Source organism: Cydia pomonella, chromosome 1 (genome assembly GCF_033807575.1).
Source record: "Cydia pomonella isolate Wapato2018A chromosome 1, ilCydPomo1, whole genome shotgun sequence".
In the NCBI taxonomy this organism is placed as follows: Eukaryota; Metazoa; Arthropoda; class Insecta; order Lepidoptera; family Tortricidae; genus Cydia; species Cydia pomonella.
In genome coordinates, this window is record NC_084703.1 from 40455524 (window position 1) to 40599702 (window position 144179).

The window sequence follows — 144179 nt, forward strand, 5'->3', positions numbered from 1 at the left end:
CACTCGAGGTCACAAACTTGGATTATTTATTGAGCCAACTTCATAAACAACTTTGCGAAAAATCAGAACTACCGGATTTGACGCAAATGAACCTCACTGCAAAAGTCGACAAAGTTACTGGATTAATTGTGCTATAAGGGCGGGCGGTATGGATACAATACATTGTTAACGAGACGAGAATCAATAGTAACCATTCCAAGTAGCACAAAGCTGCATTATATAATTCTTATAACTTAACAAATACCTACTATCATCTTTCTTTCCTAGTGAAACAATAGGTAGTAGGTACATCAATAATAGGCACTAATTGTATCCTATGAAACGATTGGCTGCGTACGCGCGCCTATTTTAATTCCATCGCGGCATTATGGCAGCTATTTTGGAATTTTTATTTTGGCGCAGTTCGCGTGTGGTCGGCAGCGCCGCTTTTGGCGGGAAACTCGACGTCACAATAGCTTTGATTGCCGGCGGTGGTAGGGCTCTTCAAAAAAATTGTGACGTCGAATAACGTGGTGACAGATGAAATGGTAAGTGATCACTGATTTTGTTATAAATATATTATTTGCTAACCCTAAATTACGAGTAAAGATGTTTTCCCCAGTGGATACGTTACTAGATTTTTGTACAGTCAGCGTCAAATACTTTGTAGCAGTCAAAGTGGCCAAATAGTTCGGTACACCATACTAAATATATGGTGTACCGAACTATTTGGCCACTTTGGTTGCTACAAAGTATTTGACGCTGACTGTACCAACCGACTTCCGTTCGAATCAATTTAAGAACCCTAATCCAAACTTGATAAAAGTTTTTCTACTAATAATATTAGGAAAACCTAATTTTATGATATATTTTGTTTATTTCCCATAAAAAATATCAATGTAAGTGCTTTTCTCGGACGTGTAAAAAAACTTGTAAATGGAAATTGCTCTTATTAGTCCTTTACAATTGCCTCCGTTACAATATTTTTGATAATAGAATAAAGAAATAAGAACTAAATCTTTATGAAGACTAAATACCGGTGAGGAACCATTTGGGAGACGTGGGGGCTACTTGAAAACGTAATAACGGGGCAAAGTTGTTATTAAACTAACAACTTTGCCCCGATATATAATATTGATACCCGAGCAAGTAAGACTTTGCTAGCCAGGGCGATTCTTCACCACACCAAAACTAGCATAGTAGCATTCATTTGGATTTAATATTTAAATATTTATTTAATAGCATTCATTTGGTATGTTGTCACGGACGTCGAAAATCAATAGATACCTATTAAGTTCTAGTTAAGTTGTGAAGGAAACGTTTTTTGAAAAGAAACAGTGCGGTGGGACCATGGTTAAATTAAAATTGCCCGTAGACCCCTGGCCGCGTAGCCAACGTGCCAATCGTGGACGCTCCGTGGCGTATCGTAGTCATCTATCTCTATCGCTCTTCCATATTAGTGCGACAGTGATGGTTGCGTTTCGTTCGCTACGGAGCGTTAATTTACTGTTTAAAACGGTGGGACAACGGGTAAAAGAATACCCGTGGACCCACTGTGGTACAAAGCAGTTGTGACCGCTGTTAATACCTGAAAAATATTTAATCAGTCATCAAATCATTCATATTTTAACTTTTTAAATCAAAAATCAAAGAAAGAAAATACTTATAATATAACATTTTGAAAGTATTTATAACACATTTATAGCTTGAGTTTAAAGAATTATTCTTGGTTTACATTATTTATTTATTTAAACTTTATTGCACAAAAGAAAACTTGTCGTAAAAAAGGCGGACTTAATGCCAAGAGGCATTCCCTACCAGTCAACCTTAAGGCAAAGATTACATGATATATACTAGTCCTACCGTTCAGAAACTACCTAGATGTAAGATTATTTGCAATGTGCCATGTGTTTTCACTAACACTCTTTAATCTAACAACTATTATGTACCATGGTTTCGCAATAAAGATTTATATTCTATTCTAAAGCCGAAAGATTGTGGGCGGTGCTACGTATAAGTATATAAGGTCAGGTGGGGTAACTTGGTTTACGGGAAAAGTGAACCTATATGTTAGAAATCAAAAACTAAACGTTGTAACGCGATGTTACCCAGTCGGTAAGATAGTACTTATAGGCTGGCAACATTGTTTCTAAAAAATATGGGGGTAGATCACATATGTAAGAAAGGGGGGTATGCCAAAAAAAATCTATGTTATGTTATGAGTTATATTTCTGCTTCTGCAAAATTAATAAATAAAAGTGTTTAGGAGCTGATGTTCAAGGTAAGTGCAAGGTTATACATAATGTTCCGTTTCCTTGGCGTTATTTTATTGAAATACCGTTCATTTGTAGTTTTATTGATAGTGGAAAAAATATAACCTAAGATATGTCAACTGGGGGAAGTGAGTCTAGTAATACCGGGTCAAGAGAAACACATGTCCCTTTTTCCCTGTATAAGATGTCACAAACATTTTCATTGCCTGTAAAAACCATAATACATTTTAAATTTGTTTAAAATCAATTATAATAAATAGGAACATTAATTTAAAGATTTACCAGTTATTGGTCGTCGGTGACAAATTATTTTCAAATTGTCTTTTGATACACATGGGCGCATATTGCCATCAAATGTTAAATTATGGCAATTGGAAAGATTTAATTGTAAAATTATTAGTGTACTTAAGTTAAATTATAGCAAAAAAAAAATAGTACATTACTATAGAGGCCGGGAAACGAAGGGTCCAGGCCAAGTAGATATAGACGGCTGAGCGTAGCGAGGTCCTATAGGGATACGCGGCTGGCAACCCCGTTTCTCGCCGAGATTTGTATAGTGCTTATCTAAAAACTGCAACGAAATAATAATAAAAATAGGATGATGATGATGACTGTTTCATGTCCTAATATGATAGGTTATTCAGTGCGTGGGATATTGAAGGGGAACAAATATTTAATTATTTTGGCGCTACGACGCACGCCATTACGCTTTTTTTCCTTTTTTTGTGTTTTAAATTTTTACTTTCTGGTTACCAACAGGGGAACGAAAATTTGATTATCTTTATAGGGCTGTATCTCTTAAACCATGCGTCGTAACGCAAAAATAATCAGGAAACCCTAAAATAATGATAAAAAAACCGGCCAAGAGCATGTCGGGCCACGCTCAGTGTAGGGTTCCGTACCGTAGTTACTCTTCCGTCACAATAAGCTAAACTGGAGCTTAAAGTATAGTAAATTGTTAACCAAGGGATGAAACGGTACCTTTCACCCGAGTTAAACAAATAGGCAAATTTGCATAATCAGTACCTAATTAAAGTAAGTCTTTTTACTATGAAGGGAATTTTTTTTGCGATAACTCAAAAACAGCTAAACTGATCATGTCCGCTATAGTTTTCATTTAATGTCTTTCTTAAGCTCTACTTTCACGATTTTTGTCATATTTTTTGGACCTATGGTTCAAAAGTTAGAGGGGGGGGGACACATTTTTTTTTCTTTCGGAGCGATTATCTCCGAATATATTCACTTTATCAAAAAATGTTTTTTGAAAACCCCTATTAGTTTTGAAAGACCTTTCCAACGATACCCCACACTCTAGGGTTGAAGCGAAAAAAAAATTTCACCCCCACTTTACGTGTAGGGGAGGTACCCTAAAAAAAATTAAATTTTTAGATTTTATTGTACGACTTTGTCGGCTTTATTTATTTATATATCAATGCTAAATTTCAGCTTTCTAGCACTAACGACCACGGAGCAAAGCCTCGGACAGACAGACAGACAGACAGACAGACAGACGGACATGGCGAAACTATAAGGGTTCCGTTTTATGCCATTTGGCTACGGAACCCTAAAAAGTACAAAAATATTTTTAAAAAAGGTAATGGCAGAATTTTGCTTATATGTTTTTTATGGTTGAATAACAAGACAAGACGTGTCACAATTTGACGTTTAAAAACAAAAGAAGGTTGCCTTACAGGCCTAGGTGTGTAAGGCTGTATGAAATCCTACATACATATCATCTTCACTCATCGCACCGGATATGTGGTATTTCCGGACCTAATTCGAAATAGGTCATGTCAACATTTCATTGCAAGTTTGTGAAAAAAACTATTAAGGATTTTTTACTCCCACTAAACCTGTGTGTGTGTGGTCTTTGAATTGTAAGCTGATAGATAGAAATATAATATACAACAGGTAGGTACTACAGAACATTCGCATGTCCGTGTACTAATATTATCACAAAAAAATGTAGTTTCATTATCAGAGTTATCAGTTCCGTATAAAACGATGACTATATGACGATATGTATATGATATACGATGTACATTAGGTATAAGTGTACATAATGCATTGTTACAGTATAATACACGATTTTGAGTAATTTCATATTAAAGTAAGTTTAACTAATTTAAATAATGTTGTGACTTGTGAGGATTTTCTTATATTTTTAGGATTCCGTACCAAAAAGGTACAAAAGGAACCCTTTCCGTCCGTCCGTCTCTCTGTCATATTTCTAAATATCCTAGAACTACGTAAGCTATCGATTTGAGATTTAGAATATTTATGAATATCGCTAACCCAGACACATTGAAAGTGTTCTTTTTTATTTTTTTTATTATCTATGGTAAATTCCTATTATGAAGAGGGGGCAAAATTTCAAAGACAAGTAGTAATTACTTAGGTCAAGTGAAATATCATTTGAAAGAGCTCAAATTGTACATTCCAAAACAATTTTTTATATTTTTTCATAGTGAAAAAAACAAAGATCGGTGAAGGAAAATGTGAAAAAAATACCATTCCGGCTCAATCATCATCATCGCGGGAAAACCCAGACCCGCAGAGGACATTAACATTGTTTTAGAATATAAGCCTATCAATTAGGCGTAATACTCATAGTGAATTGACTAAACACAAGTTTTAAATCATATTTGACATATTCACGCAATCATAATACTCGTACGAGTACAATTCTCTACCTAACTAGATATGTAATAGCCAATTGACTCTATAAATATAACTATTTAGATTTTTTTTAGATTGATTTTAAATAATGGTTTGACGTATAAATATCGTTTTTGGTGCATATGACTTAATGACATATTTTTTAGTTGTATGGACGACATTCAGAAGATTGCGGGTCATTTCTGGATGAGATTAGCTCAGGATCGGGACAAGTAGCGTACTAGAAGAGAGGCCTATGCTTAGCAGTGCAAGTGGGCGATAAATAGGTATAATGGGAAAATATGTGAATGGTTAGAAATGCTTTTGGGGAAGGCAAACATTCCGAATGGCAGAAATCGCAACTGAAAAACTGGAAAATGTTTATAGGTAAATGGGTGAATATTAAAAAAAAAAACAATTAAAAAATTTATAATAAATGTTTGGGGATGACTCCACCTTTTACCTTCCGCACCAGCTTCAAACGTTTTTCGAATCCATCACACTCAGCATGCACTGCCGCCGTCGGCATTTCGTCCCAAATTTTTACAGTAACTTTTTTTAATGCTCCGAATTCATAATTTCATACATATAAAAAAGTTAAGTACATTTTAATCCGAAGAAGTTGGGGGCCTTTCATTTATGTGCATGAAATCCGCTAATTTCGCCTGACACCACGCTTAAATTGAATTTTTTGTGACGCATGGAGCCCCGTCTTGTTGAAAATAATTAGGGTAACGGCACCAGTCATGGAATATATAAGAGCAAATTTGTAGCATTTGTGACATTTCCCTAATACAAGTAAAAATTCTACTCCTTAGCTTAGCGTATTAAAAGTTGAATGTCCTATCCGTCTTTTATGTTTCAGGCGTATTGTACAAAATATACTGCAATTCGTTTCCACATAATCAACAAATTAAAACTATGTTTTTTATCTCCAGTCATGGACCATAAAGCTCCAGTGATGGAAAGGAACCAGTGATGGGTCCCCTATAATAGGCATGAGTACATGACCCTAGCGATCTGAAATATTAGAATGAGAATAGGAACAACGATTATTAATTTAAAATAAATGTATCTAATTCTACAATTCAATATATTAGGGCTCATTTAGACTATGAGAGAAGTCGCATACGAGATGAATTACATTGCGGTATTTGATCAGTCGGCAGAATTCCGCAATTTAGCTAAAATCCCATGCGGGTTTGGGCGCCATCTAAACAAGACCCTAAAGTACCGTTCGTATTCAGACTGCACCAGCATTACTGCAGCAGTATTGCAGTGCGATATGACTGCCGACTGCATTGCTGCCTCAAAAATGCGGCCAGCAGTAATGTCGCGTTGCAATATTGCTGCAGTAATGCTGCTGACTATCATACCATACTGCCACAAACGTGAAATTTTAAAATGGTTGACATGTTTTTAACTACATTTTACTTATGTATTCTTAAAACATGAAATTACGGCATGGCAAGCATCATTGTATAAGATTGTCCCATCATAGGAGGTAGCTCCTACAATGGGATTGGACAAAATGTCAAAAAAAAATTACATCTCTGGAGTAACAACATAATGTGTTGTATCCCTAATCTCATGGTTAATGCAAATAACAAACTCATTATAATTTACACGAAGTAAATATATTATTATAATTTAAAATACGTACTCACCTCTCTTAGCGGAGTTCTTAAGAATTCTTACTGATATTTTTTTCAGTTCCACGACAACTTTTGGCTTGGCGCCAATTTCTTAAGAAAAAAGCAAATTTAATGAAACATCAAACTTAAGATGCTCTATAACTCTTGTTTATGGTAAAAGGTTGCCAGTACTTATAAAGTAGTTTTAGTTACTTATTTTACAAAATTTGTGGTTTTATGTCCCATTACCGGTTCCTGTTCCATTATCTACTATAGGTAATTTCCGAGCATCATTCTTATATTTGAGCCAACATTTTTATCAAAGACTTATGTTTGATAGCACTCATTGATAACTTTTTCAATAAATACCAAAGAAAATGAGCCTACAAACTGCTCTCCAAACCATTAGGTACTGACGGTGCACTTTGGAATAAGGTCATTCCTCTGATTACCTGGAATGTCTTGTATGTTTGCTGCCCACAAACGATCATTTTGAGCATTGTGAGGTTTCTGTAATACGAAGTTTTTCGTCCAGAAAACGAATTCATCGCCTGCGTGGCAAGAAAGTACAGTGCTTGATCGATCTCGTATTATTTACTTTGTCGGTCGGAAATGCCGTGATTGCCGTGTGCTATTCTTTTTTTTTTGTCCTTATGAAGTTTTAAAATATGTAGCCAATTTTGGGATAGAACGGGGCTTTTTCCGGCGGACACGCCCTTACACGATTTTCACTACCCTATCCGTTCTTGTCGTACCGCTAACGACCAGGGCTATAACCGCGAAAATCGAAGTTCGTCAATTGCGGGCATTTTTTTCTGTGACTCTAATTACGTCTTAGTGAGAGTAAAAGAGAAAGATCCACGCTATTTGCGAATTTCCGTTTTGGCGGTAGGCCCCTAGATCTCTTTCGGTCTCCTAATAAAATTTTGATTCATCTAATAGTATAAACTCTAGTAGTAGCTAGTATGAAGTAGGCTACGTTCATTCCAAAAAGTTTAAACGCCGCAAACATTGCACTGATTTATTAAAAAAAATGTTGATAAAATTGGTTCCCGGTAAGCACTCGTATTAAAAACGAACTTAGTTCTCTTGTGCCAGAAATAACTTTTGTTTTGTTCTTTATACTACTATAGCAAAACTTTCGTGTACACTGACAAGATATTTCGGAGACGCCACCTCATGTGACGGAGAAACGATGCTGCATTGCCGGTCGCGACATGCGGTTCCTGAACACATCATAGAGAGCTTATAATATGTCAAATGTGTGTATGTAACTGTACATAATTAGGCATTATGCATAAACTACTACCTATTAAACTGCATCCACGCATGTGAGACGAAAATCAGTGTGTAGAACAGGAGAGAAGTTAATATACGCATACGCACGTCTCATAATCGTGTAAAGTAGGCATTAAACGCTCGTCAGTCCAGATTAAGTCAGTTTAAGAGAAGGTAACATAAATAAACCAGTGCATGAAATGGCAAACGGATTGTTGGAATGGAATTTAGACTCTAGATAAGCTAGAATACGTCGTTAGACTTTGACATCGACCAATGCAAATACGTTCTTCGAAAAGAATCATAAACAATCATTACTCGTAATATAAGCTCGTTGTTATTACTTATTTTAAGTGATACTGGAAAAAAATATCCCTATTTTCTTGCCTGATTTTTACTACTATTTAATAACTATTTTACTCTTATATTGATTTGTCACAGTCATGATAAGGCACGATTAACCCGATGATTATAGTCGGCGCAACGTGAGAACCAATATGGGACGCCAAATATACAAGGTGTAATAAAAATACTTATTGCAGTCACGGACCACTTTAACAATTCAAACAATTTCACGGCCTCTGTCAAAAAATATTTTAGGAAATGAATAAAAACCCTTGTTTTAATCTATTTTAAAATTTACTATTATTATAAGTTTCAATTACACATAGGTCTCGTCAAGTTTACTACAAGATTTCCTAATAAGTATGTTTAGAGTAACTGACCTACTGCGGACCTTTAAAAAAACCCTGGTATAAGTGCATATTCAGTATCGTGTGAAAGAAAACGTAGAAAAATTTTTTTTCGATGCTAAAATTTTTTGGCCCTTTTATAGAGGGTTAGCCGACTTGGACGACCTAAATCTAACCTACCCCATTGACAAAAAAACTCGCTACAAAATATTTATTCTTCTACTTTTTCCGACTGCAGGTATAGATGAATTCCACAAAAAAAATCTCCAGTATTTTTAGTTCCATTCGCATCTTTACCAATGTAATTTTTCACCAATCTGTTTCATTTACATGCGTATGCTTTACCCGTAGAATATATTTCCACTGGTTTATTTTTGTCACACGTTTTAATATCTAATCTTTTTTTTTTCACTAGACTCATCTTTACCATGTTTTAGCATGAATACTAAGCGGGCGGGGCTAGAACAAAGCCTAATAGTTGTAATTGATCCCACCAAAATATTTCATGTAAAATATTGCAAAACGAGACCATTAGGCTATGTCGAAAAGTGATCAGATGTTATGTAAAGATAAGCTTCTAAATGTATGTATACCTACCCCCTAACACTAAAATCCCTAATCCTACACTTTAGTGAACTTATGTGTCCACTCTCGCTACTAAGGTAGGTATTTACGGTCCTTGACCGTAGTAACGAAATGACCAGCCTACATTATTCACCTGGATAATTTCAATTATTTATCCGTGGAAAGGAAAAGACAAGCAGTTAGTTTTATATTTATTATTAAAACACGATTAATCATGTATACTTAGGACGAAATAAAACAAACACTGTACTTTAGTTTACGTAAAAATAGGACAAACAAATTGGGAATAGGGTTATTTTTGTATAATGTATTGTATGAAACTATATGGGTACCCACAGTTGACTACGGAACCCTAAAAACAAAAATAGACTCTATAGTTTATCTCGTGCTCTATCTTTAATAACAATATTCAAGTAGGTACAGTCGAGTTCATAAATATGTATACATTTTTTCACCTTATTGCAATGGATTAAGTTTTTTTATTTATTAAAAAACTGATCGGCGATTGGCTCTAGTCACACCTGATGGAAAGTGAAGACAGGGCCTAAGATGGAGCTCACCGGTTCAGTAGTAGCCTATTCACTCTTGCTTTAAAGAGACCGAGGTCATATTTATCAGGGAATACAGATGGCGGGAGCGCATTCCATGCTTTATCCGTCCGTACCAAAAAAGAGGAGGCAATCCGTTTCGTGCGAACAAATGGAACATTTACTACGAACGGGTGCATTCGCTCCCCACGCCTGAATGTCCGATGATGGAAAGGGGAAGGTGGGATCAGGTCGTGCAGTTCCTGTGCGCACTCCCCGAAATGTATCCGATAGAACACCGATAGGCTAGCGACGAGCGAAGGTGAAGAAATGTATCCCTATTTATAACTGTTGCTATTATAGGTATTATCAACGCTTAATTTTCCATTTCGGGGCGTGGGGCTGAACAAGATTGTGAGTTTCATACGCAGCTACAGCATAAGATGCATCCAATTAGACAACAATATTTGCGTGATGAAATGAAGTACGAGTGTGCGATAACCGCAACCGGACCATACCGGCTGGGTTGAACCGTCCGTCCGCCCCGCGGCCTGTCCAATAGATATCGCACAGGCTAGTAAACACCGCCATCGACAACAGCTTAACTCGTGGCGAACAATTAAGAAAATCCTTTCACGTGCCTATAATTATTTGTATTTATTTGCTAGAAAGTGACATCGAAATATTAGTCCAGCTCAATTATGTCGTCTTACGGCGTGAATATTTTACTATAAATACTTAATGACTAACATGAATTTACTCTAAGTATATGTACATTTCATACAACAATACCTAGTAACAATGTCAATATTTATAAATCGATAATTATAACAAAAAAATGAAAACCAAAATTAGTATAATAATATTATTATATAACAAACACATGGACAAAGGGTCCAGCTTTGCTTGACTCGTGAGCAACATTTGCAACTGCAGGTTTTACACGCGCACCTTTTAATGTTATCGCGACACGTGTACTGAAGGCCTACCGCGAACCACGTTCGACGTGTTGCCTCCCTGTCATACTTACGTACGAATTTACAAGTGTGACAGTAACAGAGAGGCAACACGTCGAACGTGGTTCGCGGTGAGCCCATCAACGTGCTCACTAGCGCCACTGGAAAATAATTGTAATTATTTAAATTTAACAACAGATATTTAAAAAAGGGGGCCGCTACGTACTGTATTTTTTATTATCTATAAGTAACTTTTGAATCGGATCCCTTTGTTTGACATAATTATTGAAAGTCATAATGTAATGATAGTCATATTATCATTAGTCATAACTCTGAAACCGTTAACTTTTCAGGAATTTCCTTAGATTATCCTATAGATAGGTTAGGTTAGGTTAGGTTTGTTTTATGGCAATCCTGAAAAGTTACGCGTTTCTGAGAAAAACCAAATTATGACTAACGAAAATGCGGACAAACAATACATTATGACTTAAAACTTTATGGGAAACAATAGAGACCCCTTTTGAATACATCCTAATAGTTTTTATGTTGCTGGATTCGTCGATTTACGAACTCAAAACAAAAACGGCCGTTTTAACTTTGGGCGCCTAGATTGACGAATCCAGTAACGCATAAACTATTCTGATGTATTCAAAAGGTACTAAAATATAAAATACAGTACGTAGCGGCCCCCTTTTTTAATATCTATCGTTAAATTTAAATAATCACAATTATTTAGCAGTGGCGCCAGTGAGCACGTTAATGGGCTCTTAAGGACGGCTGCTTTACCATACATACGTAGTCCCCATTTTCCTCTCTGGATATTGAAATTATGGAAAATATATTTACATGATTGATAAACAAACACATTTCGTCTAAATATTTTCTATAATATTAATATCCAGAGAGGAAAATGAGTGCTACGTTTCTATGAAAAACTATTTCGCACGGGTCCTCCATTTTCGTCTTAATCCTATAAGCTATCCAATCCACCCCTTGCCACGACTACCTTAGCAGTTTCAAACTGTCATATTCGCTAAAGTCTGCGTAACTTACTTCCTATACATTTCGCTCGCACTAATATGCGAGTACGAGCGAGATGCATATAGAAAAGTTACGCACACGCTAGCGAATATGTCAGTGTCAAACTAGTGTCTTAAGGGCCCTCCACACTCGTGCGCGAATCGAGGCGCGAAGCCGCGATCGTGAGTGTGGAGGGCCTTCGTGTCGATTTCGCAGATTGTTCACGTCTTCGCGCCTTATTCCCCGTTTACTGTCGGTATTTGGCCCGCGTCAAAGGAGACGCGAAGCGCGAACTTGCAAGACTCCACACTCGCAATCGATTCGCGCCGCGATTCGCTCACGAGTCGGTTAATCTGTTAAACTGTCGTAACCTTCTATGGCGGCTACTTGGTTATATTCGGTGCGAATAGGTGCGAACTTGATCAACCAAAAATCAATTTGACAGTTCCCAGTTTGAAGTGAGTGCCTTGCCGCAAACTAAATCCGATCAGCTGACGCTTCGGCGCCATCTTGCCGCGAACCAAACTGCGAAATCGCCGTGAAGTTGTGCGAGTGTTGAGTCTACGTCAACGTCGCGGTATGTTCGCGATTCGCGCGCATAGTCTGGAGGGGGCTTAAGGTATCATTTAACACGTGTTTTTTTCTATGTAACAATTTGCTCTGCGACGAGGCCCTTGTAAACATGTGATCGGGTTGATGCGAGGCTCGGCCCCGGGCGACTGCCCTGCTCGCCACCCCCTAAGGCCGCCACCACAGATATTTAGTATCCGATTAAACCACTATCTATTGTTGTTTCTTGTTTTTATATACAATGTTTTATTTCCAAATATATATGTTCTATTTCTATTTTCTTTCTATAAGTGTAAAATTCTTGCTGGCAGCAGTTGCAGCTGACCTTTATGAAAAAGTACCTACTTATCCCAACCCTATGGATTTGCCATCTGTATATACAATTTTATGATTTCATTTTAAACGGATATGTTGCGGAATACGTTGTGGAACATTTTAAAACCGAAGCTCTGGATTCATAAATAGGTACCTAGTGTATACCTACTTGTTTAATTTCAGAACGTAGTCAAGACAAAAACAAATCCAAGAAATGCTTATCACATGTTGATAGTTATCCTATTTTTAGCTTCGACATTTTGATGATACCTACTTACACTTGTCCGAATCGTGATTGACCAGTAATAATTCACCATGAATTATTTCTCAGCACACAAGTGTATATTGTCGACTTGTGTAATGTTCTTAATATTATGTCGCAATTTAATACTTTCTTGAATTGTTCATACGTTTATTATGTTCACGTCGTCGCAGACGGCGCGATAAGCGAGCCGGCTGAAACCGGCGCGCACGCCGCCACCGGCCGCAGGGGGCCGTGCGCACACTCGCTCACACACAACGCACACACTCTCGCTTGACACTGTACCGATAACGCTGTCGGTTTTGCTAGTTCAAACACGAACTAGGTATCTGATGACGCAGTATTTTACACCATATTTGCACTAGGATCCGCTATTTACAGAGCAACATTGCTTTATCATTGTCGAATGGATTAAAGCTGATATTGTTAGGATCGCGGTTTCGGAAGACCGACTGCACGCGGGGACCAGCAGATCTGCACGTGATTAGATAACCGTCCCAGACGGTCCTTACGTGGCTACCTAAATTTTCCGATGGCCTTACGAAATAATCCCTTATCTAGAGTACCTACCCGTGTAGACAGATTTGACAGTGACGTCAGTGACCAATCGGTCTGCGATATATATAGCTGAAGTATTATTTTACAAAAAAAAAATCAGGCAAGGTATTGTAGACAGCTAGTTTAATGATAATATAGACAACAGATAATAATAGGCATACCTCCCTCGTGTGCCTGAAGCTAAAATTAGTAGGTAAAATAAGAATGTCCCTCATATTTCAGAATAAGTCAGTCGTCACTAATTCACCTTGGCCCAAATGTCTTAGCTAAAGCAAACCAATGACTCCAATGAGGATAAGCTTAACGCAGAAGGCGATTTTGGAGCCCTATGTAGAAGTTAACTAGGTATAGACGTTTTAATGGCACGCGTGACGGCATATCAGAAATAGGTACCTACTGTTTGTAAATCAAAATCTTATCCTGGCACACTTTCTAATTATCAATATTCTATGAGGGCCCGAGACTTTTTTTTTTTGGTTGAGTATACATATCTACCCAGCGTAGTTTTATTGGAAGGGACTTATAGCTTGGCTTAGCAAATATACCACCCATAAGAAGGAAGCAACTCGGGCGTTCATAAAACAATTATTTGCGTTTTTCGGGACATCTAAGCACAATATGCGACGAGTCTAGAAAAAACAGCTAACCAAGCTCCGGCTTACCCAGCATAAACGACAAAAAAGCCTAATTTCCCATACATATTTACGAAAAAGACTATGAATTACTGACAGGAATAGACAAGATAAAAGCTCAACTGTAAAACTAATGTTGGTATACTTTTTATCCGGGTCTTATTTTATTTCTGTGTTTTCATTTGGACTTAGCTCAATATTAAATCATAAAATTTTATAATCTAATTTATTTATTTTTCAATAATAAAATAGGTACTTAAATAATTGTGCAAGTTTGTTTTCAGCTACGCAGTTATATACCAATGACAATGCTTATTTTCAATTAATCTTTAGATCAAGAGATAATTATATAATGTTTGTGGCAAAGTCCAAAGGTATTTTGATTTAACAAGAATTTTGCCTATACCGACGGCGCCGATAGAGTTATAAGTCTGTACGAAATGAAACCGAAAAATATGACGGCAATTTAAAAAAAAATATAGCGAAATTATACTCCTGAAAATAAGTAAATATAGAAAATAATGTATGCCTCATATTCATGAACATAGAACATGTTGGAATGCTTAATATTTACACGAAGTCTGAATTTATGTTTTGAGAATAATGCCAAATGTTGTGATCGTTAATGTTAGGTCTGATATAATTTTTAATAAAAAATAAATTAATTAATGAATTACCTAATTTCATTAATGTCGTCATTAATTACCTAGCCCTAGCGCGAGTGCGAGTGGACTTTAAACTAAACCGATGCAACCATAAAGGGATTCATACTAAGAACCAGCTCGAGATCGTTTCACACTGAATGCGTATCAGTCACCTATTGAACTACGGCCTATCAGACTGGTAATAACTGGCCGGCGGCCGCAGCAGGCGGCTGCCGATAACACTCGGCCACACTACCACGGGGCGCTCGCTAACCGTCCTTTACAACTCTGCTGTACAAATATAGCCCCTATTACAAACCGCAAATGATAATCGAAACAACAGCAATAACAAAACAAGCTCATTAACCGCACGCCATACAGATCGGTATAGTTTTAACCAGTTTACCCAAGGGGAACGTTAAGCATATTCGCGGGGGATACGTCCGCTTATCAGCACGTTGTCACTCGGAGATGTTTTATAAGTAAGCACCGCGCGCGCTAGCCACCATTGTATCGGTGTATGCCGAACGGTGACCACGTTCTAATATTGGAGCGATAGTGATCCATAATGTTAGTTTTTCCGCAATGGAGACCAGAGGTGGCCGGGGAGGGGTGCAGGGTGCAACGGTGGATGCCCGCCGACCGTTTCGCGCCCTACATTGCTAGACCAGTGATGTTACCTGCAGTACAAACACAGGTATTTTTTGACACTTCCCAGATTATTCATTAATATATTAAAATATATATTTCTCTCTTAGATTTTGGCACCACATATTAGTAGGAATTTCTCTCATTATATTGTTGAATCCGGAGTATCCTCACATTTCCAATTCATTTCCCTTTACATACCCGTTTTTCACTAGTGTGATTCTATTGCAAGGACATATCTCGCACGACATCCCTGCCGAATTATGTCCTTTATGAATCTCAATCAAGAATGTAACGACGGTGTTTTGTTTATACAGATTGACGAGGAGTCGTCGTCGGGAGGGTCGTCGCCAGAGCGCGAGCCGCAGGAGGTTGCGTGCGGCTGGCGCGGCTGCGGCGCGCACTTCGGCAGCGTCGCGCGGCTGTCCGCGCACGTCGCGCGCGCACACGCGCTCGCGCACAGGGATGGCCTCTTTTATTGCGGCTGGCGCGACTGCACCAGGCCTCAGAGAGGATTCAATGCGCGGTTAGTATCTATTTGCAAAGTACAAAGCTCTTCGGTGCAGACGTTTTGCTCGGAAACTTAAACCGGCTACGGCGTAGCGCTACGACCGCAGCTTCACAGTAAATAAGTTTAAACTTATGTTGTTTTGACATTGGTTACACTGAAGGCACGGTGAGTTTGATAGCTCAAAATAAAGAATCCTTGACGATTAAAGGTTAAAACAAAAGACTTTATTTTTATTTTGTTGTCGTACAGCTGCCATGCGATTTTCAGTAACAAGCTCAAGCTCACTGATAAGAACACTACCGCGTCCGCTATACATCCCTTTTAATATATTATATAATATGCATAATATATATGATATAAATGCGAAAGTAAATTTGTCTGTGATACCTAGGATAGTTTTTATCAATCATCACATCATCATTCCACGGTGACAAAGTCGCGGGCAGAAGTTGTTATACAAATATCTCATATCTCAATGAAGGTATCACTGAATTTGCGTTTGTTTGTCTACAGGTACAAGATGCTCGTGCACATAAGGACACACACGAACGAGCGACCGCACACGTGCAACCAATGCAGCAAGAGTTTCTCCAGGGCAGAGAACCTTAAGATCCATCTAAGATCACACTCGGGTGAAAAGCCCTACGTCTGCCCTTATGAGGTAATTATATCATTTTACAAGGTTTTATTTACTTCACATGAATCTAAATAGTGCCTGTGCCTTTTATCTTCCCTCACCTCAAAGTGACAATTTCATAAAATAACCAGTTCATTCAGGCCTTACGCTTTTTTACAAGTTGCGAAAAGATAACAGCACAATATATATAAACAAACAATGTATGTTTGCAAATCAAATGTAATTTAACTACGGGCTAGAAATATTATAGCTAAAAGTGTATTTTTTGCCAACAGGGTTGCGGCAAGGCATACTCAAACTCAAGCGACCGCTTCAAACACACGCGAACCCATACAGTAGATAAGCCATACTGCTGCAAAGTTCCCGGCTGCAACAAGAGGTACACGGACCCGTCCAGCCTGAGGAAACACGTCAAAACCTACAAACACTTCACGTCCAAACACACGCCGGAACCGCACAGCCCCGAAGCCAGCTCGCCGGCAAAGGAAAACAGCTTCTCTTATAACAACATACAGTCCACATCACCAATGCGTATCCAGTATTCTCCACCAAGAAATACTTCACCTACTATACCACCTTACAATCCTATCCTACCCATGAGCGATACGATACCGACCGCGCCATACCCACCCATTTTGGAGCCAGTATACCCAAGACCACTGGAAACTATGTACCCGTTGAGATTGCCTATTAACGAAATGTCGTATGTAGAGTACACGCAGATGTATGAGCACGCCTACAGAAGCTATTACTGCAACGGCGTCAGCTATCCAGTACTAAGACCAGCAATCGGGGAGAAAATATACACGTACGAGGAACCCCGGATCGAAGCTTTCCCAAAAGTAATGGAGACTGCGGAAGTGAAGTCAGTGTCGGATATGCCGTTAAACTTGAAATGCACCAAACGGGAGAGTAACCCGCTTGACAAAAAAGCCCCGCGCCTAGACTTGCCGTTAGATTTAAGCAACAAAAGATAGTATTGGCAGTATTAAATAAATTATTTTTATAAAGTAATATGAAAGTATTATTTTTTCCTTGATCAGTAAAAAGTTAGTCGTTCCCGGCACTTGCGCGAGACAGATCAAACATTTACACTCCGTTGCTGATATTCATCGTATTCAGCACATCTTTATCACTACGCAAATATTTTACATGACGAGGTGAGTTTCCATGCTTTGTTTATAAAAACTTAACATGTTATATTTATATTAAAAAGAAGACTATCAGTTTTAATCTTCATATTTTTATTTAGCAACTTACATTCTTAATAATTGACTGCAATTCATGGTCAGCGGTTCTTGCTGTATGCAATAGTCATCGATGCAAATACAAACATGATTTTAGGATAATGTTGAACTTTATTGTGCTATTGCATATTATATATTTATTTATTTAGTTAATGGCCAATTGGCCACAGTGCCCATACATACAACCAAATTTTACCGCTTTCCAGGCATACTGAGAAAAGTATGTAGGTACGATTTATCGATCACATACGTGTTAATGAGTTTCAACCTTAACAATTCACTTCAAGGTTCAAATTAAATTGTCCTTCGCAAAATGAGATTAGTCTTCAAATCAATAACCAAAACTTAACTATTTGGAATATATTTGCATATTTTAAAAATACCTTCAAGACTAGTGTAAATAAGGGCTTTTGTGTACGCCACGCCAGGATAGAGAGAGAGAGATAGAGAGGATAGACAGGTGTCCAAAATGAAGCAAAATTGAATTAACTAGACTTAAATCGACCGGGATATAAACCGTGATCACGGGTATACACGGGTAATCACGGTTTATATCCCGGTCGATTTAAGTCTAGTGAAACTAACCGCGAATCATTCAAAACTGTTATTGTAAATTTGTTTTTTTTTGTAATAGTCGAAATGATGGCGAAACATATTCCCCTTGTATCACTAAGGGATAAGCACTCAACATCATATCGCAACGCATAATCGCCAACAAACTGTTTTACAGTTTGGCGAAACTTTAATTATAAGTACATTGTATATTGTGATTTGTGAAATAAACTAAAAAATATATATATATAATATATATATATAAAGTGACAGATAAAGTCGCCAAATATGTCGGTATACATCCTTATTTAAAAAGTAATAAAGGTGTGTTCAAATATATTTGGCCATTTTTACCGTCACTATATATTTGACGCTGACTGTGCCTAAGATTAAAATATACCATCCCTGATTCGAATTGCTCAGACGAAATCGATGACCTTTATTATTTTATTATATAAACACTTACAGTGGTGATTTTGGTGTTTTATAGGAAAGCATCATTTAATATTTTTAGATTGGAACTCTTGGCTTTAGTAGAAACGCCCATAATAGTACAGTCACGTCTGAAAACCTCGACACGATCGAAGTTCCAAAAATATGTATACATGCCTTTATGGGCCATATATTAGGGTAGTGTCTACATATTTTTGGCACTTTGTCCGTATCGATATATTCAGACGTGATCGTACCATAGCAGTAGTAGTAGTCATAGTGCATCTCATAACTATTACAAGTAGTCCAAAGACCTAAAATACTTGTCGCTGAGGAGTTCCATTCTGATTTTCACCAGTATAGGTAGTTTCTATTGCAGCAAGTAGCAATACTTAAATTCAAATGCTTGATTTGTTGATAAAAATACAAAAATCGCTATAAGTATGCGTATATGATTTGAAGACTTCCCTCAATTCGTGAAAGAACCCATCATCAGAACTGAATTATGGCCAAAATGGGACCAATCTTGAAGATAATACTTTTCAATAAAAAAAAAAAAACCAAATCGGTTATGAAATGACGGACGTTTAAGATAAGAAAAAAAAAACATTTAAAAACATACAACCGAAACAACCTCCTTCTTTTGGAATATTTAAGTCAGTTAAAAAATTATGGCATTTTAAACTCTTGTGAAGTCGGTTCTTTTGTGTTCTATGTTGCTATGATTTATATTCTAACGAAATAGCGTATTATGCGCAAGAAACTATGAAAAAAATGGTTCTCAAAAAAAAAACATCCCTTATGTTTAAATCTGTAAATTTTTTGTTGATGTCCGTAATTAGACAATTTTAGACAGATTTTAGGCCGATATTATTGGCCTAAAATAGAGCCCGCGTAGCCAACATGCCAATCGTTAACGCTCCGTAGCGAACGAAACGCAACTGTCACTGTCGTACTAATATGGAAAAGTGATAGAGATACGGAGCGTAAATGATTGGCATATTGTCGACGCGGGCAGTTCTTATCGCTATGGTCTTAATATGCATCAACACACGATAAATTTTTTTTCCATTTAATTACTTTTGGTTTAATGAATTGATTTCAGCGAAGGAAATTAAAATATATTTTTTTGTTTTTTTAATAATGTCAACGCAATATTGTAATCAATATTTTGCCGACTGTACAATGACCCCTATCCAGCCCCACCACACACAACAGCCGTAATAACCCTCGGAAAACCAGTTAAAATTTGGAATTTGTTGCGCAAAAATTACGATACACAATTATACGTATTTTCGGATACCTTATAAAACAAAGTCCCACGCCGCGGCTGTTTGTGTGTATGTATGTTCGCGATAAACTCAAAAACTCTTGACCGGATTTTCATGCGGTTTTCACCTCCCGATAAGAGTGATGCTTGAGGAGGTTTAATCGTCTAATTTGTTAACCCGCGCGAAGCCGGGCCGCGTCGCTAGTGTTCAGTCAAGTGTAAAAATATGGGTGTACACATCTTACTCAAAATTTTTGTGAAAAATTATTTCTGTTATAATTTAGTGAAAAACGATTAGCTATTTAGCTGTAACGCAGCAGACATTAAAGTTTAAAAGTAAATACGCATTTTTTGTCTGTGCGTAAAAAAAATCTTTAATTATTCGTTGTAATGATTTTTTTTTTCACCAAGGTGTAAAAATAAATAACGTATCGTGTGCAGAACACGCTAAAACTATTTTTTTTTTTCGGCAAAAGAAAAAAAAGATTTTGGCGAATTCGGCCAAAACTTACATACAACATTTATACAACATTTTTTGCTCCTTATGCTCTCAGGAACGCGTGGTTAAAATTTGTCACCTTAAAGTGCATGTTCAGATATTTTTTATATCTAGTAACTATTTAGAGCGAAAGCTTTATTCAAGCCTTAACATACTTGGACGCCGACCTTTCCTTCTAAAAACAAGCTTATTGCAAACGTACCCTTAGATTAACGGATTTCATTTATAAATAAAAAATCGTTTCTTTAAATTACAATTCAGTATTTCAAGTATATTCATTCACATAATCCACAATATAATGATAAAACAACGACACACAACAGATACCGTTTTACATTCTTCAATCTTCGTAGCTCACTCTAATTTAATGTTGATCCATTAAAGAGGTCCACTGATTACCAGTTCGCCGGACGATATCGGCCTGTCAGTTATTCGCAAAAGCCGATATCGTCCGGCGAACTGGTAATCAATGGCCCCCTTAATGCAACAATTCAAATTACAAGTCATAGCCATGAGGTGATTCGCTAGGCCCGTACAAGGCGGGACATGCCTTCCGCGATCGTGTTTAGCGCGTCCAAGTCCTTGCGTGCCGTGTCTAGGAGGTGAGCCATACCGCGCTGCTGGAGAGTCAGGAATTGTTTCAAGTCTTCTTGTGCACCTGGTGGGCAAGAGAGAGAGATAATAAAGCGAGTTGTGGTTCATGTACACAATAGTTTAATGCTCGACAATAGTGTATAAAATAAAAATCCGAGCAATTGCAGAAAAAATGCATTATGGTTTGAAACCGAAGGACCGGCGGTGGGCCGGATAAAACCCTTGCGCGGGCCGGAGCTGGCTCGCCGGCCGTACTTTGCTCACCACTACAGCTCCATTGATTCTTGCCCGGATGTAGAAACACCGCCTTCGTTTTCCTTTAAAAGTTACACGTATTGTAGCTTTCGTCATCAATCACCTATAAAATAGTTGTATAGGTTTGACAAGATAAGATTACATCGATTATAAGCACACGATGATGTCATTGTAATTTACCCTTTTTTGTAATTGAAGTTACACGAGCGACGTCTGCAAGATAATTAAAGTACAAATTCTACTTTTAATCCTTATACAATATCGTCATCTATTGAGCAAAATGATTAGCTCTGATAATGACATCAGCTTAACTTCGTTTTACCCGCTTACCATAATTGCTAGACCCCAATACAGCATAGTGTCAGGATGCCTGAGGGAGAGGGCGGAATTCTCGTGGCAGTTTTTTTTTTTGTAACATACTCTTGCGGGCTTACAGTTATGTCAATTATGAATTATACAAATATTAGATTACAATGAAATTAAATTATTTCAAGTTACAGCTAAATAACATTAAATTACAATGAAGTTAAAATAAATATCACTTTGTAATTATTTATGTGCGGTCTAGATGGTTTGCAAAGGAAACAATTTTTGCTTTTAAAAATGTCATGTTGTCGGCAAATACGTCATTTTAATTGTTATTAGGGACTTCTCATTTATTAACTTTCGATATTTCTATATTGATACAATTAAGAACACAGAATATTAAAAAAATATTAAAAGTAAATAACAAGCGCTCTTATCGCTAAAGAGAAATCTCTTCCAGATAACTTTTGAGTAGTTGAAAATTCGAAATAGAGATATGGAATTAAAACTAAGAACTTAATAGTTACTAGTTTCTCATTGAATTACTTCAGTTCTGTTTTTTTTTTTTTCAATTACACGTTCAATGTCTCTTTTAGTGTTAACAAATATTCCATTACTTTCTTTATAAAAGAAATAAGTAGTTGTCTTTTTTCCATATTATCTGCTTATATTACTACTTCTTTTACAGTCAAACATCCATCAACTTTTCTATATGTTGTGTTCTATTATAATATTCTAACTTTTTAATATGTTGTGTTCTACGTTGTATCGATATATGTTTATCGGAAGTCGATAAATGAGGACTCCCAATGACAGTTCAAAAAGGACACAATAATTCCGATCTGATAGGTATATCATTGTATAATATAATTTTAGCAGGTCTCTTTAAAAATTAATTGTAGTATGACAAAGGTTTTTACTCTGTCCAATCCTTATACAAAACTGACGGGTGCTTGCAATTTTACGGTGAAATGCATTTAAATTGGACAATGGCGTCTAAAAGGGTGCTAAAAGGTTAATAAAATTCTATTTTTACTACTGATAAATAAGACTAAATAAGTAAAATATTATTTACCTTTAATATAAATAATTTAAAACAAAATACGAAGCACAGTGGTCGATTTAACCGAATTCTTAGCCATGGTTAAATAAACCGTAGCGATGTATCTCTTCATAGTAAGGAAAACCTTATATCTTTCATTTCCTTTTCTTTTTGTATAAAAAAAGAACATTTGGTACGAATTTGACGGTGCTATGTCTTGGCTAATAAGAAAATACTGTAAAATATACATTAAATATTTAAAATTTATACAATGCTGTCATTTTTTTTCATTAAAAACAACCGGCAAGCTTTTAGTTGGAGAACAGAGTATAGTTACGCTACGGTGATTTTCATTATAATCCTTAAACTTTTTTGTTCTACTCGTCCTGAACTCCTGAAATGAGAGCAAGCACACATCAATAAGAACGTAGGATGTGTGTGTGCGACTTGCTTTTTCTTGAAACACTAAACCTTGACAGCCAAGCCACTACGAACTCTTGAATCGATCCGCAAAGATAATTTACCTGGATCTAGTTGATACCGCTCGTGGGAGCTGCCGCCGATGGCGCTCCTCTGTAGCCGCACAGCGCTCAGCAACTCGTTCAGTCGGCCCTGAGACAAAACAAAATATTTACATATTAGAACTTCAGTGTTCATGCAGAACTCCTAATCTCTAAAAAATCGTGTTCGACACCTGAAATCAGGAGTCACGATTCATTCGGTTTTTCTCTAATGCATAATTTTGTCAAATTTTGCTGATCCGACCACTCCGATCCGACCGATCCGATCACGACACAGTTTGTGACTAGTTTAAAAAACTCTTAAATAACGCTGCTGTCCATCATTTTCGGCGCTAGCTCTTGAGATGAATCTATAATATTAGACGCGATGCCGTGCCGCCACGAGTTTGCTTAAACCATTCAGCACTAATCACGACAGGTTGTCGTTTTGCCTCTACGAAGCATTTCCTCTACATACCGGGAATCTTATGTTATCGGCTACGACGTAGCGCTACGACCGTGAATGTGTTAGAGTCACAAGGACCAAGGACCTACGCAAGGAAGTTACGCTCTCATTATAAAATGACAATTTAAAATAACATGATGACATGAACATTCAAGTAAAATACAAATATGTGCTGAAGCGTCACATGCGGAGATCTAACATTGAACCATCGCACTGGGAGACTTCGGCACAAGATCGGCCGAAGTGGAGGCATACAGTGAGGACAAAAGTGCAAGCCTTTGAAGAGCAGAGGCGAGTGGAACTTGGTGGCCGTACATTTACTGCAAAAATAGGCTACGTCAGCCACCTGAGAGCTCACGATCGTCGCTCACACTAGCCAGCACAAACTGATTCGCCGAGGCCGGAACCGGCCAGAACAGGATGATGATGATATTTATGTCTAGTACTAGTAGACCTAGATAAGTCTGCAGCGATTTTGATAGCACACGCAGTGCAAGTGATATTTATACGTCATAACTTCATAGATGTTTGACGTTTAAAATAACACTTGCACTGCGTGTGCTATCAAAATCGTTAAAGATTTGTCTTGGTTTGTAAAACAAATAAAATAGAGCCAGTAGAAGTTACCTTCTTCGGTCTAGTTTCAGTTAAGGATACGAATTAAGTGTTCCTGACTGTATCGTGCAGTAAGCTCCCGGAAATACATTTTTTATCGGAGCTCTGTCTGTATGCGACTATCGATTTGATAGTGACAAACCGTTTCGATATTTCGTGATAATTCGTGTTACAACTCATTACATAGCATAGCTTAAACACCTGCCCCAATGCATTTGCGTGTGATTGCAATTTTAGGTTTTCTTAGATAAGTATCCTGAATTACACAAATAAGTACATATGTATATGGGTTTTTGTTGTTGTTAAGCTGTCCTGCTAGCCGAGCGATAATAAATAGTTGCATAGTTTTTTAGCAGAAAGGGCTTATAGAGTCAGACCATGGTAAGTTGGCAGCGATTTTGATAGCCCAGCCTCTGCAAGTATTAAGTAAACGTCATAATTTCATAGCAGTCTGGCCGAGCCGTATGAATGTTTGCCACCGACGTAGTATTAAAAAAAACCTGCAGAAAGAGATGCTAATTGTTTTGTGCCTCGACAAGAAACGAGACGATGAGATTTTGTGCTAGAAGGCCTAGAAGTTTATGTATTCGGGCACTAGGGAATTGGAAGGATGTGCGCTGTATTATATTACGAGTACCGTGATAGTTAGTCATGAAATAGAACAATTTTATCAGATTAAAATGTTATGAGTAACTTTTTAGAATTCATGAGTATTTATTGCATGTAGTGCACTGTGTGTGTGGTTGGGTAAACAGCGCGGAGGGGTTTATTTCCTAGGACCTCGTGTTCGAACTGTAGGTGGACATTTCTATTTAAAGTTTTACCAAATATATTATTGGGTTAGAATTGGGATTTTTTTATATAAGTCTGCTCAGAATCACGCAGTCATACAACCTTGAATGTTTTTATGATATTTTGGGGAAACGTTTTCTCATATTATGATTAAAGATGGACAGGGGTGAATAAATACTGAGTATTTACTCAAAGTACCCGATAAATACCCGTATTTACTCATTTAGTTGGGTAAAACACAATTTCTAAATAAATTACAAAAGTGAGATTTAAGAACTTAATTGTTTTCCGGTTGTATGTTTTTTTATGTTTGTTACTATGTACATAACTCCATCATTTCTGAACCGATTTTAAAAATTATCTTTTTGATTGAATTTATATATACAGATTGGTCCCGTTTTAGTCAAATCTCAGTTCTGAGGAACTCTTTAAATGTGAAAGGCATACATATACTTAGTCAGGTCATAAGTTCTGTCAAAAAGGTTTTGACTGATAAAAAAAGCTATAGGTACAGATCTCTTATTATTCATATATATGGGTTGAAAGCATATTTAATGCTGAATTACTTACAATATTATTTAACGAAATTTGCTGTATCTGATTCGCATAATTCTATGTCGTGTTATAAAAACATGCAAAAAATATGCGACCCGTTCAAGGTGAATTTGATCTCTATTTTTTTTTTTCTTTTTTACGTGGTTGAATCTTACATAAAAAAGCTGGATCTCTTATCTTTCTTAAAATATATAATTCATGTGTATTGGTATTGCAACCGTAAGTGTTTTACCATACCTACTCGTTGGATGGCAGTCAAAAATGAACGTGTCATTGAAAAGTACCCTAAGTTTGAAGACTTAAGAATACAGACTCAGATAACTAAATGCTGGTGATAAAATAACGTTCTAATAAAGTAGGTTCATAAAAATAAACAATTGTATCTATTTTATTAATGTGACACTGAATTTTACTCCCTTTAGTAAAGTAATTCTTTTCACAATCCAGCCGAGTATACACGTCTAACGAAAATCCCAAAGTAAACTAGTAATAATTAAAGACGCGATCTTAATGTTAATTAAAATAATTATATTACGTTTTGATAATTATAAAACAAACAATCAAATCATGGCAAACTTTTTTTTATTAAACGCTTTGTATTACGTTTTATCAGCCAAAACCTTTGTGACGGAACTTATGACCTAACTAAGTAGTGATTTTTGTATTTTCATCAACAAATCAAGCATTTCCATTTAAAAAAGTGACGTTTGATGAAGTGGAACTGCTGATGCTGATCAGAATGGAACTTTTCATCGACGCATAGTTCCCGCTTGGTGATTTGTCATCTTCGTTATGTTTGTTAGGCAAATTAGGTTTCCAAAACACATTTTTGTGAAGCTCGAGATCTGATGGTAGAATCTATGAGGAATCGAGGAAACTCCTCAAATGTTACATACTGATTTTTGGATTTTCTTTAATTATATTTCTATCATGTTTATTAAATAGAACTTGTGTTTTAAAATAACTGCTATCTATGTATGTTGCTCAAAATTCCCGTTATATTTAGTGATTCTGTTTTCACCTTAACAATCTAGAAGTACGAACGATTCGTCGCATATTTATTACATGTAGGTATTCGTCCGATTTCATGGAGCGGCAATCGCATAACAAAATCGACGATCTCCTTTGCAGGATATATAGTCCTCCTCATCGATTTCGATGACGGCGACCTCAGCAATTACGGATTACGCCGATTATGGAGCCCTATGCGGCTGGCCAGGCCGAACTTGGTCTTAAAGACTCGTTTGCATGTGTAACAATAGAGTTGGCCAGACGCGTTGTATGAATAGGTAAGTGTAAGAGGGCTTCGGTCTCTCTTTACATTGTACGGAACCCTAAAACACATTTAGTAGTTATTAGTAAAACAAACTCATGTCTTAATTTTACACAAAAGCTTTAAAAAAGGAGATATGTTCATAAATTTATAGTGTCTTAAAAAAAAGAAAAATTGGATTGCTGCCAAGAAAATCAAATGGGACGGAAAAAGATTCCATGGCTATGTAGATTCCATGGCTGTTTGGTGGCGGTATCTGTCTGTATCTAAATACAGACGAGGTTCCGGAAGCAAAAGAAGCTCTAGTAACACAACACAAACACAACACAAACCTTACACAACACAAGCCTTATTGAGCTTACTGTGGGACTTAGTCAATTTGTGTAATAATAATATAATAAATAATAAAATAAAAATCATTTATTTCAGACCTTGGTCCATACAGTGTTAGTACGACTTACTCTAAAAAATTATATTAAATTATTATTGAAATAAATTAAACTTACGATATTTAAGGGCTTAAACTTACAATATTTTAGGGTTTAAAACTATAATGTCCTATAATAATAATATTTATTTATTTAATGTTAGTTACTTGAATAAATGCTAGTTGGAATGTTATGCATTCATGTTAATCGATTTGTAATTTTAGGGAGCGGGGAGTGAGCTAGCCAGACCACAAATATAAAATCTATGAGTATGAGCGAGACAGCAGTTGAATCGTAGCGGGGCGGAGGGGCATCGGTGTCTTTGAATCGGTTTAGATTTCCCGTCACTATATTTCGGCAGTGACGTCACAGTAGGTGGTAAAAAGTCGGCACGCTTGGTTTCAATACAAATCGTGATATGCTTCATCTATGGTATATTTAAATACGTGAGAACCCCCCTTAAACATATATTTCTTTCAATATTTCAAATTTATATGGTATTTTCAGCACTCTTAATAGTTTATACCCAATAGTTTATACCCACCAATTTGGGTATAAACGAGTAAAAACGGGTATAGTGAGTACTCACGTACCTATCTCACTAAGGATCGAAAGGGGTACAACTTTAAATAGAAATTGCCAGGCAGCACACGTCACATGATACAAGGACAGCAAACATGAAAAGCTCATAAAAAAGTGTATAGCTTCGCCCTCGAACATAAGTGTTTTATTGCAAATCATTTATTAAACCTTTGAAGATTGAACTGATACGATAAAAGTCTAGACTGATAACTTTAATCTCAATGCCCTTACGATAGTACAATGACATGTGAAAGTTTCGAGGCGTGACAGGCAGCCAAAACCGGCGTGTTATTATATAATTCATTTTGTAAGTATATAACGTGATCTTTTTTTTGAAACGAAATATTATCAGGAACCGGATTATACCAGATTCAAGTCTTAGGGTTGTCATAAGAAAAAGTGGTACATATATTCTGACAAAAGTCCGAAAATCGTCCTTAAAATCCTAATATTCCCTAGACAACCATTTTACGAAAAAAAATCAAGTTTTATTCAAAATTCAAATACTTTTTAATGTTTATAAAAACACACACAAGCAAGTATACAAATTAAGATAATAAAAAACCTATTAGATAACCTTCATTTTACATCCATTATTTCAAAGCCTTTTGTGGGCCAGTAGCCCCTTAACGCGCCACGATTGATAACTCGCATAGCCTTCCCTTTCCTCGCCCTCATCCAAACTTAAAGCTAGGTTCTAGTCGTTAGTAGAGGTTTCTGAGAAACCCTGACACTCTTCAAGTCCCCCCGCAATCCTGACAAGGGACCAAAAACCCTGACTCGTCAGGGGTAATCCTGACGTATGGCAGCGACTATTAGTAGTCGCTGTAAGTAACGAGTTCCAAACGACACTATTGGCTCCCCGTCTCCCAACAAACATACCTCCCAAGGCTGTTATTACCTTTTCTTATTCACACCACTAAAACTTATTTGATTTGAACGCGATTGGAGCTTTTGCTGTGTTAATCTATACAAAACCCCAATTATTATTTAAATACTATACGCAGCCGGCCAAAATTACCAGTTGTTTTATATGAAGGGCTAAAGTTTCATTGACATTCCATTCACCAAACTGTGTTTTTATACCCCATATACTACAGTCAGGTCAATTAGCCAATTTACCACTCAATCGGAAGGTCATCCATCTGCAATATAAATACGAGGCTAAATCAGGTTAAGAATAAGTAAACAGAATGCAGAACGTGTCGGCCGTCCTTTCTAGATTTACTAATTGAGCCCTCAATATATTGTAGATTAAGTAAATTAGGTAGACCCCTAATTGCCTCAGCGCGTGTGGTGAGCGCGACTCGCATTTATCTTCCTTACCAGTTTCAACCGGATCGCGTTACATTTTTGTCTAATGCTGTTTGTCATTGTGATCGTCATTGTAGCAGGCTTATCTTTGGCAAGCTTGTTTACGTTTAATGAACTCAACTTTAGTGTTATTTACATAAAGTTTATTTTTCGACTTCGCGCAACACTGTGATGTGACTTTGCGAAAGTTTTAGTTTGCTTATACCACGCTTGGCTTGGTTAGATGTTACCGGTGTTTAAATGGTTTCTTGGACTTTGAGATGGGTCTGCATCTTGATGACCACCTTACAGTCAGGTACAACGAGTAGATTACTTTTACGAGTATATTCATTATCTGCACCTACGTTACTACGGCACCTAGTTACCTTTAGCTATTATGGAGGAATTTTGTCTGTGTCGGTTGCCAGGTTAAGGGACAAATTCAGATCGCTCATTTTGGTCAATAATATCATGGGCGTTTCGAACGCCTAATTTCTTTGGACACATTGATGATTAAGGGGCGGTAGCACGAACAGCCTGGTACCGTTAAAACGTTCGCTAAACTTTATTCTATAGAAATCTTCGTAGTTCACTGCCGAGTGACCACTTCAGTTCAGGCCAGTCATTGTGTTGGTGCAACCAACCCTAAGAGTCTCTACATTTCGATGATATTTTTCGTGTTATGGGAACCTCCAACAAACCTAAACCAAAAATATGACATTTGATTTACAATAACAATGTACATAATGGATATATACAGAGGATTACTATAACTATGATATGAATAGAACTAACGCGCTATAACATTTACCATAGTTTAATTAGTTGAAATGAACTTCACTTATTTATAAAATCTTTAACAAAAACCGACTTCACAAAAGTTTATAATGTCATAAAAAGCTTTAATGATCACAGTGCAACCCAATTGAAAACTTTCTTCTCTTTTTTCAATTTCGTTTAAAATTATAAATAAAATAAATATAATAGGACGTTATTACACAAATTGACTAAGTCCCACGGTAAGCTCAATAAGGCTTGTGTTGCGGGTACTTAGACAACGATATACTCGAATATCTATCTATATATATGTTTCATGTCATATATATATATATATATATATATATATCTATATATATGACATGAAACGAACGCGAGTGAACGATGAGATGACGGGTGACAGAAAGATATAGAAGAATACATGCTGCGCCGACCCCAAATGAAAGGACAAGCGAATGATGAAATATAATATATACATATTTGTAAATACTTAAATACATAGAAAACATCCATGACTCAAGAAAAAATATCCACGCAGATCACACGAATAAATGCCCTAACCAGGATTTGAACCCGGGACCATCGGCTTCATAGGCAGGGTCACTAGTGTCACTACCCACTAGGCCAGGCAGGCCGTCAAAATATCAAAATATCAAAGTCTATATCTAATCTCTAATCTAATGTATATAATTACATTATTGATTATCATCTGAAAGTCGTGTGGGCACGCAGAGGGCGCACGACATGATTAAGATTAAGTAATATTATATCTCATATAAAACCAAAGGATTTACCCTAATCATTCGTTAGATAATTCTAATTGTATGAATACATTCATGCCACACGTGATATTTGTAATCATTCATTTCCTATTCGCCTAGGTCATTGAATTTGATAAGTGCAGGTGTAAACAATGTAAACTAAGGGCAACTTGCACCTTCCCACTAACCCGTGGTTAACCGGTTAAGCCCGGAGTTACCTTGGTCACCTGTACAATTTGAGGTGTACTGGGTTAACGGTTCAGCTGTAGTAACGGTAAGCGTGAAGAGGAGCTAAAAAAAGTTTGTTTTTTTGTTTTTACTTCGGAATAGTCGCAGTGTAAATAAATTCAGCACCCCCGATTAGTTAGTTATGCTGGGCATTTACCGCAAATCGACAACCATTGTGCCTTTTTCGCGTGAACCCCCGATTTATATGAAAATGATACCAAACACGGCCCAGCAGCTTCACTGATGTAGAAATCAAGATAAAATTGAGAGCCCTAAATAAACTTTCAAGAGCAAATATCTCAAAAACTATACAGGATATCGAAAGAGATTACTAAAATAAACTTATAACAAATTTAATAAACTTTAATTTTGTATAAGTGACCATACTTTCCATACTTTCTTTCTTTATTTCTTTCTTCATGTCGCTAAGACGCATAGTTTCCGACATATAATCGAAAAACCGAAAAATTGGACCTTTAAATCTTCCTTTCCTCCCGGCTCAAGGGCTACGTCCGGTAACTAGTCCAAACAAAGTTATGAAGTCAAAAATTGTGTTTCAAGCATTTCTCTCTTTTTTTGAGCATTCGTTGCCTGGGCTACTTGGTTTGATGGTAACTTCTGGGATTCTTTTGCCCAGTAGTTACCAAAAGGTAGTTACCACCAAAATGTTGTTAGAGTTCAATACTAATGAAAACAGTAGAAATAGTTTAGTATAAATTTATAGTGCTTTAATAAATAGTTTTAAGTCGATTAGTGTTTCAGTAAACTGCCTTAAAAGTTCCCAGTAGTTACTGGCACCCTCACACTTAGTCATATCTATAGCCTTGATAGTTGTTGTAGGCGGAGGTGTAGGACGGCATACCTACTGCGTTAGTGCTTGACCACTCATTCATTACACTCATCATTCATTATTTCATTCATTTTTATTTATTGCTGGGGCGTATTTTATAAAACTACAAGCTCAGGCTATAAGATACAATTTTACAGGTCTCAGGCGGCAACACTGACAAAATCCCTCCCTGACCACTGGACAAGCCATGACCAGTATCAGTATTTATTGTCAAATTAACTTTACAAATATGGCCGCCCATTTAACGGTCTAACAACGCAACAAATGAATGCAGCGCAAAAACCTCAGGTCGGCTAATCCGCCACATAGCCCACAGACAGTATTAACACCGTCAAAGATAAACAGATAACGTCCACGCGCAGGCAGAGTGGCCAGGCAAGGCCGCGCGCAATCGTCATCGATAGATAACGCAGTCTGCCGATAGCGCGCTCTTACTCACATGAGGGCATAGAACACCTTTCCACGTAGCACTATTGACCGATGTCCGACTAAACGATGTTCCTAGACTCTGACCACGCTAACAGATCATGAAAACTTAGTGTGGTCCGACTCTATGTCCCAATATCCGATTGTTCTCCTCTGCTAATCGCATTTTAACGGACTCCCGATAGACAACAAAAAAAAACAATATTACTTATTATAGAACCTATAATAAGTAATATTGTTTTTTTTGTCGAATCAGTTTTGGAACAAATTTCAAATTTATTCGCGAGCACTACAGGGCACAGAGCCACTAGTCTAAGGAGTTTTGTAAATGTAGCAAATTCAGGTACCTCTACTTGTGCCAAGTAACGATACACATTTGTTTTGACAGGATAAGCACATCGGACGAGCTGTCGTTGAAACCGAGTGAACGTTACGTAACGTTTATTGAAAGTAAATAATCTAGCAACGAAAACTAATGCCAAATATAGTTATATGTTAGTATTTTAATAATTTTTTAGCATGTCGTTTTAAAATGAAAGCGTAACCTCGATCGTATAGTGGCGGTTAAGTTAATGTGACCCTTTGCCACTATGGAATCTATGCCTACTCTTTAAAGTACTTTCTATTTTTTTCGTAATTTAGAGAAAAGGATCCAACCTACAAAAATCAGAAAAAATTATTTGAACTTTATAAAAAAAAATTGAGGATGGGTTTTCACATAAAAAATGGGTCCATTTATCAAATAGAGATTGTGTCAATAAGTAACTGCGGTCTACGTTTTTCTAATAATTTTCTGGTGCTTTATTTCGTGAAGAAAGTGAACATTCTTGTCTGTCGTCAGGTCGTCACACATGACGTGTATAGCAATTTACACGTGCATGTATGGTAATCTAGTGTGCGAATGATCTGTGTACCAAACAAAGCCGGATTTACGTGAAGATAAGGGATACTTGAAAATAAACATATACAGCGGTCTCCGATGCATGAGCCGCCAAATTGATAATCTAATAGCTGGTTATATCTTGAAGAGATTTCACAAGTTGTCGATAATATCGTGTACGGAGCTTGGTAGTCCCTTACAGTACATATGGTGCTACTTTACCGCCCTAGTGCGCTAATTAGCACTATACGTGCGTATGTCGAAAATTTAGAGGGCCACATACTGTTAAACGTTTTAGAATACACATGCGAAAAGGTAATTCACAAAGGTAAAGGTAATTTCCTACTTTTCGCACTTGTAAATCAAACTCGAACCGTAGGCTGAAACATGTCAAAAAGCAATTATAAGGTGATGCCAATGCAAATTCGAAACGATTTTTTACGATTCTCGATTAAATCTGCAAAGGCCATGCAATCGATTCTATTGATGATGATTTCTATTTTTAAGAATTCATAGCTTCACAATTGGACGCGACTGAAACGATTTGACACTAGTAGAATCGATTCGGTTGATAATTAGAGTCAAACTCTATTGCAACTGAGTTCCGTTTTACACTAAATAAACTATATATACACCGTGTTTTCATTGAATTCCGTTAAATTCGGGGTATCGGCAAGTATGTTAAGGGAAACTAAATGGCATAGTTAGTTATGAAAAAAAATAATAATAATTTTTTACTAATTTTTATTGTTATACTAATTAATTAAATGTTGCATATAGCGATGTTGTAACACGAGCATTACATTTAACTCATTGAAACAATTGGAAACTGTGACATATCAATATCAATGTCATTTTGAACATCAATCGTCCGAAATAGTATTTACGTTTAGTAGCAAATGTATTAACTCATACTAAACACTAATCAATATGTAAACAGGCTCTAAGGCAAGTGTACACGCTAGTTTGGGCCTAAAGATAAAAATTAAATATTGATTATCTCCGAAATGGAGTTAATTAGAATAGCGTTGTCTTTGAGAACGTTACTTAATTTAAGGTCAGGGATGCACCCTTGAAATTAACGGAAATAAAAAAAACACGGGTATATATAAACTAATCTTTTTATTTTTATAGCATAATAATATACATTATGGTGATTTGTGACTATTATAATGAGATATTCTAAGCTACAGAGATATTTATTTATTGTCCTATTGGGATTCATTATTTTAGTTATTAAATGATTACTCTGAAAACGAAACAAAAAAAATGGTACCCTTCCCAGGGTAGCGCTGGCGACCCTTCGCGTTCGAAAGACTATAGGCAGATATTCTAGTAGAGGTAAACTTTCAAATGACTGATTTTTTGTGCTGCTAGAACGAGACCCAGGGTAACCTAGTCTAACATCAGCCAATCTCCTAAGTATTGGCCCCCACGACTAATACAGGAGTAGTTAGGTTTACCGAAAAGTTAAGGATGATAAAATAAATTATGCTAGGTCGCCATAGTAACACAATATGTAGTAGTAGCAAAGAGAATTGATTATAATAGAGACGTAAAATGCCACCAGAGGGCCTCGCTAAATGTACCTTGCCCACACCAAATTTTGGTCTTGCCCTTCCACTGCATACTCGCAGCTCTTTTTGTTAAGCTATCAGAGAATTGTAGATTCCTTTGAGTTGACATAGTCTGATACGCAACTTTTGATGCAGAATGTACAAAAATGTACATTGTAATAACAATGCTACATGTTAAACTAAGAGGCTCGCCATCGTTGTCGCATATGACTATTTACAGTAATTACTAGTGGCGGGGCGTCATACAAATCTAAAATCAAAATGGATTTCATTTAAAACATGTACATTCGACGTCACAGATATGTATACATTGTTCGCCTTATTACAAAGGAGTAAGGTGCAATAGTACATTGTGTACTAAGGGCGGTAAACAATTACGAATAAGTGTTAATTTTAAGACGAAGTCGAAGGTTAGGGCTTAATTGACATGAGTTCGTAATTCTTGTACACACAATTTTTTTCATCACACTTGTGAGGAAATAACTGAATATTAAGCGAAATAATTCTTAAGTACGGTCACATTTCAAACATTCGTCTGCCATTATTGTAATATTTGACAGGTTAGACATCGAAGGCAGAGACTTACCCGGAATTCAGCCACGATTGAAAATTGGGTACTTAAGAATATTTTAAACGGCTCCACGGACTCTTATACCAATACCCTTGTTTTTGTAGACTGGGTGAGATGGCAACATTTTCAGCAGCATTTTGGCAGATTTCCAAAAAGGCTAATTATCTACCTACCTTTGCAAAAACGTAGTTCAGTTTACTTTTTACTGGCCTACTAATCTTTCTAAACAAAGAGTAAAGTAAGTATACAGGTATTTATAAACCACATTTGCAAACGGATAAATCCGTTATGGTTCTGGGGAGCCAGCGTAGACTCTCACCAACTTTTCATCATGCAAAAGAAGTGTATCCCCATATTAGCTAATATCCACATTCCTAATAGTTGCCGCCCTCATTTTGACTGATATTTAACAAATAAGCTCATGTTTCAGTAGCTTAGTTGTATGAAATTAGTATGGTCAAGTAACTTACGTTATACAGCGGTGGGGTGGACAGAGTGGAAGCTAGCTCGTGAAGGCGGGCCCTCACTGCCTCCTCCTCCGGACTGAGCGCCGCGCCGACTCGGCCCATCACCTCCTTGCGACCGATCGCCTAGAAACGACGAGGAAATATATTAGGATTTCATTTTTAATTTTTTGATGTCATATTATGTAGTTTGGAAATACAAGCGGGCAACACAGCTGCAGTGCGGTGTTTTAATGTAAAATATTACAGAGTTGTCATGTAAGGAACCGATAAACTGCGACTCTCGACGCGCAGGCGGTTCTTTTGACATTGGATTGCGGTTCTTCAGTACACCCACGACCACGAGATTTATAGATTTGATGATTTCTGATGCTCGCTGAACCCGTATGTAGTAATTAATAAATCGGATAGAAATATAACGCGTGTGCCGCAGCACGCGTAGTTTGGCAGATAGCTAAGCGAGCCTTGCTCACGTGGCGAACTAAGATCGGTCATGGTTTCCTGCAGGTTCGTCTATAACTATAGTCTGCTTGTACAGTGAGCTGCGAAATTGCATGGAGAAATTATGAATGAATTTATTTATTAAGTCGCCATGCCATTTTGCTGCTGATGGTAACTGTAAATAGCGTGTGCTGCAGCGCGTTTAATTTGTCCGATGGCTGAGCGAGCCGTGCTTGGACCGTTCGGCTGTTGTGCCCGCCGTTCACCACAGCTACTCGTTCAGGCTCGTCTAAAACTATAGTAGACGCAAACCGACGACCGGGATCATATCTCTATCTCTCTCACCCTACCCTCGACCAGGCGGGCCTGAATGAGAAGTTTCACCACGTATGTACCTGTAGCAGCGTGTGCCTCAGCGCATGTAGTTTGGCCGACAGCTGCGCGAGCCGCGCCGCGGCGGCTGCTCGCCTGGTGCGTAGTTCGGCCAGTGTGTCCGCGGTCCGCTTCAGCCACTCGGCCTGCAGGTTCGCCTCCTCGCCCTGGATGCGTGCTCGACTCTTGATCTATAGACAAAAACGGGTCAATGCCATATCAGAACAAATTACGGTATACTATTTTTTTTTTAATTTGACGACAAAATTTTACAACATATTTAGTTCGTTTCTGGTTGTTCGTTATACATATAACCCCCTTATTCAAAAAAGTGTACTAAAGTTACGATGCCGCTGATCATCGTTTGTCCCTTTCCGATGTATTGGTATGATGTATTGGCTAAAATTTAAGGTACGGTAAGGTACGTACGTAAAGGGAAAAACGGGACCCTATTACTAAGACTCTGCTGTCCTTCCGTCCATCTGTCTCCAGGCTGTATCTCATGAACCGTGATAGCTAGACAGTAGAAATTATCACAGGTGATGTATTTCTGTTGCTGCTATAAAAAGAAATACCAAAAAGTACGGAGCCCTCGGTAGGCGAGTCCAAATCGCACTTGTGCGGTTTTTTAATATCATCAGAGAACTAGAATTTATCAGGTATTCAATGTGTGCAACCTCGACAACAACAACCTACACAACATCGAAATTCTATGAAAAACATAATATTCTGAAATAATTCTATCTAACTTACCTCGGAAAAGCCGATGATGGGAACTGGTATATAGTTTTCGGGGTCTGGATTGTCGGCTTGCGCTTGCTTCCATAGTCTCATATCCATTCCTATAAAAAAATATTGACACTAAGTTAGTAAGTTACCTGGCATTTTTATTCAATTCAAGTGTTGAGAAAATAAGTGACAGAAATATGCATGTACAATAAAAGTCGATCACACTTCAAGAATAGCCTTCAGTAGACAAGGACCATCAAAATATAGATCGTGTCATTTATTTATTTATTTAAACTTTATTGCACGATATAAAATTGTACAAATGGCGGACTTACAAAACAGATCAGAAACTTGCAGTTAGTGCAGAATTGTACACAATGAGAGGGGAATTTGAAACACAAATCAAGTTATTCTCAATAATATAATAATATTCTATTTATACAATATTGTTATAATGTCATTCGTACGACGCGTGCCTTGACTCGTATTGCCATGTTATTAAAGGTTAGATTAGACAAATCTGGGCGTCATCGTGGACACGAACTATACCTACGCCATTAAAACTGTTCGTTTAGTGATCTTTATTTATCGACGGAAAAAAAACAGCGTTCAGAAAAGAGATCAAAAGGTCAATTCTAACTTATAAATGGTGTAATTTCGTTTTCACCACACCAACTGGCAAAGGCCCTCTTGATTGTTCAAACACTAATGAGAAAGTTGCATTTTATTTTATCCACATGTGGGGCTAATTAATCAGATGTACATTTCGAGTTGTTTCCTTATGTTAGCTAGTGGAATTGATTTATAAATGATGATTTTGAATGATATTTTTGTTACTACGTTTATTTGAATTTGAATTTTTTGGTATTTCATAGTTAGTAGTTTCCTCGCGTTGGTGTGGTGAAACCCTCGCAACGCTACGTTCGTGGTTAAATTTTAAAATCTTTCGCTTACTCGGATATCAATATCAGCACGAGTGATTAAACAACTTTGCCCCCTTGTAAAACAAATTACATCATACTCCCGTGACTCAAGCCAACACATGTACGAACGAGCGAATGATAATAAAATGGCATAGTTTCTATAATACGTGGCATCATTGTGATATCTAAATGTAAATCAATTTTCAACAAGCAAAAACGTCTGCGAACGATGCTATTAAAAATTAATTTAGTATGGGTAGCACATCGTTACTGGTGAATTTGCAATATGACTTGGAACTCCGGTAGCCGTCTAAGAACGTTCTTACGGTACATGTCGCTAGGGTCCCCTAGACCCATATGGTGGAAAAATATGCTGGCTATGGATGAAGTCTTGGTGGCTCAGTTGGTAGAGCGCTGGAGTATCGATCCAGAGGCCGTGAGTTCAAGTCTCACCCAAGACAGTAATTTTTCTACTTTTAAATTTAATCTAAATGTAAGTTCGAACCGTCTTCCAGCTCAGTCCAGGCCAGTGTCAGTAGAGGCTCACCGGGAGGAGGAGTCTGCAAGTACTGCGCGAGCGCCTGCGGCGTGGGCCGCGTGACGGCCGCGATGGTGCCGCAGCCGGCGCCGGTCAGCGCCGCACGCGCCCCGCCCGCGTTCAGGAACGAGGCCAGCTCCGTCGCGGATATGTGAGCGTTGTTGGCGTTTTTGTCTACCACGTATATCACCACCTGTAAATCGTGGTCGTTATACGTTCACCACGGAAGTTTTCGATGGTCTTTCTTTAGATTTTATTATTATTATTATCCCTTGGAGTAGTAAGCCGTCGGCTCCCGACCGATTACGTCATTTAAATTTGAAATTTGATTAATTGAAATAAAATCAAAATTCCAACAAATCAAAAATGATTTATGCCACTTCAAGAGTTATTTAATACCGAAACTACTGTCCAACGTACTGTACCATAGCATTTTAGACAGTGCTAACAGGATGCTACAATTAAATTCATAGTGTCTGGGTAATTGCTACAGTTTTGTGAATATTCTTGATTACGGTTCTTATCTTCCTAATACGGATAATTTTTGTAAAAGACTAGGATTTTCAAGGAGTTTCAAGTGGTTTAAGATACACTAAGTTACATGTAAGAGCCCAGTTTTGTCTTTTTACACACTTTTATTTAGCTTCACTCCGTATATTTTAATTGTAATTTAGAAAACTTACATTCTGATGACACTGCAATAATACACTAACGTGAAGCTGCTCTGATGATAAATAAATAATAATAAATATTGGACGCCTTACATAAATTGACTAAAACCCTACAGTAAGTTCAAGAAGGCTTGTATTGTGGGTATTCAGACAACTATATATATAAATTAGAAAACACCCATGAATCAGGAACAAATGTCTGTGCTCAGCAGACAAATAAATGGCCTTACCAGGAGGGATTCAAACCCGGGACCATCGGCTTCATAGACAGAGTCACTACCCACTAGGCCAGATTGGTCGTTCTACAGATGATGCAGTTGGAAGGTAGCGAATGAAACTTTTCAATTAAGAAATACAAACATGTTGAAATTAGAAAGGTCTTGAAGAATACTTGATACGAGTAGATAAGTAAAGGAGAGCAAATACGGCCAGCTATAAGTGTGTATCCAAAAAAATGTTTGTCAGTTACTTGTGTCTATTTACCTGGCTTTTATTATCAGTCACTGCACCCACTGAATCGATGGTAACTACCAAATTCGGCTTGTTGCCAAACAAGTTGCTCAAAGAAGTCTGGAGTACTTGCTTGTTGGTGCTGAAACATCAATACATTTTAGTATAGAAACATCCTTATGTAACATTATTGCCTGGAAAATAAGCTTGATTAGAGCATAACTGACAATTGAGTCCTTATTTCGCCGCCCAGGCCACTTATCAATCATTTGTCTCCAACAGGTCCTTAAGTAGGAGCCAGACAACTTAAAAAGTGCTTTATTGTTGGCAAGGTGGATGGAGAGTGGGATAGTGGATATCCACCAACCCGTTGGGTCGATATAGTAAAAAGGCCTGCCAGGGATCTACAATCTACATACAATCTACAATCTATAGAAAATAAATTATTTCTATGTTAACAAGGAAGAATTAAAATGAATTTGGCCTGAATGCCAGGTACTCACTTAATCTCCTGAACAGACTTGTTGAACATCATCACAACGAGGCCCTCCTTGTCCTCGTGGGCGCCGAGCCGCGAGTACCCGACCGCCTTGAAGCGGCATAGGGGATTCTGCTCGTTCAACTCTAAACGCGGCGCGTTACGACTGTAATATGCATGACCTGAAACGAACAATTTAACAATAGTAATCTACTTTAATTATTATAAGTTGTAAGAATATTTCTTATAATGTGTAACTAACGTAATAGTTAGGTACCTTATGAGTCTTATGACGTTTGTTATACATTAATGTATTAGTTTACGTGAAAGCCCTGAAAAACGGATTGCAAAGTAGGCCATTACTTACAACTATTCTATGTAAAACAATACTGTAAGTGGTAAAAAACATATTATACTTAGTTTTTCAAACAATGAAAAAACTGAATTGAGAAATTTCATTACATAAGAGCATAGAATTTTTATAATGGTTTAAGGACTTGATGGCGGCATTTTATTATTTCCGCTGAGATAGTATTGGCAGCAAATCAACAACAACAATGAGCTCAGCTTTGTACCACAGAGATGTTTTTATGTTGTGGTACTTGTGGTGGGATTAATGAGAAACTTACCAGTGCCCCATTGTGCCTGCAAAAGGTTCCATTTGGCGAGCACCTGGTCTCTTTCGTCACCAAACACTGAACAGTTGAACACTGCAGCCACAAGTGCCTCATGAGCCGACCCTGGACCTTGCTGCTGTTGCTGGGGCTGCAACAGTACACAATATACAGGGTATTGCATTAGGAAGAGAGAGCATTAAGAGAAAGTTATTTTAATACTCAATAGTCTGCTGTATTAGGATGTCCTGTCCTATTCAAACAATTTATTTCTATAAAATGGGGTATGTTTCTATAATCTGTAATAGACATTCAAGCCCTCCAGTGGCCAAGGCTGTAAATAATCAAACATTTGTCTTCATTTTGTCGAGTGTATGCAATCTTTGAAAGACTAGGCTCCTATAACCAACACCAAAGAGTGAGCAATAAAATAATTTGATTTGTGTCTATATTTTCATTAATAATTATATTTTTTCCCACTGTAAATCACAGTTATAACATGTTAATATTATATTTTGCATACCATTAAAAAAAAAGCTCTGGTAGCCTAGTGGTATGAGCGTGCAACTTGCAATCTAGAGGTTGCGGGTCCAAACCCCGGCTCGTAGTCACTTTTCAGTGAATGAAAACATTGTGAGGAAATGGGACTAATCCCAATAAGGCCTAGTTGACCCTCCGGGTTAAAAGGTTAGATGGCGTCGCTTTCGTAAAAACTAGTGCTTACTCAATTCTTGGGATTAGTTGCCAAGCCGACCCCAGGCTCCCATGAGTGGTGATATTTCAGGGGATATAAAACATATAAGGCGAGATGAGACAAAACAAACACTGGAGCATGATTAACACTTTATGTAATTGTCATTGTGTTTGTCTGATGATATGGATCATGGCTGTAACTACCTTTTACATAAATGTTACTCAAATAATCAATATGCAAACAATGGTATTTTGCAGTGTGTCAATTTCTTTAAAAAAAAAAATCTAGCAATATGCATAGAAAATTGTAGGTAACTTTAAGTATTTTACCTGATTTTGCTGACCAAATGTTGAGGTCAGTCCTGTGCCAAATCCACCAAAACCACTAGTAGCAGGCTTTTGTCCAAAAGTTGAACCAAATGTTGATCCAGTGCTTAGTGTAGATGTTCCACCAAAGGTGTTTGTAGTCAAAGTATTTGTGCCAAATGCTGGGGCTGTGCTTCCAAAAGCTGGAGCTCCTGTCCCAAAATTTGAAGCTGTACTGCCAAAGGTAGGAGCAGTACTACCAAATGCTGGTCCTGTACTGCCAAATGTTGGTGCAGTACTGCCAAATGTTGGTGCGGTGCTACCAAAAGTTGAAGCGCCTCCACCAAAGGCCAAACTTCCTGTGCCACCTATTGATGTTGCAGTTGAGGTCCCAAAAGAACTAAATCCTGAAAAGAGTTATGATTTATTTTTATTTAGAATGAATTGACATGTCTCACATAGTTGTACACACATGTAGTTGTGAATGCCTTAAGTGATTCCGTAATGTCAACACCCACATATCCAATGAAAAATGAGTGGTCAAAATTAGATAGGAAATTCAAGGTAGAATTTACATGCATGCTATGCTATATAATTTTTAACACAAACCTGTAGTGGGTTTTGTGGTAGTAGTGCCAAAGGTGGAGCCCCCAAACATTGAGGGAGCAGTGGAGGCAGCTGAAGCTGCTAAAGTTCCAAATGGTGTACCTATGAATCATTGCATTTTTATGAACTTCACCTAACAAATTTATTCACAATACTACTATAAAATTAACATGAAAACACTTAAGCTAGTTTATATTATGCATGATTGATTTATTCTATGTTAACATGTTATTATTCCTACTTAGGATAAAAACGATTTATATTTACGCATGCCTGAAGAATAAAGTTTTTACAAGCTTTTATTTTATAATTTACATGCAGCGAGCGACTAAAAGATTGTCAAGAAAAAATATGAAATAAACGGGATAATGTTTTACGAGTTTTCACATCGGTATTAATAGTAAGGATGTATTTAATGCTTGAGAACCGTTATATATTAATGTTTCACCAATTATTTTACCGCTACTGATTTCGAGATAGCTTTAGAGCGTTGTTTATGAATAGTAGAATACTCACGTTTGGCGGCAGTGCCGAATACCACAGGTGGAGGAACGTTAGGAGAAAAGTTAAACGACATAGTATACCAGATAATTAATTTGTGTTAGTATTGAAACAGGCCCACACCAACCCTATATTACTTACTCATTGTCCAGCTATATATCTGCTTATTATCGTTTTATGTCCAATTCAATTCATCGACAAAACTCAACCAACGGCGTGATGGTTTTTAACTCTCACTCTCAGTTGTCACAAGACATAAAGACAACTGTGTCAAACAAATGTCAAAAGTGTCACATCAACAAACTAATGGTATGTACACATCTGCTGATTGTAGTTCGTGGTTCGGCTCGTCTCGTGTCTCAGCCACAGCTCGTAAGCTATAATAGCTAGAACGTAGTCATTATATGCTCTTTGATAGCTATATAATTATAGTCGAATCAATATGCACGATATGCAAGGTTTGTAACCGAATGAAAATCCGAACGCAAATGTAAACAGCAAGCGCGCTTACCCCCGTGAGCTCCTTTGACTCGTGCCCAAAAAACCGCTCCGGCCGCAAGCCCGGCAAGCGGCGAGCCGAGCCCCGAGCCCACCGTTTACATACAGGTCTCGTGGCTCGGCTCGGCTAAACGCCTTAATATGTTTTTGTATCCAGATATATGAAGATTTAACTTAAATATATGTTTAATTTTAATTCGTTTATTCAGATTATATATAATTTTACAGTACATATGGTGCTACTTTATCTCATTAGAGCGAAAATTAGCATATTACGTTACTGTGTCGAACATTTAAAGGGCCATAAGTAATTCGCAACTCGTGTCGATATAAAACACTTCCTTCGGTCGTGTCGCCACTCGTTTCGAATTTTCTATTTTTCGCACTTGTATCGTAATGTACTATTAACATATTTTGTAGCCATTAGTTTAATTTAAAGTTCTTTAAATGTATGAAATCTAACATAATCAAATACAGACCTTTCACATAAGCCCGTAAACAATGAATTATTGGTATATGTCTTTCGGAACATTAGGCAGAAAAGTTTCAATTGGGTGGCAACATTGTTCGTAAGGCCCTCCTTATTGGTCAATCATGTGTCAGTGGCATTAATATTGCCAGTAAAGACTATACATTATAATATTTTTTTAGGTTAGGTACATACGTGAGATTGTATGTGGACCTACAAAAGTATAAATTATAATTACAGCAGATAATAACATTCATGTAAATTATGTACATGGGAGAATGTGTCAAACAACCAACAACCTTATGTAAATAGGTATTTGTTTCATTATTACACAACTTTATGCATCATAAGTTGACACAGCTGATTGAAACAGACGATGTCATGACTAGTTTTTTTTTAGATATATAATAAATATTATGTTTAATGGCACAAATTGAACAATTTTATACTGAAGATTGTGTTTATACAGTTATGTTATAATTAAAATGTATCTATCTAAAACAATAAATAAAACGACACCTGACTAATAATATCAGTTTACATCTTTCAATAGTTTTTCATGAGTACAAAAGAACCACAATATTAACCATAATTATATACCTATTACATTATTATTATGAATTATTACAGACATAGCTAATTTCACGAAAAGGCCTTTCCTGCAGGACCAAATCAACATAGAAAATTATTTTCGTGGTGGTAACACATCACAGATTAATCTAGATTGCGAAAGAAACATAAATGCTTGCTTACATCACTCAAGTTTTGTGATAGAACCACATCCAACAGCAAATAAGAGTTAGAAATAAAATGAATGTAGTTAACAAATCGGAGTATAGTCTTCGCCTCCCAGGGAATCCGTTATTTCTTTCCTCCAGGAGGCTGTAGTGGCTGGCCACGTTCTTTTCCACGAAGTTTTATTCCAATTGCTCTTTCAATTTTGCCAAGAACCAAGTTATTCGGAATACCGCGACCGGCTTCGTAGTCATTTACAATTTGCGGCTTCTCACAGATCTTTGTGGCTAAATCTTTCTGACTCATGCCCTTTGCTTGCCGCCCTTGCATGATAAGTTTTCCGAGGTCCAGTGGTATCTTCTCATGTTTTAATTCTTCAGTTTCTCTATCAAGTTTCGCCGTGTTTTTCGTGGTTCCATGCTGTTTATTAGTACCTGCTCCATATTTTTGCTGGGTGTCTACTGGTAAACCTTGACGGCGTGCGGCATTTACTGCTTGCTCAGTTTTTAAAGCTGATGCTTTCGGCGGTTTCTTGCGAAGAATAGTGACCGTATCCCAGTCTGACATATTTATACGCTAATAATTAATAACAAAGTAAGCTAAATTGAAACTTTGTCTTTAGCAAGATTTCGCTTTTCGCTTTGTTCTCGTCGTCTGGCCGCAAAAAAAAACAACTCGCAGTACAGCTACAGAGTAAGAAAGACAAAATGCACCATAGATTACAAATGTATTCCTGTCAAATATTTTTTTTTTAATCCACCACATACAGAACGGAATTCCGGCGCAGAGGCCCTAATGAAAGTTCAATATTCGTGTTTTGCGCTAGGCCCTCTAAATCAATATTCCTTGGCTCCATAGTAAAACGAAGGCCGTGTAGACTTCCCACGTCCTCTACGCTACTGTGTCTGGAATGTTCATTTTATTCTTTGGTATAGTGATCTGACGTTGTGTGAAAGAGGTTTAAGGCTACTTTAATTGAATGGTATTATTTTACCTTGCAACATAGATTTTGTTCATTGTCATTCATGTAATCAAAAATCAAACTAAAAAAACTAATCAATAACTGTAACTAATTTGTTGATATTTTATATAGTTACCAATGATCTGTGAAGATTCAGCCGATTCTGAAGAGGAAATTCTCGTTTTCGCGGAATTTGAGGATTCTATAAACATGGAAAACTACAGATCACTACATGTGCTTGGTATTAGTGGGAAAACCCCTATAATACAATTAGATGACACCATATTCACAGGTAGGTGTGTCATTTATAGAAATTAAGTTCTAGAATACCATCTTGCATCAATAATATCTAATCTATATTCATTTTTGTTAAATGCCAAATAAACCATATAATTATATCATTACAGGACAATTAGAAAGCCCCCTTGGAACATACATGTTCTTTGCCAGAGATCTATCTTCATCTAGTCTTGATCCTCTTTTTGACAAAGTGCCAAAGGAAAATATGAAGTATCTTTGTAAAACAGACAAATACCTCAAAATGAAGCATACTTACGTTACTCTTAGGGAAGGTGCAGGTAAATAGATAACATTTTTTACAGTACATATGGTGCTACTTTACCACACTACTGTGATGATTAGCACATTACGTAACTATATCGAAAATTTAAAAGGCCATATGAACTGTACAACCTTGTATGGTACATGGGTGAATAGGTAATTCGATACTGGGGTCAATTTAAAACACTCCCTTTGGTTGTGTTTTAATTTATCGTCACTTGTTTCGAATTTCCTATCTTTCACACTTGTATTGTAATATACTATTATTTAGCAACACATAAGAGTGCCAAGAACACTGGCATTGTAGCTCTCGAACCAATTTGCGTATGTTTTTTAATAGAGGGTCTTGTGTAATTATATCAGGTGAAAATAAAAGTAGCTGCATCCGAGATATTCTATTATCATTGGAAATAGTTGAATTAGAAATAAATACATTGTAAACTCTGCATAGTGATACTCAAGGAACTGGACATTTTATTTATGCTGTAGAGAGTTTTTGTTATATAAAGAGAAATTGATACTAAAGTGAATCAAATATAGCCAACAATTGTCAATTTTACAGGATGTGAATTGTTCTATCGAGTGACATTATATGTAGTTTAGACTGTATATACTGTTATTTGAGTGAATATGGCTATATGGTTAAGTGTGAGTAAAGTTTTGTTGATTATACAAAACAATGTGTTGAAAACATTCTTAAATACGGTCCAGTTCTAATCTCAATTTGCGATTTTTCATTGTGACATAAAAATTAAGGTTTCTTGTTTAATATGTCGAAATTAACTATTTTGCAGAAACAGGTGTTCAAAGTGAACCTCCAGAAGATGAAGCTAATTTGGTGCCATTAAATTTCAAGACAGTACAAGATGCAATAGATACCTTTAAAATAGAGTGGAAATCTAAATTACAAGAAGCTGACATTAAAGTGACCTCAAACTATCCACCATGTGAAGATCAAGATATGACAGATTTAGATTATAAGAGCTGATATAATATAAGGCAATTTTGTTTGTCATATTTTATTATGAATATATTTATCAATATTTATTCTCCACCGTTTATTCATTCATAGTAGAGTAGTAGTTTATTATTTATATATTTAAGAGTTTACTTGGAAAAATATAGGATTCATACACTATGTTTTTATAAAGTATGTTAAGAGGGAAGTATACCACAAAATGTTTTTCCACTTCTAAATGTTTTCCATTCTCCATGATTTTTTAGTATGTTATAGAAACATTGAAAAACTAGATTTGTAAGTTTTTCTTTTTTTTTAAATTTGCACATTTTTTCTTTTTTTTCAAAAAACTAAATCTATAAACCTAAAATATATTGAAGCGATCAACATAAAATCAAAGTGAATAGTTAAGATTTAGTTAGTGAAAAACGTTATCTCCCGCAATGGAATTTCATGGAAAAATTACCGTTAGATTCGAAACGCTATTCTTCCCTCTTAAGTGCTAATTAAATACACACTTTATCAGACCCGATTTCGGGCCCGAAAAAACAATATTTTTCCGTTTCACCAAATATCGGCACATAGTTTACAATATTTGAAATGTATAAAAATGGTTCATATGCAAAAATATCACACATTGAACATTTTTGGCAATTGTAGACAAAGTATTTTTTATATTTCAAATATTGTTAAAGATGTGCTGATATTCCGTGTAATAAAACGCTTATCAGGCCCGAAATCGGGACTGATTTCGCGCTCGATCTCGGGAAGTATGGATGTGATTGACGCTTTTAGTCAAATTTTCATTCATGAGTAACAAGACAAATTAAAAATAACTTTCAAAATGTCCAACACTCAAAATTGCATTTAGAATAAACTGCTTGTCCCTCTTCAATAGGGAACACGGGATCATGGTACTTATGTATATCAAAGAGCAAATCACTAATGTATATTTTGATATCAGGGGCCTACTGCGAAAATCGAAATTCGCAAATAGCGGGGATCTTTCTCTTTTACTCTCACTAAGACGTGATTAGTGATAGAGAAAAATTCTCGTAATTGACGAACTTCGATTTTCGCAGTTATAGCCAAGGCCTGATAAAGTGTGGATGTAATTGGCAATGTGGTCATAGCTTTACACAATATTGCCAATATAAGAAGTAGACTGTAACCTGGCAACATTCAATAATCAGAAATTGGACGCGTCTAGTTGTCAGCTTGTTGTCGGCCATTTTATTTTTGTATCGCCATTTCGTTTCTTTTGTGAGATGGAGGATTGTGTGATTTTAAAGTGAGATAGATAATTATTTTGAAGTTTAGATGAATTGTCTAAGAAAATAATCAAATTGGAGAGAAGGTAAGCTTTATTTCTGATCTTTTATAACTATATTAGCATAGTCATTTCTGTGTACATGGCGACACGGTCATAGCGCGGCGTCTCTCGTCGAATATACAATGGCGTCCGTTTACTTGTACTGAAGCCCGTAGATAGTCCGTCATCCTTTTCTTTCATATTGACTACGCACTGAGACTCTGCTTTCATAGCATCTGATCTTTTTACGAGCAGAGTAGACTGATAAGAAATATTTCCCGTTACCTTCGCACTTTGTGTTTTGAAGTCTCTCTTTCGTGTAACCGCATTTCATACAATTAGCCGCGCTTTTAAGTTGAACCTAGCGTAACCGTATTTGTGGCTTAATGTATGTTATTATATCTACAGTACGGGGAATAAAAGGTATGAGTGATGATTAGTAATGTAAGTAAATAGTTAGTACGGCGCAATGTTCACGACGAATGCCGTGCAAACCGGCTCAGTCCCAACGCTGCAGTACCAAGACCAGAAGACGCAAGGCAAGAATATAGAGAATACTCAGCAGAAGACCGCACAACAAACGCAACAGTCTCAGCCGCAGGTATAATGCTTTGTGTCCTCGCCTTGTGCGGCACTGCCGTGGAGACATGTATGCTGTCAGGCTCTCCTCCCTCGCTTCGGTCACAACAACGCGCTATTTCGAACTTGTTATATGCTAACTGTAAATGGTTTTAAAGTTGATCTCATGTTTACAACAAAACCTACACACTTCATTATGTTCCATTATGTTACTATTATATGAGACTGAGCTGGTAATCTTATTATTGTTGATAAAATATTTGGGCATGGTTAAGATCCATCTACATTTAACTTTTTAATGTATTAGGAGAACTTGAACAATTTTAGTGAGACAACATAAGCTATGTATAACTAACAACACTAATTTTAGAAACCTTATTGTAGTGTCAATTGCAATATATGATAGGACCCTGCTTATGCATTTTGTTTAAATAATCATACATTCTTCAAAAGTAATTGCATTTATTATGTTTCTTATTTGGCTCTGCGATTTATTATTTTGTTACAGTGACAATATTCATTTTAGGTTTTAAATTATATTGCTTAATCACTCCTGTCCCGTTTATAATTGGCAAGTTTGTTCAGGTGGATGTGCATAGGTAAATCCATCCTTAAGTTTCTGCAGGTCTTTGGAGAATTTAGGGCTGTTTAATATTATTACTGTCATATATCTTGGTAATTAACTTGCATGAATACAAAAATCCTATTATCTCGGCACAAATGAGTTAGTTGTTGACCACGAAAATATTTAGTAAATATGCCAGAAGGCTGCATATATATGTATAGAAAATCCACCCCCACACATGCCACCGAATAATACAAACAATATTGTTGTTAGAAATTGGTCTTTGATAGCTAGTTCAAGTTTATGATTCTGTGTGGGGTATACTTATGTGCACACATTGATTTGATTATTACAATATTGCTATGCAGACATAAAGATGCTATGCTTGTATGCTAATAATGGCAAACTTGATACTTAGGTTTGCATAGCAATAAAGTCAAACATGCATGAAGAATATAAAATATTTATTATGCAATGGTTAATTTTGTACTAAATTACTTTATAATTGTAAATTTTTTCATACATAGATATAAAAATGGGCTTGATTAATCTAACATGAAACATTAAGGTAGAGCCTGACAAATTACTGTTATCACAGACTGCAAGCTAAGGTGGCAGATATATGTAATGCTTCAATATCAACCAAAGCTTTCTTCACAAAAAGCTAACAATCAGGATCGGGGGCACTACTAAATATGTTTAATTGTGTATTCCCAGGAATTTCCCACATTCTGTTACACCACATCAAACGTGAACATGATTGGTAAGATTGGATCAGGAGCAACCAGCACTTCCGGTGGAGTATCCGGAGCCGTGAACATCGCCCAGCTCACCACCAGTGATGATAAAACATGCTATATTGCACAACCTTTCTCATACAACTATGCTCTGGTCAACCAGATGCAGATTGCTCCAAATGGAATACAGAATACCATATCTAATATAAGTTTCAAATGCGATGTGTGTGGGCTTATGTTTGGCCACCTTACACTACTCAATGCACACAAAAGGATACATGCCCAGGATTCAGGTAAATTATATATTTATGGAGCTATTTATCTATTGAATATAAAATCGTGAGCTACTTAATTATTGTGTGTTGCCGCACACAGTGTTTTATTGGATTTTGTCTTTGATAAATATATTTTAATTTTTTATTGCAGAAGGCAACATCACAGTTGTAGCCACAGGTGTTGGCGGCGGCAATGAGGTTGCCATGCCTCCTCACATACAAATTTTATCTTCTGACACATCTGAACAGCAACAGCACCATGTTCAATTGCAAGATAGTAAGTTAATTTGTTATAATGTTACCATTTTGTGTCTTATTTTTCTTTCTTGGTACCAGGATAGAAAAAAAGACAGTAGAAGACGTTTAGAGCAGGCTAGAGACGATCAAGTGTTTAAAAATAACAATACAAGAGTCAAGATTATAACTTTTATGATAAAATAAATCACTAATTTGCTCTACCATTATGTACACTTATCATTCCTTACAGTGTTATATATATTTAAATAACAAATATGATTTCCTCATAATTCATTGTTGCTTTTTGTTTTTCAGCCAAACCCATACTGGTTGACAAAGTTCAGAAATGCATCACATGTGGAGGGCCCATCACCAGTAACCCTAAGAGGAAGGGACCTAAGCTCATTCGTTGTGAAAACTGCATTGCACAAGATTCTGTTGAACAACAGAGAAACAATCAAAGTATGTCCATATTACTTTCTGTTTTTATTGGATATTAAAAATGACCCGGGTACGTCCTTAAACTACGTCCAAAAGAGAGGTATGGGCATTGTGAATGTCATCTTGCTTTGTGTGGTAGGGCACAGCGCAGCAGATGTCATTCCAGATCTAGAGCACAGTCCAACTGGGGAAGTACCTCCACCTTACAGAAAACAGCAGCCAAATAACACTAGACCCTACTCATAGTGATGTGTTCCTGCCGGTGAGTAAGGTTGCCAGAGCTCAACGAGGGGGGGCGGGTTTAGGGTCGGCAACGCGCATGAAACTCCTCTGGAGTTGCTGGCGTACATAGGCTACGGAGACTGCTTACCATCAGGCGGGCCGTATGCTTGTTTGTCACTGACGTAGTATAAAAAAAAAATTACATGAGTCTTATTATAAAAATAGACTAGTTGTTTCTGATTAGAAAAAAAATGCGATGCGGACGACAAGTCTAATGTCATACTTTTGTGTTGCACAGTGAACGCCACCCAAATATTCGTGACGTCAGAAGACAACGTGAAGTTTGAAGTCGGCGGCGTGAGCGGGGTGCAGCCCACCTCTGATCCCCTCGCCACGGCGCAGCCGCAGCAGCAGTCCCAGCAGCAAAAGCCTTGTAAGCCACTTGTATGGTTACATGCCGTTATAATAATCATTTGTTTTACAAGGGGGCAACTTTGCCTCCAAGTGAAACATACAATTTTTCACCACACCAATATGCTAGGAAAATACTAACTATGAAACACCAAAAATAGCAATCCAAATGAACGTAATAAAAATTTTATCATTCAAAATTATCATTTAAAAGTCAATTCTACCTGCTAACATAAGGAAACAACTCAAAATTTGCATCTGATTACTTTGCCCCATATGTGGATAAAATGCAACTTTCTCATTCGTTTTTGAACAATCAAGAGGGTCTGGTCTTTACCAGTTGGTTTGGTGAAAATTTCTTTAGTGCATACAGCGATACTTGTCATGACTCAACCAGAATTATTATTCCATTCACTACTCATTTTAATGCAGTAATTATTAAATTAATAATCTATCTTATACCTTTAAACGAGCAATTCTTGTATATTTCTGTGATCTCGGAAACGGCTCTAACGATTTCGCTGAAATTTGGTATATGGGGGTTTTTGGGGGTATACAATCGATCTAAATTAGTCTTATGTTTGGGAAAACGCGTGTTTTCGAGTTTTCATGCGTTTTTCTTTCGACGCAGAATATGGTCGCTAATTTCGTGTTGCTAGCCACTGTCCATCTGGTCCAGCGGGTTAAGACGCGGACGGCTAGAAACGAGTGTTGCGGGTTCGAATCTCGCCCGTTGATTAACTTTTGTTTTTTTTTTTTTATATGTTCAAGTTTATATATAATTTTTTAATTTTTATTGTTTTAGAGAAGTTTAATTTAGTAAAAAAATGTAGTTAAGATTATTACCTATACACCACCATATTACAATAAATAGTTATATTATAACCGAGCAAAGCTCGGTCGCCCAGGTACTTAACTATGAAATAAAATACGGATAGGTTCAGTTGCCAGTAATGACTTGTTCTTTGGTTCTTTTCGTTTTGTGGTTGTTGTTATTGCGGAACAATTAATTGAGTTTATATCGTTATTGAGATGTGACTTAAATTAACTTGATGTGGGTGTAAGATGACACTGGATATTTTGATACTTAATATATTTTTATTTACGGGAAAAGGTAAAGCAGTAGGTAAGTACAAAGCAATACCTGTGGCGGATTACTGTTGTGGAATATTGAACATAATTTTATGCTAACTTTGCGGATGCTTCTTTGCAATTTTGACGAAACTCGCGGTGTGGTTGTTGAGACATAGGTTGATTTTCATTTAATGTGGCTTAGCTTAGTAGCAAGCCACTAACTGACCAGTTAAACGACGAGCATTTTCACAATTTAACGGACCATAACGCAGAAAAATTAAGTTTTTTGGGTTACAATATATAACTTTATAATTTTGATTATTGTTATTGTACCTCTTTTTGTGCACATCCGTACTAGAAAACCGGCCAAGTGCGTATCGGGCAACGCATAATGGAGAGTTCCGTACCTTCATACAACACAAAAAGCCAGACAATCAAAATAGCGAATATTCTGGCACTTGCTTCGTTTTAATAAGATGTTCAAAATATTTTTTCTGAAAAAATATTTATTACAGCTTCATTATTTACCTTACTAAGATGCGACATAATACACCTTCGTTCCATATATCGTATAGTTTTTTGAGAAAAATTGTTGTGACATACGGACAGACACAGACGGATGGCAATGGCGAAACTATAAGGGTTTTTGCCATTTTGGCTACGGAACCCTAAAAATACTATTTAATAGCGCTACGAATTGATCATGATAACTTTTTCTGATAGATCGTCGAATTCCGACTATTAAAACATTTTGATTGCAAAAATCGTGTTTTTTTCTTCTATTTTATAAATTCTCGGTCTCGGCCGAGAATCCCATTGAATCTCGTTCTCGGCAGAGACAGAAAAAGCGTTCTCGGTCGGACCTTATAAATAATGTGAGACGAAAAGTTCAAGTAGTTCACCGCAATCACTTATCTTGGAATTTTTTAGTATATGAAATAAACAAAAACGTTGACTGTTCCGTTATTATTACAGTGCCCGGCCATCACCCAGTGAAAAAGAGAAACCTCGCTTCCGTGACAAAGTGCCAGAACTGCAACGGCTCGGGCATCATATTCGTAGGCGGCAACAAGAACAAGCTGAATCAGTCCAACACCGACAAGCCCTTCCACTGCAATATCTGCGGCGGCTCCTTCTCTAGATACTCCTCGCTGTGGTCGCACAAAAAGCTGCACTCTGGAGAGAAAAACTTTAAATGTGGAATATGTGGCATTGCTTTTGCGAAAGCCGTGTATCTCAAGAATCACTCCCGAATTCATACGGGAGAAAAACCCTATAGGTAAATTGGTTTTTGTTTTATTTGTATACGATTTATGTAAATGTAAAGATATCCTGACATTATTTTATGTTAGTTACATCTACAATGTAGGTGGCCGTTATTATAGTCCGTTTTTTTTTACCATTAGAAAGAAGGTAAGCGTCTTTTTATTGAAAAACACTTTTGAAAAATAAGTCACGGCAAATATGTAACAATTGTAAATCATACACGATCATGTACATTATTTTTCTTTCATACGTAATAGTTACTGATTTTTATAAAGCGTTTTCAATAAAAAGACATGTCAAGATTGTTTACCTTTTTTTCTAAAGACACACACATTGACTAAGTCCCACAGTAAGCTCGATAAGGCTTGTGTTGAGGGTACTTAGACAACGATATATATATATATATATATTATATAAATATTTATAAATACTTAAATACATAGAAAACACCCATGACTCAGGAACAAATATCCATGCTCATCACACGAATAAATGCCCTTACCAGGATTTGAACCCGGGACCATCAGCTTCGTAGGCAGGGTCACTACCCACTAGGCCAAACCGGTCGTCAAAGGACTTAAGGAAAGTTTTATGCCCTGTCTTAAAGGCAACTTATCCTGAATACCAATAAAATAAAACTTTCCTGCGACATCGCGTCCGCGTGACTCGAGAAGTTAATTTTTATTGACACATTTACGCCGCATATTTGTACAGGTGTAACACGTGTGGTATGCAGTTCTCACAGTCGCCACATCTGAAAAACCACGAGAGGACGCATTCTGGAGAAAAACCATATGTTTGCGAGGTACGAATGCATCTACTAAAATACTGAGAAAAATGTAACACACTGACTCCCCAAATTAGTAAAGTGACTCCCCAATAGATGTACGGTTTTTGTGTGGATAACATTCCTGGTATGAAATTGTTTTTTGTGACTAAGGTGAAAATTTCTGAATTCAGTTTATCAACAAGATACGCTGACTTGATTACATTTAAAAATACCCTGTCATCATTTTGTATCTGATGAAACATTGAAAGCCCGAAGATGCTACAAAAACTAGCAAGATGTAAAAGTAAGCAAGGAATATATTTTGGTTATAGTATTTTATGCAACAGTTGTATAAGAAGGGTCAAAAAAGGCGAGTGGCGTGAGTTACAATGTGAGCCGGAGCCGAAGGCGTAGGCGAATATTGTAAAGGAATACGCCACGAGAATTTTTCGACCTACTTATACAACGTTGCATACAATATTTTTCCTACGAGTCAACAAAAATAAATCTTAATTTAGGTAAACAAATTACAGCAAAAGTATATAGCCAAGACGCGCGAGCATACCTTGTTACGCGCCCAGCCCGCCCCGGGCCGCGGCCGGCCGGTCGGCGACACCTCCTCGTATCTCATGAGGCCCTGGTACTTGCTACTTGCTAAATTAATTTTTTGGACAGATTTTTCTCAATTTTGGCCACCGTAGCCTACGGAGACTAACAAGCAATGCTAAGCGGTCTTCGTAGTCTATGGGTGTTGCTATATTACGGGTGTCACATGCGTGTTTCTGACTTATGAAGTAATTATTTTTACTATGCAACCAAATGAATATTTTGTAAGTTGGCAGCAATGCACTTAGTTTAAAACTGTATTCGTTTTGGTTTTGTTAGGTTGGTAGCCATTAATCGCAGTAACGTTATAGCTTATAAAAGCACAAGAGCTTTTATGAGGAATAGACAATATAGACTTTTCTTGAAATCTTTTATGTATGTTCTTATATTCGTGTTAATGAATGCATAAATGACAGATAACAGTAGAGGAGTAGGAAAAAAATATTACATTAATTTTGTATCATGTTATGTGTCATTTTTCACCTTTTACAAATGAAGGCGATAAAGTCATAGTTTGGGGAAAACTCGTTATTGAAAGTTTCCGCAAAAATATATATGGAAACGATCTCGTGACTTCGTGATCGTGTTCACATGTGGCATGCCAAAACATTATTTTCAATATTCTTTTGTCGATTTGCGATTGCCATGTTGGTTACGAGCCCTGGTATTCATATCCAAAGTTCTAAACAAAAGTAAAAATTACGAAGTATCTTATCCGAGGCCGCGGCACGCGCGCTCGTTGCTAACCCCGCCCGTCATACATAAAAAAAATCATTAACTACATAGCTTAACAATATGCACGTTAGCGTCTCTTTTTAAGTATACAAGATACGCGTGCCAAGAGACTCCGCTCTTCCTTACTGCTTTGCTAAGTAACAATAACAAAACAACGGTTAAAAGAAACAAAAAAATTAAATTAAGTTACATTTAAATGAACGTTGCAGGAACCTTGAATTTAATTAAATAGAAAATTACTTTCAACCAATGGCGGTTGGCGTCAGCATCGAGTGTACACTCTTGATCTTATTGTAATCTCTATTGTGCAGGTGTGCGACAAGGGCTTCGCGAGGCACGCCACGCTGTGGAACCACCGGCGGATCCACACCGGGGAGAAGCCGTACAAGTGAGTACTTAACGATGCTTACCAACCCGTTTATTCAACAGTCACGTCTGAAAATATCGATACGGACAAAGTGCCAAAAATAGTATACACGACCTTATTGCCCATATATTAAAAAAAAAAAGGTTTCCGAAAGGTTTAGTTATTTAGCGGCTGGTAGTGGTCATCGCCTTCGATCAAGCACCAATCTTTTACTCGCGATTCCTTCCAATACGACGCGCACATACAAGAAATCCTTTACTGCCGTCAAGTTATGGAACGAGATTCCGGTGTCCGTGAGGCAATCCCAATCTGTAGCATCACTCAAGGAGAAGCTTAAAAAATTGTGGCTTTCCGATACTTTGGTTACGACTTCCTAGTTCCATTGAGTACTTCAACTTTTTTAATTTCCTTTACTTTTCTGGTTCGAATTAATATTTATTTATATTATATATTGAATATTTATTTAATTTTATTTATATATATATATATATGTATGCATTATTTTATGGTTATTTTTCTATCTATGTATATTTGTATCAATGTGTATTCAAAACGTGCATTTCATTAATTTCAGTGATTGTACACTTTTGTTTGTGTTTGTCATTCATTCACCGTTACTTCTGTTTTACTCATTTCCTCAAAGGTTAACTGGAAGAGATCCCATACAGGGATAAGTTCGCCTTTGTTGTATTTAATTTACTCTGTAACTGTGTTTTTCGTGTTTTTATTTCTATGTACAATAAAGTATATACATACATACATATTAAGGTAGTATATACATATTTTTAGGCACTTTGTCTGTATCGATATTTCCAGACATGACTGTAAGACACATTGACCATCTCCCAAAGACTCCTCACTATGAACATAAAGAAATAAATAAGCTTAGACTGATCAGTGCTCCCTTCTTACATGGATTTGCTTAATTAATAATATTTAGTTGTTTAGGACGTATGGTTAAACTTATGATTAATAAAATTTAAACTTGTTTAAAACTTAACACTTATTATGCTCGAATCTTTTCATAAACTTATTCATAAAACTTATAAATAGGTTTATATCTATGTATGGAATAAACACTCTAAGCTTATTTATCTCTTAAAACTATGAAGCATATTGTCTTATTCATTATTGTTTTACGACATTGTTATATGTCTACCACTTCACCCTGGCGGCTGGTAAAGATCTGCTCGGTGATTTCCCACGAGGTAGCTCGGTAATGGGGCTGAAACTAGTTTAAATATTACATTTTTACTTAACATAATACAAGTCAGCTTCAGCAGCCAAGGTTTTAACCAGTCCGGAGCTAACCAAAAATATTTTTTCCGACTGCCTCAGTTTAAAGCCCATCACAGACGGAGCGATATTTTAATATACTGTAAGATACCCACAGATATAGTATAGCTAACCGCTATATCACTGTCTGTCTAGCACCTACATTGTGAGAGAGATGAAATATACTAAAATATATCGTAATATACCAAGCTATATATCACAAGGTATCTTAAGATGCCTTGCCATAAGATATCGTAAGATACCTTGCTATAAGATATTTTTTGGTATATTATCGCTCTGTCTGTGACAGGCTTAACAGTAGTAAATCTGATGTAACAAACACTTAATATATGCTATAGATGGCCCATTAAGGTTCCTCCTCCCGCAAAAGTAAAACTAAGTTACTCTGAACCATTTTTATATTAAATATGACACTTTCTGAGCAGAAAAAAAAATAACAATCTATAAGATATGACCAGGGGTCGGACAAAAAGTGCGGATGACGTAAAAATGACGTAATCTTGCACACAGGATGATGTTTGAGTTTGTATTTAAACTTCCGTGTGACATGTAGTAACAAAGTAGTATTAATGAAGTAACAAAATAAACGTAAATAAATCCATGGAATTAATAATACAGGTGGTAGGGTGATGTAGTGAATAAAATAAATTTCACGAAACTTGTTACCATAAGGTATAATTATTTGAAATTAGTTAGAACAAGTCTGTGGGATCCTCAGATAAATAGGTTTAATAGTCAAAAGTGGGAACAGTAGGTAAGATTAGCAGTATACGTGTTTGTCACGTACCTCCAAAAACGGAAAATTGCCACAATATTCGAGTAAAGATGACATGACATTTTAGAGCGTTTTCTTATACATTAGTAAATATAAATTTTAGCTAAATATAATCGTGAAGATACAATAGCTAAACAGTAACGAAGTCAATTTATTGTTCATCTGATTGACAATGTGTCAGTCAAAAACGTACTTACTCATTTCAAGTGGCGATATCGTTTAATAAAGAGGTTGATAAATGATAAGTGATAATTGTTTATGAAAATCAAAAATACTATGTATTTGAAATCATCCTATAAGTGATTTGACGTCATGCGCACTTTTTGTCCGACCCCTGGATATGACCAATGATAATGTTTTTCTGGAAATCTATTTTAATTTAAATAAGTGAGTAAAAAATCTTACCCCTATTTTTTCAGTTGTATCCTTATTGCTACTGCAGCTTTTATCGAAAATATATAAATATTACAATCTTTCCCACAAAACACTATAAAATGATTTGAATTCTTGCTTTTTGCAAATTCATGAAACTATACCTTTGCATGCATTTCCTAAAAAAATAAGGCTAAATCCCGCCTAGGTTCCTACCATTACCCCTTTCTCGTCCGTATAGTCAGTGCGGGGCAAGTCGTGTTGCTAGACGGACCTGTGCTGCGTTGCGCGCGCAAGCAAGCGAAATTTTATTTCAAACGCATAGTTCTGCACACTCGATGTTTTGCAGCGGGTGGTGCCGTGTGAGGTATAAGCTCCACCCACACGCGCGAGGTCGTTGCCGTCGAGTGCAGCCCTTGGGTTCGATTAATAAACTAGTGGATATGAAATTACAGCGTTTTAGTTTGAAAACCATTGTCGCCAAACTCACACATTCACAGTTAAGTTACAACACAGCATACAATTACAAAAATGCTTTTGTTTGGCAGTAACTTTCCATACCAATACGGTGTTACCGGATGGCATTGCTAAAACGAATATCAACTGCAGGGAACATATGCCACGGTCTATAATATGATGTCAAAGTTATGACACATATGCTCTTTAATTATCTCACAACGGCTCGCCTAACACAAATCGAGCTTCAACATTTATTCAGCAAAGTTTTAAAAGTTTAATGCGGTATTTTTAATTTAAAACAGTATTTGTTACATGAGTATACGTGTCACGTGAACGTTATTCGAGTATGTAGCTTACAATACAACTCAGCACAGTCTGTGCTTAATTAAAGTGAGTCAGTTGCTACTTGCTGCCGGATATACGGGAACGCCATATCCTTACTCCTTGTTACACCAATTATCAAAATGTGTTTGTTTATATCCTATAAAACCAGGGTCTTAACGCATTCACTGCCGGCAACGCAAATATCGTCGCTATACTTACTCAACCTCGTATCTATATATTAGATACGTATATCAGACACGAGTTTGAGTGAGTATAGCGACGATATGCGTTCATGTCCATACTTTGGTGGCCCGGTAGTGAATGCGTTAATTGGTAAGTGGTAACCAGCAGACATAAGTTTTATGGAAGCACTTGTGTGAACGTTAGCGGTTTTTTATACTCCATCAAGTGTTTTAGTGACCTATGTTCAAATGCTTTCTTATACTTATGTTGCGCCTTATACACAGAGCACTAAAGGCGAGTCTTGTTACAGATGCGATACCTGCGGCTCCGCGTTCAGTCAAGCCGCTCACTTGAAGAATCACGCTAAAGTACACTCGGGCGAGAAACCGTTCAAGTGCGACATTTGTACCGCCGCGTTTGCCGACCGATTCGCGTTGAAGAGACATAGAGGAATCCACGATAAGTATGGTAAGTGTTTTTTTAGTAATGTCACTATCAATAGGTATCTCAATGCTGTCCCGTTACTTTGTTCAATGAATCATAATCATTCTTTATTGCAACCATGGTACAATCTCTCACATGGACCCTGCAAGGGCACAGCACATAATATTTTACTCATAACATATTATCATATTATTAGCAAAATTATCAACTTATTTAAGAAAGTCATGAAGCAATTCTTATATTACACATGAGATCACTAATAAATGTCAAACAAATAAATTAATTAATGTACAATATTCATAATACAGATTTAGTTTTTGGTTATAAATTTAGGTAAGTTTGTAAATAAATGTCATTATTTTCATTATAGTTAATTATAATTGCTTAGAAGGTGTCTGTAACATCATCATCAAAAAAGTCCTGTAAGTTGTAGTAACATTTATTTATCAGAAAGTCTCAACATTTTATTAAATTGTTTGTAATTTTTTTGAGACTTGATATCATTTTTAAGGTGGTTATATATTTTAACTGCCATGACGTTTGGACTTGTACTATGGAGTTTGAGTTTAGAGGTTGAAGGCAAAGCTAAATTATGTTTAAACCTTGTTTCGAAGCGTCGGGGCTGGTCTACTAATTTTGTAAATAGGTCCGAATGTTTTCTTACGAACTTACAAATTTCGAAAATATACATAGAGGTTAGGGTTAGAATTTCATACTTCATGAAATGTGGTCTACAGCTTTCTGGACTCCATATATTTGCGAGGATGCGTATGCATTTCTTCTGAAGCAAAAATAAATCGTTTACGTATGTGCTATTTCCCCAAAGGATGATACCGTACTTCAGCCAAGAATAGGCATATGCATAATAGGCTATTTTTGCCGAGTGTAGACTAGTCGATTTTTTTAATTCTCGCAGGGCATAGATGAATTTGAGCTATTTATTCTTGATTTTCTGAACATGTGTTTTCCAGTTTATGCCCGTGTCAATATTAAAGCCTAGTAGGGTGAAGGTATCTACTAGTCCAGTTTGTAACCGTTAAACGAATAATCAATTTCTAAAGCGCGCTTTTGTATTGGTTTAAATTGCATGATTTTTGTTTTGTTTAGATTTAATTCCAGATTTTGGTCATTGAGCCAACTTACTACTTTATTCAGTGTCCAGAGTGTCGTTATTTGAACATGATGTCAGGATTGAAACGTCATCCGCAAACAACACGCATGATTTGTCTATGACTTTAGGGAGTTCGTTTATGTAAATTATAAATAACAAACAGCTAATTACACTTCCCTGTGGTAGTGGTTGATGGTTTGCTCGTCTGATTTAACATTTGTTATTAAGCCCGTGTTATGATCGTGGTATTGGACTTCAACGTATTGCTTACGATTTGTTAGGTAGGAAGCAAACCATTTATGTGTTATTCCTCTCACTCCTATGTCGTATAATTTATCTAATAGTAGGTTACATTGTACGCGGTCGTATGCTTTAGACATGTCTAGAAGGATTCCAACTGCATGTTTTTTGTTATTTAGGGTATTTAGCACCTCCTGTATAAATTTGTAAGTAGCAAGGACAGTGGCTCGGTTCTTTTCTTACGAAAGCCGTTCTGACAGTCGTCATAAACATCGTATTTTTCGCAGAATGAGTAAAGACGTTTAGACATTGTCGTTTCAAACACCTTTGAGGACGCGGGCAAAAGAGAAATAGGTCGATAGTTACTAGGGTTTGATTTGCCGTCTTTTTTATATATCGGTTTTATGACGGAAATTTTTAATCTGTCGGGAAATATTCCTTCTAAAAAAGACTGATTAATCAGTATAAAATATGGTAAAGTCAGTTCATCAGCGCATAACCTAATCAATGCAGATGGTAGCTCGTCTATACCGTAACTATACTTATCTAATGTATCGTCATTAGAAGGATAACACCAATGAACGCCTTGGTTCAAATTAGGTGGCCTTGTTACTCTGTGAAGAGTTCATCGCCGGTGCTTCAACGGTACAGACTTGTTAGGTAGTTGTTATTTTTATAGGCCAATGTATGTACATGGTACATTAGGCAGACCACCTACAGAACATTAGAGAGAGGATAAGTTTACGATTTGTTTCCTTGTCAGGTCAAACAACGCCGCTTCCATCAAGATTACAACAAAACCAGGCTGAGCTCGAGCAAGCGACGCAGCAAGCCGACCAGCAGAACTCACAACCAGCTGTGGAAGTGGAGCTACACGGCGACCAGACGCTCTGAGTCATATAATCTTTTTAATTTTTCATACCCCACCCTACATAGTATTTTTTGGAAATGTAACAATGCCATTGTATTTCCGAGTCATGATCGGTACAATGATAGCGAGCACAAGGTTTTACGAATCACATGTTAATCCTATACGAACAGTAAGTATTAATTACCTCTCGTTAGCAATAAAGCAAGTGACTTGAACGCGCGGGTGGCAGAGGTGCGCTAAACACTGCCAGTACGTACACGTTTCATTCCGAGGTAGATGTCTACTGTAATATGGAATTTCTTGTTCTCGAACGCGCCTCTTAGCCCAACTTAACTATTATTCAGTACAATAAGATTATTTTTTTATTAATACGTTATTATATATATTAGCAATAAAATAGAAAAATGGCGTTAAATAATTTCAATTAAATTTTTTGATGTTTTGATTTGGGATATTCGCTAGCCTTTTAATGTACATATTACAGTTAATTTTAATTGTAGTCATTTTTAAATAATAATTTAATAATACACCTTATATGTAATGTAAATAAATGTAATTTGTATATAAAAAAAAGCGGCTCTAATTTGCAAATTTTAAATAAAGTGGTCAGAGCCAAAATAAATTGTAGAACAGTTTATCTGGTAAAGTGTAAAGTTTATTATTATTATCGAGTGGTGATTAGAATAGGACGGAGGTCAATCCTTACTTATTTTGTCGTAAGGATATGGCAATCTGTCAACTCCAGTCACATTCTGGTTGGAGCCTGATGAATTGATGATACACCTTGTCATTCCGTAAATTTGAACGACCCAGGTAACAAGTCAATCTGTGTAACAGTCGTTCAATGACATTTTACCACGTAAGTGACTGACTGGTATCAAAATTGCCTTGTCTGCTGAGAAACAATAGAACACGAAATGTCGAGTAGCAATTTCGTGTTTATGTAGGACATAAACACGAAATCTACCGCCACCGGTACTGGACGTGTCTCCAAAATGACGAGGCAGTGTTATCAAACCAAACGTGGATTTTCAATTATTGAATTCATATGACATAGTATTTTTAATTATGCTCTCGTAATCACTGAACATTTTCATTTGACAAATTGTAATTGGCTGTGGATATAGCAAGATAATGTATCGCTGTGGTTGCGCTTTCCAAATCTGAATCGTGCACAATTTTAAAGTTATAGTGCTTGGGCATTCCTTTCTTACTTAATCCAAAATCATGCAGATTTGGTAAACGCAGTTACGTTTAATTAATTAAAATGTCGAAAATTGTTGTAACGTTTCTCTTACCCTTGTAAATAATTATGATCGTGACATGAGCCCAAATGTGTTAAGCACCGATTCGATCGAACTGGAATTAGATTAATGTGAGAGATCTGTGGGCTCACCTAAATGTATTATTAGTTCTGTGACAGACTAATCGCAATTATTATTTTTTTACTTTTGACAGTTACTTAATTCCACTTATTCCACTGCTTGTTTCAAGATTCTAGGGGGTTGTCGTTGTGATTCAAGATGACTAATTTTTTTTCTGGTTTTGCTCATTAATATTGTTTAAATTGTAATATTGATAGCATTATAGCTTATTATGCAGTGAACTATCGTGGAAGTGTGCAGTTAATGAAAAATGTTTTAATCAACATCTGGCAATCCATCGTGGCTTTTAGTAAAGTCCAGCTATCTCTTTACTAAAAGCAATTATTAAAGGTTAACAACGACACTTGACCTTGGCAAAATCATAGATTTGATGGAGGCCATATTTTAAAAGAAGATTAGTCTATTCAAATTTGACGCTTAATTTCAGATTAGATCTAATTCCAGTTTGGTTCAATTTTGTCTAAAGTGTAGAATCTGCGTTATTATTCCGATACAACGCTATAGAACTTAGATTATCGCCGCAATCCGACAAATTAAATATTAAGTAGTTATTTTATTACTACTACCACGCTACTACAGAAATCTTTTTGTAAATTGCCTGATGCAATGCGCTCCTAAGAAGATTGCTTGATTGTGTCTATCCTTTTAAGGATAGTTTCCGTTGAAACAGAAAGGTAGGATTATATTATATTTCTGTCCTTAGCAAAAATAGTCAATGGAGTCCTACAAAAAGTTCGATATAATTTTAGGAGGTCGTCGTGGGTCAACGAGTCAAGTAAACTATATTTAATTCAAATCTTGGTGGTAGAAAAAATTATGTTTGCCGATTTAAAGTAGAACATCACTACCATCATGTTGTAATACTTAAATAAGGTTGTGATATAGTTTCCACACATAAAAGTTTTAAAGAGCAATAAAGCGGAGGAAGCTTGAATATCTAGGCAAAACGAAAGGCTAAAGCACACCGCAAATGCAGCCGTGAGCGCTACTCTCGCTCATGTATACGCGAATGTTTTGTACACGTTTGAATACGTAAAATATTTCAGATGTTACTACTACTGACGGCGCCAATTCCGCGTTTGCAACTCTGATTTCATTTACTTTCAACACGCCATAATAGCATTTTAACTATCGTTACTGTTGTACTGGAAAACTAACGAACGATTCAGCACTAGTATTCTACACACTATTATACTAGGTTTTGTTATTATTCACGTGATGCACTTGCAGTTTATAGGCATTGTCAATATAAGTATCATGCTCAGAGACGTGTTATAATTCTTTGCAATATATTTTTTTGATAATGCATGTGCAAGTACAGCTCATCTGAAAGCATGGCACTATTACATCAAAGCGATGTTATTATGTAAGTTAGAGTAACCATTTTTAAGATATTGATTATAGATAAAATTGTCTAGAGCACAGTATTGTTTTAATTTCTTACTTACCAGGCCATACAACAATCTGCATGCGTACCAAAGTCCTTACCTATCCTCCTGACGACCGGAAGAATTTGCCAATTTTAATTTAACTCTACAAGTTGACAGAGTCGAAAATCGGTGGTGGCGGTCGAAGATATGTGAGCGTCAGCATGGCGGGTGGACTTAAGCGAATTTCAACCAAGTACCTTCTGTGTACCTTTAATAGAATCCAGTGTACCTCTCCCTATAACGAGATATTTATTAAAAAAATGTCCACCCGCCATTCTAACGTCAGGATGAAATCTTGCATTATATCGCACACTAAAAGTATGCAGTTATATTGTACCTGCAGTATATCGGGGTATACCTGACGTCAGGTTGGCGGGTGGAGCTATGAACTCTTGCATTATTTCACGCAAAATGTAAGTAATTATATTGTTCCAGAAACGAAATTCAATACTTCTGGTGGACCTAATACTGGACGTAACTTATTTCGGGAAGAGATACAGCTAGTTTTTTTTTAGGACCGTTTTTGTTAAATATGCCGTTTTAGGGAGAGGTACACAGAAGGTACAATTTGTTTTATATATTTCGTTACAATTCGCTGAGGTCAACCCGCCATCATCAGGCTCACGAAGATATCCGTTGGGCAACCCGGAGCCCGTTTAGTTTTCTCTTTTTTCGAGTGTTGTTGGGTGTACAGTGGTCCAAAAATATGCATGCCAGTGGGAATCTAGTTTGGTCGTCCCCGCAGAGACAGTACAAAAGCAGGATGATTTTAGTATCAGCTCAGGCTAACTAGTTGCTAGCTTTTTTTCTATTCCTAAACATGAAAAAATATTGGTCAACATGACCATTGCAGATTTTAAAATGACTTCCATTATACATATTGCAACAGTTGAAATTGAAAATCGACCTTTTGGAATCCTATTGCTGGATTTACGATGTTATTGGTAATAAATATTAAGTAGTAAACGCAAATCTGTGTAAATTAACACAAAATACGCGTAGATTGCTGCGAGCTTGAAATATCTTTTAGTTTTGATAGATACAATGTAAATAGGTATACCTACCCACATGTAAAAACACGCCTAACTTCAGCCACAGGGCATTGAAATAGATTGTCAGAATCTAGGCTCTAATTCACTAAGTAAACTATTAAATCTTTAGGCAAGAGTTATTTGTAAGTGGAGCATAGGCAGATAGAACCATACTGTCTTTTTCTTATGCTATAACCCCCAAAAAGAGGGTTGGTTTTTTCATTATACTGTTACTTATATGACTTGTTTACCAGACAATAGTTTGGTAATAAAAAGTGTACTAACCTTTCGTATACTACTGATACTGATAAACTTTAGACGTTGAAAAAATGACTATTAAATTGACATGTTTCAATTTGAGCTGCACTGATTGATTAGTGCTAAAGCTAAAACTAGTTATTTGGGACAACTGCTATTAGAAAACTAGAATGCAACCGGTAATTTCTATACAATTTCTTACCAGCCTGCATACCTGTCCTATTTTTATAGATTTTGTGGTTAGGGTAGGGCAGGTTGTAAAAATTTAAACGAGAGAATTATCTCTGCAGATCAATGCAAGCTATGCCATCTATGGAGATCATTAATATTCAGTATATATAACAATATGTTCCTATATGTATACCATACCATATGCCTTATCAAGTTGTTGGTTATATCGACCATGAGGTTGAAAAGGGGAGTAGGAAATAAATAATTAAACAAATATATTATTATGTAAATTTATTTGTAAATTAATGCATAACTTAAAAACCACTTAACCTCAACACCATGGAATTTTAGGTTAGCGATTGGAATATTAAACTTAGGAATTATAGTTTATTCGTAAACCCATTTCTCGGCAGCTGGGGTCCATCCGACGATTTCTTTTTCGGAAAACCAGAGGGCAATTTCTTTCTTAGCCGATTCAACACTGTCGGAGCCGTGGATGATGTTACGTCCAACTTCGATGCAGAGATCGCCACGAATCGTGCCGGGTAGAGAATCAGCTGGGTTAGTAGCGCCGAGCATTTGACGTCCAGTTTTCACAGCATTTAGACCTTCCCAAACCATAGGTACAACTGGGCCTGAGCTCATGTATTTCACTAGTCCGGGGAAGAAAGGCCGGGACGCCAAGTCGCTGTAGTGCTTCTGAAGTAGTTCTTCGGACGGCCACATGAATTTGAGGCCCACCAACTTGAAGCCTTTCTTCTCAAAGCGCTCAATGATGGTGCCGACGATTCCACGTTGAACGCCATCAGGCTTGATCATGAGGAAAGTTCTTTCACGTGGTTCCGCCATTATGAAGTCGGCTATCGTCGAGAACGCGAACAGCAAAGTGGCGATCATACGAAAAAGGAAAGAGGAAGTTTCGTTGAACGTGTCGTCACAGCGGCGTAATCAAAATGTTGCTATATTATATACTACATTTACCCCTTTGCAAAGTGCTGCCATCTATATGGCATCCCAAGCTTGTACGACCAACTACAACTACATCCACACTTCCAGATATCGGGCCCGAAATCAGTCACAATGTCGGGTCTGATAATCGTTTTCCTTTTCACATATCAGCACATCCTTAACAATATTTGAAAGTTCAAAGTTTGATATTTTTGCATTTGAGCCATTTTTTTTACAATTGAAACGATTTTGATAGCACACGCAGCAAGTGTTATTATACGTCATGATTTCATATAAATCGTTGCAGACTTATCTTGGTTCAACTTTAGCATTGATATGGCAGGTATCCGGACCTCTCAGCAATATACAGGGCGTCCCTAGACTATGGGACATAAAGGGAAAGTACCTTAAAAATCGTAGATAGGATATTTTGCTGAAAGAAGACTTTACGTTATTTTCAAAAGTCAGTAATTCTGCATTTAAAGATCAAAGAGCATATAATCACTACGTGTTAAATATTTTCTAAGAATTACTTGTTTCATCTGGGAATCGAACCGACTTAATAATTTTCTAGAAATTTTACTCAAACATTTTACGTTGTTCCTTTCTTTTAAAATACTATGTTACTTAAGAAGAATTATTATCTTTCGATTGGCATCATAAAAATAGGGTTGATTATTTTTTTCACATTTAAGTCGGTTCGATTCCCAGACGAAGCAAGTAATTCTTAAGGGCTCTCCACACTCGTGTGCGAATCGATGCACGAAGCCACGAACGCGAGTGCCCTCGCGTCGATTTCGCAGATTGTTCACGCCTTCGCGCCTTATTCCCCGTTTTTTGTCGATATTTGGCCCGTGTCAAAGGAAACGCGAAGTGCGAACTTGCAAGACTCCACACTCGCGATCGCTTCGCGCCGCGATTCGCTCACGAGTCGGTTAATCTATTAAACTGTCATAACCTTCTATGGCGGCTACTTGGTTACATAGGGTGCATTGTGAACCACGGGCTTATAAATATCCCCATGATGCGAACTTGATCAACCAAGAATCTATTTGACAGTTCCCAGTTTGAATCAGTGACTTGCCGCAAACTAAATCCGATCAGATGACGCTTCGGCGCCATCTTCCCACGAACCAAACTGCGAAATCGCCGTGAAGTTGTGCGAGTGTGGAGGCTACGTCAACGTCGCGGTATGTTCGCTCCGCGAAGTCACGCCGCGATTCACGCGCATAGTCTGGAGGGGGCTTTAGAAAATATTTAAATGCAGAATTACTGACTTTTAAAAATAACAAAGTCTTGTTTCAGCAAAATATCCTATGTACGATATTTAAGGTACTTTCCCTTGATGTCCCATAGTCTTGGGACGCCCTGTATATTACGCTCCAGCCCAACTTCATCCCTTGCCTTGTACTCTTTACATTTTTTTATAATAGCCCAAGTACCTGCCGTGACTTGTACTTGCCAATTGTTGTACCCGTAAATGGGTTCCACTGATCTGAATCCCCGGCCCCTGTCGGAAATCGAAGAGATTGTATAGGGTACTGAGGATAGCATAGGAATGAGTCAATGTTATCACTTATCGGTAAGTTAAGTATAATGTTGTTAGTTTACAAGTGTCAGTCCTGATAACTTATCCTAACATGACAGTCAAGGTATCGAACAATCATGGTTAATTTTTGTGACTAATCATAAAATTCTTCACAGCCAATTGATTTCAATTACAGAGCAGTCATTCGTGTAATGAAATATGAATTTTAAATTGCCATTTTCTGTGCTGATGGCAGCCAACATTGTATTCAATATGAGTTACAGATTGCTATGTATATTATATTGCGTAAGTTGTGTTATTCTAATAAGAAACTGATATAATACGATTCATTTATATGTAAACGTTTCTTATTTAGAAGTATTCATGAACAACCAGACAAATTATAGTCTAATAGAAATATTAGGTATAAAAAAATAGTTATTTACGATACAAGTGCAGAAAATAGGAAATTTGAAACGAGTGGTGATAAATTAAAACACGACCGAAGGGAGTGTTATAAATCAACACGAGTTGCGAGTTACCTAATCGTACAACGTTTTACAGTACATATGGCTCTTTATAGTTTCGACATATGCACGGAAAGTCCTCATTCCCGCACACGTGCGGGAAAGTAGCACCATATGTACTGTAAAAATGTTTTAGTTGCACTTTTATTTCTAGGTCTATCTGTCAGCAGCTAAGCCATCCCAACATTTACTAAATGAAGATATAGAGCAAGCCAAGGATATAGCATCAATTCTTTTGTCACACCAATTTGTAGCGGAAAAGTCCGACTTGCCTGAAACAGCTGTGGTGGCTAAAGGTAATTATAATAAAATGTAATAAAGTTCTTTGAAAGATTAATAAATTCACCAAATGGTAATAATTCAAGTAATATTTTTTTGGAAACTGTAGAAGTATATAGTATATATATATATATACCTATATATATACATATATAACATGTAAATGTATATTACGTATTATATTACATAGGGTTTTTAAAGTATTTATGTCAGTCATTGTAGGTCACTTTCCGCTTTGCTTTTGTTTCAACCTGTTTACTTGTTTAATCATTATTTGTATCCCCACTTTTCACACAATCTTATAGTTAATTGTAACGGTCTTTTTTAGGTTCAGACGATGACACCACAATATTCATTTCAAAATTAAGTGACACAGAATTAATATCATTGCTTCAAAAAAAACAAAAGCAAGATAATTTGGATATGACCGATAACAAAACTGTCGAAAAAAGTATAAATAAGGCAAAAAAACGAAAGAATAAAAAAGAATCTTCTCTGCATGTTCCTTATCAAGGTTCAGATCGTGGATCAGCTTTCTTTAGAATAGATGACAAGGAAGTTGAACCTTACAACATTAAAGTTGGCGCTGATCCAAATTACCTGGCGCATCAAAAAATCCAAAATTTGTTGCATAGTGCCTCTATACAAAATCCTGTTGATTTAAGCGAGGAAACTGAGGAAAACAAAGAAATCTTGTTCGATATATTAACAGCACAATTAAAAAAGTTATGCTGTAAGTCTAGTAAAACTAAAAAAATAAAACAGAAAGAAGTGAACCCACCATCCTTTAAGCCTTTATTAAGTATTTCTAATTCGCATGATAACAATCAGTCAACAGACGTATTGCAGTATGAACAAATGTTCCTCATTGTCAACGATGAAATTCCGAATGACCAAGGCTCAGATATTATATATGTAGACCCTGACAGTCTTAGTCAAAACAGTAGTGTCGTTTTACTTGGACCTATTACGACGTCATTAAGTGATCCTCAACTTAATATCGTGGTAAGAAAAAAAACGATGCATTTAAAGCTATTGTACTTAGTACTTATTTATTTTATCGAGCCAACAGGTTAAGTATACATAATTATTGTGTTTTTAGATGAACCGCATTACATTGGAATTGTCAAAACCAGAATACATTCCACTTCTGCAAGAACTATCAGAAGGTACCTATAACAAAGATAATACGCGTTTGATCAACAGTTTGGTAAGTGGATCAAATACTCGAAGATATGTCAAACCTCACAGGTGTAATCAACGATATCCACTTTCCCAAGGTCCAAAGTGGCTGATTTGTACAGGATATTTGAACATAAACACCCCAAGTTTATACGATTAAATGCTGAATGATGCATAGTTTGCTTTATTTAATAATTATGTGCATTTTATATCCTATCTTTAAATTTAATAGAGTCTGACCAAGACAAGTCTGCAACGATTTTGATAGCACACGCAGTTCAAGTGTTTTATTTGAAACGTCAAATTTCTATGAAATTATGGCGTATGAATCACACTTGCACTGCGTGTGCTATCAAAATTGTTGCAGACTTAATTTGGTAGAACTCTTTGATATTGAAATACATATTACTCGTGTTTTAATGTATCGCCACTCGTTTCGAATTTCCTATTTATCGCACTTGTACCGTAATGGACTATTTCCTACTCCTCTACTGTTATCTGTCATTTATGCATTCATTAACACGAATATAAGAACATACATAAAAGTTTTCAAGAAAAGTCTATATTGTCTATTACTCATAACAGCACTTGTGATTTTAATCGCTAGAACGTTACTGCGATTAATGGCTACCAACCTAACAAAATCAAAACGAATACGAGTTTTAAACTAAGCGCATTGCTGCCAACTTACAAAATATTAATTTGGTTGCATAGTAAAAACAATTACTTCATAAGTCAGAAACACGCATGTGACACCTGTAATATAGCAACACCCATAGACTACGAAGACCGCTACGGTGGCCAAAATCGAGAAAAAACTGTCCAAAAATTTAATTTAGCAAGTAGCAAGTACCAGGGCCTCATGAGTTACGAGGAGGTGTCACTGACCTGCCGGGCCGCGGCGGGCCGGGCGCGTAACAAGGTATGCTTGCGCGTCTTGGCTATATACTTTTGCTTTGTTTTCCTAAATTAAGATTTATTTTTGTTGACTCGTAGGAAAAGTATTGTATCCAACGTTGTATAAGTAGGTCAAAAAATGCTCGTGGCGTCTTCCTTTACAATGTTCGCCTACGCCTTCGGCTCCAGCTCACATTGTAACTCACGCCACTCGCCTTTTTTGATCCTTCTTATACAACTGTTGCATAAAATACTATTATAACAGCATTTAGCATTACGTAATTCATAGAAATTTAAGAAAAAATCGTGGTTTGCTATTGTCATCTTTCATATTCAGAAAATTATCGAAATCAAGCATTATCAAGCCAATCTCGTCAGTATAAAAAAGCGGCAAATTTAAAAATGTAGGCAACAGACGTTATCCTTATAAGCATGCCCATACTCGGCGTTGATGCGCGTAAGCTCGCCGATTACGACAGTCGTTTTTTTTTTCTCTTTATTTTGGCACAAACAGTCATTACAGAAGAGTTACATTAGAAAACATTACAATTAATATTAACAATACAGTTCCGGAAACGTCATAGATTATAGTTATTAATTTTGTTGCAATGGACCTGAATTAATTTAGATAGATAGATAGAGACCTTTTTGCATACCAATATATGTTACATACATGGACCCTGGAAAGGTGTAGCAAAATAAAAATGTAAGTAGTTCACAGTATCACGCTTTGCTCACTATTACTTATATTAGTTATAATACGTACAACACGGCCTATACTTAGATTATAGTAAGTAGTACTTGTACATTTTTTAAATTGCTCGTTTCTCTAGGTAACAATAAAAAGATTAATTATATTATTACATAATAACATAAGAGCCTCCTCTAACTAAAACTATAAACATAATACCTATAAACAAGGATTTACTATATACCTATTAAAGTATACTGTTTTAAGCAATATTCAATACAAGGTGTGTTGTAATGTTCTATTTTTATGTGTATACGTATATACAAATTACATAGTATCATCCTCTAGAAATTCACCTTTTATCTAACAGCTTAGTTTTAAGGCGGTTTATGAAGTTAAAGTCTGTTTGTTCAGATTTTAAATATGTGGGGATTTTGTTATAAATTGTTATGGCTCTGTAGTACGGTCCATTCTTGTATATTTCTAATTTAGGCTCCGGGAGTTCTATGTATGACGATGACGTCGAGGGTTTTGACAAAATTTAAATTAATGTAGATTTCTTCTAACAAATTTAGCTAATTCCAAAATGTATAGGGAGGGGAGGGTGAGTAGGTTTAGATTTTTGAAGTGGGGTCTGCAGCTGCGAGGTTGATGTATATTTGCTAGGATCCTAATACACTTCTTCTGCATGGTGAAAAGGTTTTGAAAATTGGTGCTGTGGCCCCACAAGAGGAGTCCGTAACGTAGCCACGCGACTGCCTGCGAGTGGTACGCTGCCAGTGCACACTCTAAGGTAGTCCTACTTTTCAGTATGCTGAGTGCATACACGAATCGGGAAAGTTTATTTTTTACTTTTTCTACATGTGATTTCCATGTCAAATGGTTATCAAGTGTAAAGGGCCCTCCACACTCGTGCGCGAATCGAGGCGCGAAGCCGCGAACGCGAGTGTGGATGGCCCTCGTGTCGATTTCGTAGATTGTTCACGCCTTCGCGCCTTATTTCCCGTTTTTTGTCGGTATTTGGCCCGCGTCAAAGAAGACGCGAAGCGCAAACTTGCAAGACTATACACTCGCAATCGCTTCGCGCCGCGATTCGCTCACGAGTCGGTTAATCTGTCCTTCTATGGTGGCTACTTTTTTTTTTTTATTTAGAAACCAAACAGTCGTATAAACATATCAACAATGCAATACAAACAATGTACCACAACAAAAGGAAAATACAACAAAAAGACCTGGAGATTCATAAATTATAAATTAATTATGTTAACTGAAATAAATATTATATAGCTAATGAAAATTTTTGAATCCGATAGGGAGAATAACTGATATCTGTACTTATACATTAAAACAACTTACGTTTAACTATATTTTTTAGACTAGCCAACGAATTTTGAAAACAATCTACTTCGAATAGATTTTTATTATAGTAACTAGGAACTCGTCTGAAAAAGGTATGCCTGGAATAGTTTACTACTACTACTACTACTACTACTTGGTTACTTGGCTATATTGGGCTACTTGGTTATATTGGGTGCGAACTTGATCAAACAAAAATCAATTTGATAGTTTCCAGTTTGAATCAGTGCCTTGCCGCAAACTAAATCCGATCAGCTGACGCTTCGGCGCCATCTTGCCGCGAACCAAACTGCGAAATCGCCGTGAAGTTGTGCGAGTAGACTCCACGTCGCGGTATGTTCGCTCCGCGACGTCGCGCCGCGATTCACGCGCATAGTCTGGAGGGGGCTTAAGGCCTAATAAGGTGCATTCGGATACTTCTTCAATAAATAGATTGTTTGTTATGTTGTTAAGATTAATAGGTTGCTTTTGTCTGGGTCTGAACTGGATTAGTTTTGATTTGTCATTATTTATCATGAGATTGTGATCGTGTAGCCAATGTGAATGCGTCCTATGACACTTCCTTGGGGGATCGAGTTCTCGATAGATCGTAAATTGGATTTGATTAAGTGCAATGTTCCGGTTTGGTTCTCAAAGTGTTCTATTTCTACATATTGTTGTCGTGACGTGAGATATGACTTCATCTAATTGAATGCTCTACCACCCCTATTGCGTATAATTTTTGTAACAGTATTGATATTGATTGATTGATTGATTGATTGAGTGCGAGACTCTGTCATATGCCTTGGACATGTCTAACAATAGTCCCACTGCGTGATGTTTATTTCTTTAGTAGTCAACTATTGTTTGTATGTAATGAAATGCTGCAAGGGTGGTAGAAAGTTTTTTTCGGAATGTGAACTGATTATCATTTAACAAATTGTATTTTTCTAAAAAACTGTAGATGCGGTTTGTCATACATTTTTCAAAAATTTTGGATATAACGGGGAGGAGCGCGGTCGGTCTATAGTGAGCAGAATTTTTGTTTTACCACCTTTCTTTAGGACGGGTTTTATCTTGGCAATTTTTAATTTTTCCGGAAAGCTACATTCATTAAAGGATTAGTCGACTAGTTTACGCTACCTACGCTCTCGAATAGGGAGCCAATTAAGTTTTCTACGGAAAGAGGAGATATAGTCATACTTACGAAGTACGTTATCTAGTTGTAAGTTTATTTTATTCAATATCTTACTTAATATTTCAAAAAAGGTTTCCATATATTTGTCGGGTCTGTATATAGCAATTAGTAGTATATCTGGTTTTATTTCAACGGCACAACACTCTTATGACGCATTCCACTGAGAGGTCCGGTATATCCTGCCGTGCACTGTACTGCACCCCATCCCGCACGGGTTTGTTTTAGGAATTTTTCGTTTTTCTAGGTAAGTTTAGTTTAGTAGTTTTACTTTATTAGTAGTCATAATTTTGTTTTATTTTAATCATATTTAAACAATGTACCTATGTGTCACAGGTAAAAATAAAAATAAAATATCAATATTTTTTTTGTGAGCCTTCTTTAGTGTCCCACTGCTGGGCATAGGCCTTCCCTAGTTTCCTCAACTCAACTCAACCAGTGAGTATTATATTCTTTGAACTCAACCCTGTCAGAATTTTGGATACAATGCGTCCAAGTCGTCTAAGGAGCATATTTCAGTGGATGAATTACCATGTAGTTTTAAGCTGGGCGGGCTGCATACATCCATGTCAATCGCAGTATGTGACGATCATGTGACGACCCTATGCAGCTCATGGGCTTGATGGCGCATTTACATTCGCGTGCGAGAGGCGAGCCGAGCCACGAGACGCGTATAAAATGGCTCCTCTACACGATGGCCCAGCGCTGGACCAGCGAGATGGCTATGCGATGGAACGCACTATGGAATGGGCCACGTGCAGATGCTTACGCGCCATTGCTGGCCCACTACCTTTGATGTGCGGACGAAGAACCGACACCATGGCCATCCCATCGCCATCCCGTCGCGCCTTATGGCTATCCGACACCACTACGCTCTCTACACGCCGGCCCATCTTAGTGGGCCAGTATGATGGCCCATCGTGTAGAGGAGCCATAAACGTCGGGCTCGTGGTTCGGTTTGCCACTCACCGGGCAAAAGGGCTCGGGGAGGACGCGTGTTTGCTGTTTACATTCGCATTGAGCTTTTACCGTGCCGCTTGTGTTTAAAATTGAGCAGCTCGACGAGCTTAGGGGCGGTGGCCGAGACATGAGGCGAGAGTGTGTACATTAATTAGCTCGAGGAGCTCATGAGCTGTGGCCGAGACACGAAACGAACCGTGAGCCGAGCCACGAGCCGCGAATGTAAATTCGTGGTGAGACTTCGTGGAAATGCATGGTCACAATCACAAAATATCGAATACATTTTACCCGTTTTTATGATATCATAGTGAGTATGACAACACTATGACCTTGTGTCGGCCACAATGGGCACAATGTCGGCACAATTGCCACAGATAATATAAAAGCGTCAATAGTGTGTCTGTAAAATAATAATATTGAGAGCAGCAACACTAACTGTCAAATCAATTTTAAAAAGAAAAATGAAAGGAATCGAGCTTTGAGGCCTTTGAGCGTATGACAAGTCTCTGAGCTCATCAACACCTTGATGGAGCCATAACACGAAAAATTGATTGATTGAGGCCTTTGAGCTAAGATTATCAATGGTTTTATATATTAGTTAACGTATTGATTATAACTCTTTCTGTGAATGAGTTCTACGGTATAACAATTAAAGCTTTTGTAATAATGGACATACCGTTTCCTGAAACGACACCACGTTTCATTGACTCTAAATGGTTTAATGCAGACACCCCTTGCGATGAAGACGTAGACTTGACGGCTTTGGAGCAATCAAACCAGAACTGGGTATGTTTATTGATACATGTTTATATTAACCTTTTGACCGCCAAAGACGGGAGACTCCGTCACGGCAATAATTGAAGCTACAGATCAGTAACGAACACCTTGGGCTTGAGACCATTTTGGTCGGCGAGACTTGGCGTTCAAAGGGTTAAACCCTGGTAAGTAGACAACGAAAACACGGCATATTGTTTGGTGTAGTTTAAATTTATTTCGTTGCAGTTAAGTAATATTGGGCAGCAGTACAAGGTCCGGGCGCAGCTGGGTAAGGCCGACCCGGAGCCCATGGAGGAATGTGAGTCTGAAGAGGAAGAGGGTAAGCTCAAATTTGTCTAATATCTTTGTATTAGGCGGGTCCACACAGACCGAGCACACGCGTGAGGCAATTTCCTTGCACACAAACCGGCCAGTGTAGAAATGCCTCGGCCGGGCGGCGCGCGCGTATTCCTCGCCCGAGCGTGCCACTTCGGCCAAGGCACGTCCACACTGGCTGGTTTGTGTGTGAGGAAATTGCCTCTCGCGTATTAAAGTATTTTGTTAAAATAAGTACCTTTAATACAGCTTCTTGGTGGATCACAAAATTGTTACACATGACTGAAACAGTAACTTAAGTTTAGCCTTAAAGTACAATTTAAAATGTAAATAATCATTCAATGTGGATTAATTACAAAGTACTTTAACATCACTATAATATTGTAAAATAAAACTAACTTTAATAAAACTTAGTAGTGACAAATCTTGTTATAATCAGACACACTTTGGCTAGTCTGGCTTGTTTTGAATATGAATAAAAAACTCTCTTTGCCAATCCAGTCTGCCAACTAAACAAAAAACCATATAATCCGGCCCTCAAAAGGGAGTAGGTGCAATGACTTGTTACAAGGGTGACCAGATCTGATTTCCGGTTTTATGGGAAAACTGCATTGAAAATACAGGATTCGAAGTTAAAATATGGGCCGGCCATTTTTTTTTAATTTAAAATCAATATTCATTTTTTACTACTATACTATTTTTTAGTTTTTGATCAATTATTATTTAAACCTATATAAAATTGCTAAATTTCTTAATGAAAGTCTTTAAAAAACCATATTAACCGCTGTGTGCGAGAAAATAAATATTGATCAAATAGGTATTTTTATCATTAAATGCCATTGAATTATAAAATTATGGGATAATGTACTGTCCTGTTCCATATTGGTTTCGGTAAATTACAGGACAATGAAAAATTCGTGCCTTAAATACAGGACAACCTGTAAAATACGGGACATCTGGTCACCCTACTTTTTAGTATCATGCCAAGAATATCTGTAGTTATCTGCACTAGAAAATAGTTGTTATTTTAAATTTAACTCAGTTGAGTGTGGAATTCACAATTAACAACTTTTTAACTGAATTGATTTCATAAGAACTTCATTTTCTAAAAGTATGATTAAGCTTAGAATCAATTTAAAAGTGGAAAAATTACTGTCTTGGGTGAGACTTGAACTCACTGCCTCTGGATCGATACTCCAGCGCTCTGCCATCTGAGCTACCAAGACCTCATCCCTAGGCAGCAAATTTTTCCACCATATGGGTCTAGGGCACCCATGATTTAGTATGATTAATTTCTTAGGTACTGTAATTACTGTGATCAAAATATGTAATTATTATAATTATACCACCTAAAAAAACCTTGAAACCTCTACCTAATGAGGAAACTTTACCCAATGTACAATGTGAATACAAAAAAAATTATTATTTGCATTTGGCATCTTAGTAAAAGAGAAAATCTTAAAAAGATAAACAAAGGGTGTTTGTCTTTTACACAAATTAAGTTTTTCATACATGCTTTCATGGCTTACTTTATCTTCATATGCACAATAATTTATTAATTATGGAAAGATGAAAGTTTGATTCAAAGTAATATTCAGATTATGGAGTGAAGCCAAGTTTCACGCGTGTCGATTACTATACACTATTGGTAAAAGTGTGGTTACTTATATCATTATTAGAAAGGAAATAATATTTTATAGTATTTTTCATACTTGATGGGTCTTCTGACAAGTGTTATTTCCATACAATTTTGCGAGATTTGGTGTTTTAGGTTATATATTGAGATGACACTTGTCACCGTACCCATCAAGTTTCAAAAATACTGTAGTATGATGTTCCTTTTAATACTTTATATTGTTATATAGCCTAGGCGTAGGCATAGCCGATATAAGTAATCTCCTTGCTTCGAGTTGGAATTAGCTATCATCTATCTTAGTCTGAAAAGGTTTTTCGGTTTGGAGTCATAAAAATATTAAATTCAACTTTGAGTTTAGATTACTCCTAAACTATTAGATTAAGAAGTTTTGAGTAAATTAATAATAAAAAGCTGGTTATCTTTATTAACATTTGCATTAAACATTTGCAGGTAAAACTTAGTGAGAATTGCGTAATATTTTTCTTGTGACCTCCTTCCAACTACAAAAAAAAAATAGTCCAGTCTTATCCGGGTATACCTTAAATTGCTTAAGTCCCGAACGCCTTTAATAATTGTCGACTATCAGCCCTCCTATCTCAATAATGTTTAGTCTTAGAGAAAAATTCTACATGACAAAAGATGTTGCTTTTAGCATATCCTACACGACCCTCAAATATAAAGTATAAGTCCCAAGAACGGCCCCCCTTTCCTGCGTCAATAGCCGGGTCCACACAGAGCAAGCATACGCGCGAGGCAATTTCCTCACGCAAAAACTGGCCAACGTAGACGTGCCTTGGCCGCGGCGCGCGCTTTGAACCCAGGCAGAGGGGGCAGCTCGCCCCTGCCTACGCCCATGGAGAAGCCCTTGGTTAAGTTGGATCGAGCTAGAAAGAGCTTGTGTAGACAAATAGATTCAAATATCTTTGTTTTTAGTCTTAATTTTGGAAACTTGTCAATCCGCCCGGCAAGAGTGATGGTGAAAGATCTTGATTAAACTCCGCTTTCACGAAAATCTTCAGATTATCAAAAAATGGTGGTTGAAGATCCCTTTTCGTTTTGAAAGACGTATCCAACGTCATCCCACACCACATGGTTGAAACGAAAAACAATTTCATCCTCACTTTACGTGTACCCTAAAAATAATATTTGTACAGTTTTTATTTTACCAGTTTGTCGCCATGATTTTTTTTTTATCCATGCCTAATTGCAGCTTTCTATTATTAAGGACTCTACGGAGCAAAACCTCGGTACGCTGTATGCAAAAAAAAAAACAATTTTATTCCAAAAATTCCTTACCGTAAAACCACCCAACTATAGTCCAATACTCCAACTATGGTCTACAAGTTCAAAAGGAAATTAAGTATCTATACCAATGTTCCTTGTGGTTTACTCCTAGTTTTACCTTCCATTTATAAACATACTTTGCCTTAGAACTACAAAAATATAGTAAAATACACACCTGAACGATAAAAATTGAGTTTATTTGTGGACCATAGTTGGCAGCTTTGGACTATAATTGGGTGGTTTTACGGTACATCTTTTTGGAAAAGAGCTGGTACTCTCCAAACGCTAGATCGATTTCTATCAAACATACTCGTAATAGCTAAGAACCGCCACAAGGAAGCAACCACTGGCTTTTTTTATTTTTATTATAATGGATTTCCGTAAAGTAGCGCCTGATTCTATTAATTATTTTAAAAAAACACATTGAATCGGTCCATCCGTTCTTTTTTTGCGTCGGGGTTTAAAAATTGGAACGATACTAAATTGAATCGATTTTTACTTGAGCCATTGTTTCTGCCAATCGATCTAAATCGATGGTCTGCCGCTTTTGTTTCATGCTACCGTATTGAACCTGTTACTTGGCCCTGACTTCTGTTTCGTCGACGGACTCCCATATACATGTCCAACATGTGTGAGCCGGTAAGTGGTGTTTATCTAGATGCTTTTTGCAAACAGCTACTGTCCGCAAATTTAAGACACCTACACCTACTTGTATCAATTAGTGAAACACTAAAAAAATCACCTGAAGTGGGTCCCTAAAGCGCTTTATCTACCTTACTTGATCCAGAATCCTAAATGACATCACAGGCGTAAACCCGTTTAGAAAGTAAGCATCCTAAATAAACCTATTCAGTGTAGCCTGACTGCACTAAGTAGGAACAATTTTTTACGATATTTACTAGTTAGGATGACTGAATTAGGATCACGTTTAGAGTCAGTCTACGCTAAGTCTGTCGACTTTGCAGTGACAATGCAGGGGGCCTACCGCGAAAAGTGAAATTCGCAAGTTGCGGGGATCTTTCTCTTTTACCCTCACTAATACGTAATAAGAGTGATAGAGAAAAATGCCCGCAATGACGAACTTCGGCTTTCGCGGTTATAGCCCAGCGGGGTAATCACTGTCGCCTTTTTATCGCCTGCCACCATGCGTGTCACATTCTAACAAGTATATAAGTGTGAAAGTAACAGATGACAAAAATTGATTCATGCTGCCACTGCAGGTGTAAATGTGCCCCTGCGTAGCTGGGCAAATATTTCTTGTCGATTTTTTTAAGAGTTTGATTTTATAAAATTTAGTAAGTTTGAAGAGTCCCTCATTATGGGAGGAATAAATACAAAATCACAATTTGATACAATAAAAGTATATGTACATGTACCTAATTTTTCGTTGAGTGTATTGAGTAAATGCCATACGTTTTCGTACATCAGAGGAATATTTGGTGTAGCCCGTATATTGTATTGAATATTAGGGAACTATATATCCACCAAATGATATCAATCTAACGAAAAAAGAAAATCGGCACGAAATAAAAAATGGCCATTTAGGACTTGGCGTTCCGCCTTAGCGTAGACGGACTTTACTCTCTACATGCAGTGTCGATTACATGATATATATAACCAGAAAGCAACAGATTTTTTCTGTAGGTTGTCTTATAAATGATAGGCATTCTGCTTCGGAAATAGAATTTTTAAAATACATTTATACTATAACTTGTTTGGAACGCATGTCATAATACTACTTTTAATATATAATTTTGCAGATTTTTCTACAAAACAGATTCAGTGCAAATAGTGGAAGACTCAGACGAAGTAGAGGAGGAGCCAGAACCTCCAAACATGAACCACGATGTGGACCTGTTGCAAATACACGAGGATTCAAGCCATGACGACGACGCAGGCAACGTCTACACCGAACAAGACACGCACAAAATGCGAGACGACTCTGATGACGATTTAGAATCGGACAACTCACCGCCGTCAACAGAAAACTGGGGTGATGACGACCACAACGTTTGTTGTGGTGCTACCGCTGGTAGGGAATGCAATCTCCGACTTTATCCAACTGGCAAATTTACGATTTCTGAAGCTCTAAACCGATCGGTAAAATTGCCAGTTTTGTTGTATCAATGGAAATATGTCAAATACTGTTGACGTTGCTTTGTTGTCTTGCATTCGCGATAGGTCATGCTTCAGCATTAGAGAGCAAGGAAATATTTTCAAAAATTTTTGTAACAGATACATTTGTGTTTGACAGGATATACCTTTTTTTATGTTAATGCGCAGGAACTGACTTAAGAAGAATAATCAGGTAGATAGTTTGGTATGAATCAATACAGAAGCATGACCAGCGGAGAATCTTCTAATATCTTCTTTCAAAGATAGTTGTTGAAGCATGTTAGTAGAACGTGATACTACATTTCAAACAAATATGGCGCCACCATTGCTTCCTGGACAACTGAGCGCCTATCTAAGATACACTACGACGGTGTTGGGCAAACCAACTGTACTAGTAGATTCGACTGGTCCAAGTCCTATAAGTATTATTTTTGGGTGTCTTGAAGAGCCGCATGCGGCTCACGAGCTGCTGTTTGCCGACCCCTGCGCTACGACAACGAAACGCTTTCTGTCTCTCTATCACTCTTACATATTAGTGCGATAGGGAGTCAGATAGCGCTTTGTGGTCGTACCGCAAACGATTGGCATGTTGTCCAGGCACCCTGGTCAGAACAGTTGAATCAACCAATTTATTTCACATACTATAAGTACTTTAAATCTGAGGTATTCCTTTATTGTTTTCAGATTAGTTTTTTGTATAATATTAATTAATTAATTTCTTTTTACATACTAAACATTCCTCCATCTATTATTATATTGTAATTTATTTTGTTAATTCCGTTTTAATAAAGTTACGTTTTATACAATATTTTATTGTTTTTTTTATTTGGTTTTTAAACGACGGGTATGGGAGTGTCTGTTATTTTTTTAAAAGGTATAGTCAGAGAAAATCATATAGTTCCGGACAACGAGACTAAAATATGAGACCACGAACTTTATTAGCAGGAAAATCGGACACCATGAAATACGTACTTTTTCTCCACTCTTCATAACATATCATTTCCATTCCCCTAGTATTCTATAGTGATCACGATGTTACAGTTACGCTGGCTTGCCTGTAAGTAGGTTCTTAAGTGTTTAGATACAACAATTTTGAAGGAATTGCTCCTTATGCTTTTCCGCTGCTGGGGCTTCACCAGACTCGGTTCTCCGCCAGATAAACAATTGAATCTTGTACTCACTTTTAACCCTTTACCAGGCTCTGGGATATATGTCTAGTATTTAGTTTACCATAGTATACCTAATACCTGAATATATAATTTTATTATCTTCATTCACAACACGCTTCTAAATGCAATAATTTATCTTTGGCTGCCGGTAATTTTAGTGGTAATGGTGAAATCCGAACACTTACTTAATTTCAGCGATTTAAAAGCATAAAAGTCGGAGTTTGAGTGTTGTAAGTTTATGCAATCTTATACTTTACTAAATATGCATTATTTTAATATGACCCCACCCCATTGCCTTGTTAGAGTTTTTTACTATGTGGGAGCTATTCTGCCCATACCCCGGTCAATTGACTTGTCGTGTCATACGACAAATCTGACCATACAAGCACAATTTCAGGGATTGATATAATATTTGTAGATTTGGAGTTAAAAACTGACTATGGGATGTAAATGAAATACTAAGTGGGAGACATATCTCTTAGCCTGGTACAGAATATAATTACGCTTAATTGAATACGTCGTCGATTCATTACCGAGACAGGCAATAGGATTACCGTACCCCACATGTTTTATCTGGTTACACGAACATTACCCAACTATTTTTTAATACCATTTCGTTCGTACAAGGCTACGCATACGGTTGCAAATCTATATACATAATTATACGCTTCTTAACACACACTTGTTCTTTGCGGCCTGGTAAAAGGGTTAAATTGCTTTAATTGTTAGCTTGATTTACAGGTTTTAATTATACAGCCCCAGAATCATGGCATAGTTAGAGGTGACCGTATTTTTGTTCTTAAATGTTGTAATGGCTATTTACTAGGTCCTTTATTTTATACATACAGTCTGACACACAGGTTTTCCTACGCGCAGGTGATCGATGCCAAGGTTATAGTCCGATATGAAAATTTATACTTTAAACAATAAATTCTAGCTACATAACCAGTTAAAACTGTAAAAAAATATCTAATATTGAAGAAAATTGTACATATAGCAGAAAATGTATCCTATCATGTTTTCATCTTACATGGGCCGTTTTAATCTTTTTATTATACAACGTGTCTACCCTATGGACATAGATAAATAGGACGTGTTGATTAGGGTATTTCTAACCTTTGTACAGTCTCATTCCAGATGACACAGTATTAACGGAGAAATTAATGATTTACGAATTAATACTTCGGAACAGCCTGTATGTAGATACACGGTAATTAAAGAATATGTCATGTCAATTTAATCTTATCGTCATTGTGAACGACTAATACAGTATGCTCCTATTTATTGATGATTTATTTGAATTAATTTAACTTTTAAAATATTTTTTTTTAATATTTATCTCATCAAATTATTTAGTATATTAGTACATTCCTGAGAAGGAACTCGTCAATGTCCAGAGAGTAGAGACACGTTGTATAATCTAGAAATATCCTTGATAATCTAAACTTATCTCTCAAAGATCAACATTTACGAGGTATTTGAAATCTATTAAGCGCAATAATTTACGTATTGCCCTAAAACCCTTAGAATATAACAAACTACAATTAAATTGGTCGCGATAACCTGCTCTAACTTTCAGGAAACGACGAGTCTGACGAATCAGAAGAATCTCACGACGAGGACGAAGAGGAGGACCTGCATCAGACCTATCCGCCACCGCGGAACGAGCCACCGCAAACAATGGACCTTACAGACTCCTCGGAACCCAACATGTCGGACCAGAGTTCTCTGTGGCCGTAGCCGAGAATTGACTCATCCGGATTTTTATAAAGGACGAAAGAGTGTTAAGTTTAAGGGGCGATTGCGGCAATTCCGTTTCGGAACGGATTTTTGTAGTTGATGACATGACTGCATTACAGGCTATGTACATTGTCCAAGTTTACATTGTCGAAATATTAACGCTCGCTATAATTAGCATGCCGCTTACTATGGCATATATTTGCTTATTACAGCGGCGGTAGCGTAGCGATGTAGCAGCGTCTAGCAAATTGGCTCGGAGCGTTTTTCCGTTGGTTTCGGATCAGCGTGAGGCACTTACCATTGTGGTCCAGTGTTCGATTAGACTGCACGCTATAGAGAAACGATGATGGTAAATAAGTGGATGTAATTTAAATTAATTCCACGAAGGTAATATATGTGTAGTATCATTCATATAAAACTGAGTTAGTGCACAGGTAATTTACACTGATTCGACATTTTCGTTAATTCGTCGGTTTCCATCAAAGCGTTGATTCCTCGATTTCTAAATTCGATACTCAAATCGACAGTTAACTAATAAGTCACTTTCACTAACTGGTCATTTCATAATCGCGTTTACACGAAGAAAAAAATAGTAAAATTTTGTCCATAGGACGCTGTGGAGGCAATGAGTCGAAGAAAATGTCGAATTAGGGAAATTTACTAATCAGATATTTGGGTTATTCCTACCAGTGGTAACGACTGAGTTTTTTTCCCATGTTTTACCAGTGGTAACAACTGAGAAAAAAATCCCAGTAGTTACCAGCTCAGTTTGGTGGTAACCACTAGTATACTATAGTATACTGGTAAAAGGTGGGAAACAAATTCCACAATATTGTTCAAATCCATCATTTACTAAATTAGTTTCTTAGGCGTTGCCAGTTTTTATAAAAAAATGTTAAATATGTAAATAAACCAAAGATGATAAAAGAATCGTAGATGGACGTGTTGAGTGACACTGATTTAGACTGAAGATTTTCAAATCGTATAAATATATGCGTGACAAAACTGCGAGATTTACATAGTGAGTTTATGTAACATAAATACTTTTACAGTACATATGGTGCTACTTTCCCGAACACGTGCGGGAATGAGCACTTTCCGTGCATATGTCGAGCCATATGTACTGTATAACGTTGTACGATACACGTGCGAAAAGGATTTCCTATTTTCTGCACTTGTATCGTAATAGTACATTATGATACAAGTGTGCTAAGTTGCTTACAGCTCGCGCGCACAATATCGCCTCGTGTGTAATGACCATAGCACACGCGTTTCATATGACGTTTTTCAACATACTTGCGAGAAAAAAACAAAACTTATAAATTCGATTTTTTTTGTCAAAACATAAAAGTACAATTTTCAGAGTGGATGGAGGCTTACAGTTTTAACATTGAATAATTGCACCAAAGCGTGCTGGGCTTGTAGGCACTTATTCGCCAGTTCATTGAAATAAGCTACCAACACGTTTTCCAAGAAAGACTGGACGTTTTTGCTGATTTTCCATTGAATAAAAGTTTCATATGCCGCCAATTAATGTTTACCAGATTTTGATGGTAAAATGCTATCGTTCTCCGCTCTTGCCTCTATTAGTATTACTGGCAGCGTCAATTTTATGTTTTTGAAAATGTCATTTTCGTCAATATATAAACTAAAAACATGCAAAACTATTCCAATTTTATGACAAATACGGGAAATGGCTGGCAAGTTATTTTTTTTACGCACGATTCCAATGCGCGCGCAAGGCAAAGGCGCGACCGAAATCGACAAACAGCCAATTAAATAAAATTGAAAAAGCTATTTTTTTCGTATTTCTATTCGACGGATAGAGATCAAATCGATAAAATGTTATGTTTATTAATTAATTTAATTTACGAGATAATTAAAATTTAATCTATAAATTATGTTTGGTGTGATAAAACCTCTTTGAACTAACATTTGAAACCTTATAGTTTGTTAAAAAAAATGTATTACTCGGCCAAATTAAGAAGGCTCCGTTTCCATGCATATTATTTGCAATCAGTTACCTTCTTCACTCAGTCGGATAATATAATGAAAAAGCCCAAGTGTTATAATATACTGAAAAAGCACGCGTGTGTATCTAGGATTATGAGCCAAAAATCGGTGGAATAAAAACGTCGTTTTGAGCAAGTGTGTTGAGAATAACTATTTTGTATTGTCAGTCATTTTTTGAATTCAGGAGACAAAGTTGAATCATTTTGTAGATCTTTAATCTGAACTATTCCCCATTGGAAAGATCCTGTACTTTCTGTTTGTATTTTTTAAACAAAAAATAAAATTTACAAGCGTTTTCATTGTTTTGTTTTCCTGCCTAACCTAAATATGTACTTTTAATCTGATTGACTGATTGTATTTAACCATCATTATAATTTTCATCCCTAATTGAAATATCGACTTATTTCGCCATTTATAACATTTTATAGTAACTGCGTGTTTTCTTGTAATGTGCCGTCAGAAAGTTTCCAAAACTTTCCACGTGGAATAATTTCTGAAAATTCTCATTTTTTTTTTTTCTGTTCTGTTTGGAACTGCCATCAGTCGGTAACGACTATAATTTTGTATGTTGAACGATATTTTCCATTTTAAAAATTGATGACCAGCTTGGCCTAGTGGGTAGTGGCAGTGGCCTTGCTTATGAAGCCGATGGTCCTGGGTTCGAATCTAGGTAAGGACATGTATATGTAAGGAGGTAACATGTTTTTAGGGTTCCGTACCCAAAGGGTCAAACGGGTACCTATTACTGAGACTTCGCTGTCCGTCCGTCTGTCTCTCACCAGGCTGTATCTCATGAACCGTGATAGCTAGACAGTTGAAATTTTCACATATGATGTATTTCTGTTGCCGCTATAACAATACTAAAAACAATAAAATAAATATTTAAGGGGGGGCTCCCATACAACAAACATATTTATCCCTTCATGTGCGAGTCCGACTCGCACTTGCCCGGTTTTTTTTGCCACTACACCCACCTTGACACATTTCAGATTTGCCCTATGGTTGACTGGTAAGATACCCCCAATAGGGTATTCGACTGTATTTAAGATAAATTATTTCACACCATGCATGAAATAAAGCACCAGATAATTATTTAAAAAACTAAATAGGATAGAAATATAAAAATGTGCCTTGAAAACCTAACTGCTTGGCAAAGAGAACAAATGCCAAACGTGAACTATGCATCATTGAAGAGTTCCGTTCTGTTCATCATCAGCAGTTCCACTTCATCAAATGTCACTTCTACAAATGTAAATACTTGATTTGTTAATGAAAATACTAAGATCACTATATATATGCCTTTAACATTTGAGGAGTTCCCTCGAATCCTCATGGACCCCATCATCAGAACTCGAACTTGACAAAAATTTGTCTTGAAAATCTAATTTGCTTAACAAACACAGCGAAGAGGACAAATAGCCAAACGTGTACTATGCGTCGTTGAAGAGTGCCATTCTGATCATCATCAGCAGTTCCACTTCATCAAATGTCACTTTTTAAAATGTAAATGCTTGATTTGTTGTATGTATGCCTTTCATATTTGAACAGTTCACTCGATTCCTCATGGACCCCATCGTCAGAACTCGAACATGACAAAAATGTGTCTTGAAAATCTAATTTACTTAACAAACACAGCGAAGAGGAGAAATCGCCAAACGTGTACAAAGCGTCGTTGAAGAGTTCCATTCTGATCATCATCAGCAGTTCCACTTCATCAAATGTCACTTTATTAAAATGTAAATGCTTGATTTGTCAAAGAAAATACAAAAATCACTATATGCAAGCCTTTCACATTTGAAGAGTTCCCTCGATTCCTCATGAATCCCATTATCAGAACTGAGTTTTGACAAAAACGGGACCAATCTGTATATATATATATATATATATATATATATATATATATATATATATATATATATATTTTATAAAGTTATTGTTTTGTTTGAATTTATATATATATAAATTCAAACAAAACAATAACTTTCAAAATCGGTTCAGAAATGACGGAGTTATGGAGTAACAAACATTAAAAAAAAAAACAACCGAATTGATAACCTCCTCTTTTGAAATCTTGAAGACGGTTAAAAATCCGGTAACTTTTTCATCTTTTTTGCAACTATACGAAACTTGCACATCTGACTGGTAAAGGCTGTTTAAGAAAAAGATAAATAACATGATGAATATATTTTTCACCACACCAACTGGTAAATAAAGGCCCTCTTGATTGTTCAAAAACGAATGAGAAAGTTGCATTTTATCCACATGTGGGGCAAAGTAATCAGATGCAAATTATGAGTTGTTTCCTTATGTTAGCTAGTAGAATTGACTTTAAATGATTATTTTTTTATTACGTTCATTTGGATTTGATTTCATTTGAATTTTTTGGTATTTCATAGTAGTTTCCTCGTGTAGGTGTGGTGAAAAAATTTGTGTTTCACTCGGAGGCAAAGTTTGTTTAACCCTCGTGCATTGAAACCCTCGCAACGCTCAAGATTCCACTTCTTGAATTCAATTTTGGAACCTTTCGCTTGCTCGGGTATCAATATTAGTACGAGCGGTTAAACAACAACTTTACCTCCTTGTAAAACAAATAACTATTATGTAACAATAATACTGTAATAATACATTATTACTTCATATTATTTGCTTCGCGGGTAAGAATAATTGCGTAGGTACCGTCAGCATCAAATAACAGCAAAATGGCCAAATACATATCGTGTAACACGTCTAGAAATGTGTTACCATATGGCGGTGAACAGAGATGGTTATTGATTATTTATTTGTCAATAGAGGGTTTGCAAAGAGTTCTATTATTAACAATATATAAGTACATAAGACCGCCACATTGTGCCTACAAACTGGCATACTACGTATTATTAGTGACATAATTTTAAAAAAGCTTATAGCTTTTTTTCACAATCCATAATTCCTGCGGGAACAATAGGCCTTTGTCCTTCAGTACACCTGCACGAAATAAGATCTTTTCCGAGCAAGTGTGATGAAAATTGAATTTTTGCACGTAGGTATATAATTAAAATTTTTGAAATCATTTTCTACTAACAAATCAAATTGGTATGCCAGACTAGGTAAAATAGGTAGGTAGGTATAGTCGCCGTCAGATATATCGGAGCGGAGGTGCTACTCGTACAAATATCTGAAGACGCACTCTAGCGCCTTGACAATAAAGGCGTGTGCATATTGAGATATTTGTGAGCACGTCGACCGCACCGATATATCTGAAGGTGACTGTAGGTACCTTATTGTGTTACTCGTTTCTTTTTATCAGTGAGCTGATGATATCGGAGTTTTTACGATCCACGTATGCAAGTTAAATTTTAATTTAGATTCCACTAGCAGCAATTTTTGCTTAAAATTACGTACCTACATGTTACAGTAGCAAATATATCGAAGCGGCCGAAGTGCCCAAAAATATCTGACCAAATACTAGCGCCTTGACAATAGAGGCGTATTCAGGTATTTGTGAGCACCTCGGCTGCTCCGATATATCCGATGACGACTGTAACTAATTCTTTTTAACCCTTTGAACGCCAAGAACGTCTTCAGGTGTCTTGTGCCGTCGTGCCCACCCCGCCAAGGACAACTATAGGTGTTGCTGTCAAAGTAACCGTCACACTTTCAAGTAAGGTTTACATTAGCTCGCTTGCGAAGTTCATGTTTATGACATAAAGCGTTCAAATGGTTAAATATTGTAGACACTGTATTCAACAAAGTTCAACGGTGGTTGGTATTTTGTTCAATTGTTTTGATCATTGTTACATAATAATGTGAAATAACAGAAGTTTTTTTTTATAATAAATAATTGTAATTACTTTTACAAACAAAACATTATAAAAAACCTCTCTGATGGTCAGTACCGAGCAGTGGCGGTGCGTAGAACTGGTCCGTTAGGCAAGCCGAGACCTCATTTGGCTTGCCTTTTGCGGTAGTGCGCCCAAACTGTGTTTTCAAGTAATGCATTTTGACCAATAGCAAAGAGAATTTGAAATAGAGGTGGATTGTCAAAGAAGACTTTGTAGCCGCAGTAAATTTACTGCCATCTTTCGACACATGACTAAAACTTTTAGAACGCCATTTGACTTTGATCCTTATCCTTATTGGTCAAAATGCATTCATTGAAAACACAGTTTGCGCGCACTACCCACACGCGAGTCGACGAGACAGGACACGACCTGCTTCGCTTCATTTGATGCGAATGTTTAAAATGATGCAAATATTCGTTACACCCTGGGACACGGACTCGCACTCAGACGTCTACCTTAGTGCCTAATAATAACCTTATTAAATAATAAGCATGCAATATTTATGGTGCAATGATAATGAACCACAAACGCCAAGCATGTACATTTGTAAATACTATCACTGGTCATCACTGAATACTGATCGATATATTTCAGATATTGCGCTGTTGTGTGATTCTTACAATAGTTAGTTCCATTATTTTCTACTGCTTTTAATAACATTAATTATCTTACTAAATATAATATACTTATGAGGCTGCAACACTCCATTCGATCAAACCATGTGGGACTCGAAAGACATAAAAAAAATCGTATGGTGTGTAACATCCTTACAAAAAGCAGATTAACAGTGACATCGTTTTGGCAGTAGTTTGGAAGTGATTATCTTATCATAATAATAATATATACTATTTCTGACCACTAAGAAGAAAATGTACTTATACTAAAGCAGAGACGCTTCCCAAATAGATGTTGCTATCTCTATTGCACGCGCATTCTTCTTCTTTGTCGCCACACTCTTAGTCAGAGTGATCGTGGTCGTCATATCAAGGCCGGTGGCAAGCTTCACAATCCGTCGCCATTCTTCACGTACTGTAGCCCTTCTTGTACATTCGTGGAGTGTTCCATTGAGTGCATTTTTGACTAAGTCTGACCAACGCATTGGTGACTTACCGCGCCTTGTGCCTTCGACTTTTCCTTGCACTACAAATCGTTCCACGGATGTATTGTCTCGCGGGCGCATAATTATACCTATTGCTGACCCGCCCATGATGCCAGTTTGACAGCAATATAATTATCTGCGTACAATAGAGATAGCAACAGGCGTGTCAATGTACGAAAATCTATCTGGAAAGCGACTCTTGCTTTATAATTTCGATGCCAGTCTTCATTAAGGCCGAAACGCTGGCGAATATCGTGTGAAATACGAAAAGTTTTAAGTACTATGGCTGTACCTTATCGCGCGATTGACGTGTCACGTGATCGTTACCATACATATACAGGGTGATTTCGGGTTCGTGGAGCAAGAGAACAAGACATCACACAGAACTCAAAGATGAATCTAATGATGTTGCTCATTATTTATTATCACCAATAATTATGATTATTTTTCAGATGACAAGAAGAAAAAATCATTTTTGCATACAATTTGGTCACCCTACTCAATGTGACGTCTTGTCGCTTTCCATACAGTGTATGTCAAAAGTCATAGGGTGACCATGCTTATTTCATATAAGATTAATTTTACTTGAAAAATAATAAAAATTAAACTAATTATCTTTAAATCAAATACTACCGTATGATAATGTGAATCATTTATAGATTTAGAAAGTGGTTCTGGATCGCGACCCAGAAATCACCCCGTATTTAAGTTAGTGTTTTCGATATATAAACGATTATCACCATGTGTGCAGTTTACAAGCAAAAAGTTTTATTGTCGATTTATACTAAGTCGGTAGCAAACAAGCATACGGCTCGCTTGATGGTAAGCAGTGTCCGCAGCCTATGTACGCCTGAAACTCCGGAGGCGAACTTTATTGTAACCTAAATAAACCGGTTTATTTAACCCATTCAGGGCCAGTGACTCAGCGTATGGGTCATGCTCAAACAGTTCCGCAGGGCCAGTGACTCACATGTGAATCATGAAGAAATTCTGATTTAAACATAAACGAAACATAATTTGACGTAATAACGTACGTATCCACTAAGTTAACAGCCATTTCTATAAGGTATATTACGACAAAAAATTAATAACACGTTTTTTTAAATGAAAATAGAGCTCAGAATATTCAATTTTGGTTTACTATCAGTGCAATATAGTAAATATACTGAAATTTTAGAAACATACGCGTTGCAACTAACAGAAAAATCTATATTTCAAAGATACCAAAAATATGTATATTGTAGAAGTTATTGACATGACTCAGGGATGGGTCACCGTGGCCTGGCGCTACTTGTAAAAACTACAAATGTTTCCGTAGCAGGCCAAAATATACTTTATTGGCTGGTTTAAAAGTTTATTACATGTTGAAGCTGTTTGATGTTGTACCATTTTACAACCGATAACTGTTTAGATGATGGCAAGCAACATTTACCAAGCCGTAGTATAATAATATTTTGTTTTGTGTGAGGGGTAAGGCAACGAGGATTTTCTCCCACTGTACTTTTATGTCATAATATTTGGTGATCGTTGTATTGGGTAGGCAATTACCTACTTACAGTGATGATAATATTCATTCTTTTTTTTTCGTTACAATATAAAACAAGGCAGTTGAAACAGTCACCACCTCACCACTAACTATTATCATAATAGCGCGTGACAAGTATTTACAAGTTTTTTAAAGCGTCTTCGTGGTTTTTACTGTAGATTAGAAAGAAAGTACTATAATACATTTTAAGTGGTCTATTGTTACTATATTATAATTACTTTTACCAAAACAAAGATAACGACCGACCAAGTGTAAGCTTATCGGACACACTTGAACAATAAACAATGAATGCATCCGAGCGGCGGTATTATCTTTCATATGGTATTTTTCACAGGAGTTCAAGAAGTGTTTCATCCCATCCATTAGAGATGTATTTTGGAGTAATACGGGAAATATTATTTAGTCACGATTTATTCGTCGGTAACTTTATACTGCTCCTGTGCTGTTTAGTGATTTCGTATTTTGTGACCTTGGCTATGAATTACCGGAACTTTTTTGTTTTATTTTTAATTTTTGGCAAGCTTTTATCACTGCCTGTTCTTTGTTTTTCACATGCAACTAATACTTATCGAGACAATTGTAACAACCTCAGACACAATTCGTTTGCATTGTTTTATCACAGAATGGCCATTTTCTATCTTCATCATCAGATCAGCTCCATGTTAATGATAATGTTACATTGTCATCCGATTTACATATGCATGCAAAATTTCATCTTAATCGGAAATCGGGAAATGGGTCAAATTGGGAATGGGTCAACTTCCAGGATGAGACCTAAAAAACAACAACAACAAACACAGATATTTAAATAAATAAAAATGTTCATTCCTACAAACTGCAACCTTTTTTTATAGGCACAGAAAAAAGGTGGTTAGTAAAAATGTTGCATAATGTTGTTCAACTGGCCGGCTTCACAAGCGGCGATTTATTTACCGTACGCGCCAGGTCAGAGACCCATAAGCTGAGTCGTACGTTTTAGCTAAAAACGGTTTGTATGGCGGCCTGGCGTATTGTGTAAGCTCGACGGGTCTTGGCCATGAATGGGTTACGAGCAATGAGACGGCTGGCTGGCCCGGTGGTGTGCCTCGAAGACAAAAACACCGACAAAGGAAGAAACCGGTTTCTATTGTTCTAAACCGTATAATCTGACAAGAACTGTATGGAAATGATCTCCTAAAAACTTGTTTAAAAATAACGGTTTCACGAACGAAACCGAAATTAAACAGTTTTGCGCCAAGTACACATGATAACGATTCGGTAATTTAACCGGTGTCTGAGCTTTGGCGAGATGACATTCACTGTACCCATACCTCTTAATAATAAGGCGTAATTACAATTAGAAATCGATCGATCATCGGCACAATATAATTTTGATTAATAACGTCTCATATGTGAGTACATAACTCGTATTTCCTGTCGCCTAGCGCTAGCTACTTTACTAATTGCCTTTACCTTTGATTGCCATCCAAAATACTAGATCACCGGCGCCTAATTTTTGCTCTGCCTTTAAATAAGGTTAAAAAATACCCACAAATTTTATGCCGACAAAAATAATAGCTCCAGAGGCTCTGCTCGGATTCGGCCCTTTATATCAAAGGTAATTCTCACACGAAAGTTACACGCCATCGGTGACGTCGACCACGACGTTCGCTACCCTCGTCAGGAGCGGCCCGATGTTGTCTTTAGGGACGGTATCCCATTTTTCCTTCAGGCATCTTTCCGCCGATGCATGAGATGATTTTTCGCCTGGAACAGTATTTTTAACACATAAAAAGACACAGGTTCAAGTTTTAGAGACAGGTTAGGCTACTCTGTTTTATTATTACGTATTAGTATTACATATCCATTTTTGATAATAATAAACAAGGCTCGGGAAAACGCCGTCATTTTGATTAAACCATAATAGAGGACCCATTCAAGAGTCGCAAATCTTCGTTCACAGTCCACGGACATCAATTGGATCTTTGACATTTGTATAAGGAAGTCTCTGTTGTATGGAACAGAATTATGTTTTCAAAATGACGGGCGTTTTTGCGGCGACGCCGTCGCTATGTCGTCCTGGTATGCGCAGTATTGTATGATCTAACTATTAAGCTAAATAGACGCTCAACGTTACCTGAATTATGGCATTTGGCGGTGTTTAAAGTGAAGAATATGGCGCTCTTCCTGACTAGTGGCTGGTACTCGTCGCAGTAGTAGTGGAAGGCCATGGCGAGTGGCGACGGCACGAGGGCCACATCCTTGACGAGGAGCATCCCCGCCATCATTATGTCGTCCTGGTACGCGCATTAATGTATGAACCAACTAAGCTAAACAATTAACGTTACCTGAATTGTGGCATTTGGCGGTGTTCAAAGTGAAGAATATGGCGCTCTTCCTGACGAGTGGCTGGTACTCGTCGCAGTAGTAGTGGAAGGCCATGGCGAGCGGCGACGGCACGAGGGCCACGTCCTTGACGAGGAGCACCCCCGCCGTCGCTATGTCGCCCTGGTACGCGCGCACCAGTTGCGTGTGACTGCCCATGTTTAAGTCGGCGCCATCTACGACTCGGTGCTTGGATGGGATGGTGTGGTTGCCTAAAAAAAGGGACGTAAATTGCTTGAATGAAGGCTCTCTTGGTAGTGAAAGTTGAATTTTATCCACATGTGTGGTAAAGTGATGCAAATTTTGAGTTGTTTCCTTATGTTGGCTGGTAGAATTGACTTTTAAATTATGAAATTGACCGATTTTTTTTTTATTCATAAAGTAAGTGTTACTTTCACATTTACCACTATCTGCCAAGCTGTAAAACAGTTACATGGCAGAAAACTTTTTTTACCCTTATCTTTTATCTAAGTAACAGAAAACATTTAGGTATAGGTATATGGTAGTTCTGCCTGCCCGTTTATGAATGTTATTTATAAACGAACAAGCAGGCACTCGTACATTTCGTTCTTACATTTAATAACGAATATTTAAATTTGCACTGGTTTGATGTTTTACAGTTAGTTAGTGTGGTGATTTCTTTTGTATTTCACTCGGTGGCAAAATTTGTATAATCCTCACACCTTGAAACTGTCGCTAGGCTCGAGATTCCACTTTTGAACCACGAGCGTAGCGAGTCAATTTTCAGATATTTCGCTAGCTCGGATCAATAATGCAATGGAAATGCGCGAAGATCTAGTAGCTAACAAGTCTGACAACACGAGATGTAAAGATGTACTAGCCATCCCAACGTGCAATTTGGTAATGTATAAAAAATGGGCCACCACGTAAGATCTATTCTATACAATTATATAACAAATTACCCCACAGTATATCAAATGAGATTAAAGACGGCATATTCAAGGCAAAACTTGTAAACCTACTGATTAAAAAATGTTAGTATAGACGAATTTCTTAATGATAAAGATTTAAATTAACTAGATATATTCAATTAGATGTGATATATACTATTAGATGTGCTAAATGAGAATTAATTTAAATGTATGTAATTAAATTGTACAAGTAATATAATTAAATATTAAATATTAGTATTATTAACATAAGATGGACAGAATATAACATAGGTATAAGTATAGAAATAAAACATTGTAATGCCCTCACAGGGTAGGTAAGGTAGCATGTACTATTCTTAAGAAATTATATTTAACACTATGTATCCTGATGCATTACTGTACTGTACATGTATACAATAAATACAATACAATATAAGCTCGCGCGTTTAAACAACAACTTTGCTCCCTTGTAAAACGAATAACTATTGTTCTTCATTGCTAAACGATGTGTCAACACAGCGTGTACGAGTAATTACTAGTGATGGTGATCTGATCCCTTAATGTTAATTATTGATTTTCGACACACTTGCTCGTAACGTGGAGCTTATAGAACCGCTTTTAGGCTCATAATCCAGAATCCTAGACATTAATCCCGCGTGCTTTTTTCTTTCTAATTATCCGATTGACCATTTTTTATTGTACTTTTACTTTTTTAACAATTAAAATTGATTAATATATGTAAGTATTGTTTTTTTTTCTCCTACGTGTGTTGAAAAACGTTGCATTGGTCATTAGTGTCATTATCATTACCTACAAACATCGGCTTTCTTATTGCGCGCACGCTACTAGCTAGCACACTTGTATCATAATATTCATAATGTACTATTGTATCTTGCTGTAGGATAGGTACTTACGTAAGAATTTGGCCGTATTCGAAACCACATTGTCAACGAACCCATCAAACTTGCTAGGGTCGTAATCACTTTTCTGGCTGTCATAAAGAAATATGAAACAGCTAGTATCTTCTCTTTCAAATATCGTCGAGATTCCTGAAAAAAAAAAATATATATATATTTATTGAGTTTGCCGCGCAAGGGGTCAAAAAGCAATAAGGTCAAGCGATACTCAAATGCGTTTTGTAGTTCTTCAGTAAGGCGTTACTGCCATAATAATGCAATTAGAAATCGCCTTTATCGACTACCGAAAAATCCGATAATGTAATAGGTACCTCCTTATTAGTCGTGTAAAATGTACTATTTTATAAATAAAGAAATGAATGAATGAGTCCTTATTGAAAACGTCACAACCGAGTGTGACGTCACAAAGTGGCGTACGTAGCGCGAACTAATCTAGCCGTGGCAAATGCTAATGGGTCAGAAATGACAAAAGAGACAAACATAAGTAAATAGTGTAAAAAAACCCGAAAAAACTAAGGTTAGTACCTACAACAATGTGGTTACCTGCTTGTAACTGTAATATCGAGTCGTCAGTCACTTTGTATTTCGCTCCCAATTCATTGAGATCACTGCGAAACTTCATTTCATCATATCTAGCCTGCTGGTCTGACGAGCTAAAGATATCATAGTAATACGTAGCGCATAATACGGTCAGCAGACCGATTAGATATTTGGTTATGTTTCCCGAGGTCTTTTCTTCTCGTTCTCTGCTTGACTGGTTTATTCTGTGGGAAACGTTTGGAGTTCTGCTGGCGAAGCTGGAGTTTCGACTGTCCGCGCTTCTATTGCCGCGAAGCCGCGGCGATACTGAGACAGACTTGTTAAGATGTTTGCTCTGCGTCCGCGAACTATCAAAGTCGTCACTGTAATATGAACGTGACGGGAGTGTGGCGGGTAAGGATTTGGCTACGACACCGCTGTAACGAAACAGACATTAACCGCTCACAACTTATTGACTTTATAGTATTATTATTTAAGGGAACTGAGAAGCAGAAAGAAATATAGAAAAGCAAAAAAAATGTTTAATGGCAAAAATGAATAAGAAACTAATTTGATTAATTGTAACTAAAATGAGTACAGTTATGGAGTAATGAAGTGTGATAGTCATGAGCTATTGATGAACGTTTCGTTATAGTATTTAGAATATAGTAATGAAAACACTAAACCAAATTGATATTACAAACTACTATTGGATGATTCATATGTTGGTATGGTACCCATATAAATAAGATGCATAGGGATAACCGGGTCATTTTGAGTATTTTAGGTTCAGTCCATGCTACATTTTCATGCCAAGTTATATACACCGTGGGCCAATTAAACCCGACAAATTTTAACCACGCATTCCTGAGGTCATAAGGAGCAAAAAATGATATATGAGTTTTGACCAAATTCGCCAAAAAAAAAATTATTTTTTGTCGTAAAAAAAAATTCCTTTTGCGTTTTCTGCAAACGACACGTTATTTATTTTTACACCTTGGTGAAAAAAAAAAACATTACAACGAATAAGTAAAGGTTTTTTTTTCTTTTACAGACGAAAATTGCGAGTTTACTTTGAAACTTTAATATCTGTCAGTAGGTATGTCTAAACCAAGTCACATAGTGGCAGCGTCACAGCTAAAAAGGCGTTTTTGACTAAGTTATAGAAGAAACAAATTTTCACAGAAATTGTCATTATCTCTAAAAAAAGACCGATTTCAGAAAACATTGTATGACATTTTAGTCTCTAAATGCGGTCAAGAATACACCTTTGAAATATGTCGGGTTTTTATTGGCTGACGGTGTATAGGTACCTATGCACAACTTAGTGCATACTTAAAGCACTAATAGACGTCCCGTATTATCAACAATTCTTCAAACTACAGTTTGTTAGGAGAGATGTTGTATCACATTCTACTTTTGTCCCTCGGACAATGGGACATAACAAAACACAAACAAGTCGATTATTTTAAGTTTGTTTATAGTTTATTGTTATCAAAACTTTGTTATAACAAGTAAATCAATCACGTAGTTGTTATAAACTTGGTCCAACTAAATATTTGTGATTTTAGTGAGGTTTAAATGGCAATGTAACGTAAATTGCAGGCAAGATTTTGCTAGTCTACACCTCGCTTTAAAAAATGCCTTGTGAAGTTATCCCCATGCAGTGTTGATAATTACTCAAGTAAGTAGTAAAAGAAAGTCATAGGCAAGGGGAAAGCCAAACTATTATCATCATAATTATGTCATACATGCATACACATATTTTATCCACCACCAACAATATTGTTTAAAATCAAAATGTATCATCTATTACATAGCTACACAACAACAACAACTAAAGAGGTTGCGGCTCCTAAAACTAGTGCGATAAGGACAACGCCAGATTAGGCGAGAAATCCTGTTTAAAAATATCAATAAACGATGTTTCGTATTCTACTGTTTCCTCCTTCAAAACTTAACCAAATGTAACAAATTTTGAGATCTAAATGATAATGAAATTATCTGTGTCGGACTTTTTTTGCTTTTTAGGCTATTTGATTTCAGTTTTGAATACCACGCTTTTCTTTGCGGCCTAGTAAATTAGGCAGTTTATGCGAATATTTGAAGTGCACTAGCGCCATAAGAAACAAAAATATCAAAAAAAGCAAAACTGTCCGTCACAGATATTAATAATAACATATGTAATTAATAACGTCTAAGTCCAGCCTTGGGCGTTGCAGCTCAAGGAATTATTATCGATAAACTGGTTACCATTGTATTGATGGCCACATGTATACCAAATTGAACTTAAAGTGTAGGTAATTAGGATCGTTCTGTTTTTAATATGTATTTGTATTAAGTACTTATTCTCTAAAATGAACTTGTTCTGTATTTTAAGTATAAGTCTCTGGACTTTTATAGTGCTACCAGGCTGACGCAACTAGGAACAAAATAAGTTTTGTATGGAACTTGTTTCGCAAATCTTTGCCAACGAAGAAAAATAAAACGTCAGTGCTATTTATTCTGTCAAGTTTACATCAAGTCAACTGTCAGCCTAATTGTTTTGTTTGTTATGAAGCCTTCAATGTTTTGTTCGGGTATATCGTGCAATTTCTTTATTATTTAGTGAAAATATCGAAAATAGTGAACCGTGATCAGAGTAAAAAGCGACTTTGTTACGATGCCACCGAGAAAACGGTTTACTAAGTGTGAAATATGTGGCAAGCGAGCCTCTCGAGAAAATCACGAAAAAAGGAATTTTATGGCGAAATTTCCCTTGGATAAAGACCGGTACGTATTGCTTTAGATACTTTTGACCTTATTTTGGTGCAGCAGGCTTTAAACACATCGAAAATTTGATATTTTATATTATTTTTAGTTGTGAACAAGGGATGTACTAAAACTATCGATAATTGTATGTTTATTTGTATATCAGCACGGCTAGCACATGATTACACGCGGGATAACTCGCGCCGCGAGAAATAACAGTCGCGTGTCACAAATTTCTATCTCGACCTGTCAGTTTCTCGATTTTGGTAGCATACGTTGGCAGATCGAGAAAAGAATTCCACGCGAGAGAGCCATCCCGCGCGCGACTTAGCCAGTGTGGCCATTTATACTTGGGACAAACTTTTCTTTCGTGGCAACACTGAATCGGTACTAACATAATCGGAAAAATAATGAATAGTCAGCTTTAGAAACGGAACGTCCCTAGTCACGATAACTTTGTCTCCTTTTCGCAGTATTAAGATTAAAGAAATAGCAAATATTATTTTGAAGTCGGAAATGTCAATGTGTCAATCATAATTTGATTCGCTTTGTCGTTACAAGTTGTATTATATGTATACCTACCTAATAATTAAATACCACTCCTTACGAATGATTGGTGTTTTTTTTAAGATAATTGAGATTACCCGAAAGTTTTGGCAAATAAGCTACCATCTTTACAAAGAAGACTGAAGATCTCATGATAATCCCCAACATATCTTCCTTGTGGCTGGCTAGTTGCTGCACCGCTGGCTTTGAAGATAGATTGATGACATGCACAAGTCTGTCATCAAACACGGCGCCTATACCTAAGCATGCTGCTGCTGGGCACAGCCATCCTGCCACGGAGGACATAGAAGGGCTCAAGTTGGGAACCTACTCCATACAACGACACTCGAATGTTTAAAACAATGAGTTATTTTTGCGTGTTTTGTATTTTAGCGATCTATGGATGCAGCGTTAGTTTTTTAAGTTTTCTCATATTGCAAATACACAAAAACATTAAGTTATTTTATTTACTCTGACCTCTTTTAGATATTTAGATTTAAGTACGACTACTACGACTCCCACCGAACGGGCGGAGTCGGATCGCATTTCACATTGATGTGGCCGCAAGCCGGTCGGCTGCTCGCGGACGCGGAGACGCCTCCAGACGGATTCTATCGCTTCTGCGATATATAATATATAGGCACATTAAAAATGCGCTCCGGTGCGGCCTGACTCCAGCCTGTCGGTGGGAATCGTACATTAGGGTGGTAACTACAGAATACTCGTATTACGGCCGTGGCCTTTTGTAAGGTGGAGGTTGAGTTGGGCTGCCAGATTCATTATTTTGCATTATTTTATTATCTGCGTATAATAAAATAATGCATATAGTAACAAAAGTGTACTTAGACACCTACTTAGGGTAAGTAATAGGTACCTAAGTACAGTAGGTGTAGGTTACCTTACCCAATCTGAAGGCTTTCTCCAAAGTTTTTGTATTACTACTACTACTTCACTCGCTCAGTGACCCAAACAAGATCTTGGCCTCTGACGCAAGAGAGCGCCACTCTGCCCTATCCTACGCCACTTCACGCCAGTTGGTATTCCGAGGGCGAACAGGTCTTTTAGGACTTCGTCACTCCAGCGGTATCTGGTATGCCCAGACGGACGTTTTCCACCCGGGTGCCCCACATACACTCTTCTCACAGCACGATCCTCTCCCATCCTCTCTAGGTGGTGCGTTTTTGTACACATATTATAAATCATTAGTACCCGGATATACCTATAATTAAACCCCAAGACCGCGGTTTATATCCCACAATCAATTGAAGCACGTGACGAGTTTTTGTACTTAGGTGGTGGTTTATTTAACTATTTGCGTATATATTTTTTAGGTGGTAGGTTGCATGCATTGACTGTAAAAACACGCGTGTAAGTGTAACGGGTTAGCACTGATTGACTAGCACTTAATTATTTCGTGGATTAGCGAAGTAATATTTTTGTATCCATTAATACGGATTTCCACAAAGTAATTTCTATTAATCACCCTCCAGTCAACTCGCCATCAAACTGTTTGCTTTGTTGATGTAGTGGCACAATCTTAGGCTTTTAATTTTTCTGCCGGGTTTTCATTTAACTTAAGAGAACAAACAAGTAAATGTGAAAAAATACAATCATTTTGTTATTACCGGCATGATATAGATATAGGTATCTTAATTTAATAGGTATGTTATAAAGCAATACCACGTACCTTACCTACCTAGCTAACGGACAAATCATAAAACTCAGTATTCATATTAAAATTACACAGAAAATTGCTGTAGTATGAAATAAATACAAAATATAGAAAATTAACTTTCTTTTAGGACCAAAGTCAACAAAACTTCGACAAAATATGCTTCTCGCGACCCTCTAGCCTCGAAGACAGTTTCTCTCCTTTTGACGTTGAAACGCGGGATATTTTCTCTCCCATAGCGCACTTGTGCTACGAGTTTCGAGAGTATCCCGCGTGGAACTGTCAAACGACAAAATTATGTCGCTTTGACATTTGTCCGCGAGACAGCGGGTTGTCGCGCGCGTCTTATGCTACCGATTCGCGAGAAAGCTCTATGTCGCGGCATTATCTCGCCTGTCGACTGTCGCGCCAGTCATGTGCTAGCCGTGCAGTGTAAGTAATTAAATAAAATATGTGAAATTTCCTGAGAACTTCATGCAATATGACACAAAATTAATTCGTCGAAGATTTTCAATGGAAAATTATCTATCATCTATGCATTAATGGTCATTATTTGATATATATTTTTTTAATCTAGTAATTATTTAATATATTAATCTGAAATGTAAGTAAATGAATCTCTCTTTTTGTGATCAATAAAAAATATTATACGACATTATTCCACAAATTGACTTAATCCCATAGGAAGCTCAATAAGACATGTGTTGTGGGTACTTAGACAACGATATATACATATAAATACATAGAAAACACATGACTCAGGAACAAATACGCATCACACAAATAAATGCACGTACCAGGATTTGAACCTGGGACCATCGGCTTCATAGGCAGCATTACTGCCCAGTAGGCCGTCAGACCAGTTCTCATGATTAACAGACATATAAATATATAAAAAGTTAGAGCATTGATAAAGGGTTGTTGATAACTGGATGCCGAAAAACATGATTTATAAATGCATATTAGCGCTAAATAATCAGTTGATCATCTCATTAGCAAATACTTGGAATGGAATATAAACTGTAGATAAAGTCATGTTTGTCCAAGGTATGTTAACTGTATGTTTTCAGATGCAGGCAGTGGGTCAAATTTGTTGGGAACGAAGACCTGACGATACATCTTCCCATAGAAAAGTTACATTTATTGAAACATGTATGTGCAGAACATTTTGAAAATAAAGCTTTAAATAAAACAACACGACTTAAAAACTGTATTAAAATAATTCGGGTCCACCTTAAGCCCGACCAGATATTAGTCCACTCAAAGAAGTATCCACTATATAACATACAACTTAAATGTGGACTCGATGCTAACCTGATTTCGAGTACAAAATTTGTAGACAGCCTCCCCACTCAACCCTCCCCATTTTATCGATATCGATAAGAATCGCAAGCGTGTAGCGTACTACACTATTTAAATGGGTTATGTTGGTATTATGGTTCCTTGACAGTTCTTTTTCATAGATTTTGGTAATGATTTGCGTAACAACCTGATTCCACTCGCTAGTATGGAAGTCCCGTCTCTTAAAACGTAGTGATTATATGCTCTTTGAGTGCTACCTGCAGTGTGCTACTATTAATTATTGTGACAAAAACGTCTAAGTCTAATTAGTTATTGTTTTTGTTTGTTTTGTCTAACTTGCGATGCTCACTGATTTACTTTTGATTTAGTATATATTCTCATTAAGTGAAATGTAAAATTTCTTTTGAGAAATAAAGTTCTTTAAACATAATAATAATAATTTGTATTGAAAAAAAATCATTGGTCTAGCTAGCTTCAAAACCCACAGAGGAAACAGTTGAGTACGTTTGTATGGAGAAATGACCATTCCTGTTGCCTCTTAAGAGAAATCATAATATGCACGACTATTAATTCACTAAATTAAAACAAAAGATTCGTTTTAATACATTATTTTGGGGCTTTAACTGTTTCCTCAATCAGTCAGTATGTAAAGAAAGACTGCATGAACTATAGTATCATCCACGATGACGCGCAGATTTGTCAAATATAAGCTTTAATAACATGAAGTTTATTGAAAAAAAAATTGAATGTAGGTATTAAAATAAACTACTGTATACAATAGTGATCAATCAATCTCTTCAATCTCGTACCCCACTTTGGCAACTCAGCAAGCTTCCTTGCCAAAACACGGTACTCGACTGAAAAGCTCTCTGTTATATCACGATTGTATAAAATACTATTAAGCTACAGCTACATAAAAAATATACATACAAAGAAGTTTAATTAAAAAGTATTTTTTAAAAATTGGTTAAAAATCAGACCCAATAAGTACAGTCAATGACAAAAATACACTCTTGCAGCTGATTCCTTTGCAAACAATGAAAACTTATTTTCCCTACCACATCCTTCCACAAGTTCAACATATTATACCGAACATTTTCCTCACGTGTGAAAGTCAACACCGACATTGGTGTCTAGAAAATCCAGGATATATATAAAATTAATCCACTTACTGTTCATCAGAATCATCCGTGTATTGTAGATTTGGGGGTGTCATAGAATTTCTTCTCCTCATAGCAACTGGGCTCGAAGTATGAGAAAATTTGCTGAAATTTAAATACATAAATCACATTAAACATTTTTGTATGACATCATTTTCTTTACAATCACAAAAATTATAGGTGCCGGCAAACTTCTTGAAAATGTGACCTAGCCTTTAAGTTCGTTTAATCCTATCATATTCACGTGACAGAAATGGGATAACAGCACAAAATTACACTGTTGTTGTTACACTGTTGTACTGAAGTTTGCATCATCTGAATGTATCATTTGCGGCATCTGTATGTCAGTTATGTTTACAAAGCAGAAACGTAACACACCAACCCTTCGGCCACCCATTTTTGCAATAAAGATATTTAATCCCCACAGAAAACAGGTTGGATTAGTTCCTTTTTATCTGGTTTGGTACAGTTGAGTTCACAAACATCTTTACATGAACATTGTAAAAATATATTTACACAACCTTATTGTCAGTATCTTATAGGCATGTAAATATATTTTTAAAGGCTTGAAAAGATGTTTGTGAATTAGACTGTATGGAAACCAAAAAATGGTCACCAAGAGTGTTTGTGTAAGTGGTCTCACTTACACTATTTATTTACTGTATGTTATCAGACATCATATTTCAGGGAGCAAAATTTAAGGCCTAGTAAGTTCGTGTTCTTCTCTCACTCTAACTGAGCGTAAGCGTGAGAGACATGGGAGAAGGATTTTTATTTTGTTTAAATAAATACAAAACTAATCGATATGTTCAATCCCGGTTGTTATCATCAAATCGGACCAAACTGAGTTGGTGGTAATTCCTGGAAAAAAACCCAGTAGGTACCGTTGATAACAACTTGGTGGTAACTAGTGGGAATAACCCCTGAGGACCTACTAAGGTTTTAATCTCTGTCTCTCTCTCCCTTTCATCTTGTAATAAGTCTAGAATATCCTTTTGAAGGATACCTTTGAAGGTACTTTTTTCAGATTTTTGCTCATATCTTGAATATCTGTACAAATAGCATTATAATTACTTCAGACAAAACTTTTACCTTAAAATTTCCTACAATGGTTTGGTTATGTTTATTTTTACTTTAAGTTAACAAAGCGACAAAAAATAGACCATTTAAGACCACGTAGTTTTTTCGTAATTGTTCATCATAATCATAACTCAAATTTTTAGTTTAGAATAAACAAGCTTAGTCACCTGCTGACCAAAAATAAAAATAAAAACTGGCTAAGAGCATGTCGGGCCATGCTAAGTGTAGGGTTCCGTAATTAGCCGTCCGTCAAAATAGATTTTTGCAAAAACCCAAAAACGGATAGACCGATCAGGTTCGCTGTAGTTTTACTTGAAAGTGTTTACTAAACTTTACTTTCACGATTTTTTTCATATTTTTTGGACCCATGGTTCAGAAGATAGGGGAAGTAGATAGTACGGTCGCCAAGCCGCTCCGAGGCCAGATTTAATTGACTCAGCTCGGCCTTACCCACAACCGGTATCAATGTGTTCGGACAGTTCTCCTGATCACCGTACATGCGGTAGTAAAGCGGAAAAATGGTGGAGGGGATAGTAATGACGTCACAAAGATGGCGGCCGGACCTATTCTTTTTGGCAGTGTATCTCGAAAACCACTTAACCGATTTTAATCATCGAGGTGTCAAATAATAGCTTATATTATGGAGATTATTTCCTTTTCTACAAACATTTACGTGAAACCTATAGGAAAAAAAATAATCACAAAAAACAGTTTTTTTATAAAATTATTATTTTTTATTTTGTAAAAATCTCCGTAAATATTAGCATTTCGCAAATTTTGTTTAATATAAAACATATTGCTTCATTATCAAGGAATATAATGAGCCTTAAAACATACAGATCGAGTAATAAACAATGAAGCTACACTCATTTATTTGCGCATGGGTAACGATAACTGGCTTTTACCGGTCGAAACTGTGGTGACTGTTACGATACGTATTGAATGGAATTTATAGAGTATCGGTTTTAATTACTGAAATTATAATTAAAATTATAAAAACCAGACACAATAATGTTACCTTACTTCGACGTTTAGTCTCTTTTTTCGTCTTAATCATAGGTAGGTACATATTTCTTTTTACTTAAAAATTTTATACAGGGTGAACTTTTAACCACCAGTCATACTCTGCGCAGCGACTTTATAGGTCATACTTAACAACTTTTACTATGGGACCAATTCCGAAATCGCGAAAAAAATTTTGACTGTCCCATATAAAGGTGCGACCAACTTTACCAGACCAACACTTTTCCAAACTGAGCTACAGCTGTCCGATGAAGTTAAGTACTTAGGACTAACTCTCGACAATAAACTCAATTGGAACAACCACATCAACAAACGGATAGACAAGGCGGGAGTTGTCTTCTGGCAGTGCAGAAGGATGATTGGTAAGAGGTGGGGACTCAACCCGAAAATTACCCTCTGGCTCTATAAGACGATAATCCGCCCCTTACTCTGTTACGGTGCTCTGGTTTGGTGGCCAAGAACAAACCTAGGCAACGTACGAGACAAACTACAAAGACTTCAAAGGCTCGCATGCGCGGCCACCATTGGCTGCACGAGGTCTACCCCGACTGCAGCCATGGAGGTCATGCTAAACCTTCCACCGCTGCACCTACACATACAGCAAGAGGCCAGTCTCTCAGCGGTAAGGTTGCGAACCCTCAAGATATGGTCTCATCACAGGAGCTCTTCACACAAAATGCCTGGAAAAGGTGTATGACGAATTTCCAGTGCTTAGGTCAGGCACGGACCGGATTCACAAACAAGCTATCTTCGATAAAAGGTACAAAATACAGTTATATGAGGACGACAATCATGAAGGACTCAATCCCCGGGAGCTGAGAATCTTCACTGATGGGTCCAAAACAGACAGCGGATCGGGCTCTGGAACCTTCTCAGAAGACCTGAACATGTCGATCACCACTCCGCTAGGAGCCCATAACTCGGTATTCCAAGCTGAGTGCATGGGCATCATAAACGCGGCGGCTGCCATCACTGCAAGGAAGGTAGTAGGATCCTCCATTCGCATACTCTCCGACAGTAGAGCAGTCTTAATGGCTCTAAATAGCCATATAGTTACATCCAAACTTATACACGAATGCCACGAACGACTAATGGAGGTATGTCATAATAACAAGATCACCCTACAATGGATCAAGGGACACAGTGGATCCCGAGGTAACGATGCTGCGGACGAGCTTGCCAGGCAAGGATCGAATGCGGGGGCGATTGGTCCGGAACCGATTCTTCCGATACCATTTAGCAAGGTACGCTCAATGCTGCTGGCACGTACAGGGAAACTACACACAGAACACTGGCTGAACCAGACTGGATGCAGACAGGCAAAAGAAGCCATGCCTGGCATCAACGGAAAACTCACAAGGGCGCTCCTGCAACTAGGGAAGGTCCGACTGAGTATGGTAACCAGTGTTATAACAGGTCATGGACTATTTAACAAACATCTTTTCACAACAGGTGTCACAGACAGTCCCCTGTGCCGAGGTTGCATGGAGACAGAAGAAACAGCCTCTCACGTGGTGCTGGAATGCAGCGGAGTGACTCCATACAGGGCTAAACATCTCGGATCTCCGAGAGACCTCCCCGAGGTCCTACTCAACATCAAAGGTTTGATAGGATTTCTCGAGGAGCTGGGCTGGCAGGACTAGCCCACCCCCAACATATCACGCAAAATAGGCGCAAGTCGTCGAGTTGCGGAAAAATCGCCCGAATACAATACAATACAATACAATACAAGGTGCGACCAGACCGCAGCTTAAAAAACGGTCACGATACGGAATCGCAGTGACGCGTCGTATGCGTACCGTTTTTGACGCATGCTCCCCACACCGCTGTTTAAAAAACGGTGACGGTACGGAATCGCAGTGACGTGCTTCACGCGAATCTTTTTTGTTCGCAAAACAGTTGCGTCTTTTACGTCACCGGTACGGTGTCTGCCATAAGATCTCCGTGTAATATTTTTTGCGATTTTTACGCAGTTCAATTTACGGTGCGTCAGCTTATTTTAAGCAGCGGTGTGGCGAGCATGCGTCATGGACCCGGGTACGTCCTTAAACTACGTCCAAAAGAGAGGTATGGGCATTGTGAATGTCATCTCGCTTTGTGTTGTAGGTGACAGCCAGTGGGTGTCATTCCAGATCCAAATTTTCTTGCGTGATTCGGCATTGGTCCCATAATAAAAGTTGTTCAGTATGACCTGTAAAGTCACTGCACAGAGTATGGCTGGTGGTTAAAATTTCATCTTATACCTATATTCGACACAAGTAGTAAGTACTTACAGACCAACTATGATACACATTTTGCCTGTATAGTGATACATAGTGAATAAATTAATACCTGATTTAAAAAATAAAACAAAAATAACAAATAGCATGTTATTTAATTCAGTAATCACTAATCAGTCTTAAACAATGAACATCATACTTTTAGATTAGACAACAAAATGTATATTTATACTGTGTTTCGACTTGAAAGATTTTACTGCTTTAAAACATAAGACAAACCTACCAACCAAATGTATAAAAAAAAATGTTTTTTGTGATTATTATTTTCCTATAGGTTTCACGTAAATGTTTGTAAAAAGGAAATAATCTCCATAATATAAGCTATTAGTTGACACCTCGATGAATACAATCGGTTAAGTGGTTTTCGAGATACACCGCCAAAAAGAATAGGTCCGGACGCCATCTTTGTGACGTCATTACTATCCCCTCCCGCCATTTTTCCGCTTTACTACCGCATGTACGGTGATCAGGAGAAACGCCCGAACACATTGATACCGGTTGTGGGTAAGGCCGAGCTGAGTCAATTAAATCTGGCCTCGGAGCGGCTTGGGGACTACTAATAGTAAAAGTTGTTCAGTATGACCTATAAAGTCGCTGCGCAGAGTATGACTGGTGGTTAAAAGTTCACCCTGTATAAAATTTTTAAGTAAAAAGAAATATGTACCTACCTATGATTAAGACGAAAAAAGAGACTAAACGTCGAAGTAAGGTAACATTATTGTGTCTGGTTTTTATAATTGTCATTATAATTTCAGTAATTAAAACCGATACTCTATAAATTCCATTCAATACGTATCGTAACAGTCACCAGAGTTTCGACCGGTAAAAGCCAGTTATCGTTACCTATTCGCAAATAAATGAGTGTAGCTTCATTGTTTATTACTCGATCTGTATGTTTTAAGGCTCATTATATTCCTTGATAATGAAGCAATATGTTTTATATGAAACAAAATTTGCGAAATGCTAATATTTACGGAGATTTTTACAAAATAAAAAAAAATAATTTTATAAAAAAACTGTTTTTTTGTGATTATTTTTTTTCCTATAGGTTTCACGTAAATGTTTGTAGAAAAGGAAATAATTTCCATAATATAAGCTATTATTTGACACCTCGATGATTAAAATCGGTTAAGTGGTTTTCGAGATACACCGCCAAAAAGAATAGGTCCGGCCGCCATCTTTGTGACGTCATTACTATCCCCTCCACCATTTTTCCGCTTTACTACCGCATGTACGGTGATCAGGAGAACTGTCCGAACACATTGATACCGGTTGTGGGTAAGGCCGAGCCGAGTCAATTAAATCGTGTTTCTAGAGGGCTTTTGAGATTTGGCGACCGTACTAAGAGGGGGAAACATATTCTTTCTCTTTCAGAGCGATTATTTCCGAAAAAATTACGTTTATTAAAAAAATTGTTTTTGAAGACCCATATTATTTTTAAAAGTCCTATCCAGCAACACCCCACACTATTGGGTTGAACCGAAAAAATAATTCATCCCCACTTTTGGTGTAGGGGAACCAGTGGAGCCACCCAAATTTTTTTTTTCTTTTAGTTTTTATTTTATGATTTTGTTGGCGGATTTAGGGTTCCGTAGTCAACTAAGAACCTTATAGTTTCGCCATGTCCTAATTCTGCATTGACTGCGATTGCGGGATCGAAACAAAATATTCCCTTAGTCAAAGCATACGAAAGTGGGGATGTTTGGCACAATGACACGCAACATTCTATTAGACTCTTTCCACAGTCTTGACGAAAACGCAACATATCGATATCTTCAATATCGCGGCTATTTCGAAGAGCATTCTTTACAGCGAAGCCCAAGTCGATTTCTTTCGCGTTTATCAGATTAGACTCCTTTTTTAAATCAATCAACGTGATATTAGTGGCAGAATTCAATACATCCACTTTAACAACTCTTTGCATGATTTTTTTCAATGTGACCAAAAGTGATTCATATAAAAGTGGAGCAAGTGGCGCCTCGGATTGAAATAATGTTAAAAATGGCTCCACTTGCACCACCACCGATTTGCTAGGCTTCGTGGAGGAGCTGGGGTGGTTAGAGTAGGGCTACCTCGTTTCACGCAAAATAGGCACAATGGTTGTCGATTTGCCGAAAATGCCCAGAAGCACTAACTAACTAACTAACCACCACCGATTGAAAAAAGGCCAATTTAAGCCTTAAATAATTTGTCTTCCAATGCAGCATTTACTACTATAGGTGCTTTGTTTTCGTTTTTAATTCCCTGCACATATTTTTCAATAGTAGGAAAAGACTGCCTCCATAAAGCCCAAGATAGGGATGACTGACTGTACATACGGAAGCAAATTTTATTCCCTGACCTCCATTAAATTTCTCTGACAATTCCCTGACTTTTCCATGACTAGCTAAATTCCCTGACTTTTCCCGGTTTTCCAGAAAGTGGCCACCCTGCCCGGTAAATCCGAAGCCTGATGAATAGGCACCAGAGTTTTTATCACATGGTAAGACTAATAGCGAGCTATGGAGTCGACATTAGCAATAAAATTCAATTCATATTCAATATATATATAGATTTTAATTTTATAACCAAGAACTAGAACTTTGACGAGTTATACTTTACTTTAGTTTTATCTTTGAATATATGAATATTATGAATAAGAATGATTACTATTTTTTGTATTGATTATATTATGAAATTTCATTTAAAAAAAAAACAATATGTATAATAAAAGAGGTAAAAATAATATGAATGTAAATTAATCAATACATAAAAAAATTCATTATTTTTTATCAGTAATATTTATGTCCTGAAAGACAAAATAAAAGGATTGTTTACAAACATTCTTGTCCTTGTAAAATTAAAATCACTAATTAAATAAGTGAATGAGTATGAATATGAGTAGAATTTTATTGCTAATGTCGACTCCATAGCTCACTATTAGTCTTACCATGCCATAAAAACTCCGACGCCTACTGATGAATGATACAAGTATTATGCGTTGAAAGCTACCTCATAACGTTGTCCACAACGTCAACTCCCTCCGTGCCCTCCTGGTGCTCGTCGTCGCTGCTATTGTCATCGCCATATCGCACCATATCTGCTGCGTTAGCTGACAGATCGTGAGGATGAATGCTTCTCCTCGCAGATGGTATTATCTCACGTCTCCTACTCTGTAAAATATGTATAAAAAATTAGACAAAAAACGTCGATTTTTCATTGGTGAGATGAGCGCATAAAAATATTAATACTAACCCCAAATTCTTGACTTATACTCATTTATAAATAGTTGTTACTTATCCTATTTTATATTAATTAACTCTGAAGGTAATAATTTTAAAATCATATTAAGTAATTTGAGATAAGGAAATCAATCAATCTATTTTTCGTGTTATGAGATAAGGAAATACAATAACTAACAATACGTTCGCGTTTGACAATAGTGACCAAAGAGCATATAATCACTACGTGATAGTGACATTTGATATTAAAGTACTAATAGACGTACGTACCGAACCACTATATTGGTGCGACCGGTCACACTCGCGTCCACGCGACAGTCACGACCGGATACGGTAAATATGAAGTGTTTGACACGTTTTCAGTCATCGTTCGTCTGTACCCATACTTAAATGATACGATTCGCTGTTAGGCCGGCGCCCCACTGCTGCGCACGCTACATCCACGGCCCACGTTTTAATACAAACCGTGGGCAAGCCCACGAAATTTTGTATAGGAACGTGGGTCGTGTACATAGCGTGCGCTGCAGTGGGGCGCCGGCCGTGCGCTAGGGATGGACGCATTTTTCCATGCCACGATTGGTCCATACCAAAGAATACAATACTCATTAGGAGGTCCATACTTAGGATACGCGAGCTTTATACGATACAAGTGTCGACCCAGTTAAAAGGGGTGTTCGACAAATTGGCACGTTCGTCAAGTCTGGGGCTGCCGTGCTGCCGTGTTTGTGTTAGGTGAACTTAGGTGGTGTTTGGCATGTGTTTGGTGTTTGTAGATAGAGAGCGTGCATGAACTGTAGGAGGCAGCACAGAAGCCGTCAGATTTTTGGCGCGAGGCGTAAATGTGATGTTTTTTGTACTGATGTAGCCCACAATATGGTAGAACCTACTATGTACAAGAAAACACGTAACGTGTACATGTACATGTTTATGGTTCCGATTCAGGCCACAAGATGGCAGACCCTCCAACGCGCACGGTCCCTATCAAAGAATATAATACTCACTGTCCCTATACTTACTTTACTCTTTGAGCAAACACCAGGCATGTGGAAACGGCTTTATACGTCAGACAGTTATCGCCCGGGATGCTATTTGTTATCACCTATTAGTCATGGAAATCAGTTCCTGGCTCGTGGGCTACTCAGTCGGCGATGGTTTTGAGACAAATCAAATAGTGAGAGTGCTTGACTATTAATAATCACTTTCTTTTAACATCGACTAGGTATAGAAAATGTTAGGATTTTTAGGGGGTACGTCCGGGGTTTTGTCTGGGCCCTATGTCTCGTGCGCCCTAACCCCTAGAGGTCATCCATTAATTTTCTAGGTTTTTTGGGCCTCCTCCCCTCCTTGTCACACGCTCATATTTGGCAAACCCCTCCTCCCCTGGTGTGACGTCACATTTTTGGCAATTTTGTTTTTAACGAAATCGGCAAATCTATTATTATTAGTATTAATATTTTATTTTATTTATTAGTTATAGTAATCATCTGTATATATCCATTATGTATATTGTTATTGTCAATAAATATATTTTTATCAAAATGTCTTTTATATTATATAGGTATAATATAACCCAAAACGGATTAGGAAATAAAATTTAAATTAATAAAAACAATTATCGTTACAAAAACTTGACATTGAACTGTATAACGAATAAACATTATTAGGTAAATTTTCGCTTACTGAAGTTAAAGTGACGTCACAAAGTTTGTGACTCCCCCCTCCCCCGTGTCGCAACATTTCACATTTTCTTGACCCCCCTCCCCCTAAGTGTGATGTAATTAATAGATGACCCCTTACTCCCTGTATTTATACTGATTGAAATTGTCAAGTTAAGTATTATTAAGTTACTTATTATGAAACTAAATCTATGGAACTTTCAACAAAATTTTATTCAACCAAACGTTCTTCTAATCAAAAATGTTAACAATGTTTCAATGAAAGTAGAATGGAAACATACAAAGTAGAAAAATTTTATAAACACAAGCTACAGGATTAAATGCAGATGAAAACTTCTTGGTTTCCGGTTCTTCAATTCCGACTAGTTTTTGTGGGAACGTCGGAATCGTAACAATGTTTTTTTCCTCCACATTCCTTATTTTTTCGTCTACCCAAGCTTTGAAGCTGTAAGTAGGCAAAATAGTAGCCATTTCCTTGTTTATAGCATAATTAGGCGATATTTCTTGAATACAATTATCAGAACCCTTTACTATTACGCCTACTAATTCATTTCCAAAAATGGCAGGGCCACCGTAATCAGTGAAGCAAGTCGGCTCTTTCGCTTCAACGCAATCGATGAAAACATTCAGCTTGTTACCGGGGTTTCCCGAAAAACGATGTTCCACACCGGCATATTGAAGATGCTCTGCGAAACCAGACTGTTCGTTCAGCCCAAATCCAAAAATCTCCAAGTCTATGAGGTTCTGGGCGGAAGTGTAATTGCTTAATTTAATCTTGGAGGCAACTGAAGAATTAAATTTATGCGTATAAACAACTCCAACATCATTAAGAGATTCTTCACCGCTGTAACTTGGGAATTTTTCAGTTTTAATCACACTGATTCGCACTGCTCCTGGGGCGCCTCGCCTAGAAGATATTGTATTCACTAACACGGCGTTGATTTGCTTTTGGATACATGAAGCCGTGGTTAGTATCAAGCCATTAGCGACTACCGTGCCAGAACATATATGTATTTCACTAAGAGATAGGCAGGCAGCCATGAAGGGGAACTGTTTGGCAGTCGCGTTTAGCACAGGATGCATGTTGTTGTTTTGCCTTCTAGCACTGCATAGCTGAATTCTGGTTTTGTTTTCTGGTTCGATATCCGGAATCTCCATAGCTATATCTTTAGCATCATCGTTGTCGCCAATGTCGTCGTTCACGTCGGCTCGTAAATTATCGACGCTTTTTTTCACATTTTCTGCGTAAGAAATACAGAGAAGCCCTAAAAAGAATAAAGTAAAAACACGTTTTTTCATTTTCACGTTTATGTGAACGACGGCAAAAAATTAACGTCACCTTTTGTCTTGATTTTTTGCTTCTAGAATAAAAGTGACACTATATTCTTTTTTTCGAGATGTTTGTTGACATAGTGTACCTATATGATCACTTCGTGCAGCCAGTTTAAATTAACCGAACATTAGGTGAATTCAACATACTTACAAATAGGTTATTAATATTTTTTTCTCAGTTTCTAATGCCCTTAATAAGCACAATTAGATGCAGAAGAGCGGAAAAAGGGTGCAGATGAGTAGTTAAATAGGATCTATCTACATATAAATCGGCCAAGAGCATGTCGGGCCATGCTCATGTAGGGTTCCGAAGTATCCATTCTGTTAGAATAGGCTAAACGGAGCTATTGGTAAGTATCATGTACAAAGAATATAATACTCACTAGGAAATCATGTACATACATTACAATCATAAAGGAGTACCTTCGCAGTTAGTACGTCTTTTTAATAAGAGAAGATATTTTATTTTCGGGGTGATTATTTCCGAAAATGTTCACTTTATCATAAAAAGGTAGTGGAGTACCCGTATTCATTTTAAAATACCTATCCAACGATACTCCACACCATCGGATTAAATTCAACCATTTGAATAAAATATATTAAAATACGTTTTTGGCATAAATTTCATTGTTGGTACAAGCTTTTATCGCTGACTGGACTTTTCTTTCCTCAGGCAACTAATACTCATCGAGACAATTCATAAAACCCCAAACACAATTAGGTTACGTTGTTTTATCACAGAGTTCCTATGGCTACCTCCTGTCTCCATCATCAGATTATCTCGATGGTACCAGAATATTCCAACCGTCATTTCCAGCTTCATCTAAACCGGGAGGTGGCCCAAATTTAACTTGCCAGATTTGACCCGTACATACTAAGGTACATAGGTTCAAGTTAATAAAAACCTTGTAAAAAAGGTTTTGTGTGGGAGGTACCCTTATTCAGTTTTTATGAGTTTTTGTTTTACCAATGTTTTACCGTCATGTTTATATATGCGTGCTAAATTGCAGCTTTCTAGCACTAGGCAAACGGAGCAAAGCTGCGGACGGATAGACGGACACGGCGAAACTATAAGGGTTGCTAGTTGACTACGGAACCCTAAAAATAATATAATATAATGACAACAAAAAATATTATTATAATATAAATACAGGGCAGCTGGTGGGGAGAAAGCGGCCCCACGTACCCGACTGCACCTGGGGAGTTTTCAGAGTTCTGTCACCCGAAGGAGAATGGGTGGAACAGGGTACAAAGAATTTTTTTATTTTCAGTCTTCATACTCACTTCATACACAAGGCAGAGGGAAATATAGTCTGTCAAACAACTTTGTCACTAAAAAAGGCGCGAAAATCAAATTTTCTATGGAACGATAAGCCCTCGCGTCTAAATTTTTTTAATTTGCCGCTTTTTCCTACTGACGGAAATGGCTTGACAGAGTATATTTCCCACCTGATTTTGAACTTTATTTAGAAGTTATACAGTTAAATTTTGCATCATTCTTGACAGTCTTGACACCCTTATGTCTTATAAGGGTTAAACAGCGTGTAGGGTATGAAATAAAAGGGCATTCTGAGTAGAATAGAAATACATGACACACTATAACATTTTTACTATTTGGTTCAACAAATTATAAGAAAATGTCAAAAAAAAAAACACACACAATTCAAAGTTGACTTTGAACTTCTCTAGATTGAAAACGACTGAATAGATTATTTCAAAATATTATATACCAGAGGACTCTAAATATTCTCTATGTAATGCCTAAAAACAATTAACCAGATATATCAACAAATTACAGTATAATATTCTGTTATAGGAAAAAACTAAACGACTAATTTGGTGGGTTAGAATTATATGTATACTTTATATGGAGCTCTGGAGTTGCTGGCATCCATAGGATACGTAGACTGCTTACCATCAGGCAGGCCGTATGCCTGTTTGCCAGCGAAGTAGTATAAAAAATCGATCAAACTGGTCAACTAGCGCTCCAACTCACGCTGTTGGACTGATACAACTTGTATAGACCCCGAGACTTAATCCCTGACTGAGTACTTCCGCAAAAAAGAGTTACCGAAAAGTAGGTCCAATTAGGGGATTGTATGTCATTTGACCAAGAGAGTAACAAGGCCCCAACGATGTAGTCAGCTTTGAGGACGTCTATTGCTTTTACTATGTCTGCGGTATGGAGTGTGGAATTAAGAGGAGTGGCATCTCTTATGGTAGAACTGTTGCAAAAGTGTCCTGCTGTCATCTATAAATAATAGTTCCAAATCTCTCCAAAGTAGCGCTAGAGTAGCTAAGAACCTAGGCGTTATTGACGGAGTGACCTGCGCAGTCTATGATTTCATTTTTTTGTTCAAGGACTCTAAGTATTGTAGCGCCACCTATTTAAAGTTTTTTGATGACACTTTTTGGTACATGGAGATTTCGTTCCTTATTTCCACCTTCCGTAGTCTGCGGGAAGCAATGAAGTCATTAGATAATACTACCAACATTATAATAAGTCAATATGTCAATTACCAACGTGACGTCAGGCTGACGCAACTAGGAACAAAATAAGTTTTGTATGGAACTTGTTTCGCAAATCTTTGCCAACGAAGAAAAATAAAACGTCAGTGCTATTTATTCTGTCAAGTTTACATCAAGTCAACTGTCAGCCTAATTGTTTTGTTTATTAGGAAGGCTTCAATGTTTTGTTCGGGTATTTCGTGCAATTTCTTTATTATTTAGTGAAAATATCGAAAATAGTGAACCGTGATCAGAGTAAAGAGCGACTTTGTTACAATGCCACCGAGAAAATGGTTTACTAAGTGTGAAATATGTGGCAAGCGAGCCACTCGAGAAAATCAAGAAAAAAGGGATTTTATGGCGAAATTTCCCTTGGATAAAGACCGGTACGTATTGCTTTAGATACTTTTGACCTTATTTTGGTGCAGCAGGCTTTAAACACATCGAAAATTTGATATTTTATATTATTTTTAGTTGTGAACTAGGGATGTACTAAAACTATCGATAATTGTATGTTTATTGATTTGTATATCAGTGTAAGTAATTAAATAAAATATGCGAAAATTCCTGAGAACTTGCATGCAATATGACACAAAATTAATTCGTCGAAGATTTTCAGTGGAAAGTTATCTATCATCTATGCATTAATGGTCATTATTTGACATATTTTTTTAAATCTAGTAATTATTTAATATATTAATCTGAAACGTAAGTAAATTAATCTCTCTTTTTGTGATCAATAAAAAATATTATACGACATTATTACACAAATTGAATTAATCCCATAGGACGCTCAATAAGACATGTGTTGTGGGTACTTAGACAACGATATATACATATAAATACATAGAAAACACACATGACTCAGGAACAAATACGCATCACACAAATAAATGCCCGTACCAGGATTTGAACCTGGGGCCATCGGCTTCATAGGCAGGGTTACTGCCCAGTAGGCCAGACCGGTTCTCATGATTAACAGACATATAAATACATAAAAAGTTAGAGCATTGATAAAGGGTTGTTGATAACTGGATGCCGAAAAACATGATTTATAGATGCATATTAGCGCTAAATAATCAGTTGATCATCTCATTAGCAAATACTTGGAATATAAACTGTAGATAAAGTCATGTTTGTCCAAGGCTGTATGTTTTCAGATGCAGGCAGTGGGTCAAATTTGTTGGGAACGAAGACCTGACGATACATCTTCCCATAGAAAAGTAACATTTATTGAAACATGTATGTGCAGAACATTTTGAAAATAAAGCTTTAAACAAATAAAAAAAAAACACGACTTAAAAACTGTATTAAAATAATTCGGGTCCACATTAAGTCCGACCAGATATTAGTCCAAGAACTATCCACTATATAACATACAACTTAAATGTGGACTCGATGCTAGCCTGATTTCGAGTACAAAATCTGTAGACAGGAGCCTATGTTTCAACCCTCCCCATTTTATCGATATCGATAAGAATCGCAAGCGTGTAGCGTACTACACTATTTAAATCGGTTATGTTGGTATTATGGGTTCTTGACAGTTCTTTGTCGTAATTTTGGTAATGATTTACGAAACAAACTGAGTCCACTCGCTAGTATGGAAGTCCCGTCTCTTAAAACGTAGTGATTATATGCTCTTTGACAGGGGCAAGCTATGATGGCGCCATCTATGCAAACCTTTGACAGTTGCCAACCCCATTGAGAGCGCAATTTTCTATACGTACATTGCGTAAATTGCCTACGTTGGTGAGTTGGCTTACTTTGTTGCATTTAACTTTCGAAATCAACTATTTTCCAAACATGTCAAAGAAAAGGGGTGGGAAAAAAAACCAGGATTTTGATGGCGATCTCGCGGAAAACTCTACTGTAGGCAACAATACTTCTGAGATAACCTCAAAAGCAAAGGGTAAAGGTAAAAAGAAAGCCAGGGGTAAAGCTGACTTTAGTGACAGTGACGAGGGCGGTAAAGGAGACCTCAAGGCCCATTTGAGCGATGAAGAGGAGGTCCGCCAGCCTGCCATGAAGAAATCGCAGAAGAAAGGTACGTGATATAAATAAATACATTGAATTTCAAAATAGCTTATGAAAATCTGTAATGAATATTGTAAATTATGCTCGTTAGGTAAGAATAAGAAGAAGGGAGCCGAATCTGAAGATGAAGAAGACGATGGAAAGTCAGTAACCAGTAGTGCTACCAACACCTCTAAGGCTCCTAGTAAAGGAGGTAAAAAGAAAAAAGGTGAGTGAAGTTTGTATGTTAACAATTGACATATATCTAAGGATGGGCCTTATGGGCACTGAGAATGGTGCTAGTTCACTGGTGTTGCTCACAAATTCAAGCCAATCATGCAGTCTAACGCAACTAGCAATCATGCACATAATGAACACCTCAACCAATTGTGTTGTGGTGTTAGACTCTAATTTGTGTGTGTGACACAGCTGAACTGGCCCCATTCTTATTGCCCATAAGGCCTGTCCTTTACCCATTGTACGTCATTGTACCAATTTACCAAAATTCCAAGATGTAAAAACAGTATTGTGTAAAAATGCAAGTGAATGCTCCTGCAAACACCATATTCCAAAATGTCAAAACTTCAAGTTGACAATACCACAAACTCAAATTATCTAGATTAATGACTGTTCTGTTATCCTGTAACATAAATTTGCTTTTAATTCCAGCAGACCTTTAAAAAATTATTGCTCATACACTAAAGGTTATAAATCTTGCTCATAATCCTTAGTGTGCAAAATCCCGCAGCAGGAGAGCAAATGCAACTCTAAATGCCAAATGAGTTATTTTGTGTTTCACATAACCATAGAGAAATAAGAAGTTATAGAGTGCTCACTCCATACTTCAGTTCTGGTACCAAAATGCTTATTATGTTCACAATCGACATCTAGCATCGAGTAACTGATCTCTCAGTACTGCTACTCGACAATAGATATCGCAGCAAACAAAAAGTCTAATGCTCAAAGATTTTCAGCTAATATTATAACCATAGTAAGTGTAGGAGTTGAAAATAGAGTTCCGGTTCGGTCTGGAAAACTGATTATGGAGTGAGCACTTACTTCTTATTTCTCTATGACATAACTCACCCAAAATACTCATATGTGTACAGAGTTTTGTGGTAAAAAGCTTATGGAAATCCACTATTCATATTACTATGGAACTCATTTTGACTCTGATTTTAAACTGTGATATAGTTTTTGTTGATTAAAGACTTATGATAGTAATAATTATTTTGTTTTACCAGGGGATTATTCCCAGTAACAGGAAGGATGGGGATGTTCCCGGGAGTATAGGGAGTTTACATTGGCAGATGAAATACGCTTATTTAATGTTTTTAAAAAAGTACAAGAGTCCAAGTGAAAATCTGCATAATTACAAAATTTCCCTATTTTTCCATTGTGGGGGATTTTTCCCGGGAACGTGACCGGGAACAATCTCACCTACGGAATTTTCCCGGGAATGGCACATCACTATGCAAGCGTGATAGGGAGGCAGATAACGAAATTTCGATTTTTGAGTTTTGCAGTAGGCCCTGACTATGTGCTAGTGGCGCTCTTGATGCAGAGTTTTTGAATATACCCTTATTTATTTATTATCATTTATTTACTCTGCATAATGGGCAAATAAAACATACTAAATTTAGTAATAATACTAAAATTTGTTTCAGGCAAAGGTAAAAAGGATGATGACTGGTCAGATGGAGCAAGCGAAGTTGAATTCAAACAAGAAGTTTCAGAGGATGAGATTGCTAAACCTATAACTAGTAAAAAGAAAAGTAAGATGGCATTTTGTATTCAGATAAAATGTATATGTATTGGGCCAAAGCAGATTTGGGTGCAATTATGATCTTCTTATCCAGCCTAATATTAATATGATCTAGAATTCTAGATTTTAGTATTTTGTTACCTTTTCGCCGCCACGTCAATTACTTCATGTAATAGTGTCATCTATGCCACGTCAAAAATTGCTCGTATACAAATCTGACCAAGACCACGACTTGATATGAAGTCGTGGCGTGTGGGGCACGAAATGTACTGACTTTATTATTATAGCCTTTTTCTTCCACATTCTTTCTTTTCGTTTATATTGTTCATTTTTGAAAAGTAGGTTTATTTATTCATATGGATCCCTCTTTGGGTGAAGGTCTCCTCCAGCTTTTTCCAACTTTCTCTATCTTTTCCTGTCTCCATCCATTGTTTACCGGCTATTTGAGTAATGTCTTCAAACCAGCGTTTCTTCGGCCTGTGGGGGGGGGGGGGGGCGTTTTCCGTGTGGTCCCTTCCATTTTGTGGTTTGTATGGTCCATCTTCTGTCTGTCATGCGGGCTACATGGCCAGCCCAGTTCCATTTAAGCTTGAGAGCATGGGTGAGAGCGTCGGTTACCTTGGTTTTTTCTCTGATTCTTGCGTGCTGGTGTAAACCCATGTTTGTGAGCCATAGACTGGACGTGGCAGGAGACAGGTGTCACTCACCACTTTTTTTAATGTCATGCTGTAGTCTCCCTTCAGAACTTCTTTCAGAGACCAGTACTTCTTCCAGGTTATACTTGATCTTCTGTTGACCTCTTCTTCGTTACTGGTTTTCGAGAATGACACCTGTTTGCCTAAATAAATATAGTTGTTTACATATTCTATTGTTTCGTTACCTATGATTATAGGCTTTTCATAACTGTTAGTCATCACTTTTGTTTTATTAGTGTTCATTTCAAGTCCTACTTTGCTGCTTTGTTCAGTTAGTGTTCTCATCATGGTTTCTAGACTTGTGGCAGTTTCTGAAACTGACTTTATATCAAGTCAATGGCGGCAAAAAGGTCAAAAATGATTGGACAGAAGAGTAGCTACTAAAAAGTTCTAGGATTTAATGCCAAATGTATGTTTCATGTTATAATTCTTTTTCATCATACACTATGTTTGCAGCCAAAAATAAAAAGAAAGAAAAAGCTATAGAGTCTTCGGATGATGAAGAGCATGAGGATGCAAAGTCAGTGGTCAGCAATGTTTCCAGTAATACATCAAAGCCTTCAGCCAAGATTAATAGTAAAAAAGGTAAGAGTTTAAAAGTTATTATGTTTCGGGGTTTGTAAAACATACTTTCGTACAGTACCAGTCAAAAATATACCACCTTCAGGTTTTTACGGCAAGTTGTCTACGGAACCCTAAAAAGGTTTGCCGCGAAAATCTTAAGCACAGAATACCGTACAGATAAGAAACTTCTTACAAAAACGAAGTACTACTTAAATTATAAACTAACGAACCGCCCCGGCGACACCTGAACCTTCCTTAAGAATAACTTAATTGATAGCTGAATACCGCATGAAAATCCGTTCAGCAGTTTTTGAGTTTATAGCGAACATACAGACAGACGCGGCGGGGGATTTTGTTTTATAAGATGTAGGGATTGGGAAGGCAAAACCGGCCAAGTGCGAGCCGGACTCGCGCACAAAGGGTTCCATAACATTATCTAAAAATCACTTTTTTGTATGGGAGCCCCCTTAAATATTTATTTTATTGTTTTTACTATTTGTTGTTATAGCGGCAACAAAAATAAATAATCTGTAGAAATTTCAACAGGCTAAATAACATGGTTCATGACATACAGTCTGGTGACAGACGGACGGACAGCAGAGTCTCAGTAATAGGATCCCGATTGACCCTTTGGGTACGGAACCCTAAAAATTGCAGGCTCGAGGAATGATATAGGATATTTTTATCAATCTTCATCGCCATCCCACGCAGACGAAGTGGCGGACAGAAGCTAGTTGAAGAATAAAGATTTTCTTTTTAATTATTCATTCTCATACATTATGTTAACTTAGAGTCAGACCAAGATAAGTTAACAGTGATTTTGATAGCCCAGACAGTGCAAGTGTTATTTTAAACGTCAGACACATATGAAATTTTGACGTCAACTTAACACTTGCACAGGCTGGGCTGTCAAAATCGTTGCCAACTTAGCTTGGTCTGACTCTAACATTCTTTCGGGCGGTCCATGTGCATTTGACGTTTACATTTAATCTATTTATGTGTAATCTATCTAGCAGAACGGCACTATCCCCCGGCTATTGCTACATTGTAACAATCTTTGCAGGCAAGACAGAAGACTTGCCAGTCGACGACAGTGAAGAGGAACAAGAAGATTCTCCCGATGAAGAAGTATTGCCTGCTAAGAAAAAGGGTTTGTACTAATAACTTAAATGATATTTCTGTGTATACCTAATTATATTAGAAGAACCCACTTAATACATTTTACATTGGTCCTTGCAACTTGTTTTTATATTTTTTATAATACGCTTTCTTGCTTTAGACGCGTTTTAGATGTCGCGAGATTTATATCAATAAAGGCTTATTGTGTAAATATGTAATGATTCGAGCGTATTCACATTACGCTTGCAGTTAGCAGGGTAACTGCTGTTCTGTTAATTTTATGTTCCGGTACTGTAACTGATGGGTGGTGTCCAAGTACCGCAAACTATGAGCGTAATGTGCATGTGTGAGTTGTGCGTAAATGCCTTATTTATTTTAGCTTAGGAGTTTATCAAGTTAAAATCTAATATTTGTTCCAGGTAAACATAAAAGCAAAACGCCTGTAGACGATTTGGAGGAAGAAATCAAAAAACTAAATCTAAAAGAGTCTTTGCCAGAATTTGAAAAGCCTAAGAAATCTGAGGTATATGTTTCTTAATTGTATAGTTGTTGTATCTTTTTTTCAATGTTATAATTTTATATTGTTCTACTTTTATTTGGTTTTGTATTACTTAGGGCAAAACACAGGATGGCAGTGATGCTTCAGGAGATGAAGACAGCAAGGTAACTTTAACAGTATATATACATTTGTATAATATTTTATTTTTGTACAATTGAGGAGCTAATATTCAGAACGCTTTATCTGATAGTAATAACTAATATCGAACTAAGATAAATGAATAAAAAAACGAAACGAAACTCTTCGATAACAAAAATGCATTCATATTTAATGTATAAATTATACACGACATGTAAATTATGTCACATCTATTTTATGCTTTCTTTCTAAAATTGCGACCTGTGTCCGATCCTGAGTTGTAAGTTGTAAGCCATTGTTGATTTCCGCAACGTCTCCTCATCTTGGCCTCAGTGCAAAGGTCGTCTTAGAGTATAAACTATTGCGCTTTCGTATTCCACGTGAGCTTTGTTTGACATCAAGCGCGAGGTATATCGTTTGCTTTAAAGCGCATGTTGCTTATTGTCTACTCTTGTGAAGTTATCAGTCACCCCAAGCATGACTTGCTTATAAATTCTTTACCTTTCTAAGGCTTCTGGAGGTAAAGCGGAAGCCGCGGAGAAGAAATTGAGCCACAAAGAGAAGAAGAAACTGAAGAAGATGCAGGAATATGAGAAGCAGATGGAGATGATGACCAAGAAAGGCGGACAGGGCCACAGCGAGCTGGACGCTAACTTCACTGTCAGTCAGGCGCAGAAATCTGCTGGTATATATTTTAAAGTTTATCATCACTTTATATCATATAAAATTCTGAAAACAAGACTGACGACACTAACTTTCCACAAACTCTGCAGTGAACTCTATACTTGACATGCACACGCTTGAGCATTTGGCATAAAAACATATCGTGGTCCGACTCTCTTCCATCTCTTTGGATGTCTCAGTCATATTTTTTTCATTTTAGTCATAATTTCAATCTTCTTCTTTCAGGTCAGATGGCAGCGCTGGAGAACGCAGTGGACATCAAAGTCGAAAATTTCTCCATAGCAGCTAAAGGGAAAGACTTGTTCGTGAACGCGAACCTGCTGATCGCACACGGGCGTCGCTACGGTCTCGTGGGGCCGAACGGGCACGGCAAGACCACGCTACTGCGGCACCTGGCCCAGCGCGCCTTCCCGCTCCCTCCCCATATAGACATACTGCTGTGCGAGCAGGAGGTCACTGCTAACGATATGAGCGCTGTGGAAACTATATTGGAAGCCGATGTTAAAAGGACTGGTGAGTTTTTGACTGTTGATATCAGATTAAAAGGGCAAAATACGGTCAAATAATTGCTGTATTATGGAAATATTTTCATATTACATAATATATGGTCATAAAGTCATAATATTTACGTAAGTTAGTACCTAATACACATATAAAATATTTCTTTGATTATAATTGTCTTAACGTTTTTTATTAGCATAGTTGGGATAAAGTATTATAAATTTAAATTTTAGAACTGCTCAAGGAGTGCAAAGAGTTGGAAGCTGAAACAGAGAAAGGAAATCTCAGCAAGCAAGAAAGATTAAATGAGGTAAGACAATTTTCAAACTATCCATTTTAAACTTATGTGTCCATGGTGCCAAAACAATGGATGGTTCCGAAGTTACGTGGGTGACTTTTGCATACCATAACACCGAGTAGATCAAACGTAACTTTATAGGGAGTTTTGAATAAAATATGAACTGAAATAAGTGATGCATATACTAAAATAAATCATATACAACTAAAATAACTAAAGGGAAAGTATCCAAGGCCTCCAGTGCGTGAAGCTGGATTTGAATTGACGTCTGACGCCGTCAAAAAATAAAATAAATGTTATTTGTTTCATATTTTACTAGTCACCAGGATGGGAGAAACTAAATAGACGTCAGTAAAACTAAAAACTATCTTTGGATATTTTGTCTAGAGATGGGCGCACACAGGAATTGGCTCCAATAGCCTTAACTGTCGGGAACAGATCAACAGATTATATATTTTTTAACCTTTCATATCATGGGTCGGTCGTGCCGTATTAAGCAGAAAAATCGTTCTAAAAAAAAGGTGCTGGGAGATTTGTCAGGATCCTCATCAAACACAGACGAAAGGTGAATGCGTATGAGCCAGTTATTATAGTCCGTGTGGTTGTAGGTGTACGCGGAGCTGAAGGCGATCGGCGCGGACTCCGCCGAGCCGCGCGCGCGGCGCATCCTCGCCGGTCTGGGCTTCAGCCGCGAGATGCAGGACCGCGCCACCAAGAACTTCTCCGGCGGCTGGCGCATGAGGGTCTCGCTGGCGAGGTACCTACAGCCCTACTACACTCGGACCAAGATTACTTTGCATTTGCAATTAAAAAGTGTGGCCTTGTCATTATGATGTTTAAAATAACACTTGCATAGTCTGTGCTCTCCGTATCGCTGCCATTTTAGCTTGGTCTGACTCTTATTTTATTCAAATTTAAAAGAGAATCACGTATTTTCTTCTAATTTCAAGGGCGTCGTCACCTTCCGCTTCTTTATTTGATCCATATAACTTTTCCCTTAGCTTTACCTTACCGTGAGACTTTTCGATTCTACTAACCAACCCTATACTATTTTTTGCATGAGATCGTCATGACGTATGAATTGTCCAATCGTATTTCCCCATTCTAGAATTTGCGGTTTTAATCCGCTTCTCCTTTATCCTAATCGGCTCTCATCTCCCAGAAAACCCATTTTCAGATATTTTTTACTGCCATAACTTTTTATATTTCTGATGATGTCGAACAGTAGGCCCTAAATATTTGAATGCAATTGTTTCAGAGCCCTGTACATTGAGCCTACGCTGTTAATGCTCGACGAGCCTACGAACCACTTGGATCTCAACGCTGTCATTTGGCTCGACAAGTAAGTATTGGTATTTATTTAAAAATTTAACTGTGCTGTTAGTATTAAGTTTAGCTACGGATTTGTAAAAGACTAGCCTCATGAAGAGTATAGTGTGTAACCGTCATGCGGGCATTTATTAAAACTGATAATAATACGATCCATTAGCAATTGTTTGCGTGTATTAGCAAATCATAATTATGTGAATTAAATACTCAGTTAAATTTCTGAAATCCGCACATTCAATGTAGTAGTGGGTGTTTTACGTAAACGTTGTTACTCATATCGTTAATGCGTTTGGTACAAGGCGTGCCGTGGTACGGAGGTAAAAAACTGAGACAACTATCAAAAAAATATTGTCGTCCTTATCTTATAGTTTTTAATACATTCGTTCTTCAGGGTTAGTCTCATAGTAAGAGTTGATGCAGATAAGTGATAGACTTACAAAACATTAATTTCATCATTGTATTCTCCATCACCTCTCTTGTACCACTCTTTACGCTACACACATCACCAGCTACCTCCAAGGCTGGAAGAAGACGCTGCTGGTGGTGTCCCACGACCAGTCCTTCCTCGACAACGTGTGCAACGAGATCATCCACCTCGATCAGCAGAAGCTGTTCTACTACAAGGGCAACTACTCCATGTTCAAGAAGATGTACGCGCAGAAGAGGAAGGAACAGATCAAGGAGTACGAGAAACAGGAGAAGAGGCTGAAGGACTTGAAGGCGCACGGACAGTCTAAGAAACAGGCCGTATGTTTATTATTTTACTTATATTATGACGCATTTCTGTTCCTGCAATGCAACTGCTAATCTAAAGTGTAATTCAAAAAGCTACTTAATTTTTTCGCCGCAACGTCAATGAAGTAATAGTTTTATCAACGCCACGTGAAAAATTGCACGTATACAAACCTGACCAAAACTCTTAAAATCAAGTCAATGGCGGTGAAGAGGTTACTTAATGGTTTGAACCATTATTAGAGATTTTTGCAAATTGCAAGAGCTTTAATCGTTTTGTAATAGATAAATTATTGTGTGCACTTATTATAATAATAATTGCTTATTGCGACTTGCGACTGTGCTGATAAATAACAGAGCCAGACAAGGTAAGTTGCCAGCGATTTTGAGCCCAACTTGTGCAAGTGTTAAGTAAACGTCATGATAATTTCATAGAAGCTCGACGTTTAAAATAACACTTGCACTGTCTGGACTGTCAAAATTACTGCCAATTTATCGTGTTCTGACTCCAGGCTAGTTTATGTGTATATGCAATATGCTGAGCACTGTGCGAAGTTCCGATTGCCCATGTTAGGTTCTCTAGAGTGCAACGCATGTTTTATAAATCTTACTATCAATAAATCATTGCTATGTGTATGTACGCACATTAAGGTGGTGCAAAAATATAAAGTTATACATATTCCTTTTACACAAGATTGTTTTTTATTCAAGAAATTATCCATACTTATTTAAAAGAGGAATGAAACATCATTTAGAAATCGCTATATATAAAATAATGCTGCGGAACAAAAATGTATGAAAATAAATTAATCCATGAATAATTCTACTTTGGATACTTTCGAGTTGGCATTTTATTAATTTTTTCAATGAGTTCTAAGTATCTTTACTTTTGGTTAAGTTTGTATGAAATAACAAAATCACTGCAACAATAATTTCATAAAAGATTAAAGGGAGATACAATTTTATTTTGTATGTTCGTGTGTTATGTATGTTAGTAATTTAAAAACATGATTTGTATTTTTGTGACTCCTGCGTAATACAAACGAGTAAAAAATATTTCAATTAGACTTCAGAGTAAATCATTTCAACGCGCATTACTCACTCGTCCTTGGCTGCGTTAATTTAGGAGCGCTGCATGCTACTGCCTTATTACGGCTTTTCATAAATTATTGCTTCACATTCAGCTATTCATTCAATGCTGCATTCAATCCCGCAAATGCCTACAAATCGCAACATGACGGGTCCGGTAGAGCTGAAATTTTGCATACTTATGTGAATCGGATGACAATGCAATATTATGATGACATGGGAGCTGATCTGATGATGGAGACAGGAGGTGGCCATGGGAACTATTTGATAAAACAACGCAAACTCATTGTGTTTGGGGTTGTTAGAATAGTTTCGATAAGTATATGCCTGTGGAAAGAAAAGTAGTCAGCAATAAAAGCTTGTACTAAAAAAAAAAAAAAATGCCATACACTTATTTGCATTAGCTTTACATTTAGTTAATTTCATTCACATGTATGTTTTGTGTATGGGTATTTTTCCCACTCTACTACGGCAAGCCGAATATAATTTAGTGCAGTAGTGTCACAACTGCCGAGTTGCTTTCGAGGTATAGGGTGTCAATCACAAAACTTCACAAAAAGAAATTTGACGCAAAAAAACCTTAGACGGGTTATATTTTTTCGAAAATTGTACTTGTACATTTTATTAAAAGCTGTTTTCTGTTATATCGGAAAGTTTCTTAGACTTGCTATATCTGCCCTTGCGTATTTGTAAAATATACTGTACATTGCGGTATTCTTAATGAGTGTGCTTCGCATATTTATTTTCTAAAAAAAACATGAGTTGTAGTAGGTATGAGTACCGCCCGAAAAAAAGGCAAAGTCATGCTACGTCAACTCCAAGTCTCTAGAATAAGCGAGAATGATAATAATGAGTAGTGGTCGCATTAAGATCTATGTAAAAGGCGCTTGCGAATGGCTTTTGAATGTATAATATTAAAGAACTGTTTTACTAGATTCAACCATTTAATACAAGTGGCTGTTTTACGTCTTTTATGACTCGTAACACCAATATAAACACGTTACATCTATTCCCTTCCCCATTATTCTAGTGGTGTTTGTATATGAAGTTTGTCAAAGGAATATCATGAGCAAACCGTTCGGGTTATTAGCATTTCTTTTTAGTTTACTAACTGTATGTTTCTTTATATAAAGTTTGGTTATCCACAAAATTTGCCCGAAAACATTTATACTTAAATACGCGATTTTAGAAAACTTGGCAGTGTTTTTTGAGAATTCGTAATAAATAACTGTTATATACCGATGTGTATCACTAAGCATCAAGTTTTCAAGCTTATTTTATGTTCTTACAATCAATTGAACTGCAAAACTAATATGTATCGTTCCCAAACAGGAAAAGAAACAGAAAGACGCGCTAACACGCAAGCAAGAAAAGAACAGAAGCAAGACGCAGCGCGAAGAGGAGGAATCAGCGGTGCCGGTGACGTTGCTGCAGAGGCCCAAGGAGTACCTCGTCAAGTTCTCCTTCCCCGACCCGCCGCCGCTACAGCCGCCTATCCTGGGGCTACACAGTGAGTACTCTTATCATACAACAGGTACACTCAGCATCAATAGCAGCGTATGGAACAACATACCATAAGTATCTGCCATTATTGAATAATTTTCTATAGAGATATTTCTCTATCTACAGTTCACATTCAAAAGTATGCCACAGTTTAATACATACAAACATGTCTTATTACTAAGTTATTAATTAGAGAACAGCAGATACATTGGACGCGTAGTCTGCAGTGGCGTAGCGAGGTGACCAAGGGCCCTGGAGAAAATAAAATAGGGCCCCCTAAACTGTTTAGATTTTAGAAACAAAAATTAAAAATGCAAAGCTATCATTAATCAGGTTTTGTTATCATTTATAGTTAGAATAAAACTATCAAAATTTATTTTAGATGTAAAGCACTGGACTGCCTAGCTTGTGTTGTCTAGGTTATCTTTTAAGGCGGTATAATTTTATTGGCATCTACAAATAAAATCTATTTAATTTGTAGACGTGGACTTCAACTTCCCCGGGCAGAAGCCGCTGTTCAAGCAGGTGGACTTCGGTATAGATTTGAATTCACGTGTGGCCATCGTCGGTCCGAACGGCGTGGGCAAGTCCACCTTCCTCAAGCTGCTGGTGGGCGAGCTGAGCCCTGTCCGCGGCGAGCTCATCAGGAACCACAGGCTGGTAAGATATCTGTTAAATACATGCTGTAAACACTTATGGAGCCAGTTTTCAAGGTAGACTTTGGTGTAGAATCGAATGCGCGCATGGAGATTCCGCCTCAACGATAGATAGATACATAGAATACTCTTTATTGACACACCTCGTTAAAGGGTACAGCTTAAAGAAAAACAATTGATTAATGTTAGAGGCAGACGGCAGGCGGTCTTATCGCTAAAGAGCGATATTTTCCAGACAACCTGTGGACAACGATGACGATGACAATGTGGGACACTTTCCCCAAGCTGCTGGTTGGCCCTATCTGATAGGTGAGATCATCAGAAATGTTGGACACGAACGGTTGTTAATTAATTTCTAAATGCAGGAGTTTGTAATTTGTCAGAATTTTTGATTTTTGGTGGCTGGATCTATTTGGAATTTTTTTAAAAGGTAATCACTAATCACGGTAGCTTCTCTCTCTATCAAATATTATGGCTCTATAATAATTTGTGTATTTTTTGTAGTGACTCGGCATGCTCCCGAAAAACTTCTGATGATGGCATATCGTTTTATGAAGTTTATTTCTATTTGTCAAACGTTTTTTTTAATTTCTACAGTAAATTAATCTGAAATATGATTTCCAGCGGATAGGCAGGTTCGACCAGCACTCCGGCGAGCACCTGACGGCGGAGGAGACGCCCGCGGAGTACCTGCAGCGGCTGTTCGGGCTGCAGTACGAGAAGGCGCGCAAGGCGCTCGGCACCTTCGGCCTGGCCAGCCACGCGCACACCATCAAGATGAAGGACCTCAGCGGCGGCCAGAAGGCCAGGGTGGCGTTGGCCGAGCTCACCAATATGGCGCCCGACGTCGTCATTCTTGTAAGATCCAACTTATAAACACGACACGACCAAAAATAAATCTAATAATCTAACCTTACTGCATGGGATAAAAGCTGATTTAACTGTTCGGCTTTCGTACCTTCCAAAGTTTCAACCTACAAAAAGTAAAGTATGTTAGTCAGATTTTCTTTTCCGAAAAGCGACTGATAATATTAAAAGAATATTTACAGTACATATGGGGCTAATTTATAGCACTAGTGCGAGAAGTAGCATATTACGTTACTGTGTCGAACATTTAAAGGGCCATATGTACTGTAAAACGTTGTACGATACATGTGCGAATAGGTAATTCGCAACTCGTGTCGATTTAAAACACTCCCTTCGGTCGTGTTTTAATTTATCGCCACTCGTTTCGAATTTCCTATTTTTCGCACTTGTATCGTAATGTACTATTGTCACATAAGTTTCAAGAAATCCATGGAGCCTGGAAGTCCGGACCAGTAATAATATATACTAATCTACGGTGCGGACTTTACAAGTCGTGAGCCTTACCGGTAGGTCACTAAGGATCAGTTGCACCAAGCCTTTTGTCACTATTAAAGCGCCCACTAAATAATGTAGTATGTGCACTTTCATAGTTACCTGCTATGTGACGATGACCCGTCCGTCGAACTGGCCCTCAGGCTGAACAAATTGAATGCTTACTCAACACTCGTGTCATATGAAAACAAAACGTACACTTATGGAGTGTATAAGAAGGAAGAGAATCTCTTATGGTAGAACAGTTGTAAAAGTGTCCAGCTGTCAGATGTAAATAATAGTTCGAAATCATAAGTGGCACAAGGACATAACATGAACTTAGACGATATAATAATATAGAGATGACATGGAGGAGAGGAGCGGCAACAAATAACCCGACCAAATTACGTAGGTAGTTTTTGGTATGTTGTCAGGAATGTTAAAACGTGTTTTTAATTTGGCGCATTGCGTATATTCTGTCTGTCTATATAAAATATTAGGTTTATGACATTTCATTTCGGTGTATTGTGGCGCCACCTAGTTAATGTTTTTTATGGACACTTCATACATAGAGATTTTTCTCCTTCTTATACACTCCATACTTACACTGTGAGTTGTCTGATACAGGACGAGCCAACGAACAACCTGGACATCGAGAGCATAGACGCGCTGGCGGAGGCCATCAACAACTACAAGGGCGGCGTGGTGATCGTGTCGCACGACGAGCGGCTCATCAGGGAGACGGACTGCGCGCTCTACGTCATCGAGGACCAGACCATCAATGAGGTGATACTGATATATTTACACTTTGCCAATCATCAGTTGTTCGAGATGTTACTTGTGATGGTATAGCTATACTAGAGGTGCAGGGCGTTAGGCTTTGCCACTTTTTCTTTTATTTATTTCAGTTTATAAGTTTTGGTGACGCGTCTGTTTATTCATATATTGCATGCGAGAAAAAAGTATCGCTACTCGCTTTATCGCCGCTGGTTGGATAGTATGGAAGGACAACGTAAACACTATTGAAGGCACTTGAACTTTAAACGTTAAACACGAGTTTACAATAAGAGCTAGTTTATATTTAACCACTTACCCCCTTATTCATAAAACTTTACGAATCTGATTTAGTTAAATTATGTTTTGTCCCTTTCTTACAAATGAATAAGTCAAAATGACAGATAAAGACAAACGATTCATAACTAAATCAGACCAGTAACGCGTTTATGAATATCGCCATTAGAATTTTTCATCGAGCGTGCTCGTGTCGCCGCCGGTACGAAATTACACGAAGTTTTGTCTTATTTATCAGACTAAGGCGAAATGAGCTGGATATTTTATGACTTATACATCAGACTACAGCAGTTAAAAGGTTAAAACGACAGTGGTTTGTCGTATAAACAAAGCTCTTAATTAAAAAAAGATATTAAAACGAAAGCTTATATTAACCCGGTTCAACTGCATATTGTTTCCAGGTTGACGGCGATTTCGATGATTACCGTAAGGAGCTGCTGGAGAGTCTCGGCGAGACCATCAACTCGCCCTCCATCGCCGCCAACGCCGCCGTGGCGCAGTAATATGTAATATACCACGGATTTATCTACACACTTTCGTCACCTCAAAAATATGTATACTATTTTATTTCGAATATTATTCCCCTGGCGCTTAAACGTACACATATTTTTGGATGTGATCGTGAAATGGTGCGCATACAATCAAAGTTTGAAGTAACCAGAAAGTTAAATTGTAATAAGACTAATGGAATATGCCGTGATAACTGAATAAATATGGATATTTTGAGCCTATTTCTCTAACACTATTTATCTTACGAAACGTAAGATTTTTTGTATTTAAAAATAGAAAACTATAAGTGGGGTTGTCAAAAAGCATGACGCACAATCGAGGTTCTCGAACATGGTGAATATAACTTGAATATGAAATTCTGCCACCGTATAAGTTTGCCGCTTGTTCATTAGCGGGGCCAACATAGCTAACAGCACGACTCCTTCCGCACCAGAGTACAACTATTATTTACTTTTCATCACACTTACTCGAAAAATATTTTATCTCGTGCAGGTATATTGGTCCCGTGAGAGTTATGGATTGTGGCACAAAGCATTTTTTGTAATTGTGTCACTAATACATATGAAACAATTAGGTATAAATGAATTTTATTTTTAAAATACAGACGATTATAATTTATTGTTATTATTTATCTTAAAAATGTTAATTTGATTAATGTAATAGTCGTTTCAAATATTTTTACTGAATTTTAATTGAAACAGCAGCAGATTTGAAAAAATAATCCAATTAATTTAAATTATGAATTACGCATGGTTAGTTCTTAATTGTATTTATGCTCGTTGAATCATTGTCGTATGTACCTAGGTGCTATGTTGTGTAAGTAGAATGTTTGTGTATTTGTATTACTAAAGCTTGTTTTAATTTAAATGTAATAAGTATACGAGTATACCCACGTATACAGTATGTTTACTAACTAGAACTATTGAATCAAACCCATTAAAATTCATGTCATATTGAGCAAATTATATTATGGAGTCAACCACGAAATCAGCCAATATGTACGAAATAACCAAATTCTATTTCGTGAGATCAGGTTTGTCTCATAGTAAATGTTACTGAGTATGACCTAAATATTAACGGGTTTGAGTAAATGGTTTTAGTTAATAAACATACTGTATAGGTTTGTATAAAGCGGTTATTATTGTTATTTACCAGTGTTCACAGTTTAGCCTACTTTAGCCGTCATCTCAATTATATCAAATGGCGGAATCATTGAGTTTTAAATGTCTTATCTTGGCAAAAGCTTTTCCCATAACACCTAGCAGGCGTATTCTACACCACCATGCATAATTGTATAACAATCTGACGTGACATTGGAAAACCTACAACTTGTACTTTATTGTCAAAGCGGTTAACAATTTTATATATTTTCCAATTATGTAGTTTGTCAAACAATTTTGTCATTAGAAAAGGTGCGATACTCAAATTTTCTATGGCACGAAACCCCTTCGCACCTACATTTTTTAATTTCCCGCTTTTTTCTACTGACGGAAATTGCTTGACAGACTCCATTATGGGCCGATAGAGACGGACTGCAACCCGACTGCAATTTGTATGGGAATCATTGACATATGCAGTCCGTCTCTACCGGCTCTAAATGGTAACTCAGCCGCTACCATCCTCCACAAAAAACGCGCACTGTTTGTTGTATTCCGGTAATAGAAGACGCTTTAAACATTGCATTACATTTCCAAACCTTATAGTCCGTCTAAGGATGGTATTCCACCTGTCCAATTGGTTCAATGTGTATTTGCATCTCACATTTTGCTTAATGAGAGAGCGAGACGCAATGCACATTGGGCAAAGAAATTGGACAGATGGAAAACCATCCTATGCTAACTTTGTCAGTGGTGTTATTATAAACGTCATATTTTAAACATTTGACATGAATGTTGACATTGTAACACTTTGACATTGCAAATGCCAGCACATTTAGCTTGGTCCGACTTGAACATTGCTCGAACCAAACGCTAATAGTGCCCGGTGCGCAGTCTAGATGGCGCTGCGAGTATCAAACTGGTAAAACAATCTGCACATACATAGCCCACCTCTCAGTACATATTATTCCAAAGTGGAAATGATGTTATTGATGTCCTTTTATCCTTTAAAGCATCTTTGTAGTTTAATAATATAACAAGAATGACTGTTACATATATTTAAAAAGCGCAAAGCGTGTTCGAGTTGGAACTCCCGAATGATAATTCGTTACATGTGGCTTAGGATGGTATTCCACCTGTCCTTGGTCCAATGTGCATTGCGTCTCACTCTCTTATTAAGCAATATGTGAGATAATATATGTATATGGAATACCATCCTTAGATATTGTTTTAATTTGCTATAAATTGATCAATGTTTTTTGAATATTCCTTACATTTATACTATATTTAATGAAAATTGCCAGTTTCTATTAGGCGTATTTTCGATGGTATTATAAATTTTAATATGAATGCATATATGACATCGGAACGTGCGTCTATTAGTAGTTAAAGCATCACTTATGAGAGTTGCGTGTACAGTCGGCGGTAGAAATAAGTGCGAAAAATACACGTCTTATTTTCTCTTACAGTAGAAGACCATACAAAATTTCGCTTATTTTTTGCGGCTGACTATATTTAGCCGTGAGACGAAATTCATGGTTGTGGCAGATTATGATTTAGCAGGTATTTAAAAAAATGTATTTGTAAATAATTATTTATTTATCAACCCATTGAACATTTTAAACACATTATTTTTTCCATGTAAAATTGAATGTTAGATTAATTTAATGTGATTGAATACATTTTTTACACCCCCAATGTGTTAATGGTTAATTACTTTCCTACTATTCCTACTGCAAAGATTGACACCTAATAGGGAATACGACGAGAAACTCTGTGTAGAGGGCGCCACTACCACCATCGATCACAATCTGAGTGTCTACCGCGCAACAAGAAAATCGAAATTTCGTTATCTAACCTCTATCACTTACATATTCGAGCGATGAAGAGGCAGATAACTGAATATCGATTTTTGAGTTTCCCGGTAGGCCCTTTGTAAACAAACCGCCTTGATGCATCAATGACATTTTATTATCTGTGAAAAATTGTCATAAAACAGTTTAACTATGAAGTGTGGAATTAATTTAGGTAAATAAGTATCACCGTCGCGCTGACGCGGGCGGCTCCAAAAATTAGTGCCGTAAAGACAACTGCAGCTTAGGCGAAAATCCCTGCGTAAGAATCTGAGAAATCGAAGTTTCGTCCTCGACTCGACATTTTCCTCCTAAACTTTGGGAACGGAATGAGTAAGAAAATATTTCTGTCTGTCTGTTTTGATTTTTGTGTTTATTGTTCCCGATTTTGTATGCAGGGCGTCTGTAAACGGCGCATTTGGCCGTTTATAGCACTGTTCGTAACCTAGTTCTTATACAAACCGGAATATCAAATAACCGGCCAAGAGCATGTCGGGCCACGCTCAGTGTAGGGTTCCGTAGTTACTCTTCCGTCACAATAAGCTAAATTGGAGCTTAAAGTATAGTAAATTGTTAACCAAGGGATCACCCGAGTTAAACAAATAGGCAAATTTGCATAATCAGTACCTAATTAAAGTAAGTCTTTTTACTATGAAGGGAAAACTTTTTGCGATAACTCAAAAACAGCTAAACTGATCATGTCCGCTATAGTTTTCATTTAATGTCTTTCTTAAGCTCTACTTCCACGATTTTTTTCATATTTTTTGGACCTATGGTTCAAAAGTTAGAGGGGGGGGACACATTTTTTTTCTTTCGGAGCGATTATCTCCGAATATATTCACTTTATCAAAAAATGTTTTTTGAAAACCCCTATTAGTTTTGAAAGACCTTTCCAACGATACCCCACACTCTAGGGTTGAAGCGAAAAAAAAATTCACCCCCACTTTACGTGTAGGGGAGGTACCCTAAAAAAAATTAAATTTTTAGATTTTATTGTACGACTTTGTCGGCTTTATTGATTTATATATCCATGCCAAATTTCAGCTTTCTAGCACTAACGACCACGGAGCAAAGCCTCGGACAGACAGACAGACAGACGGACATGGCGAAACTATAAGGGTTCCTAGTTGACTACGGAACTCTAAAAAAGCAAAACGTACAGTATTGAACTCATTAAAAAAAATATCATCGAGGGCCAAAATCCAGCGAGGAAAATGTTGAGAATGTACTGTATGGATAAATGACCACTAATGTTCTCTTAAATAGTCAAATATGTGGGTAAAACGTTAGGAAAACAGGCGACTTTCCTGTAGACATTGTAAAAGTTAACGAGCATGCATAAACTGTACGGGGCAGCACAGGAGATGTTAGATTTTTGGCGCAAGGTGTAAACGTGGGCTACATTGGAAGCATAAACTTCACGTTTACGAGATGGCAGAACTTACTATGCACAGGAAAATGTACGAGAACGGTAGATGGTAGCACTTGCTTTGGCGTGAAGTGTCAATGTACATGTTTATATATCCGATTCAGGCCACAAGATGGCAGACCCTCCAACGTGCACGGTCTCTGTACGCACGTTTAAAAGAACTTGTGACAAACAACTTTAGACCATATAACAAGTAGGTCATGTAAGGTGGTAACTATCGTTGATGACTTAACTTTAGGCGATAAGTCGTAATGGCGTACCCAAAAGTGGCCAACGCACAGATTCGTTTCTATCTTGGGAACACTAAGTGGTGGTAAAGCTGTATTCAAATTTAAAATTTACTACCCTCTGCCCACTTTGTCCTCACCTCCACGTAAGTGGTTGTAACTCATAGTGTTGTATTCCTGCTGGTGAGTTAGGTTGTCAAAGCTCATCGAGGGTGCGGAGTGTTAGGGTCGGCAACGCGCATGTAACTCCTCTGGAGTTGCAGGCGTACATAGGCTACGGAGACCGTTTACCATCAGGCGGGCCGTATGCTTGTATGCGACGTAGTATAAAAAAAACCATATTATTATTTTATGCTAACTAATACTTATCATAATATTAAAATTATTGTCTGTCTATTACCATATGCTACTGAATCGGTTTTGATAAAATTTAGCATGTACGCTTAAGCCATGCCTGCCTAGTCTTCATCAAGGCGTAAGTTGCTTTATTTTAGTAAACATTAGGAATATTTGGCATAAAGATTAAAGAGAGTTACTTTGTTATGTAGCGGTTTGGTTGATAAAGGTATTCTATCTTAAAACTTGTCAGTAGTTCCTTTTACTGAGCCATAAAATAAATAAAGTACCTACTTAATCATTTCCTCGACTGCAGTAGGCACCTATTCTAGCGTACATACTACGGGGAAGTATCTTACTGTTTGCAGAGCTTATGCCTTACACAATAAGATCGACTGATGGTCAGCGCGTCTCCAGTAGGTACCCACCGACCCGTATTTATGCAGATGTCTCTCAAGTTTTTTCCTCAATTTGCCCGCAGCCTTTCGCCCCTCCATTACAAACTTCTCGGCTTCATTAGAGGATTTAAAACGCAAATTTCCTTTTCGATTGTAACTTTTTTCCACTTCTTGAAAGGAAGCTTCTTTTAAACTTGAAAAGAAAATTAGTATCCTTCCCTTTGAGGGGCGGAACGTATTTTTAAAAGACTCGTTTGGGTACCACTCGAGTCAATCTGCTAGAATAATAATGTTCCACTCGTTTTTATTGGCTGCAATTATTTGTCTGGCTGTACTGCATTGTAATGTGCTAAAATGAATACATAGCATAATATGAATATTTTTTCCTTCTTGTTAGACGGAGATGATACGTGTCACGATTTTTATCTACTTATTCAACGTTAAAATGTATTCAATTTAAAAAAATGCTTTTATTTATAAATTAAATATTTGTGATGCTTGTGAAACGCTCCTTCACAATAATTTATATGATTATATTCCTACCAATGTGTAAACCGTCCAATTTTGTTACAATTATGCATAGATTGGCTTAAAGACGCCCCAATCCTCGCTAAGTCAATAACAAGCAGAACCGCAGTAAGTAGATTGCCTCCACATACCTACGCTAAATGCGTTACTCCGAGTAATCCGCTAACAAGCCAACAATGAGAGGTTTGTGTATCACCCCTGGAGCCTATTACTGTCTGGAGAGTATCCCCGCCCCTTCTTACGTTATCCCCAACCCCTGACACCTTGTCGCTCGCGGGAACTCGCCGAGCTAGAGCACGCTACGGGCGAGATGAGTAATATATTACTGTGACAAGGTTGTAAAACCCCCGGCGGAATAATTTGGTACAATGTGTACACAATGGAAGCGATTACTCTCCCCCGCGACATGATTTTATTTGTGTAGTTATTGCGTCGCCGAAGAGATATTTAAATTTCATTAGGTTTGTTTTACACTTAATTTGTGAGGGGTTGTATTGTATTGTTGGGGTGGAGCTGTGAGCTTTTCAACTTGCCTCGATTACCCCTGGCGTATTACAATCTCGATTTATATTATAGATGCCTGCACCAGATAGTGCGACGCTTCTATTATCGCTATCTGATCATTTTAACATTAGGATTATTTAATGCTTAAATCTAGCTATTAGTGTTACGTTTCATACTTATGTCGGTTTTGTATTACTTACGGATTACTTACTCGCAACTAGGCTGATGACAAAGTAACAATTTGTATTTTTTTACTTACATATAAATTAAAATATAAATTCCTAATATTTAAAGAAAAAATATAGATCTTTAAAGAAAGTATTATTATTTAATTGTCTATAAATAACGGCTATAATAACATTATAGTTTGGCAAGCCATTTCTGTCAGTAGAAAAAGGCGGCAAATTTATAAATGTAGACGCAAAGGGTTGCACTCCCATAGACCATTTGAATTTCGCGCCTTTTTCCGATAAAGTAGGTCTGTCAGAGTATAAATAATAATTTTGGTACCTATTATAACATAAAAATACACATGTAACTGATCAAAATTTAGGGAATTAAATACGTTATGTCTTTAATTACAACAAGCAGGACTTACAAAAGAATTTAAATCTGGTCGGTAACACGCTAACGCCAGAATAAATATAATTATAGTATCGTCTTCGGTTATGAAAATTCAGTACCAATATAAAACCAATCCAATATGAATATCAATGCGTTGTCCTCATACACACGTGTGTGTATTCTAGAGCCAGCGAAGGAACTTCACCAATTCGTTTTCGGTATAATTTTGACGCATCGGTCATTCGATAATAAAGCCCCTATTCCCTGCAAGTACGGAGCTGTAAATTGGTTACCGAGCAAGCTGGTAAAGGCGCGTTTATATAGCACCGCGGCTAAGTGAGAATATTTCGCAGACGCAGACTCCATTAGTGGTGCTCGCCGGACTGTCACAATCATTTTTCTTTCCCGCCACCGCTAATTCTCGGCCGCGCTTCGCTGGCCACGAACTAGACTCGAAACTCTTTGGTACTTTCCTAGTATGTATTTCGGACATCCGGTTCTGTAAGATTTTTCGGATGTCCACGTTAAAATATTTAAGATCAAATTGCCCAATTTATTATGCTACATTAAATTATGGAGTAACAAATATATAAAAAAAACATACAACCGAATTGATAACCTCCTCTTTTGAAATCTTGAAGTCGGTTAATAAATAATAAATATTATAGGACATTATTACACAAATTGACTAAGTACCACAGTAAGCTCAATAAGGCTTGTCTTGGGGGTACTTAGACAACGATATATATATAATATATAAATATTTATAAATACTTAAATACATAAAAAACACCCATGACTCAGGAACAAATATCCATGCTCATCACACGAATAAATGCCCTTGCCAGGATTTGAACCCGGGACCATCAGCTTCGTAAGCAGGGTCACTACCCACTAGGTCAAACCGGTCGTCATCTACATTGAAAGCAATTGAGGCGCAGTAGTTTCAGAAAAGGGATTTTTTTTTAAAGTCGTAGCTCTTTTTTGAAGTACAATATGGCTGCCATAAATTTGATTACCAACTTGACGTATTTCTCGGGGGACTGTATTGATTCGAATTTTGAGTTGTTGTCGATAAAAAAAATCAAGCACAGAGGTCTAAATTGAACTTTGAAAATCTGTACAATTATGTACAAGAGCCAAAAATATGAAAATTGTTTCTAAAAATTGTGGGGTTTAAGGGTCGGCAACGCGCATGTAACTCCTCTGGAGTTGCAGGCGTACATAGGCTACGGAGACTGCTTACCATCAGGCGGGCCGTATGCTTGTTTGCCACCGATGTAGTATTTAAAAAAAGGTATTTGTTTTTTTCATGTAGGCGCTTGAAAGTCAACTGAAGAGCTTAATTAAAGCAAAAGGATCAAGAGCGGTGGGG

General features: G+C 37.1%; 11 protein-coding genes, 1 long non-coding RNA gene and 1 other non-coding gene across 20 annotated transcripts; 8 read left to right on the forward strand and 5 right to left on the reverse strand.

Moving 5' to 3' along the window:
- The first annotated feature begins 2236 nt into the window (after positions 1 to 2236).
- LOC133523296 (zinc finger protein GLIS2 homolog) lies at positions 2237 to 17393 on the forward strand. 2 transcript variants are annotated; one of them, XM_061858810.1, is made up of 4 exons: positions 2237 to 2260; positions 15549 to 15757; positions 16256 to 16403; positions 16655 to 17393. In XM_061858810.1, the coding sequence occupies exons 1-4, from the start codon at positions 2252 to 2254 to the stop codon at positions 17354 to 17356; spliced, it is 1068 nt and encodes a 355-aa protein (XP_061714794.1). In that variant the 5' UTR covers positions 2237 to 2251; the 3' UTR covers positions 17357 to 17393. The 2 variants fall into 2 exon arrangements, with proteins under 2 accessions (XP_061714794.1, XP_061714787.1); XM_061858803.1 differs by lacking the exon at positions 2237 to 2260 and adding an exon at positions 15062 to 15280.
- Positions 17394 to 20619: 3226 nt separating this feature from the next.
- LOC133523381 (probable nucleoporin Nup54) lies at positions 20620 to 43471 on the reverse strand. Of its 2 annotated transcripts, none has more exons than XM_061858929.1 (12): positions 43078 to 43471; positions 42439 to 42537; positions 41854 to 42236; positions 40846 to 40981; positions 40242 to 40398; positions 39772 to 39880; positions 38627 to 38810; positions 37181 to 37269; positions 36451 to 36618; positions 35621 to 35740; positions 23101 to 23188; positions 20620 to 21037 (listed from the first exon to the last, which is right to left on the reverse strand). In XM_061858929.1, exons 1-12 carry the CDS (start codon positions 43079 to 43081, stop codon positions 20904 to 20906), a joined length of 1671 nt encoding a protein of 556 aa, XP_061714913.1. In that variant the 5' UTR covers positions 43082 to 43471; the 3' UTR covers positions 20620 to 20903. The 2 variants fall into 2 exon arrangements, with proteins under 2 accessions (XP_061714913.1, XP_061714903.1); XM_061858919.1 differs by having other exon boundaries at positions 42952 to 43080.
- Positions 38468 to 38540, forward strand: Trnad-auc (transfer RNA aspartic acid (anticodon AUC)). The gene has a single exon. It is a non-coding gene; the product is annotated as a tRNA-Asp (tRNA).
- A 952-nt stretch (positions 43472 to 44423) lies between the features above and the next one.
- LOC133523449 (endothelial differentiation-related factor 1 homolog) lies at positions 44424 to 45220 on the reverse strand. Its single transcript, XM_061859037.1, has one exon. The coding sequence runs from the start codon at positions 45203 to 45205 to the stop codon at positions 44765 to 44767; it is 441 nt and encodes a 146-aa protein (XP_061715021.1). The 5' UTR covers positions 45206 to 45220; the 3' UTR covers positions 44424 to 44764.
- Positions 45221 to 45501: 281 nt separating this feature from the next.
- On the forward strand, positions 45502 to 47207 carry LOC133523441 (uncharacterized). The gene is made up of 3 exons (XM_061859024.1): positions 45502 to 45891; positions 46007 to 46177; positions 46955 to 47207. Exons 1-3 carry the CDS (start codon positions 45738 to 45740, stop codon positions 47146 to 47148), a joined length of 519 nt encoding a protein of 172 aa, XP_061715008.1. The 5' UTR covers positions 45502 to 45737; the 3' UTR covers positions 47149 to 47207.
- A 1108-nt stretch (positions 47208 to 48315) lies between these two features.
- Positions 48316 to 65596, forward strand: LOC133523392 (zinc finger protein 665-like). 3 transcript variants are annotated; one of them, XM_061858938.1, is made up of 11 exons: positions 48323 to 48475; positions 48839 to 49031; positions 50292 to 50604; positions 50738 to 50863; positions 51139 to 51285; positions 51785 to 51919; positions 53947 to 54250; positions 54952 to 55042; positions 56659 to 56735; positions 60434 to 60591; positions 62682 to 65596. In XM_061858938.1, the coding sequence occupies exons 2-11, from the start codon at positions 48900 to 48902 to the stop codon at positions 62810 to 62812; spliced, it is 1614 nt and encodes a 537-aa protein (XP_061714922.1). In that variant the 5' UTR covers positions 48323 to 48475; positions 48839 to 48899; the 3' UTR covers positions 62813 to 65596. The 3 variants fall into 3 exon arrangements, with proteins under 3 accessions (XP_061714930.1, XP_061714922.1, XP_061714940.1); XM_061858956.1 differs by having other exon boundaries at positions 48324 to 48475; positions 48839 to 48853; XM_061858946.1 differs by lacking the exon at positions 48839 to 49031 and having other exon boundaries at positions 48316 to 48475.
- Positions 65597 to 67340: 1744 nt separating this feature from the next.
- On the reverse strand, positions 67341 to 67985 carry LOC133523318 (nucleoside diphosphate kinase). The gene has a single exon (XM_061858831.1). The coding sequence runs from the start codon at positions 67959 to 67961 to the stop codon at positions 67452 to 67454; it is 510 nt and encodes a 169-aa protein (XP_061714815.1). The 5' UTR covers positions 67962 to 67985; the 3' UTR covers positions 67341 to 67451.
- A 1709-nt stretch (positions 67986 to 69694) lies between these two features.
- On the forward strand, positions 69695 to 71701 carry LOC133523310 (uncharacterized). The gene is made up of 4 exons (XM_061858818.1): positions 69695 to 69846; positions 70222 to 70363; positions 70675 to 71351; positions 71449 to 71701. Exons 1-4 carry the CDS (start codon positions 69760 to 69762, stop codon positions 71686 to 71688), a joined length of 1146 nt encoding a protein of 381 aa, XP_061714802.1. The 5' UTR covers positions 69695 to 69759; the 3' UTR covers positions 71689 to 71701.
- Positions 71702 to 77081: 5380 nt separating this feature from the next.
- LOC133523325 (anaphase-promoting complex subunit 15B-like) lies at positions 77082 to 87950 on the forward strand. 3 transcript variants are annotated; one of them, XM_061858843.1, is made up of 4 exons: positions 77082 to 77392; positions 77588 to 77702; positions 82396 to 82650; positions 85482 to 87950. In XM_061858843.1, the coding sequence occupies exons 1-4, from the start codon at positions 77273 to 77275 to the stop codon at positions 85640 to 85642; spliced, it is 651 nt and encodes a 216-aa protein (XP_061714827.1). In that variant the 5' UTR covers positions 77082 to 77272; the 3' UTR covers positions 85643 to 87950. The 3 variants fall into 3 exon arrangements, with proteins under 3 accessions (XP_061714827.1, XP_061714835.1, XP_061714844.1); XM_061858851.1 differs by having other exon boundaries at positions 77609 to 77702; XM_061858860.1 differs by lacking the exon at positions 82396 to 82650 and having other exon boundaries at positions 77090 to 77392; positions 77609 to 77702.
- A 5818-nt stretch (positions 87951 to 93768) lies between these two features.
- LOC133523410 (uncharacterized) lies at positions 93769 to 114228 on the reverse strand. Of its 2 annotated transcripts, none has more exons than XM_061858977.1 (7): positions 113862 to 114228; positions 113619 to 113779; positions 106258 to 106350; positions 98839 to 99197; positions 98293 to 98427; positions 96449 to 96697; positions 93769 to 95867 (listed from the first exon to the last, which is right to left on the reverse strand). In XM_061858977.1, exons 1-7 carry the CDS (start codon positions 113883 to 113885, stop codon positions 95737 to 95739), a joined length of 1152 nt encoding a protein of 383 aa, XP_061714961.1. In that variant the 5' UTR covers positions 113886 to 114228; the 3' UTR covers positions 93769 to 95736. The 2 variants fall into 2 exon arrangements, with proteins under 2 accessions (XP_061714961.1, XP_061714952.1); XM_061858968.1 differs by having other exon boundaries at positions 98839 to 99251; positions 113862 to 114224.
- LOC133523456 (uncharacterized) lies at positions 99245 to 104978 on the forward strand. Its single transcript, XR_009800226.1, has 2 exons — positions 99245 to 101586; positions 104854 to 104978. It is a non-coding gene; the product is annotated as an uncharacterized LOC133523456 (long non-coding RNA).
- A 1488-nt stretch (positions 114229 to 115716) lies between the features above and the next one.
- On the reverse strand, positions 115717 to 117091 carry LOC133523347 (uncharacterized). Its single transcript, XM_061858871.1, has one exon. The coding sequence runs from the start codon at positions 116821 to 116823 to the stop codon at positions 115780 to 115782; it is 1044 nt and encodes a 347-aa protein (XP_061714855.1). The 5' UTR covers positions 116824 to 117091; the 3' UTR covers positions 115717 to 115779.
- A 3947-nt stretch (positions 117092 to 121038) lies between these two features.
- LOC133523375 (ATP-binding cassette sub-family F member 1) lies at positions 121039 to 138663 on the forward strand. The gene is made up of 18 exons (XM_061858905.1): positions 121039 to 121408; positions 121490 to 121606; positions 123045 to 123152; positions 124294 to 124422; positions 125465 to 125551; positions 125940 to 126043; positions 126136 to 126183; positions 126668 to 126842; positions 127067 to 127354; positions 127576 to 127652; positions 128249 to 128397; positions 128899 to 128982; positions 129479 to 129716; positions 132123 to 132300; positions 132775 to 132953; positions 133574 to 133807; positions 134915 to 135073; positions 135760 to 138663. Exons 1-18 carry the CDS (start codon positions 121168 to 121170, stop codon positions 135859 to 135861), a joined length of 2697 nt encoding a protein of 898 aa, XP_061714889.1. The 5' UTR covers positions 121039 to 121167; the 3' UTR covers positions 135862 to 138663.
- The last annotated feature ends 5516 nt before the right edge of the window (positions 138664 to 144179 follow it).

Coding starts and splice junctions, on each gene's coding strand:
- LOC133523296 (XM_061858803.1), top strand. CDS start 15,152: ATGTTAGTTTTTCCGCAATGGAGACCAGAGGTGGCCGGGGAGGGGTGC. Junction 15,281..15,548: donor TACCTGCAGTACAAACACAG/GTATTTTTTGAC, acceptor TTGTTTATACAG/ATTGACGAGGAGTCGTCGTC. Junction 16,404..16,654: donor CCTACGTCTGCCCTTATGAG/GTAATTATATCA, acceptor TTTTGCCAACAG/GGTTGCGGCAAGGCATACTC.
- LOC133523381 (XM_061858919.1), bottom strand. CDS start 43,012: ATGTCGTTTAACTTTTCTCCTAACGTTCCTCCACCTGTGGTATTCGGC. Junction 38,811..39,771: donor TGACTGATAATAAAAGCCAG/GTAAATAGACAC, acceptor CACGATTTACAG/GTGGTGATATACGTGGTAGA. Junction 36,619..37,180: donor CCATCATCGGCTTTTCCGAG/GTAAGTTAGATA, acceptor TTTTGTCTATAG/ATCAAGAGTCGAGCACGCAT.
- LOC133523449 (XM_061859037.1), bottom strand. CDS start 45,205: ATGTCAGACTGGGATACGGTCACTATTCTTCGCAAGAAACCGCCGAAA.
- LOC133523441 (XM_061859024.1), top strand. CDS start 45,738: ATGATCTGTGAAGATTCAGCCGATTCTGAAGAGGAAATTCTCGTTTTC. Junction 45,892..46,006: donor AGATGACACCATATTCACAG/GTAGGTGTGTCA, acceptor ATATCATTACAG/GACAATTAGAAAGCCCCCTT. Junction 46,178..46,954: donor TACTCTTAGGGAAGGTGCAG/GTAAATAGATAA, acceptor ACTATTTTGCAG/AAACAGGTGTTCAAAGTGAA.
- LOC133523392 (XM_061858938.1), top strand. CDS start 48,900: ATGTTCACGACGAATGCCGTGCAAACCGGCTCAGTCCCAACGCTGCAG. Junction 51,286..51,784: donor ACAACAGAGAAACAATCAAA/GTATGTCCATAT, acceptor TGTGTTGCACAG/TGAACGCCACCCAAATATTC. Junction 60,592..62,681: donor AGGAATCCACGATAAGTATG/GTAAGTGTTTTT, acceptor TTTCCTTGTCAG/GTCAAACAACGCCGCTTCCA.
- LOC133523318 (XM_061858831.1), bottom strand. CDS start 67,961: ATGATCGCCACTTTGCTGTTCGCGTTCTCGACGATAGCCGACTTCATA.
- LOC133523310 (XM_061858818.1), top strand. CDS start 69,760: ATGAATTTTAAATTGCCATTTTCTGTGCTGATGGCAGCCAACATTGTA. Junction 69,847..70,221: donor TGCTATGTATATTATATTGC/GTAAGTTGTGTT, acceptor TTTTATTTCTAG/GTCTATCTGTCAGCAGCTAA. Junction 71,352..71,448: donor ATCCTCAACTTAATATCGTG/GTAAGAAAAAAA, acceptor TTGTGTTTTTAG/ATGAACCGCATTACATTGGA.
- LOC133523325 (XM_061858843.1), top strand. CDS start 77,273: ATGGACATACCGTTTCCTGAAACGACACCACGTTTCATTGACTCTAAA. Junction 77,703..82,395: donor TGAGTCTGAAGAGGAAGAGG/GTAAGCTCAAAT, acceptor TCTACAAAACAG/ATTCAGTGCAAATAGTGGAA. Junction 82,651..85,481: donor TTGTTGTGGTGCTACCGCTG/GTAGGGAATGCA, acceptor TCTAACTTTCAG/GAAACGACGAGTCTGACGAA.
- LOC133523410 (XM_061858968.1), bottom strand. CDS start 113,885: ATGAGTATAAGTCAAGAATTTGGG. Junction 106,351..113,618: donor GTTGTGGACAACGTTATGAG/GTAGCTTTCAAC, acceptor TTTAAATTTCAG/CAAATTTTCTCATACTTCGA. Junction 99,252..106,257: donor ACGGATGATTCTGATGAACA/GTAAGTGGATTA, acceptor GTTTCGTTACAG/CGGTGTCGTAGCCAAATCCT.
- LOC133523347 (XM_061858871.1), bottom strand. CDS start 116,823: ATGAAAAAACGTGTTTTTACTTTATTCTTTTTAGGGCTTCTCTGTATT.
- LOC133523375 (XM_061858905.1), top strand. CDS start 121,168: ATGTCAAAGAAAAGGGGTGGGAAAAAAAACCAGGATTTTGATGGCGAT. Junction 121,607..123,044: donor AGGAGGTAAAAAGAAAAAAG/GTGAGTGAAGTT, acceptor AATTTGTTTCAG/GCAAAGGTAAAAAGGATGAT. Junction 125,552..125,939: donor ATTGCCTGCTAAGAAAAAGG/GTTTGTACTAAT, acceptor TATTTGTTCCAG/GTAAACATAAAAGCAAAACG.